The 143,507-nt window shown below is 48.6% G+C and overlaps 1 protein-coding gene and 1 long non-coding RNA gene across 2 annotated transcripts; one reads left to right on the forward strand and one right to left on the reverse strand.

Annotated features, from left to right (window-relative positions):
* Window positions 1-7,363: 7,363 nt before the first annotated feature.
* Window positions 7,364-10,847, reverse strand: LOC127203002 (uncharacterized). Its single transcript, XR_007832365.1, has 3 exons — window positions 10,465-10,847; window positions 8,278-8,402; window positions 7,364-7,534 (listed from the first exon to the last, which is right to left on the reverse strand). It is a non-coding gene; the product is annotated as an uncharacterized LOC127203002 (long non-coding RNA).
* Window positions 10,330-117,410, forward strand: Col15a1 (collagen type XV alpha 1 chain). Its single transcript, XM_051161815.1, has 40 exons — window positions 10,330-10,412; window positions 10,489-10,577; window positions 46,485-47,032; window positions 48,487-48,561; window positions 50,081-50,161; window positions 55,167-55,311; window positions 58,360-58,469; window positions 59,958-60,092; window positions 61,072-61,209; window positions 63,013-63,276; window positions 63,632-63,760; window positions 70,190-70,282; window positions 71,570-71,695; window positions 72,054-72,116; window positions 80,412-80,447; window positions 80,853-80,993; window positions 81,178-81,243; window positions 82,055-82,090; window positions 82,186-82,269; window positions 84,256-84,321; window positions 86,551-86,586; window positions 90,687-90,749; window positions 93,121-93,189; window positions 93,296-93,331; window positions 96,176-96,229; window positions 96,325-96,384; window positions 96,967-97,035; window positions 97,128-97,169; window positions 100,501-100,546; window positions 103,286-103,366; window positions 103,834-103,883; window positions 104,308-104,400; window positions 104,997-105,141; window positions 109,367-109,431; window positions 111,730-111,858; window positions 111,980-112,039; window positions 112,652-112,711; window positions 115,435-115,620; window positions 115,844-115,959; window positions 117,178-117,410. Exons 1-40 carry the CDS (start codon window positions 10,402-10,404, stop codon window positions 117,389-117,391), a joined length of 4,110 nt encoding a protein of 1,369 aa, XP_051017772.1. The 5' UTR covers window positions 10,330-10,401; the 3' UTR covers window positions 117,392-117,410.
* Window positions 117,411-143,507: the final 26,097 nt, after the last annotated feature.

Genomic DNA, 143,507 nt, shown 5'->3' on the forward strand with positions numbered 1-143,507 from the left:
CTTCACATTTGCCACTTTTTTTTTTTGTATAGTATTCCAGGAGTGGTGGCCATTGTCTATGTATTGATAGGAGAGTCAGGTAGAAGAGAGAATGGGCACCCTGAAGCTATGGGGCTCTGTTTGCATTCTATTGCACAGGCTGCTGTCCAATGATGCCAGGACATTCTTCAGTTACCCTAGCTCTCTGTTAGGCAGACCTGCTCAGCAGAGCCTCTGATGGGCTTGCGATCAGGTATGCGGTCTCTTTTAGTTCCAGGTAGGTTTCTTGGATCCTAAAAGCCTTAACTCAACAGAGTGTGTTTTGTTTTTTGTTTGTTTTTTCTTGCTCTTCCCAAGGCGAGGTGGGTGATGAGCTCCATCTTAGAGAGGTAATAGCAGCAGGTCTGGCCTGGAAACAGTAAAAGCACCATTGCAGGGACAAGTTTTGAAACATAAATGTATTCTGATGCAAGAGATTCTAGGACAGAGTTCAGCGACCAGGTGCCACAGAAGATCTGACTCTAGTCTGGTGGCGACAATGCACGTGAGGACTCAGAGATAGCCTGGAATAAAGCTCCAGTTCCGACTACACAGAGACTGGGAACCTCTACTCCTTACATTTTTCCCTCCACAAAATGGTTCTGAGGCAGGTGGGGGCACAGGTTAGAATCAACCATGTCTGTCAAGTGCTGTTTGGTGGAGCGGAGCTGTCTCACATCCTGTTCAGCAGAGCGCGTAGAACCATAGGACTTCTTAAAAGCACAAAGCCTGCATTTTCAGGTCTCCTGATTTGCAACCGCCTTGACTCCATGTGTGAGAGAACTGGGACACAGCCCCAGAGGCAGAGGGAAGGGCAGTGGGAAGGAGTCAGGATTTCAGATTAACTGTGATGCTAGGCAAGCCCTTTCTCCCTCTGGATGCAAGTGGATCTGGCCTTGAAGGTCTCTGGGTGTTCTGCTATAGTCCCTATTCTATGACTCTGAACCCAACCTTATTATTTAGATAGAACAGACCAAAGCATTCAATAATAGGTCTAAGAGACTAAAATACTTACCGAAGTGTGATGCGTTTGAGTCATTTAATTCGGCGCCCCAGGCACTTTGCAGTATGATGACTATTTTTCCAATTCATAAAATTGAAAAATTTTCATGAATTGGAAAGATGAGCAGAGAGAATAAATAACTTTGCTAAGGTCACACAGCTTGTAAGGGACAATGTCTGGATTTAAAAGCCTGGTAGCCTATTTTTGGATACTCCACATTGCTTGTATGTGAGAGATAGAATCCCCACTACCCTCTTGGAAATGACTGATACCTCCCTCCATTTTGTGGCTTTTGGAAGCCCAAAGCCATCTCCAATGTTTAATCGCATTTCCGAAAGGCCAGTATCCTTGTGCTTACCTCCTGTGTCTGGTAACAAAATATAGAAATGGTCCCTGAGAGAACAGTCTTCTTGCTTCTGTGTCCTGCTTGTGGCTCGTCACAGTGTGTGCAGACTTTGTTCTGTTTCTGTGACCAAGATACAGAACTCATCCATTACCCTAACATGTCCATGCATTTGGTAGACTGAGCAAAGTCACAAGGTTCTTGATTCTGGAAGTATTCTTGGGAGTGGAAGGGCAGTAAAGAGGGAAATAAGAAAAGAAAATGAGCCCCTGGTACAAATAAGGTTGTCTTCCTCGTGCCATTGGAGAAGCCATGCCTCAGGGTCTCATCCAGGAGAGGAAGGGGAAATATTTATTCATCCATTGTTTCTGTTTGCCATTGTTCAAGGTTGGCCACATATTATTTCCTGTGCCTTTGCAAGGGGCTTGTATGTGCACAGCAACTGAGCTCCACAGCATCTCAGGCTTCCGGCTCCATGAAGTCCTACAGCAGGAGGGAGAAGTGAGTGTGGTGGCTGAGAGTTAGGGAACTGTCAGCTTGTGCAGATGGTGGGCACTGAGGTGAGCTCAGTAGGCATGGCTGCACTGTGGCAGGAGCAAATGGCCACCTGGAGGCAGGAGATGGGAAGAGAAGGTGCTCAGTGAAGCCTGAGAGGCCGGAGTTGTGCAATGGGCTGTGCATTCTACTGATGAGCTGTGCACTGGGCTCTGTATCCTACCAGTGAGCTGTGCACTGGGCTGTGCACTCCGTCAGTGGGCTGTGCACTCCACTGGTGAGCTGTGCACTGGGCTCTGTACCCTACCAGTGAGCTGTGCACTCCACTGGTGAACTGTGCACTGGGCTGTGCACTCTGTCAGTGGGCTGTGCACTCCGTCAGTGGGCTGTGCACTCCACTGGTGAGCTGTGCACTGGGCTCTGTACCCTACCAGTGAGCTGTGAACTCCACTGGTGAACTGTGCACTGGGCTGTGCACTCTGTCAGTGGGCTGTGCACTCTGTCATTGAGCTGTGCACTCCACTGGGAGCTGTGCACTGGGCTGTGCACTCCGCTGGTGAGCTGTGCACTGGGCTCTGTACTCTACCACTGAGCTGTGCACTCCACTGGTGAGCTGTGCACTGGGCTGTGCACTCTGTCAGTGGGCTGTGCACTCTGCTAGTGAGCTGTGCACTGGGCTCTGTACTCTACCAGTGAGCTGTGCACTCTGTCAGTGAGCTGTGCACCCCACTGTTGAGCTGTGCACTGGGCTGTGCACTCCATCAGTGGGCTGTGCAGAGTTGTTCTAGATAGGAGCAAACCCCACTCCTGGGCAGAAGTCCCCAACTCTCTGTGGGTTTGATTTCCACAGTTTCAGATACCTGCAGTTAGCCATAGCCCAGAAATGTAAATGGATAATTCCTTGGTTTCCATTTCACGATACCCTGCACTGCCATGCCTTCTACCTCACTTCCTCTCATAACTAGGCATTGCATCATCTTACATCATCACAAGAGAAAGATGGAATACGGTCTAATAAGAGGATAAGGAGGAGGGAGAGGGAGGGCAGTGGGAGAGAGAGGAAGGGAGAAAGAGGGGGGTAAGGAGAGAGGGGGAGAGGGAAGTCTACATCCATAGGCTTCTATTAGGTATAATGATACAACTAATCTCATTTGTTTTTATTTTGTGGTTGTGACTCTCTTACTGTGCCCACTTCATAAAGTACATTTAACCAAAATCATGTATATGGGAAAAAAAAAAAAAAACCATGCCACTTGTAGTGTTCAGAGCCATCTGCAATTTCAGGCATCCATGAGGGCTTTGAAATGTGCCCTAGGGATGAGAAGAGATGGTTGTATTTTATGGGAACACACTGTTCTTCACATATCTTAAGAAAAGAGATGAAAGACTGGTGGTCAGAGTCCCTTGTGAGATCACGGCCAACTGACATCTCTGAAAAGCAAGAGAGTAAAGGAAACTCCATCCCCAGCTGAGCCACTCCTGTCTCCTCCTCTACTGCCCATTCTATATTTCCTTTGTTCTCAGCCCACACTTCAGATGCTCTGGCTGGCTTTCCTGGGAAGATGGTCCAGACTTCATCCTTTTGAAGTCTGGTCTCACGCTTGCTTGACTGTTTTTGGACCTCCTAGCCATCACCCTGGGACCCAGAAGCACCAGAAACACTCTAGGTTGTTCTCTATCTATGTGTGTCCCCCTCCCAGGAGGGGGAGCTACTCTGGCTCCTGGTACATATGGAGTCTCACTGTTTTTACTTATATAACTCCTTTTCGCCAGCTTGTCCACTGTCACGAGGAACACAAAGTGATCCAGTCATGGTGACAGCCTCAAATTTCACAGACTTACCGCTCCATTGGAAAAGTTTTTGTGCTGGATCCCACCACCCTGACCAGTGATAGTCCAGGGATTCAGTGCTTCTCTGGACAAGGGAAAAAACCCTTAATCCCAATTTCAATCCCTTGATTTCCAGACTCAGGTATATTTGGCCTGTGAGTTTTGCATCTTCGGATTCAACCAAATGCAGGTCAAAACCGGATAGTTTGTACTCTGTGCAGACTTTTCTTGCCAATATTCCATGAGCAACACCATATAGTAACTGTGGATGTTAAGTTAGTGGTATAAGTAACCTAGAGATGATTTAAGATATGTGGGGGGTGGGATGTCTACAACACAACTTCTCTCCTAAGGCTCAGGAACATCACAGAAGATGGAGCAGAAAGACTGTAAGAGCCAGAGGGCCAGGAAGCCAGTTGTGCCTTCTAGGAATGACAGAGGTTAGGGTCATATGGGTGCCTCAGCAAGGCCTGAATGAGGACAACACTAATAGATATGCTAACATGGAAGAAAAAAATCTCATGTACCTTCACCCCCAGACAAAGAACTATAGGCAATTAAGGGATGCTGAGAGCAGGAGAAGCAGTCTTTCCCAGTGAGGATCTCCTAGTTAGTTATCTAATACTAAGCGATCAGTCCTGAAGTCATGTACATACAAGCAGTACTGTGTGTGTGTGTGTGTGTGTGTGTGTGCACATGTGCACACACACACACACATGCAGTAATAACAATTAAAGGTCATGAATTTGAAAGAACGTGAGGAAGGGTCATGGGAGGAGGTGGAAGGAAAGGGAATGGAGGAAAATAAGGTAATTGTATTTTAATTAAAAGAAATAAAATGTATGGGAGGGTATGCACAGACATGCAAATACGATGCCATTTTATATGAGAAACTTGAGCATTTTTTTGGATTTAGGTGTCAGATGGCCAAGTCATCTGTAGACACTGAGGAACATCTGTATCCTAGATTCAGGAGACACAGTCCAACATGTGGCCAGTCAGTGACTGTGTCTGCTACATTCTTCAGGTGACTGCCACAGCTCCTCACCAGGTTGTCCCTAAGCTAGTGCCCCTGCTGAGCCTCTAACAGGCTTTTCTACCATTTCCGTAGCCAGCTGTGTTCTGGTGCCATGGCACACGTTCACACTGTTGGCTTCTTTGAATGGCTGCCCACCCACTGTCACTCTTCTTCCATCATAAAATGATTATTTTCATTTGAACAACATACTGTGGGCACAAGATGGTCGAAGCAGTTATTGTCTATTTGGCCCTCAGCCAGGGAAGGTAAACCAACACCAGATGTTTCGGTGCTGGTGAGGAAGACTTGCTAAATCTGTCTGTTACCAGGTTGTTGGCTGGCCTTTCTGAGCTGCATCATGGAGATCTCAGTGTGTTCGTTTTCAGCTGGTGGGATAGCCAGTCAGCCTCATCAGTGACTAGATCTGCTTTAGAGGGGAGCAGGTCCACACTGTTGGACAAGAAGGAAGGTTGACCGATCTCTCCAGGTTGCAGGGGCTTCTCCGTGGTGGATAGTCTCCAGTGAGCAGGGTGAGTTGCCTAGTGAGCATAGGTTTTGCGCTTATGTAGGTCAGTCCACATTCCTCCTCCTTCCTATGTTTTCTTGTGTGTATGGTGGGGGTGAGGGGCTGGTGGGGTCCACATGTGTGCTTACCTGTGTGGGGACCAGAGATCAATGTTGGGTGTCTTTATCGCTCTCCACCTTTTTTTTTTTTTTTTTTTTTTTTTTTTTTTTTTTTGAGGCAGGCTCTCTCACTGAACATAGATCTCACCATTTGCCATTTCATGTAGTCTGGCTGACCCACAAGCCCCCAGGTCCACCAGTCTCTGTGCTGGGGTTATAGGCGCTCATACAAGGCCGGGCTTCTACATGGTTTCTAAGTTCGGGTCTTCGTGCTTCTACATCAAGTACATGAGCCGCTAACACCTCCTTGGCTCTCCCTGGGACTCCCCGTCCTGAGTTAGCCGACCTTGTCCTTCAGACTTCTGACCATCACCCAAGACTTGCACCCACTTCTCAGGCCTCTCTGTGCCTCCAACGCCACCCTTCCCTCCTTCAGAGAGGTAGGACGACTGCACAGCTTAAGGCTGCACCTAGGGGGAGGGTTCTCTTTACCTTTGTCCTTGAGGGTCACTATGGAAGGAGATGCAGGACTCTGTGTCTACGCTCCATGAATGCCTGCACAGCACCCTGATTTATCTGTGACACAGTTCGTCTCTTCCCTTCTCTCATTTATTGGTTGCAGTAAACCACCCACGAAGCTGTAGATGTGAGGTGAAGAAGGGGCCTTGGTGTAAAGCAGTTGATGACGTGGGGAGGCTGTCTACCTGTGCCACAGTTTATCTGTGTTTTCTGTACCTTCTGGTCCTAATCTCAAGCACCTCCCTGGCATAGACACTGAACTTCCGGCAGAGCCTTGACATCCGCACCTTGACTTCTGCAGGAAAAGTCAAGTGGGCGTTCTTGAGACTACTTCCTCACTTTGAGATAGCAAAACAGAAGCAATCAAGACCCCAGGAAATACTGTGGACGTCAGAGACAGCACCAGGACTTACAAGGCAAAGGTGTGCCTGGCTCCTGCCAAAAGCCAAGTGGACTGTGGCATATGACAGAAGCTTGTCCTGAGCCTGGCCAGACGGTAGCATCAACGGCAGCTGCTAGAACAGATGCAGTGTATTTACTGGCTCTGATTGACTCAGCCTTTGGCAGTGAGTTGCAGTATGATCCAGCAAGTGGGGGCTCAGGGAAGGTTTCAAAAAGTAAACTTTCACATGGCAAGGATGAAAACACATGGTACGGTTTTGTCCTGCATCTACACGAACTCTTCAGCGCTCATTATCATGCAACCCATAAGAATGCACGTCTGTAATGTTTGTCCTTTCTCTATGTTGGTGACATCAGGAGCCTGTGAGCAGTGACAGGTATCTCAGGTACAGGACCACAGCACATGAATGTGTGAAAGTGTGGAAGAGAAATTCCCTACTCTCACTCTGGGCTACCTAGACAATAGCATCTGGTGTTCCTCTGTGGTACAGTGAGTATCATCCTAGGGAGCAGGGGTGAAGGAAGGGGCATGAGTCAGGGAAGGAGGAAGAGGCCCTGAGAGGCATTAGCTGTGGCTGAGTGGGGACTGTGAGAGACATTCCAAATGCCTCAAGAAGTTCCTCAAAATGGGGCTGGAGGTATAGCTCAGGGGAAGAGCGCTCACCAGCTGTGTGCCAGGCCCTGAAGGGATGAAGGAAGAGAGAGACCAAGAGTGAGAGTGAGGTTAAGACATCACTTTCTCAGATCACAGCATTTGGAAGAAAGAATAAGTATTAGTCAGCTCCCATTGGCTATAAAATTGGAGGAGGAATTTAATTTTGTCATGCTTGTAAACAGGACAGGCTCCGGGACCAGAGGAAGCATTCAGGTGAGGGGATGTGGGTACGGGCAGGGACCAATGGCTACTATGCAGGTAAATGACAAAAGAGAGGAGGTAGGGACACACTGGTAGGGCACTGGGGTGGGCTAGGAACTGTCTGCCACACCCTCCCTTCTGCTTTCTCTTGCTCTCCTCACTCCTGGCTTGTCAGAATTTTCAAATCCATCATTGTGTGGCAGGCTGAACAAACAAGTTGTCTCAGTCTCCTCGACAGAGACACAGCCACGGTCTCAATGGAATACAAGCCACTCCCGGGGAGCAGCTGTGTGTACAACAGTCATGGTTCTCCAGGAGGCAGCCCTCTTCTCTGATTATTTTATTAAGTTGGCTTCTGGCAGGCTAGCGAAGTCTGCTGCTTCTTCTCATTAATCAGACACACAAGGCGGGCTTTATGTATATCTCCTGTGAGATACGAAAGATATGTCGTACCCACATACTGAAGAAAATCCATTGAGTATGTCGTGCACTGGCTGGCTCTTGGTATCCTTTCCGAACCAGGTCTGGGATGCTCCTCCCAGGTTCCTGTGCTCTTCTGGCTGCTGGAGAGATTCTGAGGAATGCCCTTGGATTCAAAGCCTGCTGGAACATTTGGCTGGATTATAGGAAAATGGACAGCCTGCTCATTTAGTCGTGTTCTGGAGAATTGGGGACATTAAATCCCTGGCCCCTACACGTCCCAGTCTTGCAGATTGGTCTGCACCGTGGTAAACAATTTAGACTAGCTTGGGTATGACATGACGCTTCCTTTTGGCTATTTCTACAACTTCACATTGAATTGAAGGAAATCACTTAAGCCCTCACAGCACTGTCTGGCAGGAGGTGGAATGCCTTGCTTGGCTTCCTGCCCCATCGTCCCACACCCACAGCTGACCCCACCCCCCAACCCCCAACCTCCATCCCCGCCCCCTTCAGTTCTTAGGACTCAGATATACCTTGTCCCCTCATCAATCTTAGGCCTTAACTCCCACCTTCAGGCCAAATTCCAGCATATAGTTTTCTTGTCAATGGATGTGGTCTGGCTTCGCAGGTGAATTAGACGCCAATGAGTGCTGTTGGCGTGGGTCTGTTTTCAGTTACCATGTGGGGAAAGGACTGCAGTGACCTTGGTCTTCAGATTCTGAGCAGCTGAGACCCTGGGCGCTTACCTAGAATCAACAAAGGTGTCCCCAGGACTTCTCTGAGAGAGTTGGAAAGGAATCTGCTGCATTCTCCAACACTGATCGGTTGAACCAGGTCAAGCCAGTCAACTGAATGCAGGTATACCTTCATCCTGCAGGCAACACGGAGCTGGGGCAGGCCAGGCTTGTTGCATAACACCATCTTATCCGTGTACTTAAAACTCATCTCTGTAGTAAGCATATGCTTTTCTCCATCTTCCCTTAAACAGGCCTCCTTTCTCCACAGATCTTTTCTTTGCCCTGTTGGAACAGGTTGGTGAGCTCTCAACCCAGTCCCACTCTTCCGTACTAAGAGCAAAGACAGACCTGAAGTGTGGTATTGACTGACTCTTTGTCTTGTTGTTGGGAGAAACAGGACATTGTGGTGTCTATGGAGAATATTGCCTTTACTGATTCGATTCCAACAAAATTTGGCCTGGAGAATACAGGCCCCATGTCAGCAGGCTTGCCTGAATTTTAAAAAAAATCCATGAATCTGGGTTTTAAGTAAGGGTTTATCAATTTGTGTGTGTGTCTGCATGTACATGTGTGTAGACGTGCCCACAGAGGCTAGAGGAGGGTGTTAGGTCCCTGGAGTTACAGATGGTTGTGGGCTACTGTATGCAGGTACCTGGAACTTCATCTTCAAGAGCAGCACGTGCTCTTAACCTCGGAGCCATCCCACTAACCCCTCAGAATCTGGGTCTTAATGGACATTTGATAATTTATAAATATATTGTTATTATTAACATTTTTTTTTAACTTGGAGGCTACTGTCCAGCAAATCAACCAAATGTGTCTGCAGGCCCCATGGAGCGCTGACCACCAGTTTACAGCTGCCAGCTCTGTCAGACAGAACAGTCATGGGTGCTGCAGTCTCCTTAGGTGAAATGTATTTGGGCAGCCGGTTGCAGATCCAGCTGATTCCTTTGCATGTAATAGAGAAATACAGACTGGAGAAAGCCAGCTCCCTGAGGTTGGAGATTTGAAACAAACCTTATGCCCATCACAGCAGGCTGCAAAGGGGGAGAGAGAGCTCAATCCATAGACAGTGTGAGATGTCAAAGCCACCTAATGTGGGCAGTGTCCTTAGAATGCCCTGTCTTCCTTGCTAGTTTCATGGGGCCCTCCTGGCTCTTGGGTCACTTTGGCCCCTGATACCTCAGTCCCTTAAAAACCTATGGTCCCGCCTGTTCTGGCCCTTGCCTTCTGAGCATATGATCAGCACAGTGCCAACAACAGGGTAGACATGCAGTGAGCACTGTCCTGTGTTGGCCTTCCTGGTCTGAGAAGGGAAGTGTCCTCACCCCCACTTTCCACACAGTGCACTAGTAACTGCAAGGATTCCTGGGGATAGTGTGTCCAAGAGCTAAGCTGCCTTCTGTGTTGCTTGTTAAATAACTGGTCACTTCTCTCCAGCAGGCACACACGCCTGACTCTATGTACCCTAGTCAAACCTGAGACTCTGCCGTTTGTTTTATATTGGTTTTCCTGCCCCGTGTCGCTCTCTGGGCGGATACTTTGGGAAATTGCTTGCCTTCTCTGGACTTTAGTTCCTCCATCATTAACTTGGGGACAGGCGGGAGGAGGGTAGATCAGGTTTCTTAGGGCTAGGCGCCTTGGTCAAGGATTTGGGATTCCAAAGTGTTCAGAGCACACACCATGAGGCCTCCAAAGTCCTGTCGCTACTCTGTGGCATGCAAGCGGGATCCTGGCTGGTTTGTGGGTGTGGCACAGCAGTCCGGAGCGACTTCAGCTGTGTAGCTTTGGGACACTGCCTCTCCTCTCTGAGCTTCAGTAGCCTGCTCTGTCATGTAAGGAAACCTCAGCGATCCCAGCCGGCCCGCATTGCTGGGGCTCTGTGTCTGCATGCGGACCTTTCCTTGCGGGTTACATAAGGCCCTGAGGTGGCGGGAAGAAGGGGGCGTGGGAAGGCGCGGCGCGGACCCGCGGCGAGGTGGGGCACCGCGCGTGGGGGAGCGCAGGGCGCGGCGGAGTCGGGTTTCAGAGCGCGGTGACTCAGGCGAGGGCGGCAGCGGAGATCCCGCCGTCGCGGCAAAGAGCCGCCTTTGTTCCGCGGCCTAAGAGGAGCTGGGGTCCGGCGGCTGCACTATGATACCCAGGTAGGACTCGTGCCCTATGCACCCTAGTCTCGCTGCCCGGGTGTCACCTCACCTTCTCTGTCACCGCTTCTTGCAGGAGGACTGCGCAGGGAAGGCGCCCGAGGTGGCTGCTCTCCATCATCTCCGCGCTGCTCTCCGCTGTCCTGCAGACGCGCTCCGCGACAGGTAAAGCCGCCGCCGCGGGTTGCGCGCCTGGGTGCTGAGGACGCCTCATTCCTGGACATAAAAGGGAGTGCTTGCTTGGCGCGGCACGCAGGCAGTCTTGCTTCGGATCCTCCCGGCCCCGGGTTCCTGGGCTCTGAGGCGATCTCCTCAGCCACTACATGCTGAGTGTCTGAGTTGGACGCGTCTCCCCAGGCTTTGGCTGCACAGTGACACCACATTTTCAGAGGGGACAGTCCTAAAGCGCGCTGGGCTTTCGCGCTGAGGTCCTGCGCTCCGGGCTCTGGGTTGAGCAGGTCCGATGTCTACTCGGTCCAAAGGAAGCACGGTCACCGACAGGGACACCCTGACGCCCTGGTCGCCCCTGACATAACGGAGTCGAATGACAGCTTGCTTGGTTCAGAGAGGTTCCCATCCCTGCGGGACATAGGCTCTGTGAATGAACTAAGCCTAGGGCAAGTGATCCCTCCCTCTGGGTTGACGTCCCCTACCCACCCACCCTGACCAGGACTCAGAAGCTGTTGAATTAAAGAGGGTCTGAGTTAAAATCTGAATTAAAGATACCTGGGTATGAATCGCACTTCTATTGGGTGACTGTGGGCAACGCTTTTCACTCTGAGTGCCTCAGTTTCCTCATCCGAAAAGGAGGATTAACTAGACCCTCTTACTTCCCAGAGATGTTGTGAAGACTGATGGACAGATGTTAAGTAACACCCTTTCCATGCTTCTGGGTACTTAGCAGGCAAAAATGAGGGACAGAAAGATGCCTTACTCTTCGTAGGAAGTTGTGGGTTGGGAAGCCTTGGCTGGGAGGCTTAGAAAGTGGCAACTCCAAGCCAGGCGTGGCGGTACACTGCACTCTGGAGGTAGAGGCAAGCAGATCGATGTGAGTTTGAGGCCAGGCTGGTCTACAAAATGAGTCTAGGACAGCCAAGGCTACACAGAGAAACCCTGTCTCAAAAAACGATTAAGGGGGAGAGAGGGAGGGGGGAAGGGAAGGGAAGAGAAGAGAAAAGAAAGTGGCAACTCTGAAAGCCAGAACTCAAACCCAGTTGAGCGGGTTTCTGACCTGCTCAGCCTTTGCGCTATGAACTAAGCAGAACCAGGCTTTCAGACCAGCAGCCTCTCACCCCTTTGGACTTAGAAGATCAGCACATAGTCCATTTAAAAAAAAAAAAAAAGCCAAGGCTGAGTAGCACCTCCTGGTTCTGAGGAAGCTGGGCTGTGATTGGTGGCCTTGTTTAACTCCTTAGGTACTTGATGAAGCCTGGTACCACCCCTCCTGTGGCCTGCAAGGGAGTGAGGCCCAGATGCAATGATAGCTTTTCCTGCCAGGGCCTGCCATTTCTTGCAGATCAAAGGGCACTTGGAGCAGAGTTCTGGCTTCTCTCAAGGATGGCCAGTGTGGAAACCTTGCAATTTCCCACATGACATAAGGCTTTGCCAAGCCAGCAGCGGAGGGTAGCTGATGACATTTAGTGCCCCTCTGAGATCTGAAGAGGGATCCTGGAGCCCTGAGATCTATAGATCTTGCATGCAATTTATATGGCTAACTCTCGCCTAGCCCTGTATCAAATGAGCTCTGAATGGGTCTTCATCTGGGTCATCAGTCCAGGAGCTGGGGACCGAGGAGTGTAGGTAGCTATCCTGTTCTGGGCACACGGAATCCAAGCCACACTTTTCTATGTGTCCAGGGCAGGATTTGACCCAAGGACCCTGACTCTGGAAACTTTGCTGTCAACTACCCTAGGATTCAATCAAAAAAGTTTCCCAGGCAGAAACTCTCCAGTGAATGCTGTAACTATGAACTATGGGAGTGCCCTACTCATGGCTGGAGCCCAGGGCATCACTTAAGCTCTTACAGGCTGCTGTGTTGTGGGTCATCTCCATCCTAAGCCAGGAGGCCCAGAAGGGGCATGCAGTTTGCCTAAAGCCACTCAGTGGTTCCAAGGTACATCTGTGATAACCTGCACGTGTCTGTGAACCCTGGGAAAGAGTCTTCTTACGGGGCCACTGCTCAGCTGGCTGTTAGGAAGAGAGAGGGGGTGGGGGCGGTCATTCCAGATGTGAAGGCACATGCTTGTAATCCCAGGACTTGGAATGCTAAGGCCTGGGCTACATAGCTAGACTATATTTCAATCAACCCCCAAGACTTTATAGCTTTACAGGAGCCAGCAGAGTTGACTCCAGATCCACAGATGCAGTCTCGCAGACAAGGATACCAAGGCAAAATCCTTTGTCCAAGAGAACCTGGCTGTCATTGGTGGGAGTATAACTGGAAGGATTTATGCTCTTGACCACTAAACTGTGTAAGGTTGTTTCATTTCCCCAGTGGGTAGGCAACTTCTTAAATACTAAGCATTCATTGCACTACTACCAAGTGATTCTACTCCTTAAATGCTCACTCAAGTGAAGGAAAAAAAATCATACTCCCACGCAAAAACTTTTATGCCACCATTCATAACAGCATTATACATAAAGGCAAAATGTGGAAACAAACTGATTCATCAGCTGCTAAATGAGTAATTCATGGTCTATCCTTTTCAATGGAATATTGTCCAACAATAAAAAGGGAGGAGGCCTTGCCGTGGTAAGTGAAGGTGGCCAGACAAAAGTGTGCACTCTAGCAGAGCCCATTTAAACACAATCTCTACATAGGAAAACCCACAGAGATGGATGCCACCTATCATTGTTTAAGCCTAGGAAGAGGAGCAAGGGCGACTAAAATGGGCTGCTGGGGACTTCGTGTAGAATGATCCGAGACTGGACTGTGGTGGCTGTGAGGCCACACGAACGCACTAACTCATCTAACTGCCTTCAGCTCGGGGCGCACACCAGGCCTCAATAAGAGAGCTTTAGGAAGAACAAAAGAACGCACTTTGCAGGAATCCAGAGTCAGGTGGGTGACACTCCTTATCTGGTTCCCAGAAAGCCTGGTATAAAGCCCGGCTTGCCACCTACGTGGCACATGGCTGGCCACTTACAGGCTACCCGCCCGCCCCATCCAGTGCTGGATGTCCCAGGAAAGAGGTTCTGGGTGCTGGCTGTCTTTGCTGTCCCTGAAAGCCACCGTGGACAAAGCTTCTCTGGTGGGGATGGAACACAGGTGCACAGGAAATCTACAGAGAGTAGACTGACTAGAAAGTAGATCTTTGTGAGTTTCCTAGTTGCCTCCCCACTCTCGAGTTTTGAGTGTTGGAAAACTCAGGCAGAGATGGCTGACTTCTTCTGAGCCTCAGTTTTTCCATCTTTGAGATGGGAGGGCAAGGTCTGCTCAGCTCTGTATTTCTTCTCGTTTTGAACACTGGGGGAACAAAATGGCATTTACCCAGCTTGAGACTTATTTACTCACATTATCTGGTTCAGCAAACAAACCAAGTACCCAGTCAGTCAGCCAGGCCTCCTGCAAACTGGGGACAGGAAGGATCCAGGTTCAGACCTCCCCCAAGAGGCTCCAAGTTCATAGGTAGAGAGAAAAAGTCACATCCAACCCCACATCTACCCTCCTCTTCTTCTTGCGTCGGTGAAGTGTAGCTACCATGGCCCCTTGTGTCTCGGAAGGGTCATGGCTAGGGTGCAGGCCAGCACCATGGGCTCCTCTCCGGGTGAAGCTAGCTGTGCTAGGATGGCTGCTGTTCTGGAGGCTGAGCGCCACTCCTGGAGCAGGTGTTGTTGTCCCTGTTTATAGAGTGCTGGTGTGTGCAAGCCTTCTGCTTCTCTTGCTTTCTCCTGAGGGAACACCTCCATTTAGGAGAGTGTGCCCCGAAAACGCAGCCCAGCAGACAGCCCAGCTTTGCTCTGCCTTGGTTGGGGGTAGGTGGCTCCCTACCTCTCTGGGGTGATCACCACCTGGACTTTTATAGTGTCACTTCTCTTCATTAAGAAGAAGAAGAAGAAGAAGAAGAAGAAGAAGAAGAAGAAGAAGAAGAAGAAGAAGAAGAAGAAGAAGAAGAAGAAGAAGAAGAAGAAGAAGAAGAAGAAGAAGTTGATGACCTAAGCACGCATCCTTAAATGCCCAGCTTCTATCTTCCTTGACTTGGAACCTTTTCCATGAAGAATGTATTTTGCCCTTTCTAATTCTTTCTCTGAACATTAAGGTTTTGAGATTCAGGCATTGGACAAGTAGTTTATTTTTGCTGTAGGGTAATAATTTCCACAGTGACTATACCTACCTACTGTGGTTTTCCATTTCTCTCCAACATCACGTAGGCTGCCATGTACCTGTGGAATCTCACAGTGTGGCGTGACTGTTCTCGTGTGCATCTCAGGACACATGTGTAGGCATTTTCCTTTAGTTTCCTACATAGATGTGGTGCTGGGTCACAGGGGTGAATTTTCTCTAGATAACTAGGTATTGCTGGCATGCCTTCCTCTGTGTTTGTACCAAACCACACTGGCATCCTGGCAGGCATCCAGACTCATCACTGCATTTAATGTCAACATTTCTAACAGGCACGAGTTAGAATCTTAATGAAGCCTTAATTTGTATTTTCTTTATGCATGCATCTGTGTGTGTGTGTGTATGTGTGAGAGAAAATGAGTGTGAGTGTGTCTGAGTGGCGTGAGTGTGAAGATCTCTGTGTGTGAGTGTGAGGATCTGTGTTTGTATGCACATGCAGAGGCATCACTTTTTTTTAAGGCAAGGTCTGACACTTATTAGTGTAGGCTGTCTCCCCTGGTAGCGCTAGGGATCTTCCTGTCTCTACCTGCCCAGTGCTAGTGTTACAAGCATGCACCATGCTCAGTTCTTAACATGGATGCTGCAGATGAGACTCAGGTCCTCATGCCTATGTGGCAGACACTTTACCCATGGATACATCTCTCCAGTCTGAGTTAATCAACATTTTGTATTCTATGAACCATTTGGATATCATGGCTGACTTTTAAACACTGATGTGGAACTGACCATTTTAAAATACTGGAGATGGGGGTCTCTCATTGAATCTGGTGCTCACAGATTAGTCTAAAGTTACTGTCCAGCAAGCCCCAGGGACCCTCCTGCCTCCACTCCCAGCACTGAGATCACAGATGCACATGGCTGTGCCTTACTTTTACATGGGTCTGAGGCATCAGACTGTGAAGGGAAGCCCGGGTTGCACAGCAAGACCCTGCCTAGAAGACCATATAAAGTGATTTTGAGCATCTCAAATTCTTCTCCATGGTGGCTTCACCCTTTTAGGTTCTTGCTAGCAACATACATTGGGCTTGCACAGATCAGCAATACTTCTTCCTGCCTAATTCTATTGGTAGCCATCTGAGCTTTGTGAAGTGGAACCTCAGGGTGTCTGAATGACCAGGATGTCATGATGTAGAACCCCACTCTGGTGTGTGTGAGCAACATGGATGGTACCTGACTACGGTGTGAGTGACAAAGCATGAAACCTGACTGTGGAGTGTCTAAGTGACATGGAGTTCTTGCTTGCCTGAGAACAGGATGAAGCAGATGTTTTTTTGTATATTCGTATGGCTCTTTCTTAGACAGAAAGTCAGTCATGCCACTCTCTGGTTTAATTAATTAGTTAATTTGTGTGTTTTCTGTAAAGACTAGGTTTCTCTGTGTAGATTTGGCTAGCCTGGACTCACTTTGTAGACCAGGCTGGCCTCAAATTCAAAGTGATCTGCTTGCCTCTGCCTCCCAGAGTTCTGGGATTGTAGGTGTGAACCATCATTCATTCATTCATTCATTCATTCATTCATTCATTGTGTGTCTGTGCACACACACATGCCACAGAGTATATGTGGAGATAAGGAGACAGCTTCCTTGAATTGTTTTTCCTTCCATCATGGGGTCCTAGGGATGGTCCAGGCCATCAGGCTTGGGAGCAAGCACCTTTACTCCTGAGCCATCACAATGGTCCAAGTCATGAATTCTTTAGTAGGTTGCTTGTTGAATAATTGCCTCAGCATATGATTGGACTCCTGGAGTACACTGGTGTGGGTAAGTGAGGGTAGACAAAGGGAGTGAAAGACATGAATGACTGGGGAGAATGGATAAACATATGGTGCTTTGTAGTCTGAGCACACAGTTGTTGGTAGCCAGGGAGCTGCTGTTGCCAACAAAGCCCAGGAAAGCTGAGATGGTGTTGGAGGTCTTCAGAGGAGTTGGGTTTGCTGGATTACCAGCTTCTGTTCCTCATGTATGAAAGGACAATCAGTTTAGGGTAAGAGGAGAGCCTACAAGAAGAACCAGACCTCTTCCTGAGCAAGATATAAATGAGAGGTTAAGAGGGTCAATGGGGTTCAATGAGTGCAGCCCACATGCCATCAGAACTCACTCAGTTCTACTCAACTCAACTCAACCCCACCCAACAAAACTAATCAATTCCTTAGTCCAGCTAACCAGCATGGCCTAACTGGTTCCAACTCAGCCCAGCCCAAACCAATCCAACCAAATTCAATTCAACCCAACTCAGTCCAGCCCAAACCAATCCATCCAAGTCCAGTCCAAGTCTTCTCATTTCAATTTAACACAATCTCGGTCAATCCAATTCAACCTAACTCAATGTAGCTCAAACCAACTCAACTGGGTTCTACTGAATGCAACCCAACTCAAGCAAACTTATGCCTACCCAACTCAACAAACTCAGCTCAGTTCATTATAATCCAGTTCAGTCTTTTTGTATCCATAGTGCTATGAGGACAGAAGAAGACTGTTCTGAAAGCACTGTTCTTAACTGACCAGGATTCTAGCTTTAGGATTTAGGGAGCTCCCTTTCTGGGTTTGGGAAGCTTGGCTGGAGTATGGCTTGCAGATAGCAGCCTGGCCTTAGGCCTCCATAGGAGTTGACCTTCCTGTTGATGAGGGACTCAGAGAAAGCCCAGATAAAACTCTTTAAACTAGCTTCCTCCACAAAGGATCTCCTGACAATGCCTTCAAATGGTCTGCCTTTCTGTTGCAGCTTCTCATAGAGATGTCATTCTCCTTCCCCTATTTCCTAGCTCTCCTGCTCTCTTAGAAACTCTCTGGAGTGAGTGGAGATGGGGTAGCTACAGAGCAGCATCAGATCCACTGCTCCTCTTGGGAGAGGCTCACAAGCCAGTAGCAGAAGCTTGAGTGTCACAGGTGGCTTATGTGCTGAAGGCTTGTTCTGAGTGCCCCCATAGGTTGACAGAAAGCTTGTGCACTCCCAAACTAGGGACATCCATTTCCGCTGAAAATGGGTGAGATGGAGGGGTATGAAGTCAGTCTCTCTCTCTCTCTCTCTCTCTCTCTCTCTCTCCTGTCTCTGTCTCTCTCTTTCTCTCTGTGTGTCTCTGTCTCTGTCTCTCCCTCCCTCCCCCCCCTCTGTGTGTGTGTGTATGTGTGCATATGGAAACCAAAGGAAAAATCTTGAGTGTCATCCCTAGGTGCCATCCATGTCTTTCTATTTGTTTTGTTTGAGATAGACTATCTCACTGGCCTGGAAGTCACCAAGTAGATTGTACTATCTGGCCAGGGAGTCCTAGGATCCTCCTATCCCTGTTTCCCCAGTACTGGAATTGGACCACAGTACCATGCCCAATTATCAGCCTTTAATAGAGACCCTCTTTTAAATACCATAAAAGTGATTTAAAGTAAGACACAGTCATTATATAAACCCAGAGAAAAAAAGAAAATTCCTTTTTAAAATAAAGATCACATGTTATCTTGTGACTCAGTGGGAAAGAAAACCTGCTTACACTGGGTGGACTCTCACACTTGTTTTTCGCACATGAACATGCACATATGTTAGAGTGTGAATAGCTCATTGGCACATTATATTTTTGTTGATAGATTTCTTCACTTAATAATCACCTAGATGCTTCCCCAGGAGCATTAAACATTTTCTAATAGTCTTCATGATTAAACTAGCATTTCACAGTGTGGATGCCACAGGGAAACGTGTTCTCTTGTAGGCCTCTAGCTGCTGCTGCTGGCTCATTATAAATTCTACTGTGGTGACCACAATGACATCTCTGTTTGATCACTACTGTGATTATTAGTGACCACAAATTCCTAAACCAAATCACTGGAGGTTTTGTTGAGGTCTTTCACCGGGCCATGGTAATTTACCATCAGGCCACAGCCAATGAGAAAGCCTCTGGCTCCTGCCTTTGACCTGGCCTGCTGCCTCTTCAAACTCAAATGAAAAAATAGCAACAGCCAAGGGGCCAGGGTCTACACTGCTTCCTCATGTCTCTGCCCCAGTCAAATGGAGATGGGGCCCCTTCATTCATTTACCCATTTTGCAGAACCCTGTGGTAAATGCTAGAAGATTTTTCAGAAAATTGGAATGTCAATGTGCAGGTCACAAACTTGGTACCTACAACCACTAGAAACACTCTAGAGAGTCCAAAAGAACGGATGTCCAGTGTTCTCCCTCATCCGAGGTGAGATCCAGACACCAGAGGGGTTTTTAAGAGCATCTGGTTCAGTCAATGCCAAGGTGCAGCAGCATTAACAACAACCAGTCCAAGCTGGGCATGGTAGCTAATACCTGTGATCTCTGCACTTCTGAGGCTGAGGTAGGAGAATTGCCAGGAGTTCAAGACCAGCCTAGGCTATATAGTGAGATTCCCCCTCTCTCCCCTCCCCCAAGCTTACACACACACACACACACACACACACACACACACACACACACACACACAGCCAAGCAAATCCTTCAGTCCCACAGCTTCCTTTAGAAGGTGATGGTCCTGAGTCCCAGAAAGAGGTTTAGGGTATGAAGTTCATGCCTCTGGTCTCCAGAGTTCTGGGTTCAAATCTTAGCTCTGCTCCTTCCCTTTGAGTGACCTATGTCAGTCTTTCTTCTATGTAAGTTAGGACAGGATCAGAGTTGAGTCAGGAGTCTAACACTGAGGGCAAAGTTCAATGCCTCATTAACCCCCATCCCACCTCACTCTACGTTTCTTGGAGGTAGGACCTTTTTTTGTTTACCTGGGTTTCCTCAGTACTGCATAAACCACATGGTGGTGTACTGAACAGAAGTTCAAAGTAATCCTTAGCTACATAGTGAGTCTGAGACCAGCCTCCACTAAAGGAGGTGTTGTCTGAAGAACCAGCCATGTTTGCTTTTCCACGCTGGGAAATTATAACTGTTCCATCCACTGGATAGAGATTCCAGGATCCAGCTGATGACTAACCATCTCGTCAGTACCCTCTGCTTCTCCACCTTCAGTCACACTGTGGTTGCTTAGCACTAGCCTTTTGTCCAGCCCAGAGAGGTACAGTGATGAGCTCAGCTGCTGTACTTAGAACAGAGCCACGTCTACAAACAGGGTGATCTGGCTTCTAGGTCAGCACTCTGGGACTTAGAGGACTTCTCATGGACTCACAATTACATGATGCTTTCTATGTATTTTAATTAAAAATTTCCTACAATATATTTTAATCATATTCCTACCAACTCCTTCCCACCTCCCTCAACTCCCTGGCCGCCTTTTCGAAAAAAAAAAAAAAAAAAGCCAAAGTAAGAAGAAAACCAACAAGAGAAAAAAATAAAACAATTCTGGCACCTTATGATGTGGCCAGCGCTCTCTGCTTCTCTATCCCCAGCACAGCTCGTCTTGTGTTGGCCAGCTGCTCCTGGGCATGGGGTCTGCCCTGGAGTGTGGTTGATAAACCCAGTGACACTCCACTGGAGAAAATGCATTTCCCCCTTTCCAGCAGGTATCCATTGCAAACAGCTTTTTGGTTATGAGTGGGACTTTGCGCCCACTTCCCCTCTCAGTGCTGGGATTTTGCTGGTGTGAGTCTCTGCAGGTCTTGTGTGTGCTGCCACAGCTCTATGAGCTCATATGAGCAACAGCCCTGTTGTGTCTGGAAGACACTGAGTCCTTGGACTCATCAACCATCTCTGGCTCTTAAAATCTGCCTCCTCTTCTGAATAGATCCCTGACCAGTGAGGGAAAGGGTTTGATGAGGTTCTATGGTTTAAATAATACGTTGGTTACAGAAATATACATGTAATATGTGCAAATTATATGCATATCAGTGCCTATATGCATCTGTGTTTCACATATACATTTTTTGTATATATAAGCTTCTATATAGTAAGAGTCCATGTGGTGTCTCGCTTTTAGGTATGTGTAGTGTACATATATGTGGCATTAAGAGTGTGTATGTGTGCACATGTGTGCATTTGTGTGTGCATGTGTGTGTGTGTGTGTGTGTGTGTGTGTGTGTATAAAACATACCCAACTCTCCCTGTAGCCCTTTGGTGGGAGAGAGTTCAGTCACAGCTCAACGGAAAGCACCACGTTTGTCCTATCGCCAGTGTCTAGCCTGGTGTTCCTCTCTACAGTACAGCCTTTGGCACCTTTCTATTCTGTGTGGTCCATGAGCTAGCACCAGCTGGAGACTCCACAGAAAGGCAGGGTCTCCAGGCCCATTTGGAAGCCAGAACATCAAAACCTGCATTTGAATTATCTCAAGGGGAAGTGTAGCCTGTTGTTTCTGACTAAGCTGGCCATCTAAAACCTCTCCCACAATAATCAATATAGCAGACAGAGTGACAACCTTCCAAAGGACTCAGTGTCCCAACCTAGTCCTGTATCAGGCAGATGATGTGGCAAAGAGGAATTAAGGTTACAAGCTAAGGGACATCACCCTGTATTGTCTGGTTGGACCCAGGCGATCCACAGCATCCTCCTAGTGGAAGAGAGAGGTAGAAGTGAGGAGACACAGGAGTGGTGACCAGCGTCAGGGAGACCTGGCCAGCCTTCTTCTTTGCTCCTGGAGTTGGAGGAATGAGTCACAAGCCAAAGAAGGTGGGCAGCTGAAGGGACTGGACACAGCAAGGGCACAGGTTTTCCCTTAAAGCTTCTAGAAAAAAAAAAAAACCCTATTCTGTACTACCTTGTTTCTTCTTCCTTCCTTCCTTCTTTCCTTCCTTCCTTCCTATTTCTTTCTTCCTTTCTTTCTTTCTCTACAGTCCAGGTCCTTTATTTCCTTGTGCACATCAGGCCGTGAATTCGTACAGAACGGGCTCCAGCAGCTCAGGCTCCTTCCCATCAGCCCTCACACAGTGCTTCTCTGGGTGGCGCAGGCTGCCACTTCAGCTGAAGCCAGGTGCCCTTCTCCTTGGCTTCCTTCTTCTTCTGGCCATTCTCCTGAATGCCTCAGGAAGATGTCCCTGCTCTTAGAGCGCTTGATGTGCTCAATCTGTACATTGATTCTCTTGGCGAGAATCTTGCCCTTAACCTGCTTGTTCACAGTGATGCCCACAGCATGCTGGGTGACGTTGTAGACTCTTCCAGTTTTGCCATGGTAACACTTATGGGGCATCCCTTTTTGAACAGGGCCCATTCCCTTGATGTCTACGATATCACCCTCTTTGTAGATTTGCACGTCATTTGGGTGAGTTATTGGAAGATGACTGCCACCGCCGAAAGTGCTACCTTGATTCTTTTTACAGTAAGATCTGGGTTGGCTGTGTAACTTCCAGAGCTGTATGATGCTAAATCTTTGCTCATGTGAGCCACTAAATTTATGATGGATAAAGCAAGACTAGACTGTGAATACAATTATTCCTCCTCTTTCTGTGGACCTACTAAGTGCTGCTCTAGCCTGGTTTCTCAGCCTGTCGCTTTCCTCACCCTAATCTCATGCCTTCAGCCTTGGAATGTGAGGTGGGACTCCCCAGGGATCCAGAGGGTTACACCCCCAGCACCTAGCCCTGTGCCTGGCCTGGGGCCTGCATTTTGACTATCTACCCTGTTTGAAGCAGTCATTCATGCTACCTTGCCCCATGGAACTCCCCCCTACCCTGACATGCGCGCGCACACACACACACACACACACACACACACACACACACACACACACACACACACACACACTTTCTGGTCACCCGCCATGTGCAGGAGGCAGCTCTGGCCAGCAGGAGGGTTGTATGAGAAAACCAGCCCGAGCCTGTACTGGCATTCTCTTGCTCTTTCTCTGTCCAGACAAGTTCCATACCTCTCTGGGTCTCAGTTTCCCCATCTGGGAAATGAAGTGGTCAGACCAGGTGAACCCTACATCACCATTAGCAAGAACATTCTGGCATGTCTGTGTTCAGTTTGGCCCAATTTCGTGATAAATGATGGCATCCATGTGACTGAACTGGGCCCAGCCCAGACGTCTGGTCCCAAGCATGTTGTCTCTCACTGATGGTCCATTCATGAGCGGGGCCCAAAGCTGCCGGACGACTGTGTATATTTGGTACCAAACAGAGACTTCAGCTGCTCAGGCCACCGAGTCCAAATGCCAAATTACTCATTCTCCTGCAGAAAGCACAGGGAGAAACAAATCACTTCTCTCTGTACAGTTTTTCCATGTGACAAATTTTCTAATTTTACCTCAAGTTAAACCGACTCGAGTTGATGGCCCCATTTCAGAGTCTCCTGACCCCTTTTGGGATTCAAGTTTCCTGATTAAAAAACACAATTGGTTTTGTTGGTTTTGCAAGTGTGAACTCATATCAGATTTGTGACTGAATGTCATCTGTTTTGCTCTGATGCCCAGCAATGGCTTCTTGGTCCAGTTGTTTGGTTCTAGGCCTGGCCAAGTCCTGTTCACTCTGTGGATGCAGGGAAAAGCTGGCTGAGACGAAGCCCATGTGGCTGGATGGGAAAGAGTGATTCCTGGGCATGTTTTTAAGGGCGGTTGATTCTGTTCAGACTGTTGGAATGGGAGTTCACACCTGCTGCCAGCTATGGGTCTGTGCTTGGGGGACAATGGGGACACTTCTAACGTGGGGAAGAGAATGGTGGCCCTGTTTGAGAGACATGACTTCTGCCTGTGTGGCATTCGCTGCATGTCTCCACTGTGTTCCACCGCCCCCCCCCCCTTGCCACCCATGGGGTCATGTGTCTCTGACAGTCAGGCGTCCTCTCTCTCTGACCTCTGGTTCATTTTTGTGCAAGCAGAGAGGCTTGTCCAAAGCACATGTCCTAGCGTGTCCCTTCTTCAAACCCTTCTATGCTTTCCATTACAGCACTGAGCAGCACACTGCCTGGGCTACAGCCAAACCCTCTCCTCTCCCATCTCTCCTGGCTTCTGGCTCCAGCCCTGCTGAACTCCTTGCTGGTCTCTGATATAAAATGCTCATTCTTATTCTTACTAGTCTTACGCTTTTCACAGATTTGCCCCCTTGAACTGTGGTCCCTCAGGCAGCTGCAAGGGCATCACACCAAGCTTGTTAGAAATGCAGGGTCCTGCGCCAGAGCAACAGCATCAGGCTTTGTGCTACAGACAATGCATTTGAGGCCAAAGTGTGATCCACAGAGCTCTGTGGCCTAGGGAGGGGTGAGTGCTGGGCAGTGAGGAGTCTGGCAGAGCTGGTTTGGTTCCAGGCTCCACAAGTACTGGCTGGATAATTCTCTCCAAACCTTAGTTTCTTCATCTATAACAGTAGAGACAAGAATAGGATTTTATTAACTGAACACTTTAATCCCAGCACTCAGGAAAGCAGAGGCCAGTGGCTCTCAGTGAGCTCAAGGCCAGCCTGGTCTACAAAGTGAGTCCAGGACAGCCAAGGCTACACAAAGAAACACTGTCTCAAAAACAAAACAAAAACCAACAACCAACCAAGCAACCAACAAACAAAAAGATTTATCTCAGGCTGCTGTGATCAGTAAATGCAGCCCCCTACACACACACACACACACACACAGCCTTAGGACAGTAATTGTGCTACACACTCAATAAAGGGTGAAAAGTCTCACATAAGGGGCTTGAGGGTGAAACAGACAACTTCTAGGAGTGTGGAGTTTATTAGAATACCTATTAATACCATGGACAGACAGATGAGCATGAAGGGAGGAAATCAGGGTCACATGGCAGAAGTGAGGCTCCCTTCTTACAACTCTCTAAGGATGGGGAGGTTTCACAGCACCAGCCTGGTGGTTTGATTTCCAGGTAGGATCAGGGAAGGCAATGGGGATCAGGATGCGTGACTACCGATACCGCCATTGATGTAAAGTTACTTTCCAGGTGAGAGGTCCTAGCACCAGGAAGCCAGTCAGCTAGTGACTCCCAAGGCTCAGCCCAGGGTCTTGCTTTTAGATAACTTTGAGAGGGAAGAGGCTGCTGCAGGCATTGTGGCCTGGGCACCAGCAGGATCTAATGACATTCTTACAGATAACAAAGCCGAGGTCCAGGCCCAGTGTCACCCATAGGCTCTCATGTGGCTTCATTTCACACTAGCTCATTCTGTCAGGGGACAGAATTCATCTGCAAGCCCATTTCACCAAAGACCTTGAGGACCAGGTCAGTGTCACTCGCCTGTGGAGGTTAGGATTGCTGAGCCCTCTGGGACAGGGAGAGCAACAGCTGGAATTAGATGTGGGAGAGTTGAGCCCGCTAAGCAAAGACTTGTCAGGTTTGGATGGGTGGACAGAAATGGGAAGTTCTAGACTGTGGTAGAAAAGACAATTCTATCTGTGGAGGCCTGGTAGGTTTTTCAAACTCATTCATTCATTCCTTTACTTTCTGTTAAACATTTCTGGACTGCTTACTGTGTTCAACGCGATGTATGATATGCCACATATAAAATGATGGGCAAGGCAGACCTGGTTCCAGTGGGGGATGCCCACACGAATGGTTTCCGAAAAGCAATCCTTTGATGTTGACAATGGCAAACAGGATTCTGAAGAATAGGAGCCAGGCATGATAGTGAACGCGTTTAGCTTAGCGCTCAGGAAGAAGAGGAGACAGAAGGCTTACAAGTTCCAAGCCGTTTTGGGCTACATGGCAAGACCCAGTCTCAAGAAAAAGTACAGATCCCCCAAGGAAACACACACCTGGGTATCCTCGTCTGTATGGAGGGCATCGGGGAACTCTCCCCAAAGTGTGACCTGTAAGATGTGATCTGAAAGAAAGGTGAACAGATTTTGTCAGGGAAGGCTGCTGGGTGGGTAGAGCTGAGCAATGCAGATTTCCAGTTGAAGGGATCCAGGTAGGGAGGAAGCAGCCTACTGGGGCTGGAGAGACGGCTCAGTGTTTAAGAGCACTGGGTGTTCTTCTAGAGAACCAGGTTCAATTCCCGGCACCCACAAATCATATCACTACTGTTTGTAACTCCAGCCCCAGGGGATCTAGTGCCTCTTCTAGTGGCCTCCACAGGCACCAGACACTCACGTGGCACATAGGCACGCAGGCAGACAAAATACCCATGCACATAAAATAAAAATTTGAAATGTTTTAAAGAGCATCCTGCCTTGGTCAATGCACATGAAGGAAAGGATACGGGGGTGGGGTGGTTCCTGAGAGGAAGGGACCCATCAATAGCCTGGCCTCGGTATCATACTCCCTCAGGTCCCATACAGAGCTTACAGCTCAGGGGTTGGCATAGGTTGAAGGCTTTGGGTTCTGGAGAAGTGGGACTCGGGTTTGTCTACCTGCCGTGTTTCTACCTCTGCCTACAGGAGAAAGTTGTTATCATTATAAATAAATATAGTGAGATGCAACAGACCTGATATGGAGAGATTTATTTGGGAGAAGAAAAGAGAAGAGGAGTTAGGGCCTGTGTGGGCCATGAGGTAGAGAGAGACAGAGACAGAGAGACAGTGAGGGAGAGAAAGGGAAAAGGGGTGCCCATAAGAGAGAGTGCAAGAAAGAGGTGAGAGAGGAGAGAAAGAGAGAGAGAGAGAGAGAGAGAGAGAGAGAGAGAGAGAGAGAGAGAGAGAGAGAGAGAGGAGGCCGGATGGTCCTTCTATATCTGCTGTCACTGGTAAACACCTGGCGGGCTGCAGATGATGTCAGAGGTTGCTAAGCAACCTAGAAACAGGCTACTTATATGCCAACAAAAGTAATGATTCCAGTGGAGGATGGGGTGCCCACCTGTGCTGCTGGAAATGGACAAACTTAAGAGACTTAAAGAAAACATTAAAGAAGCTGGGCTAGAGCTACAGCTGCAAGCCAGGAGCAAGAGCTCCTCACTGGCCATGCCCACTGAAGGCTGAGTGGAGGAGAGGGACACAGGGTACAGCGCGGGTACCAGATGCCATCCCGTTCCTCCCTCTGTGGAGGGTGTTGAGAATGGAAACATGCAGCAAGAGTGAGACTTGAGCCCTTCTTGTTGAGACAGAGAAAGGAGCTGGGTCCTCCGGGGAGTGTCTGGGTGGGAAGACCGAAAGAGCAATTTGTTCTTCTGAGACAGTTGCACCTGTGGGGAGAGAGTCCTGCAGCGCTCCCTCGCCCACCCGTCCCTTTAGTGGCTTCTCAGACTGCTGTGCAGTGGTTCCTGGCCCGGTGACAAAGGCCTCCACATTGTTTATTTCCTGGAGCATGTACTTTACTCAGCGGTTGGGAAGTTGGGACAGGAGACCAGTCACCACCGGGGAATAATCCAGAGCATCTCTAAGAGAAACAAACACGCGTGTGCGATGAAGTGAAAGCTAAGGGCTTTGAAGCGGGAGGCTCTCACGGAGTTTCCAAGCTCCTGTGGTTCGTTGGCTAAGTCAGACGCACAGGCGTTGGGTCCCCCCCCCTTTGAGATGCTTGGGTAGTTATATAGAAGCTTGGTGTGTTATGTGGAACTAAGGCTTCCGAACTGCGGAAGAAGCACAAGTTATTGTTCCAGAATGCTAGGAGCCTATTCATGCACATTTTTCTCCATTCATAGCACACACGTGTTTTAGGGAAATGTACTAATGTTTGGTGATGACCTGGAGATCATTGGAGGCCAAAGCTCTGGTAAGAGAACTCTCAGTTCCAAAGGCTTTGTCTCTGGATGCCAGCATCTGGAATGGTGCCTGCCATACAGCAGGTGCTCCATAAATGCTTGCTGCTTGAACAGCAGTATGTGCGTGCATGCGTGTGTGTGTGTGTGTGCATGTGTGTGTGTGCATGTGTGCGTGCGTGCGTGCGTGCCTGTGTGTGTGTGTGTATGTGTGTGTGCATGTGTGTGTGCATGTGTGTGTGTGCATGTGTGCGTGCGTGCGTGCGTGCCTGTGTGTGTGTGTGTATGTGTGTGTGCATGTGTGTGTGCATGTGTGTGTGTGCATGTGTGCGTGCGTGCGTGCCTGTGTGTGTGCATGTGTGTATGCATGTGTGTGTACATGTGTGCGTGTGTGCGTGCGTGTGTGTGTGTGTGTGTGCATGTGTGTGTGTGTATGTGTGTGTGTGTGCGTGCGTGCCTCTGTGTGTGTGTGTGTGTGTGTGTGTGTGTGTGTGCTGATGGCTTCCAGAAGCTTGCCTTCTCAATCTGTGTTTACCTTTCCAGGAATAAGTGAGTGGGGCTGCTCTCACATGGGAAGCTTGGGTGGAATGTGAAAAATCCATCTCATGAATATGCATGCAGGAATCCAGCCAGTCCTGCCCCGAGCTCAAGATTTCGAAGAATCACCCTTTGGAGGCAGCCTCCTACCCAGTGTGGTCTGTGCCACACACTGGCTCCTTGTGGGCGAAGGCACAGTTTACCATTGATGCACCTTGCCTGTCTAGGTCTCCTTTCTTGTGGGTCCTGTATGTCTCTAGCAACCATTTGACCCCCCCCCCCCGGGGAACTGGAAGACAGGGAATGCTGGGTACTTGGGAATGTTTACTTAGGCTTTCCCAAATTTTAGATGGGAAAAAGAAGGCCCAGAGACAACAGCCGTGGTCAGAACTTAGCCTAGAAGTGCCTTCTGATGTCTGGGTGAGTGCAGCCCCTTTCTTGAAGTTTTCAAGAACACTTGAGCACAGGTGAGCTGCCTGTCTGCCTCCTCTCAGAGCATGGCTTGCACTGAGTTCTGCAGCCGGTCAGTAGACGAACTTCAGATGCCAGCTCTGTCACTTACTAGTGCTGTGACCTGAGCACCTTACTCAGATGTGGGATCCTCATCTGGACAGGGGAGGAGGAAGAGGAGGAGAAATCCTGCCTTTCAGACTTTGTGAGGTAGTCAGTGGGGGAGTGTGTCTAGCCAGCACTGGGTGTTCCTGAGACCTTGGGCCTCACTGTGCTGGGCAGCCGCAGGCCTGGGAGCTTCTTGAAATGTCAAAGCCTTGGGGCTCCCCAGACAAAGTGAGGAGCTCAATGTAGACACCTGTGCTATGGAGCAGGCTTACATCCAACCTGCTCTTTCTGAATGTCCAGAGCCAGCAGTGGTAGGCACCTTCTAATCCTGGCACTCACCTTGCCCTGCAGTCCTTAGAGCTAGGCATGGCACCATCTCAGTCCCTGGATAAAGGGACTTAAGTTCCGAGAAGTTAGAGAGTGAACCCAAGGTTCCCGCTTAGGAAGCAATTGGGCAGGGTCTTGCTGGCAGATCGCTCTGGCATCCACTTCCGTATCTTTTTCTCTGCACCGTGCTGGGGGAGGCTGGTCATCCTCCAGTGCCTCCAAGGTTCCTGTTTCTTCACTCAGTTTCTGGCCCCTCCGAACCTTGTGGATACCCGCACAGCATCCTAGAGGCCACAGGCTCTTCCTCCAGCAAACATTTGGAGACTGTCAAGCTGCCCTTTCATCTGAGTTAAACAAGAGTCAGCCTGTTTCAAAATATGACTCCAGGGTCACCATCTGTCCTGGCTGTTCCCTTAAACTCAAATCCCACTTCAGAGCCAAGCTCTCCTCCAGCAGCTAAGGGCAGGTCTCTGCATGATTGGGCCAGAAAATTTCTACAAAGATGTAGTGTCTTTGATAACAACTGCAGAACACTTTTCTTTTCTTTTCTTTTTTTAATGAGAATTGCTTATTGTCCCCTCACCAACACATGCAAATTATTACATGAGGACCACAAGCTCCTGGACAGGTTCAATGCACACATCTCTCCAGCGATCATCTTGCTGTATGCCAAGCACCTTACAAGGCGTTTTTTGCCATCCCTCCTCTCTTTGGAGCAACAGGTGGGCGTGGCCTGGGTAGTTTAGGAATTTGACATTGTAAATATTTGCCTCCATCATGCCATCAGCCCGAGCCATGTTTTGCTCATCTTAGGGACCTAGACCTATTTTTCCAAGATCCTTCCTATATTTCAAGGTGACACACACACACATACACCCCGCTTTTTTTTCTTTAAAGAGTGTAAGCATGATTTCACACTGCCTGCTACAGCTGTGAGCTCGTTCTGCTATAGCGGCTTGCCTGCCATGGCTGGATCCACACTAACGCATCTGTCGGGACGCCCCAGGCTGTTCCCAGGACAGCTTGATTTGCCCAGGGCATACATGCCAAGAGCTGAGAGACTGCAGGCAAGTGTGTCTCCTGCCACTGCCAAAATCCCGCCTGCGCTCTGCATTCCAAGTCACCCAGTCCCACCCTCTCCTTCGCAAGGGAAAGGAAAGGGGGCTGAGTGCCAGGGCAACCTCTGGAGGAGAAGGAGGGATTCCTCCTAAAATGGTCAGGGGTGCTTTCTTCAGAAGCCCTCCGAGGAACCCTGCTGCCTGTCATGTAAAGTCTCCTGGATCTGATGTTCAAGGGCCTCTGCTCTGAAGAGAGAAGGCGAATGGGCTCCATCTCCTTCACCCTCAGCCTCCCTCACCCGAAGTAGGGAACCTGGCCTCGCCTCATCAGATTAAATGTATTCATGTGTTTAGCCTGTGCTTGGCCCGTGGGTGGCCTGATATTTTCTGGTCCCATAACTCCTGGCAGTTCTTTGCCAATCTCTTTTTCTCCCTCCCTGGGCCACTCAAATCTTAGCTTTCCTCACTTGGCCTTCCTTCTAGCTCTGTCTCAGTTAGCCTCTCTTTCAGGCCACTCCCAAGAACTTTCAGTAAGTGGAGAGTCCTGCAGGTCCCTTCCTGTCCTTGACACATGGTCTCCAGACTCAGGCCTTCTACATCAAGGCTACAGGTATTGATGACTAGGCTGAGAACTAACTGGAGAGAAAACTCTCCAGTTGCTTTCTCCATTCCTTCAAGCCCTGCCTAGGCCAAGTCCTTGCAGGGTTGGACGAGGGATGCTGGTTGTGGTCAGACACAGGCATTGGCTGGGATAAAGTGATTGGTGGGAGGGCTGCTTTTGTGTCCTCCTTGGTGCTCCGATCTCCTTGTGCCTGTGTTCCAAAGGGGCTGAGCCCTGTGGGTGGCCACCTTGAAGAGGTTTGCTGACCACTTAGGGACACCCTAAGACATGCTTCATTTACAGTTAAGGTCACGAAGGCTCCGCAATAATGACTTTCTCACCCCGCCCCCATCTCTCCATGCCACACCCATCCAATGGTCATCTCTTTAATGAGGTTGGGCTCTATCCATACAAAAGGAGCAGCAGGGAATCTCAGAGTTCTGCTCCTGGTGCCTGGAGGGCTAGACAGTCTCAGCTGATCTTTTCCAGTGGCCTGAGCTGATGTCCAGGACTAGGATGGACCATGAACATCCTTCCCAACAGAGGCACAGAGAAGAGGAAGTGTCTGCTAGTCACAAGCCTCACCCAGAACATTGTTCCAGGGAGAAGGAAGGTGGAGGTGGCTGGAATTTCATCTGAAGTCTGAGAAGCCAGTGTGTCTCAGAGGCACTTCCAGCCCAGCTGGAGAGGGAGAAAGAACCCTTGGCTGCCATCTTGCAGAAGGCTATGTTTTCCAAGGCCTCCTGCTTAAGGGTCAGCTGCAAATGTGTGATTGTATCCCAGTGAGTCAACAGCTGGCCTATGTGTGGCTATTGATATGATATTAACTATATTAATTGTTACTGTAATATGTCTAAACAGTAGGGGTCAGATGGGGGTGTAGTTATAAAGTACATGTTAAGTAAATGTCGGTGTTGGTGAACAATGCTTGGCTTTCATGAGAGTTCTTTATGATCAATGATAATAAATAGACAGAGCTAAGGTGGGTATCCAGCTATTCTTGTCCAGAATTCACTAAGATGATTCTATTATACGTTATTTTTTCATCCATCCATCCATGTATTTATCCACCAGCTGTTTGATTTTTGCCAACTCTCAGACAATCCCTGTGTTAGGAAGATGTAAGGGTAGTCTGGAGGCTTTACAGGAGAGACAGAAGGTATCACCATCCTCTGCAGCACCATTAAGCCAATGGGAGACATGGACCAGTAAAAAGACAGTAAGAGAAAGTGAAAATCTGGGGCTTCCGGGAGGCCAGGGGACAGGCTCCCAGGATAACGGTGTGATATGTCTGTGGATGAGCAGAAGGGGTTCCGTGAAGAATGGGGGACTACTAGGCCCACTTCCTCTTGTAGCTGGAGTGGCCTCCCTGGATGTCTGTCCATCTCTAACTCTGTGTGAGACAGGACAAACTGGGACAAAGCTGAGGAAACAGGTGCCTCAGACCCCTCAGGAGGAATGGATCTGTTCTGCTCTAGACTGGACAGCCCTTCCCTGGAGCAACACAGAGAAACCACCAACTCCTCGTGGCTGGCTCCAGAATCCTTGCCCAACATTGCCTAGGTGTGCCAAAGTCCCTCCTCTACCCACATACCTCCAGGGACGTCCCTACATAAGCTTCTTGCCAGCCAGTCTCCTTTCAGTCAGTGCAGAACATGTGGCATCCCCCTTCACCCCCCCCCACTTTCACACCCCACCCCCACCCCACCGGCCCTGAGACATCACTGCTTCCTATCTGTAAAATCTGGTGATTCACACAGTCAACCTGGATGGGAAGCTACTCAGCTGCTGTGTTGCTATGTGACAAGGAGGCTCAGCTTTCACATATAGTCCTGGGGCGCGTCCTTTTTCTGTCTCTTCCCCAGCAGCTGGATTCCTACCTCTGCACTCTGAGTCTGGGTCTTCCCTGCAGCAGACGCCTGCACTGTTTGCTGTCTGCTCCGTGACTCCTTAAGACTGGCTGTAGGACACCATGTTAGCCTCAGCGGCAGAGCCAACCTCAAATTTGAGTGTGAGCCATAGACACTTTCAGGGTTGGGAAATGCGTGGTATGCAGGGCTCCATCCCCCAAATCTGTGGCATTTAGTGTAGATCCTCAGACCCAGTAAATTCCCAGTCCAGAGTCACACTTGGAGAGCCTCTAGTTTCCTAGGAAATCAGATGGGCTGTGAGTTCGGGCCACAAAGGTCCAGGTTCAGCCTTACGTGTGCGGCTGGATCCTTCTGCAATTCCATCTCTGTGTTGATGAAGCAGGGTTCATTGTAATACCTCTTCACTAGGCTCTTGTGAGCATTGACTATTGAATAGCGCTTGGCACGTGTGGGGAGATGTATGAGTTACCTAGAGCTCTTCTAACAAAACACCACAAGGTGACTAGGCTAAAACAGCAATAATTTACTGTGCAGTTTGTAGAAGCCAGAGATCTGAAGTTAACATGTGCAGGGCCCTTTTCCTCTGAGGCTGTTTTGCCCCCAGAACCCCAAGCAAAGCCCTCCAGAGCAGCCTGTGTGTGTGTATGTTGGGGGCGGGGCATGTGACTCATTATAGATGATGTCATCTTCAGGAGTCAAGGCCCTGCTCACACTCAAAGAGCCTTTGTTCCCCAAATGGAAAAGCAAAGTCCTCAGACTAAGAGAAGTTGCCTGCAGGCTCTTCCCTGATGCCCTTGGCAACATCGTTCTGGTCCACTGTGCCACTTGTTCCATACAGTCTCTGGACTGCGTGACATCACACTAATCAGGTATGGGAAGGCAGGGGAAGGAAGGATCAAAGACTGTCACCCCAGAGCTCACTGCACACTTGCTGGGGCTCAGATATGGATCTTGTGGGGACCTGGTTTCTGCGCACACTCACACATGCAGATGCGCATGTTAGGTAATGTAAACAAGCCCAGCCTCAGAATGAGGGCGCAAGATCATGCTCTGCAAGCTTAATGTCTGCAGTTCATTTCTTTCTGGCTCTATCTAGCCAATCACATTCTTTCTTTTGTGGCTCACAGCCGTAAGATGCTTGCAAAGCCAATCTGGGACACGGTATGTTGAGTTAGTGGGTCAATAAGAAAACAACTTATCTGGGCCCCTGACTATAAACCAAGTGATCCATGCATACCAGGCCGCGTTTAGCACAATTCTTACTAAGGGATGGCTCTCACGCTCTCAGCCCTTGGGTGAGAATGGCCACACTATACAAATTGGAAAACCCCAGGCCAGAGAGGCAAAGTGGCTTGTCCACAACTGGGTAGTGACAGACTCAGGACCCAGTCCATATCTGTCTGGTGTTGAAACCGGCCCTTGCCTGTGGCTGTCACCTGGTACAAGGCATCAAACCTACCTAAGCTAGATCCCAAAACAACTCTACTTCCTTGAGACTGATCAGGAGGGGGACAAGCTGGACCCATCTGCCCTTATCATCCCACCATGTATATCCTGGTTTTTAAATGTAATGTAAAGGGAGCTAATAGGACTTTCTGCCTCACAGAGTCAAGCATAAAGAGGAGCTGCTCTGACAAACTGCTGAAGAGTTCTGGGTATGGAACAAGTCCATAGTGAAACATCATGGATGCTAGTGCTTTTTGTCATTCGGTTCATTTGCAGGTCACCTCGGTTAAGCCTTTGCTGGGGACTGAGAGATAAGCTGGAGTGGTCCATTTGGGCCCAAGAAAAGGTATAGCAAGTGCACAGGAAGAGGGTGCCTAGATGGAAGGAGAGTGAGGTGCTGGGAGCCATAGAAGGCGTTCCCATGGGAACTGGAGGTAGAGGGATGTAGCATGCAGAGCCCTCTTCCCGTCTCATTGCTCATCCTCTCCTGAGCCAGCTGTCCCCTCATCCTCTAGGAGTCTCTGGGTGAGAAGGGAAGGAATGTTCCCACCTCGCTACCCTAGTATGGGAGGAGCAGGTGAGGGTGACTGGGAGGCCGGAGAGGGCACTACTGGGCAGGTAACTTCTGCTGCTTCCCAGATAAGACAAGAGAAACAAACTGTAGCTGTAAACCCCAGACCCTAGACCCTTACTAGCTGTCCTCTTTTTGGATTAGAACAGAAGAGAGAGGGGGAGATGGGGGGGAGGGGAGAAGGGGAGAGGGAGGGAAAGGCCAAGAGCAGAGGAGAAGGAGGGAGAAAACGAGAGAGAGAGAGAGAGAGAGAGGGAGAGAGAGAGAGAGAGAGAGAGAGAGAGAGAGAGAGAGAGAGAGAGAGAGAGAGAGAGAGAATGCACTTGCTTGAGGGAGTGCTTACATAGACACAGTAACTTCATTGAGAAGGAAAATTCTTTTGCTATATATGAAAACCGGAAAAAGGAAGAGGCGTTCTCAGTTTACTTGGAGAAAAATGCTCTTCTGTAACTCAGAAAAATGGGGTCTTTGATCATTGCACGGCCAGGTCTCCTTTCTAAGTGGGTCCAGGACAGGAAAACATTCTTCTAAGAAATGCTTTGGGAGGTAGGTTTGTCTAAGAACCTCTTGCACTTTGCTGGATGCAGACTGATGCTGTGTGGCCTGGACTGCGCTGGGTTCACATCCCTCATGAAGGGAGTCGGGGAGCACCAGAGCCCCTTGAGACTGGAGGGTCCTTGTAGTTTCCCTACAGGGTGGGGCTGAGACTCCTCACAGCAGAGTGTGATGACGTTATTGAGGGCATGATGGCTTTCCAATGCCAGCTGGGCCACACTGTCCAGAGACCAGGAAGTGCGTAGGGGAGAACTCTGTTCTTCTGGTCCCTGTAGGAGTCATTTCTTCCAGGCCTGAAGCAACGGCTGTCTAGGGTGGTTAGAAAAACTGGAAGACAGATGAGGAGGATGAGAGATTGGAGGCACTCCGACCTGGCAAGGGCCTTGGGAAAACATTTAGTCCAGACTCAAGTTTGCAGATATTGAGCCAGAGACTTGGAAGAAGCAAGAGACTTTTGACCCCATGTGTGGAGCTGGTGATGGAAGCTGTCTCTCAGGCTTATGCCCTTTCTGTTATCCTTGTGACAGCTGAGAGACCACCACATGAAAGTTGGCTTTCTGTGGTCCCAGGGGGGAGGGGAGGCAAGTGCTGCCAGCTGGTGGGGCTGGGGTGGGGCAGTCACAGTGAGCTCAGCAGGAGAAAGGCCCTTGAGGACTTAGAACTTTCTTATAGCTGTTGAGTAGGAGTGAGCTCTTCCACAGTGGAGGTGAGCAAGCAGGGACCGGGTGGCCTTTGATGGGTGCGCACTGGAGGAGACTCTCCCCAGAGAGGGAGCTTTCTTTGTCAGAAATCTGCAGCTTGCTAAACTCCTCATGTCTTGTCTTTCCGGAGGGTGACAGCAAGAGAAACTGTAGGCCAGGGGGTGCCTTAGGCACACCACAGTCCCTGGGGCTGCCTTTCTGCATGGTTGTCCAGAAGGACAGGGCAAAGTGTGAGATAGGCCTACTGTCTCACAGGCATGTATGCAGTCTCAGCTATGGGGAGGCTGAGGCAGGGGTTTACAAGTTCAAGGCCTACTGGGCACACTAGTGAAACCATGTCTCAAAATGGGAAGAAGGCTGAGGGTTAGCTCAGCAGTGCAGGCTTTGCCTAGTGTGTGTGAAGCCCTAGATTCAGTACTCAGAACTGAAAAGCCAAATATATTAGCAACCCTAAGAAAGGTGGGCATCACTGTTTCCAGTGGAGGGACGAGGAGGATACAGGGGTACTCCATCAGGCTTGGAGGGCGTGGTTTAGGTAAGCACAGGGAGTTCTGGCCTGGAAGGGTGGTCTCCCAGAGTTCTAAGGATGATAGGCTCCTAAGAAAAGTCACCCTCATCTTACCTTGCATACCCCCCAGACTGTTTACTAGCTCCAGCCCAGGCTACAACCACCGCGGGGAGTCCTTGACCAGAGCGGTACACATACCATGTATGAAGGCCAGCAAAGTGCTCTGTCGGCTTCCTGAGCATGGGTGGGAAGGGCAGCCATATGAGGGAAGAACATGTTTGTCTCCCCAGACAATCCACGTTGGATAGGAAAAGAGGATGAGAGCTATGTCCCTGGGTTCTAGGCCCGGCATGGCCACCGAGTACGGCCTGGCATCATGCATCCTCTCCTGAGCCACTTTTATATCTCTGGCCACGACTTTGTGGTTGCCATCTAGGTTCCCCTCACCTCAGTTCCCGGGGCACACCCAATATCCCTCAGACCACACCCAATATCCCTCAGACCCCAGACCGAAGTTCGGAGAAGACTCAGGTCCTTGTAAGGCCGCTAGGGGCCGCTGCCGGGCCCGTGGTGGAGAGTTCCTGGCTGTATTGAAAGGCTCCTGGGACTTCTCTGCAACTAGCCTTGACCCAGTGCCAGAGGAAAAGCGCTTTAGTCTCTAAGGGCCTTAAATGCTGACAAGCCCGAGCCCTGGGCTCAGGTCCCAGATGGTCATTTGTGGGATCGAGCTTTGCAAAGCCAGATACGGTTGCCTGGAGACGTCAGGCTCCAAAGCCCAGCCCAGCCCCGGGCACAGCTTTAGAACCCTAGAGATGAAAATGCTGATCTAATCCAATACACAGAAAGGGAAACTGAGGCTGGAGAGCAAAGGAAGGTGCAGGTGCCCAGGAGCCTGTGGCAGAGAGAAGGAGAGGAGAGGGATTTTGCTTCTCATCTCCTCCAAATGCTGAGCCCAGTCCAGTTTGTTTCTTCACTGCTAGGATTCTTTTCTGGTTTCCATAGAAACTGGCACCGGACCCTTGGGAAGAAAGTGGCACCCTGTGGGGACTGCTCAGATTTTCCTCTGCAAGGTCCTTCTCTAAAGCCTTCTGATGGCTCCTCCCTGTGCCCTGGGGAGGGGCCACCCTGAAATCGCTGAGGAGACTAAAACTGAATTTTCCAGAGGCAAAAGGCCCTGGCTGTTTCTGTCTGTCCTTTTTCTCCCTAGGCCACGTTGCAGACTGCCAGCTCTGCCAAACCCTGTGAGTTTGTAACCTGGGAGTCTGTTTATGGGGCAAGAGAGGAACTCGTTGTCTTGGGGTACAACTGACTGAGCCTGGAAATACTGGCAAGAAGATGCAAAATAGAATATTAGGGCCTGGAGAGAAGGCTCAGTGGTTAAGAGCACCCACTGCTCTGCAGAAGACCTGGGTTCAACTCCTAGCATCCACATGGTGGTTCATAACCATTTGTCATTTGTCGTTCTGGGATGCCCTCTTCTGACCTCTGCAGAAATTTCACGTGCATGGTACACAGACGTAAGTGCAAGCAGAACACTCATACATTAAAAAAAAAAAAAAAAGTAAAAAAAAATAATGGTAACTTAGAAAACAGCATGAAAAAAGAGGAAGGCAAAGTAGGAGGAGGAAAGACAAGAGGGGAGAGAAGATGCTAATCGGTGTGTGTCTCTCTCTACTGTAGACAGAGCGAGCACCATGTCTGTTAGCCTCTATCCCTAGTCCCATAATAGAACTTTGACTCAGTGGTTGAAGGTACCAGGTTGCCAGCTACCACTGAGAGCTTTGGAGCTTGCAAGGAAAACAAATGGATAACTGCTATCCATTACCCTGACTCTGAGCTTCTTTTTTCTCTTTTAATTTTTTATTTATTGTAATTTATTTACATTGCATCCCAATTACTATCCCTTCACTCCTCTTCTGTCCTATTCCTCTCCCCTAGACCTTTGACAGGGGGAGCCCTCCTCCCCTCCATCTGACCACAGGCCTCATCAGGGTAGCTTGCATCCCCTTCCTCTGTGTGCCCACAAGGCCACCCTGCCAAGGGAAAATGATCAAAGTTCAGGGCACCACAGTTCATGTCATAGGCAGTCCTCCCTCTCCCCCGCCCCGCCACTTATCCCACTTGGAGAATGAGCTGTCCATTGGCTACATCTGAACAGGGAGTCTAGGCTCTCTGCATGTGTTGTCCTTGGTTGGTACATCAGTTTGTTTGTGCAGTCCCCCTAGGTCCAGATATGCCAGCCTTGATGGTCTCCGTGTGGAGCTCCTGACCCCTCCAGGTCCTTCCATCCCTCTACTCTTCCATACAACTCTCAGTGCTCCACACCGTCTAGTTTCAAGTCCCAGCATCTGTCCTGATCCCCCACTGGATGAGGTCTCTCAGAGGACATCAATGTTGGACAAATATCCACTTATAAGTGAGTCTATAGCATGCGTGTCTTTCTGGATCTGGGTTGCCTCACTTAGGATCATCTTTTCTAGTTCCATCCATTTGCCTGCAAATTTCAAGATTTCCTATTTTTTTGATAGCTGAGTAGTATTCTGTTGTGTAAATGTACCCCAGTTTCTTTATCCATTCTTCAGTTGAGGGACATCTAGGATGTTTCCAGATTCTGGCTATTACAAATAAAGCTTCTATGAACATAGTTGAGCAAATGTCCTTGTTGTATGGTGGAGCATCATTCAGGTATATGGCCAGGAGTGGTATAGGGGGGTCTTGAGGCAGCACCATTGACAATGAGCTTCTTAATAACAGATGGTCTGAGTTCGCCTCCCTCCGTATCTTCAGCGCTAACACGAGGCACAGCACGGGGAGGGCTTTATGTGAACATGGCCCCTGGGAAATGAAACAACTCCTTTGCATTAAAGAAGCAAAGGAGCAACACTGAAGTTAGATTCCCATATCAGCAAGCCCAACAGCAGCAATACACAGACAGCCCATCTCGTTCAACCCTGTGCAGAGAGGGAAACTGAGGTCAGAGAAGCAGAACGGTTTGCCTACTAGCACAGCTGGGACATGCACTTGAGTACCATCTCTCCTGGTTGGCGTCTCATCGCTCACTCTGAGGCTGTGTGGCTTCCGAAGAGGCTCCCTGGGAGATGGAAGGAGCTTGCATGCCTAGATGACGGGCGAGCATGCAGGTGGTTGTAGGGTTTGGGGCTGGAGTCTGGCCCTACTGACTCTCATCGCGGCTTCAGACTCAGAGCCTGGATGTTGGCTCAGCCAGCAATGCCATCCTGAGCTGAAGATGAGGATCCCTGCTGGGTCAACAGGGAGGGTAGGCTCCAGCTCCAATACTCAAGGCTCTCCCAAGATGGTGGAGACATACGTGAAATGAAAAGATGCATGCTGCCTGGAGTGAGGGCCAAGTGCAGAGAGGAGAGAGCCTGGCCTTGTCAGTATGGGAATCTTGGGAGGCTTCATGGAGGAAGTAAGAGTGGCATACTGAGAAGCTTTGAGACCTGTGGAGCATTACCTCAGACGGAAGGAATGGGCTAGAAAGAATGGGACCCACCAGCTGTGGCGGCGTTGCCGATGATGTCAGCACTCAGCCCATGGGAGTGGGAGGGTCATGAGATCCACACTGGCTGAATGACATCATGAGACCCTGGCTCAAAATTTAAAAAGAGGATGGGCTAGGAAGTTAGCTCAGTCGGTAGAAAGCTTGCTACACAAGCATGAGGTGCTGAGTTCAATTCCCAGAACAAAATCAAACCAAAACGAACAAACAGAAAACAAACAAACAAAAAACAAAAACAAAGCAGAATGCTTGCAATCCCAGGAGAGACAGATGGATCCTTGGAGCTCCTTGTCCACCCCAACCTGGCCAAATCAGCAAGCCTCAGTGGGAAACCCAGGCTCAGAAAGTGAGATGACGGTTCCTGAGAAATGACAGGTTGGCCCCTGACTTCTGCACATGCGTGTACATTCATACAAACATGCTCACGGACACACACACACACACACATACACACCCACACACATATGGGCACGGACACAGACACAGATGGGACCCATGCATGCCAGTTGGATGCCCAATGTAACAGCTGTATGGGAAAATAACAAGATAATTATAATAGTGAGAGAAGTGTATGTTCACTGTTCTAAGTACACGGTTTTGCTCAAGACATGAAGCTGCCCTGTGAGAAGTGTGAGCCACTTCAATGACCCCAGGCCAGAAGTTCTATTAACAGCCCCCACCAGCAGTGTTCCCAGCCTTCCAGGCCTTGTCCCTCCAAGATGGAGAGATCTCTTCCCACCAGCTGTGACCTCCCTCTCTCCTTTGCCCCCAGCACAAAGCCATCTCAGGACAAGACATGGACCAAATTGTTAAGCTTGTTTCTCTTGGCTCCCAGGCTCCTCATGGCTGCCTGAGCAGGTGGCCTTTCCGCTGGAAGCCAGAGAAAAACGAGCCAGCAGGCGCAGGCCCAGCCTTGAGCATGGGTCACTCCAGGCCAGGGGTCGTTCCCCGCCATACCACGCCATGGGACCATGCATGTGGAGGAAGGCGGGGCTGCTGAGAGCAAAGCTGGAACACTAGGGCTTGCAGTAGACTCTGTGGCTCTCTCTCTGAGGCCGAGTCAGTGGAAATAGGGCCTACGGCCCAGAGCCTACACACTTGTCCTCTCTGGCAGGTCTGAGACCTTAGCATGAGGGTAGGAAGAGGATGGGTGGCTGGAGAGCATCTGCAGGCTATGGCTTTTGCTAGCTTCACACCTTCCTTGCAAGCTGTACATGCTGTCTAAGTTACCATTATTGTTATTATTATTATTATTATTATTATTTTATGTATGAGTGTTTTGCTTGCACTTACGTCTGTATACCATGCAGGTGCAAGTTTGCCGGTCACTTGGACTTCGTGTCACCACCTCATAGGATCTCCATAAGGGAAGTGGGTAGGACGTCCCTTTGTCACCCTGGTCACTACCCTGTTTGGTAGAGGGTAGAGGCTGGAGGGGAAGCCAGCTCTGACCAAAGCCGAGGGCGTCCTCTGCTGCAGCCTTCCTAACTTGGCCCACCATCAGCCAGAGCCCAGAAAGGCTGCATAGCCAGGGATGTTGGGGACTTGTGGGTTGGAGTCAGGGGAAGCTCAGATTCTGTTGCTAGGCCTCCTGGCCATGCCTCTTCCTCCTCACTATCAGTCTCCTGGCCCATAAAACAAGGAGGTTGTTGGATAGAGTTATGAAAAAAATCATTAAACTGATGCCTGGACATAGGAATTCACAAGATGGCCACATGCAAGTCTAGAAGTGTCTGAGTTGGACCTGGCTTAAATGACCCCTTGCTCCATGTCCCTAATCCCTCATCTGATGCCGGAACTCCACTCGGAAATAGACCACTGGATGTAAGCCAGTCCATTTACCCAACGGAACCATGGGTTCTGCAGATTCTAAAGCACCCCACCAGAAAGCTTCCCCCTCCCAGTAAGTGGGGGGGGTGAGACAAAGAAGGGGAGTCACGCCGTCTGGGCTTGGTCTTCATTTTATCTAGAGCTGTGGTGGGGAGGGAGGAGACTTGAGTGGGGTGTTCAACTCCTTTCTCTTCTCCCTCCGTTCTTTCTTACAAAGATGGCTACATCCCAATTTTAAAAAAACAATACATTTCTTTCCTCCCTTCCTTCCTTCTCTCCCTCTCTTTCTTTCTTTCTTTCTTTCTTTCTTTCTTTCTTTCAAGATAGACTCTCTCTGTGTATCTCTGGCTATCCTGCAACCCATGATGAAGACCAGGCTGGCCTCAAACTTACAGAAATCCCCCTGCCTCTGCCTCCCGAATGCTGAGATTAAAGGTAGATGCCACTATGCCTGGCATGAGTTGTTAAATGTCTAAAAACAGATTCAAACAGTTTCGAATATGTAAATAAATATCTTTATTTTTCACACCAAGTGAGTGGTGTAATGTCACAAAGGTACCCAGAAAAGAGGAATATCTCTTCTCTTCCAGCCTCTGCTCCCTTCTCTGGACACAGTCTCTAGCCCTAGCTTTTTGGGTATCCTTCCGAGGACATCCTAATATATTCTAATACATGCACAGTCATACATTGATTATGCACTGAAAATTTCATGGATGTTCTTGAACTAAGAGCTTTGGGGCCTCTAGACAGGAACGTCTCTTAGGCCACCTTACACGTGTAACTCATCATTGAACGGAACCTTATGTAGAACATAACTATGGGCTTCAATATCCTTTATATATTTATGCATTCTGTGCCTTATTATTTTTGTCTTTTTACTGGCTGTGCTCTGGTTACTGCTCATACTATTTGGAAGGCTACACTGGATTTCCTTTCATGAATATGTTTTATTATTGATACTGGGTCAAAGAATTCATATGAATTTGTACTTTTGAGAAATGTCAGGCTGCATCTCATGGATGTGACAGAATTTAGGATCTCACTAGAAGTTCATGAGAGGGCCTCATGCTGCCTTGGCCTCTTGCCAGCATTTTCAATTAGCCAACATTCTGATCGTTGCCAATCTGATAAGGAAAATGGCTTCGCCTTGTAGCCCCTGCACTTCTTTCATTATGAGGTCAAATATTTTCTGCATACTTACATAGGAGCTGCTTTTGCTTCTTCCTCTGTAGATAAAACCTTCTAGTCTTTGCTCATCTTTCTGTTAGCATGTGGCATTACCCATTCACTTTGCATGTTAAAGAAGTGAGCTTGTTGCCTGTGATATCAAGATTCTGCTCATTCTGAAGCTTTTGGTTTTTAGCTGACACTGTAGGGATTAATATTATTATGATCTAAAAAATGTTTTGGTCCTCAGATCTTTATTTTTAAGAGTCAAATTTAACCAAATTTATATCTTTAAATTATCAAAAAATTCACTATTATGAGTTTTGTTCTATAGAAATTTATTTCTGTCTAGTTAAATGTAACCAGACTTATTGTTGTTTTAACTTGTGTCTTGTGGAATTTAAACCTCAAACCCAATTTACTTCCAATGGATGTCTGTCTGTTTTAAAGCAAGCTGTGAACTGGAGAGGATAGCATTCACTTGTGAATTAAGTTTGGTTTTGTGGCCATTGACACTTTCCTGCTGTTATTAACCTTGAGTTCATGTTCTATAAAATGAGAAGGTTGGAAGTTTTCATCCTCCATCCATCCATCCTTCTTTCGACTCATCAGTTTGCTCATTTATTCGCTCATGTTCACTGGTCTTGGTCCTGGGAACAATGAATGGTGAAATCCTTGTCCTCATCATCCATTGTGGGTAGAAACAAGTAGCCAATGGGGACATGGGGAAAGGGCTTTGCTGTGAGACCTCAGTGTGCACGCAGGGGGCCTGCAGTGCAGTTCCATCAAGAAGAGCTTATGGCTTTTGGAAGTGAAATGGCTGTAGGGAAGGGAGGCCTGGGCTGAGCCTCTAGGAGGAGGAGGAGCAGGAGGAGTTATTCTAAAGATAACTGGGTCAGATGGAGCAAGTGACTAGGGGTAGATGTAGGTCTGTGACAATAGAGGAACACTTTAGGAGCCATTGTACATCATTCTAGGGGGCAGGGAGCATGGCTGGGCTCACACTGAAAAGGCCTTTCAATCCCTGGATGGAAGCTTGACCCTAAGGCCCATGGATGTCCATTAAAAGATTCCTAAGTGAGGAATCTACATGATCATGTTCTCTCTTTGATTGTGATGTGTTTCCAGTGAAGTGTGTTCCGAAGAATACTTGTAGTCATGGTGGCACACATTATTAGTCCTGACACTGGGGACCAGAGGCAGTCAGACATCTTTGATTTTGGGCCAGCCTGGTCTACAGTGAATACCATGCCAGCCAGGGCTACCTAGTGAGACCCTTAATACACAATGAATACTTCTTTGGATTTAATGTTAAAAATTAAGCATATCACTGTATTTGAAAAGCCCTATGGACCTCTTTCAACCGAATCTCTCTGCCTACCTTCAACATGGGCACAGTAGGCCAATCAGTGGTACAGAATCGTCAAAGAGCACTTTAGCAGCAGTCAGTAAAATTTTAAGTGAACAGACCTATGTAACCCACAAGTCCCAGGCATCTGCTTGATGGGATGGCCTATACTCATAAGCACAGGAGGTGGATATAAAGGAATCTATAGAAACATGGTCTGGAAAGCCACAAACACTTTCCTCTGCATCACTGGAAGAGCTACCCTGCCCATTGCAACTCAGCTACCCCGTGAGTACTGCACTAAGAGCAGGGCCACAACTTCAACAAGGATTAATCCAAAAATTACAATGTCGAGGGTGGGGAGAGACTTGAGAGACGGAAATAGGCAGCGTGCCGGCACTTATATGAGGGTCACAGACATCCAGGGTGACACCGCTCTCTGTTTACAGACACAGCTTACACAGGAAAAGCAACAGATGCACAGAAATGGTGACCCTGGAATCCCAAGAAGGGCAGAGAAAGTGGTGTAGAGAGGGTTACTAGAGCTTGGGGGTGGCTCTTCTTTTGAGTTCTGGCCATGTGCAACTTCTGCCTATCACCCTGTACTTTTTGTTTTTTCAGTACTGGGACTGGAAGAGAGCGAGGGCCGTGGGGGTCTTGTGCCTGTTAGGCAAGTATCAAACCAGGGAGTTTTAATTCATTCTCCTCCCTCCTTCTCTTTCCCCTCCCACCCCCCGCCTTTTACCCTCCTCTTTCCTCTTTATTTCTTTCTTCTGGTTTTTCAGTCAGGGTTTCTCTGTGCAGCCCTGGCTGTCCTGGCACTTGTTTTGTAGACTACTTTACTTTTCTGTTGCTGTAATAGACTCTGTGACCAAAAGCATCTCGAGGAGGAAAGTGTTTCTGTCATCTTAACACTCCCAAGACACTATTCGTCATTGAGGAAAGTTGGGGCAGGAACGCAAGGCAGGAGCCTGAAGTGGAAACCACAGAGGAATGGTGCTTACTCAGTGCTCCCTGAGCCCGGCTCAGCTAGCTTGCTTATACAGTCCAGGACCTCCCGCCTTGAGCTGACACCACCCACAGTGAGACGCTCACCCCCTGCCTCAATCAGCAGTCAAGAAAATGCTCCCACAGACCACAGTGATAGCGAACCCTTCAATGGAGACCCCCTCAGATAACTCGGGACTGTGTCAAGTTGACCATTGAAGCTAACTAGGAGTCGTGGCCTTAATCATTGATTTGGGTCACCCTTTGACTTCCTCATATGATAGAAGGAGAGTCTTAGCCATGGACTTGGGGCCTCTGACCTTGGCTGGAACCCAGGTGGCCACTAGGAGATCTGCCGTGCCCTCTGCCGCCGCTCCATTCTGAGGCTCATCACATCACTTTGGGTCCTCTGCCCTGGTCAAATCCTCAGGACCTAGCTTTGTTTCTGAGGCCTTGTCCGCTGGCCCAGTGGCACCCAATGAATCCCCTCTCCCAGAGACCTCATTCCTCTCTCACTCGCTGCTGTCACTTCTGCATCACCTCAGGAATATGTGTAGGTCACTGGACTAACCTGGAGCTTTTGTCCAGGGACAGTGGTCAGATCTGGGGACCTTTTCAGGCCACTGCAATGGAGCTCTGTCACCCTACCGAGGGTGCTGGTGAAGAGCACAAGCTCTGGTCAGGGGCCCTAGGTTTGAACTCTGCATGTGAATCTTGCTTGCAAATCTGTTAGCTTCTAGCAGCCTTGATTGTCTCAGAAGTAAACGGAAATAACAGTATATAACCTCATGGGACTCTTTGTGAGGATGAAAGGAGCTTAATTGTGTAAAGAGCTAAGAGCAGTGCGAGAGAGAGAGAGAGAGAGAGAGAGAGAGAGAGAGAGAGAGAGAGAGAGAGAGAGAGAGGGAATTTGGATCCTGCTGCTGCTGCTGCTGCTGCTGCTGCTGCTGCTGCTGCTGCTGCTGCTGTTGGTTACCACTCTGATGCAAAGTTCACTTGTGATGGACCCCCAGGAACATTCCCCTCTGTGCCCGCTTTCCCCCTATGCTCTGAGGCAAATAAACAGAAGACCTCATTTAAAGCAAAGTAATCCAATCTGATTTCACTTTGTTAAGTAATGAAAGAAATTTCCAAGTTAATGGGGGGTGGGGGTAAGGGCAAGCACAATAGATTCTAGAAGTGATTTATAAATGTTTTTTTTCCCAAGCTTTAGATCACCGCCCATTCGTGGGTAATCAAATCAATTAGTGAGTCTTTCCAGCATGGTTTTAATTTTAAAAAGAGGAAAAACAATAATTAAAAGGGAGGAGGAAAATAGTCAAGGGCCTGCTGAGCTTTCAGTCAACACAGTGCCTTCTGCAATGGTGTTTCTGAGCTGTATTCGTGTTTTTGTGCACAGTGCACATCACATATCATTATTGGGGTGTTGTTTTGGAAGTTTGAGAAACTGTCATTTAGAAAGTCTTGTTTTGGGGCTGGAGAGATGTCTCAGAGGTTAAGAGCACTGGCTGCTCCTCCAGAGGTCCTGAGTTCAAGTCCTAGCACCCACATGGTGGCTAGCGTCCTCTTCTGGCACGCCGGCACACAGGCAGATAGGAAGTCTTGTTTCAGTGGATTCCCATGGGATCCAGCTGTGCTGTGACTCCCACCTCCGTGTTCCAGCATAATGGAATCATAGCCTCTCTCCCTCCCTGCAGGGGCAGCTTCCCAGGACCACCTGGACCTCACAGAGCTCATCGGCGTCCCATTACCCTCATCTGTGTCCTTTGTCACCGGCTACGGCGGTTTTCCGGCCTACAGCTTTGGACCTGGTGCCAATGTCGGCCGCCCAGCCAGGACCCTCATCCCACATACCTTCTTCAGGGACTTCGCCATTGGTGTGGCGGTGAAGCCTAACAGTGCCGGTGGAGGCGTGCTCTTTGCCATCACTGATGCTTTCCAGAAAGTCATCTACCTGGGCCTTCGGCTTTCCGGTGTGGAGGACGGCCGCCAGCGCGTTATCCTCTACTACACTGAACCAGGCTCCCAGGTGTCCCAGGAAGCTGCTGTCTTCTCAATGCCAGTGATGACCAACAGGTGGAATCATTTTGCTGTGACCATCCAGGGCGAGGAAGTGGCTCTTCTCGTGGACTGTGAGGAACACAGCCACGTCCTCTTCCAGCGGTCTTCCCGGCCTCTGATGTTTGAGCCCAGCGCTGGGATCTTTGTGGGCAATGCAGGAGCCACGGGGCTGGAGAGATTTACGGTGAGTTTCTGTCTGCTCCCCTCAGACCTGAGAAGCTTGTGGACCTGAAGTCCCACACCCTAAGCAGGAGCAATGATCATTGTTATTTTATTTTTATACCCCCAAAAGACATGTACACCTAGAGGGAAGGGACCTAGGCCTGGAAGCCAGTGATCCCAGTACTCTGCAATAAACGGAGGCTACAGGCTGTAGGCAGTCCTGTATCATGTGATCTGTTGTATTGTCTGCGTGTGGACATAAAGGCCACTAAACCTGAGGCTGGGCTTTCTGGTGTGTCATGCAATCTTAGCACTCAGGACACTGTAGCAGGAGGATCATGAATTCCTGGCCAGCCTGGTCTACAGAGTAAGTCATAGGAGCCTGTCTGGGAAAACAGTAAGAAGCACTTTGTTCATTGAAAGCCATGATTAAAGAGTAAAGCTTGCCAATCTCACACAATCTAATTTCCGGATGCGGATGGCAAGGTGCTTAAATAAATTCTGTAAAGATGGATGGATCTGAATGACTGGAACTAAGCATCCCTTCTCTTTTTTTCTTTTTCTTTCTTTCTTTTTTTGAACAATGTGTCCTAAAACAAACATATGCAAAGACTGACTTTACTACCATAACTGGCACATTCTAAAGAAAATAACTAAGTGGTCAGGGGTTTTCATTTAGTGCACATGTGTACTGAGCCAAGATGCCTCTAGGCCTTAGGGTGATCAGACATACCAGGGAAGTGAGAGCCATGGCTCATCCCTGAAATCCCAGTACTCGGATTGCCTTGTGTCATGAGTTCCAGGCCAGCCTGAGCTACAGAGAAAGTTCCATGTTAGCCTACAGACTGAGATTCTGTCTCAAAACCAGGTGTGGTGGAGCATACCTTTAATCTCAGCACTCTAGAAACATGTGGATCTCTGTGAGTTCAAGGCCACCTTGGTCTACATAGTGAGTTTCAGGACAGCCAGGGCTACATAGCGAGACCTTATTTCAATAAAATAAATAAAATAAAATAGCAAAATCCCCAAGCAACTGGCCAAAAAGAAAAAAGAAAAAAGACACCACTAGAGGGCAGAAATTGAATTTATTTGCAGCACCGTGGAGATGCCAGAGGCTGTGTGTACATGTCACAGGTGTACTTGCTGGCTTTTGACAAGTGAGCAGCAGATCGGGGGAGCCAGTGGGAGTGGGACACGAAGACAGCTGGCAGGTCTCCATATGACAAGAATGACTAGTGAGGAAGGTTTGAACTCTGTGGGAGAGGGACGACACACTTCCGGTCCTACTGCTGAGCTGAGGGGCCCTGGAGACTTGAGGGGGTTGCTGTGACTATCTCTGTTCTGGAGCTGGGGCTGCCAGCATTCCTGTCACCTCCATAGACAGTGCTCTCCCTCAATGGGACACTCCTGTCCTCCTCCCTGTATCCTGATGTACACACATAACGGATGCGTGCCTCTGATCTCTCTCTTCCCCAGGGCTCCATACAGCAGCTTACCATCTATACAGATCCCAGGACCCCTGAAGAGCTGTGTGAAGCACAGGAGTCCTCGGTGAGCCTTCCTTCCCCACCCCACCCAGGGCTCTGTGTGCCCATCCCCCAGCCAGCCAGGGGAAGGCTGGGTGCCCAGCCATTCTTCCCCCTTAGCGTCATGCAGTCTAAAAGCTTCTCACCGTGGCCAGCATGGGGCCCCAAGTCCTATTTTGGGCTTTTGGCTTTCTTTCACTTTTTAAAGCTCTTCAGCCGTCTCCTTGCAGTGGGGGCTGTGTGTCTTATAAGGTGTTCCTGTGGCTGTGGCAGTCAATGGCCTGGTTTCCAGTCTTCCTGCCAAGAAGGGTGTCAAGATTCTAAAATCAGAGCTAAAATGCTAAGATATTCTGGGTATAAAGTCCTATAAAAATGAACCTAAATTTAGGTTCATTTTATGCTTGGCAAGTGAATCAATTCCTAAGATGGAGGTGGGGGTGGGGACCTGGGAGGAAAGATGGCTCCTTCCTTCCTTCCTTCTTTCCTTCCTTCCTTCTTTCTCTCCATCCAACATCTGACATACTTGGAGACACAACTTCTTGACAGAGCCTCAGACCCAACTTAGCAGGTCAGGGAGCGGGAGGGGCAGGAGGAGCTGGAAGCCAGGCAGAGAGAGGCACTGTCTGAAGGGCCTTCCAGGCAGACAGGAGTCTTGCGCCAAAGCCAGATGCAGAGTGGTGTTTCCTGAGACCGTTGCTCTTTAAGTGATGTCAACTTCTGAACAAATTGGAAGCTGGTTTCATTAATTTAATGTTTAAAAAAATCTGTGCCCAAGAGGTAGCATTTGGGCCTGCTTGAATTTCTGAACTCCTGAGCCAGTCATATTTATGGGGAGCTGGAAGAAGAATAAGAGAGTTGTCATATTTTGTCTCTGCTCTGCATTCATGTATAAACAATCCAGAAGTCCCAGAACACAGGACCCACAGAACAGGCTCCTAGGATGATGAGGGGGCTAGCTGTGAAGGTTAGGAGCCAGAGCACAGGCCCCTAGGATGACGAAGGGGCTAGCTGTGAGGGTTAGGCCACACTAGGAAGCCACCTAGGATGAGTGTTCCCTAAATGGGTTCCAGTGAGCATCTTGCACAAACTGAGAACAAAGGAGGCCTGGCGTGCTTGGAAGGTGAAGTAACACAGATTGTAGCAATAGTGTGGACAGAAATAGAACTTCATTTCCTACCCTGTCTCTGATGCCCACGTTTGTATACATGCACACACATACATATATACACAGGCATAAACAGCACATGTACATGTATTCATGTATCCATTCATGTATACATGCGCACCACACAAACATATATACACATGCATACAAGCGTTTTCGTATATACACATGCATGCATACCACATACATATGCATGCACACAGATGCAGTCACACACATACATGCATGCAATGCACACGTACATGCACATGCAAATGTACACACATGCACACAGTTCCTCCACAGGAGTCTCCTTGTCAGACTCTGACCTTCCCAAGTACCCCAACCCTATATAACCTGCTCTCCTGACTTGTGTGTGGTATGACTTATCTCCTCATAGGCATCTGGAGAAGCCAGTGGGCTTCAGGAGATGGATGAAGTTGCTGAAATCATGGAAGCTGTCACCTACACCCAAGCCCCGGTGAGCATGGGTGCTGCTCCTGTGAGTGGGTTAACTGTCCCAGGCTGTTGTCAGATATGTGAGGCTGAGTACCAGATCCTCTGTGGGAGTCGAGAGGGTCCTTTGCAACCTCACACCCACACCCAAGCAAGCCACCAATTACTCAGGGCCACCGGCATGTATGACTGTGAAAGGCATGCAAAGACAGATGTGCTCTGCGGCCTTGGAGAACTTTTTCAGACCCTCTGAGCTTCAGTTCTCTTCTACAGAGTGATGATACAATCAGTCGCTGGAGAACTAGGTGAGGCAGTCAGGGCTGACTCTCAGAAAGTGACAGGCTTGAGGGAAACAGCCCTGAATGGTACTCAGTGTTGCCCTGGAGCCATGGGAAAGCAGCCCTCATGCTGGTGTCCACATCTCTCCTGGGACTGTGTCCTGCAGCTGAAGGAAAAAGGATTTCCAAAGTGTTGAGTCAGACCATGGGACGGCAGGGACCCTTCTCCACACTTTTTGAGACTAGCAGAGAGCATCTGAACTGTAAGCAGAGAAAGGTCCCAGGCTGGTTTCATCACTCTGTGAAGGCACTTCTGAAAGAAAGGAGAGAGACAGAAATGAGGCAGAGACTGTACCTTATAGACCTTGGGCAGCAGGGATATGGGTGTGGTGGAACAGAACCATAGTCTGCTAAAGCTAGAAGGACTTAGACAGATGTCTATACCAAACTGCCTATATTACAAATGGGCAGACAGATCCAGAGAGGGAACCTGGGCAGGCTAGGCTGGAACACAGGTCTCCTGACACCTACCCATGGGTTTATGGTCTAGGAGGGGTTGTAACAGTGCACTTCCCAAGACCTTAGCCAGTCGTGGCTAAGATGAGGAATCCAAGGATCCAGAAGTCCATGCACTGCTTGGGGGCAGTGTTGGAGTCCCATGTGCCCATTGTGCTTAGCCATCCATGGGCACGTCCTGGGCACAGGTGAGCAGCCACATGCTCAGGGATCTGTGGTGTCCAGATCGACAATGTAGGGGGAGGCTGACTCAGACAGAGGTGCTAACAACCTCGCAGTTCCCAGAGAGGACCAGAAGAGGACAGTAGTGTTTAAGGGGTGAGAAGGTCACAAAGTGAGAGTGGGGAAGGAATTTAGGAGGGGAATGTGGAGACAGCCACCTTGGGACAAGCATAGGGGAGGCAGAAGGGATGAGAGCTAGTGTTTCTGTGGATAGGAAGTCACTTCTTCCATACACCCTGCAAGGAAGGTGGCGCATGATGACAACAGCACTGCAGGTACAGGGACTTATATGTGATGGGGGGCAGCATCAGCCCAGAGAGGGCATGACATCGATCTCTGAGGACCTGGAGAAGTGATGGAAGAAAAGTGGCTGGTGGTGTGGTGCACTTGGGGCGGGGTGGGGGGGGGCGGGGAGGTCTCTGGGCCAGCCCATTCTTTTCTTTCTCAAGTTCTCAGGGACTTGGGAGAAGTGCTATACATCCAAGTCCTACCCAGAGTAGGTCTTAGCTGTGCTGCTCCTGGCCACTGGCCTTCAGCAGGAGACCTGGCATTTCCAAGACCATTTGCCCCGTTAGAGCAGAGCAAGCCTGGTCCAGACACTCAGGTAGTCCTTGGCACACAGAAGTGATGGGTGGGGGCCTTGTGGCAGGCACTGCAAACTAAAGCTGGTAAGGATTCCTGGCCAGGGAGCTCATGGCCAGACTCAATGCAGCATTACTGTGGGTTTCCTGTTTCTTTTGGGACCCCCTTCACACCTGCTTCCTGGGGTCTTGTTATGCAAATCCCCTATGGCTGTCCTCAGCTTTAGGAGGATTCCCCTAGGCCCAGTCCCCGCTGGTCCCCAGCACCCTACATGCCAGATGCCATCCTCAGGGCTCTCCTGTCCTTCTACAGGTGTTCCCTCCACCCACGCATGTGCTCACTCTCAGAGGTTGCTCTCCGAGAGCACTCTGCCTACAGTGTGATCGCAGAGATAGCTTCTGAAGTCTCTCCACAGGACCAGGCATGAAACAACCATGTTGTTATTGAGGCCACATGACCTGAAGATGAAAGAGCCAGATCTAAGGCTTTTGACCCGGAGTGCTCTCAGTCATTCTGCTCTGAAGGGAGTCAAGGCTCTTTTTGGCAGTTACCCGTACAGCACAGGGAATTTCCCTCTTGGTCTCAGACAGTCCCTTCTTTCTCTGTCTGGCTTCCGTCTTGATCAGACTCCCACTTCCCCATGGGTTGGCCTTTGTAGCTTGCTACCCTCCAGGACATGGCCTTAAGCAGCCAACAGAACCAGAGGCTGCCTGCAAGCCCTCCCTCTCCCACTTGTCATTTAGGGCTGGCACCTGCCTCCTCTCCTGCTGCTCACACACCTGTGCATTCCAGGAAAACTTATCTTCGGCTAAGTTACAATCAACTCCTATTTCTCAGCCCTGGTTGTGAATGTGAGGGCTTTAACGAAAAGGCTCCTGGGCTCCTTCCCTGGATGCTCAGTGTGTCTGGAGCGAAGAACGAGAATGCACATTGGCAGAGAGCTCAGTGGGTAATTCCCAGCAGCAGCCAGGACCTCTTCCAGCCACACCTAAGAGTTCCTGGCTTCCCAGACATACCATCTGGGACTTCCAATCCCAACAGCCCCGTGCTGTTCTGTTTGCCTGGAACCCCCCACCTCCACCCGCCCTTCCTTCCTTTTGGCAAATTCCTATCTACCTCAGGATCCGGGCCAGATCCTCTCCTGTGAGGCCACTCACTGCCATGTCCCCTCCCCAGCTTGGTTCTTGCTTCTGCTATCCTGTGTGGTCCGTGAAATAAGTGCTGAGGGCTGGTCTGTGTCCACTCAGTGCCCTGGCAGGGGGAGGGTAGACACACTGTATTCTCTATTCCTTTCTCCAGCCCCAGGGTTCAGCCAACAACCTGGCACACAGTGGGTCCACAGGAACCTATCTGTGGAATGGGTACATATTATTGTGACTGTGAGGGTGGACAAAAAAAGAAAACAAACAGAAATGCCTCTGTAATACCTTAAGTTGTCACAGCCCATATTTGGTTCCTCATCCACCTTACCTCTGAAGCTCACAGTCCTGTGCTCAAGATGAGATACATCGCTTTCTCCACAGAGTCAGCTCCCTCGAGTCTCACCTTTCCCCAAAGCAGGGCCCAGGTGGCCATGGCTGCCTGGCTAAGCTCCAGTTAGAGTTTGGCTGAAAGGCTACTCAAGGACTCTGAGATCTCCTTGAGTAACAGCTCAACCTGCTTCAAGCTTGCCTTTCTGATTGCCTCAGCCTCACCTGCTCAAGTATCCGTCCCTAGGCCCTCCTGTCTTACAAAGTCCCCTTGCTTCCAGCCATTGGCACCCCCGGAGGCTACAGCTGGCCTTCCACGGGCTTTCCTAGTTCCACCAGGAACCCATGGAAAACAGCCTCCTCCTGTACTCCCATAGAGAAAGAAGATACACATCCCAGGGTGGGTCAGTCCTAGCTGGGGTTTGCTGCCTTTCCTGGAGGTTCCCACTCTTTCAGCACCCCTACCTAGCTCCAGCCTTTTTGGCTTTTTCAGGGCTCCACCCAAGACTCCTGGGCTGGGCCCCAGTGTCCCTAGTCTGTACTCTTCCAGCCGCCCTCAGCACTGTCCTTGTCCCTGAGGCCAAGCCCATCCTCCATTGTGCTGCTCCTACAGGCTCTGGCCTACAATTTTTCTTCAGCCATGGCTCTGACCTAGCTCAGATGCTTAAGACCTGATGCCTCCAACACTCCCTCTATACTGTTTTCTGGAATTCTGCCCATTTTCAAGGCCCGTTCCTTACAGCCTTCCTTCACCTTTGCCTTGGAGATGGCATAGCAGTAAGTCGCTGGCAGTGTCTCTGGCTTGGTGCTCGGAACCATTGTTTCATGGCTTTGTTCTTGTCAATGCAGCTCTCTAGTAATACAGAATATTTCACTGCTAAAACTATGCAAACACCCCCATGCATTTGTAGGACATTTCTCTTTTTCTTTTTTCGGGGCTACTTATTTTTATTTTATGTGTATGGGTATTTTGCCTACATATAAGCGTGTGCAGTGCCCACAGAGGCCAGAGAGGGCATCAGCTCCCCTGAATTAGCAGCCAGTTGTAAGATACCAACCGGGTTCTGGGACTTGAACCTGCATCCTCTGGATGAGCAGCTGGTGGTCTTAACTACTGAGCCATCCCTCCACGCTCTTTAGAGCATCTCTCCTCGTCTCCATCACACAGAGGAGAAAGCTTAGGCCCAGCGAAGCTGTATGATTTATATGAAATATGTCTGTCAACTAAATAGAAGCCAGACATTTGACCCAAGTCTCACTGTAAGGACAGAACTTGGAACTCTGAAGTCACAGGGCTCTTAACAGTCCTCCCTGCTGTGATGGACCAACGTTCACTATTTGCACAGTAGGGACTAACAGTAGAAGACCCTGATTTTGTGAGGACGCACAAGGAGTGCTATAGTAACAATTGGTCCCTGAAACCTCAGTAACCCATAGCTTAGAAAAACAAAGAGACTGAAAGCGGGCGACCGCGGGTCTCACAAACTGCTGCCAACAGCCATGGCTGATGTCCAGACATTTAGGACCAGCATTGAGTTTCCTGCTTGGATTTCTGAATTGCTTTATTTCCAGCTGTTGGGTCCCCTCAACCCCAGACAGCCTGACACACCCAGATAACTACTCCTGCACCCTGAATCTTATGTTGCTCTGTGCTGACCTGAGAGCCAGGCATCATGGGAGTGTGGTCTCCCAGTTTAGAGACCTTAGTCTGAGATCAGCAGTGACTCCCTGGAAGTGAGTGAGATGGAGTTACACCCAAAACCTACCTCTTTCAGGCCTGGGAGGTGTGATGCTGCCACAGACATAACCAGTGTAGGCATTTGGGATTATTCAGGATTCTGTGGATAAATTACTTTTGTGTTTTGTTTTGTTTGTTTGTTTGTTTGTTTTGCTTCACTGTTGGTAAATGTTTTTTTTTTTTTTTACTTAAATGATTTTAAAGTAAACATGTTTCTCTCTTCAGCCTAAAGAAGTGCACGTTGATCCCATAAGCGTGCCTCCTACTTCACTTTCCTCCGCTGAGGACACGGAGCTTTCTGGTGAACCGGCACCAGAAGGAACCCCAGAAACCAACTTGAGCGTCATTGGGTACAGCATCCCTGAGCAAGGCAAGTCCTGACATGTGAGAGTGGGGGTCTGTCACCACGTGGTCAACATGCATGCGACACACCATGTCACCATCCCTTCCCCCCTTCTTCCCAGCTTAGGGAAACTGAGTCACAGGGAAATTAGGTAACCCAGCCAAGACCGTGTGGCAGAGCTGTCGCTTGCTCTCATCTCTCTCCAATATCTGAGCTTATGACTTTTGGAATCCCCTCTGCTTTCCCTATAGGAAGGCTTAAAAGAATCATTGCCGCTAACTGAGCACCTACTGTGTGCCGAGTGCATACATACGTCTCCAGTTCCACTATGCAGTCTAGTCAATATGACTTGCCATGATTTTACAGGTAGAAGAAGCCAGCCCTTGAAAAAGGGTGGGTGACATGCTCATGACCTCACAGCCTCATCTCAACATCTCCATTCTTCTGACCTCTGCCACAAGCTCTCTGGGTCTCAGAGGATCTGGTCAGCTGACTGATGGCCAAAGACTGACATGGTCGCTCAGCAGGTCAATGGCCACCTAAAGAGGAGAGCGGGCCTCAGGCCCCCACCTGCTCTGCTTCTGCCACCCACACTAAGGTGCACAAGCAAAGCCCGGAGAACATCACTGGTCCCCTAAGCAGCAGATTAACACGCACCCAAGGCCTGACAACATCCTTTCTCAGGGGGTGGCCATTTGTAGCCCTGCAGTCAGGGCCGGAGCTCTATGCTGTAGGGGCAAGTTCATTCCCAGCAGCACTGTTTATCCAAGTTGCCTGTGGCAGGGATTGGTTGTATAAACTCCTTCATCCACATGGTGAGGGTGCTCTAATGACTTAGAGCCATGCTTATGGAGTCTTCACCACACAAGCAGATTTCAAAGCTGAGACAGCCATCACTTTGAATACATGTAATTTGCATGTGTGGGGGATACATTAACCATTCGGCACAACATCCAGTGTGTGGTAGGACTACAGGTGGCTTTGATTCTTGCTGTTGAACTTTTGTGTTTCAAAGCATCTTTCCCAGTAATATCATCCTTCTTCTCTTCGCTTTTGCCATCAGCTAACGAGTGTGAGTTTAACAGCTGAACTTGGGGAGTCTGTGGGTAGGACACTGAGAGCACTAGACGGGGAAAATTGTAAATAATTTAATAAGTTACAATGAAACTAAGGAGTCCTGGAGGCAGTGGGAAGCCTGGAAGGCAGGAGGGGCCCGATCCAGCTTTGAAGGAAGTCCTGCATGGCTGCCTATTTGCTGAGGGCCTGGGGCATGGCTGAGATTGCAAACCTTCTTAATCCTCCATGGGGGTGTTGTAACCATCTTGCCTCCTGGTAAATGAGAGGGTGGGATGCACTGTGATTTCTAAGTTCCTGGCAACACAGAAGCATCATCACTTGTGGATACTGTGGGGTGGACTGGGACCTCTGAGTACAGCAATGCATAGGGTGGATTTTTCCATCCAAGAAGGCAAGATCCGAGTGGAGGCCAAGACTCCGAACTGAACCTCTCACCCAGGAACAGCTTTGCTCCTCATCTAGCTGACAAAAGGCCAAAGGGAAACCCCTGAGCTGGTTCAAGTGCTCCTTCTCCTGATGAGTAGACAGCCCGGATGATGGGGAGAAGCGAGACTGTACCCCCAAGACTGTATGGGGAAAATCCTCCAATATTTGAGGCATGTTTATGTCATGCTTTCTGACAGCTTGTGGGCCAGCTCCCTCCAGGGCGACACTGGGGGCTAGCAGCTGTTTGCACAGCGCCCTCTGGTGGTCAGAGTAGGGAGGACCCAGGCAAGGGCCAATGCCTGGAGCCCTAGGGATCAAATGTGAGGTTGCACAGGGTCTGCTGGAGACTTTAGGGTGCATGTGAATGCTACACATATGGAGAAAGTCTGGTCTGGAGACAAGCTTGCCTGGCTTACAAGCCTCTCCAAACACTACCCTTTTACTCCTCTGCAGAAGGGGGATAATTTTGAGACAGGCCTGTAATTCCAGCCCAAGGCCTGCTGAGAACAAGGACAGCCTAGGCAAGTAAGTGAGACCCTTTCTCAAAATATAGATGTAAAAAGAGGTCAGAGATACAGCTCAGTGATAGAGTTCTTACTGAACTTGTGTGAGACCCTCGGCTCGTGTTTAACACTACTCCTAACAATACTAGCTAATTAATAATAATCATTATTTTATAGTGGTGATTAGAGTAAGATTCCTGCCTTGGGATGATATGGAATTCTGGTCTGGCAAGAGCTTGGTGGACTAGTTCCTAGAGAAGAGACAGCTTGACTTACAGGATAAAGAGCATGCGTTCATTTTAGTGAAATCTCTTCTTTGCTTTAAGGTTCCATTTATCTTTTGAGGCCCTCCCCCTGCCCCAGTGTGTGTGGTAACGAACGATTCAATCAGTATAGAGTTGTGGGGATGGTAATGACAACAAAAACAACAAAGTAATGATCTCTTCTCTTTGCACTCCTGTAATCTGGAAGAAGCCAACACTCAGCGCAGCAATTTAGCTGCGTAAACACATAAACATATAGACACTTACACAAGTACCATGTGCGCTAGGGTAATAACAAGTGCAAAACATGAACATGTAATAGAATAATTACACAGGGTGATGGTAAAATATGTGTAATCATATGTAGTCCTCTTTCTGTTCCTTGACTAGAGAACCCCAATGCTAGTGAACACCTGTGAGTGGCTTGCTGTGCGCCAAGTGCTGTCCCCTACACTTTCCTCTGTCAGCTAGGTTGGATGATGTGTAATCATCAGGACGGATTCTGTTCTCTGAGGTAGGAATTGTGATCTTCACTCGTAGACGAAGGAACTTGAGGCACAGGTTAAACGTTTTGTCCTGAATCACATGCTGGGATGTGGCAAAACAGGATTCCAGGCCGCAGGAGGTGACAGAGCCCATGGTGGAAGCCACCGCACCCTAGGGCCTTGCCGGGGTCTCAAGGCTGCCTCTTCTCCGTTTGTCCTGTGTGGTGGAACCATGGACACCTCCCTAGGTACAGAGTCGCCTCATTCTCCTCCAAGACAGCAAAGCGGAGTTGTTGACATCACAATCTCTGCTTCCTGCAGGGTCTGGTGAAATTCTGAATGATACACTGGAGGTCAGCATTGTGAGTAGGGACCCCAGGACTGAGGATGGCTCAGGGGATGGCACCTTGTTGAACGTCACTGACGGTCAGGTGAGTGAGTGAGTGGTAAACTTGATTCAATAGCCTAATAGGGGGACTCGTTTGCTTATTTCCCATTTGATGGTGACTGGGGCACCAAGGGGTTTTAGTTGAGTGTCATCAAGACTAATGTCCCTGTGGTATGGAAAATGCACAGTGGTCAAGCACCAGGGCTACATAGGCATAGGTGGAGGGGAAACAACCTCAGCTTGTCTCTACCTAAGCTTGGCGATGAGTGCAGCATGCTCACAGTGGTGATCATCTTGTACTGGATCCTTATAAAGACCACAGTCCCATGAGGACTGTTAGCCACAGTGTTAGGCACAGGCATGATCACAGTATTCTTAGCAATTGTCTTTCATATCTACAAAGCCAATTTGAGAAATGCTTGGTCTGGTAGGGGCACTGAGAGCCATCTTCTCAACTCCAGAGTTTGTGCACAAGTGTGAAGACCCGAGTTTGGGTCCTCAGCACACCATGTAAAAGCTGGGTGCAGTGATGAATCTCTGTAACCCCAGAACGGATAGCGGGGAGACAGACAAGAGGATCCTAGGAGCTTGGTAGCCATTCAGCCTAGCTCTGGGTTTAGTGAGAGACTCTGTCTCCAAAATAAGGTGGGGAGCCGTGGGAAGATACTCCCAGGATTGACCTCTGGTCTCCATGGGTTCTCCTATGTATAAATGCACCTCCATACACATATGCACCCATACCCACTCCAATACACACACACACACACACACACACACACACACGAAAAAACCCTAGAAAACAAAAACAGCATGCCATCCCCACCCCCTTGCTTTGAACCAGGGTCTCACCATGTAACTCTGGCTGGCCTGATATTCACTATCTAGACCAGGCTGGCTTCAAATCTACAGAGATCTACCTGCCTCTGTCTCCTGAGTGCTGGGGTTAAAGGTGTGCACCATCATTCTTGACAAATATGTCCCCCTTTATGACACTGGCAGCCATAGCTGTTCTATTTCCCCATTTGTTGTGAGACCTTGTAGAAATCTTTTCATGGCCCACAGGAAACTAAATTACAAAGAAAGAGAGAAAAGTGTGTTAGGGCTGGAGTGGCCTGAGGAGGACCGAGTTCTGCCTGCACAGGGCAGAAGCACCAAGGAGAGCCGTGTCATTATCCTTATGTCTGGGTGGGTGTGAAGGAATGGTCACAATAGAGCTGTGTGTCCAAACAGACTGTCCAGAGCTGGAGCCAGCTGACTCAGGAATCACCAATGACCTATGGTCACTGAGTGTGTAAACAGATGTTGCATGAAATCAATGGCTCAGAGATGTCCTCTGTCCCCTGGATTTGCAGGTCTGGGACTGGGGTAGAGTCACAAAGGTGGATGTGCCTGAAGTCAGGAAGCTGCAGGAATGTCAGATGCCAGAGTGCATGTAGGGGAGACCCAGGCACTCAGTTCTCTTTAGCCATGAGCGCGTTGATCAGAGCTAACGGACCAATGGCAGGGACTCTCACCATGTCCTCGTTTTCAGGGGTTATCAGCAACAGCAACTGGGGAGGCCGGAGTGCCTGTCACCACTACGCTGGAAGCAGAGATCAGCAGTGTGCCTACTGGGGGGCCCGCCATGGCCATGTCTACCCAGAACTCCAGGGAAGTGGCCACTCCAGTGAGTAGCTTGAGCATACATTTCACTTCCCCTGCTGGGACTTATCCCTGGTCGAAGCAGGCACTGTCTGCAGGGCTAGTTACTCACTGGGAGAGGTTTGCAGAATGCTATGCCACACCAGGCACCGGTCCCGCTTGCCAGGGATGACGGTCATTAGGAGAGGCTGAGTTCCCAAGATACAGTGGTGAAGGGACAAAGGATTCCCAAAATACCCTGAGAGTATAGAAAATAGGCCCATAGCCCATCTTGCAGGTCAGAAAGGTAGAAGGTGAGCCTGGGAGTTGGAGAAAAGTGCCCAAGCAGATAGATGTTATGGGTGGGAGCCAGAGGAACAAAGGCCCAGAGCCCACACAGGAACTGAAGGAACACGGGTGCCTGTGGGGTGAGCAGGGGCCCCCTGATGTCAACTGAAGCTGAGAAGGTGTTGCTGGAGAGGCCCAGATCATGAAGGCTTCTGCTGAGGAGTCCGGCAACATTCAGTGAGGTAGTGGCCACTGCCGCATAGGAGAGGGTGAAGAGATCTTAGTAGGCTTAGAATTCTAGAAAGATCACCCTGGCATCTAAGTGGATAAAGCTCGGAGGAAGCTGGCCTGGTACACAGGGATGGGTGCACACTGAATCCAGGTCCAGGAGAGCAGGGGTGACCATGAAGATGTCAGACCTCTTCAAAAGTTTCAGCGAGTGGGGGCGCTGAAAAGCATCCTTTGATTTTGTAAGCATGACTCCAAGTGCCAGTTGGAGAGGGCAACTTTAAATGCGGGAGGTATTGAGCTAGAGCAGGAGGCAGGAAGCAGTCAGGTGATTGGCAGTTGTAGACTAGTAAGGGCAAAGGCTAAGGCCTGGTCTTAGATGTGCCTGCACTTTGAAGGGACAGGACACAAGTGTAAGAGGGCCCTTGGCTGTCCGTCCCCTAAAGCCACAGACATGGATCAAAGTGGTGGTCCACTAACCTAGACCTTTGGGATATCTTTCCATTCAGGATCCAGAGACTGAAGAAAATCCAGCAGCAACGGCATCAGGGGATGGTGAGGTACCCACCGGCACCACTGGGGATGCAGAGGCTGGCAGCGTGCCCACTGGAGGGCCAACCCTGGAGCCAAGAGAAGAAGCCAGTCTGGTAAGGAATACAAAGAGCTGGAATAGCCTGGTTGGAGTATCTGTCTTACACTCAGTAGGCTCAGATGCTCCTGTCTAGGGTGTGTATGTCTGTGTTGGGGGATGGGGGTGGGAAGTGGGGAGCACCTCTCTGACCAACGCTAGTTCAGAGGTGGGACTTTGCCTGCCAGGACTTTCTAGCAGGGCATGGAAGTAGACTGGGACAAGCTGTGTGATTAGAAGAGTAGGGAGGAGCCTCAGAGCTGTGTGCAGAGCCTGTTGTCCCCACCAGCTGAGGCCAGTGGCCAAGGGTATAGTCTGCCTGTGAGGGAAAGAGGTTATGGTACTGCTGTGAGCTGGCAGGGTGCGGAGAGGCAGGCACAACAGGGTGAGGGTTAGGCTAGGTCATACTGCCTGAAGTGCAGAGAAAGCTGGACATACACATCGCAGCTGGACATTGGACCAGTCTGTCCTGTCTGTCCCTGTGACATCCCCACAGAGGCTCTTTATCCATCACATTCAAACCCTCCTCCTCACGGCCACTCCTGTGTTCCCACCCCATGTCGATGGGACAGTCCCGCTCCAGCTGCCTCATTTGGAATTTTTCCCCCTCTTCCTTCTGTCCCATGTCCCATGGGAATCGGGTCCCTGATGATTTTCTACCTGAATCTGTAATTCACCAGCTTAGCCCCACCCCTGAGCCACCTCCTTCCCCAGCCATTCCCCTGCTCTTCTGGGAGGTTTTCCTGACCTTGACCTACTGACCCAGTTCCCTTGAGAAGCCAAGCAGGATCCAGTCACTGGCCTTCTTCTCGGCTGCACCTGGGGCTTCAGTGTTCCAGACTGGAACCATAGCTTCCCACTCCAAGCTTCTCTCCATTTCTTCTTGCTTTGTGGTCTCTTCCCACACCCCTCCTTGCTGCAGAGAGCCTGTCCCTCCCCTCCCTTCACCTTCAGAGTCAGTCTAGCAGCACTTCCATAGGAAGGCGCTGGCATGGGCTGTGGAGGTTCTTGTCCTTGGAAGGCCTCTTCATAATTGTATTTGGTCAAGAGCTCCATCCATTGTGCATGCCTGGCTCCCTAGCAGAGCCTGGGGGGTGGGGGGCAGGGCGTAGCAGTCCCCACTTCCCAGATCTGCTTTGCCTCTCTCAAGTGGTAGGTGCTACACTAATTTGCTGAGTGAGTGCATGAAGGCAGCAGGGCCTCTGCCTAGGTTAACAACCCACCTCCAAGCTCCTGGCATGCTCGCTCTCCTGTCTGCAGCACAGTGGGCAGGCGACCTTCTGCTCTGCTCTCGCACCCACACAGGCTGGAGACAGAGTTCTCCAGGCCACCGGACTGTTACACAGAGGAGTTCAAAGAACAAAGTGTCTCCTTGCCCTTCCTTTTCCTCTCTTGTTCTGTTTTCCTCCTTAAAGGATAGTATATGTCACAGCAGGAGAAAACCAGAGACCAGCTCCACCTAGTCTTAGCTTAACAGAAGCTGGAGCTCAGCTCGCAGAGCTGTTTGGAAGTATGAGAGCTGCCTGAGAGGCGATGAGCTCCCCGTGACTAGAAGTATACAAACTAAGCCCAGATATTCACTGAGCAGCAAAGTACAACTAGATAGATTGCAGAGGTGGGCTGAAGATGCCCAGGTGTATTCTGCCCCAGCCCCAGAGGCCTGTACACTGAGGTGCAGTCCTCCCTCAGGGAATACAGGGAGGACGGCAGAGGAGCTTCTGAGAGCTGATTGGCCCAGTGGTTTTCCTTCTGTAACATGTGCACTGCCACTGAAATGGGGGTGGGGGTCACATGGCACCATCTCATGCCAGTTCTGTTCCAGGGTCCAAAAGGTGAAGGATGGTTATCCCCAGCTGTGTCCAAAGTGCCCCCCGGTGCCTTCGAGGAAGAGGAAGCCAGTGGGACTGCCAACGACAGCCTGGATAGCTCCACGCCCACAATGGCCCTTGAGCAAGCCAGCGGGGACTCTACAGACACCCAGGCCACTCTGACACCCACAGTGGCCCTTGAGCAAGCCAGCGGGGACCCTACAGACACCCAGGCCACTCTGACACCCACAATGGTCCTTGAGCAAGTGTTTACTACTGTAAGTCCTATTTAGCACCCTCTCTGACTCAAGGGGACAGAAATGTAGGCATTCGGAGCCAGGAGCTGTTAAGGCCCTCTGCAGAGGCACACACAACTTCAGCTCTGATGTGAGAGCTGCACAGGAGAGAGGGACAGTGATAAAAGGTGCCAGGCTGCTGGGTTTTGTCCCAATCAGCTACCGCCTAACTTTGACTAAGACTTTTCCTAGAGATCAATGTCCCAAGGGTGGGAAGGGTTTCAAGGAGTCATTTCTGTGACCAACCTGGGTGTGAGGATGCTGGTAGTGACAGTTCCAATCCTGTAGCCTCATGGGCTGGGGTCACAATGACCCCTCTGGTTCATGTCCTTCGCAGGTACCCACCAATGAGGAAGACTTGATGGCCTCCACAGAGGGAGCCGAAGAGGAGGGATCTGGCAGCACGCCCCCCAGTGGGCCTCCACTCCCCACACCCACAGTGGGTCCTGAGAGGCAGGTCACTCTGGTAAGTGTCCTGGGCATTTAGGCTGAGCTGGTAGGTGTTTTAGTGTGAAGAAAGGCCACCTTGACCTTCTCAGGGTCACTTCTCATCTTGGTTTGTAAAGACAGTATTGAGGGCCTATGGCCTGACGAGCCCTAGGAGGCTGCAGTTTGGGTAGGAAAAGACAAAAAGTAAAGATAGAGGGACCTTGATTAGGTCTTCAGTTGCCTTTGTAATTGCACCAAGATAAGCAATGTTAGGGCATATACACTGAGTGGAGGTCGCAGCAGGGTCTACTATCGAGGCATGGAGCCAGAATGGTGTGTGGACCACTGGGGCCTTCTAGCGGAGGGCTTGAGGCTGTAGGCTGCTACTTCTGACCTTGGGCCATCCATTGGTTTCTGCAGGCTAGCTCTGGTCAGCACAGGACAGTTGTGGAGTCAGTTCAGAAGATGTTCAGAACCATCTATACGCACCTTCGGCTGCCAGCTTAGGGACTGTCACTGACTCAAAGAAGCAGGCAACTCAGACTCAGGCCTACATGAATCGGGGAATGAACTGCCCTTCAGGGGGAAGGCAGTTCTCAAGGAGAACCTCCTGCTGGTGACCCACCTCAGTGTGTCAGCTCCTAGAGTGACACTCTGAAAGCCACCACTCCAGCCACGTGGCCCCACAGCCGCAGTGCTGCAGCGGCCTGTGTAAGGGACTGCAGAGGTCATGAGAGCCCCCTGAGACTCCTGAATGGCCCTTGCCCAAGAACATCTTCCAGTGACTAGCCAGTGCCCGTGTGGCTTCCTGTCTCAGGGGTTGGAGTTGCCCTTGACTCCTGTGGCATGTGTGGTCTCCACTCTGAGTGATAGCAATGAGGTGTGATAAAAAGGAGGTACCTGGTGGCTGTTCCATCTGAGAGACAGGGCTGGGGTCACCCTGGGCCCTCTGGCCTAGGCAGCTCCTCCTGTGCAATGTTACTCTCCTACATACTGTGAGCCTGACAGAGGCAGGAGATGAGGGGCTACTTCAAGAGACGCCCTGATTGTGAGGGCTCCGGGTCTCCTCATCATCACCAGCAGAGAAAGAAGAGTGAGGACTCTGGGTTCAAACCCCAGAGTCCATTAGACACAGACAGGCAGCTCAAAGCCCACAGGCCTGGAGTCATTTGATGGAGTGAGACTTGGGCTGGCACTCCCAGAGGTCTGTCCTCAAGGTGGCTATCTCAGAGAGTCACCAGCTGCCTGAGATGCCCCAGCTCACTGAGCACTGTGACTCTCTAACACTTTCCCCTGCCCCTCTGCTCCTTACTCCACAGTGTGTGCAAAGTCAACACCAGTTCTCCCTGGCATGCCACATCAGGCACAGGCAGAGCCTGCTCTTTGCTGAAAACATTCTTATTGAAAATCTAGAGACTTCACAAAGGGACTGAGAACAGCTTGGTCACCTCCCATAGTCACCAACCTGTACTGATCAGCCTTTGCTCTCCTCCATCCTACCACTTGGAGAAGCCTGGGGTACTGCTGGGAAATCCTAAGCATCATGTGCTTAACATGTATAGAGTTCACGGCACATTGCCAACTTGGGACCTTTGTGTTGTCTGTCTGCTTTTGCTTTTATTGTAATCACATATGACCCATCTAAGAAAACCAACAGTGGCCTTTTCATGGTCTCTAACACTCAGGTTGACTTCTCAGCTCCTTTTGTCAGTTTGACTGTGAAACCTCCTCTGTCTGCACATCATGGCTGTTGATACTGTTGATGGGACATAACTGCTCCATGGTATGGTTAAGGGGAATGTTTTTGTTGAGAGAGAGAGAGAGAGAGAGAGAGAGAGAGAGAGAGAGAGAGAGAGAGAGAGAGAGAGGAGAGAGAGAGAGAGAGGGGAGAGAGAGAAACTGACTGGACTTGGCCAGGGCTATCTGTGAGACTGGAGAGTCTAAGGGATTAAAAAATAGAGAAAACACACACACACACACACACACACACACACACAGAGAGAGAGAGAGAGAGAGAGAGAGAGGTTGAGAATAACAGGGTTATGAATTGAATGAGTAGCTGTGGGGGGCGGGCATGGAAACCCATAAGGTGGAGGGAATTTAGGGTAGGGGAGAAGGTGGGAAGGGAGATTGACATGTGTAACAGGTCCATGTGATTGGATAGGCCAGCATGCACTTTGATATGCTAACAGGCACCACAGGTAGCCATAGGTCCCTTCCGTCCAAAGTAAGGAACAGAGGGGAGCCAGCTTCACAGGATCCTGAGGATTGCTGGCTTTCATGTAACCGCCAGAAATCCTCCTAGCCAGGCTGAGCTCATTTTGGATATTTGGGCTGCCTTTTGGAGTTCAGGGATTGGAATCTCCTTTGGACCTAACAGATTTATCTCAGGTGTCATTTCATCTGTTTCCCACCTTCCTTTTTTCTGTTTGCCATTGATTGTTTTGGAGAAACTGGGCCAATCGTCCTTATATTCTTGACTTTTCTGTTCTGAGAAGGCAGGGCTGGCGGGGTCAGTCACACTGGTGGGCTGGGGATGGGGCCTAGTGCTTCTGGGAAACTCTGTCCACACATATTAGTGACCATAAAACTGCATATTAACGACCAGAAATTAACCACCACACAATTGCAACCAGGAATTTGGTTTCAAGAATCCCCCTCAATGGAGATAGCCTGATATGTAACAAAGGATTTGTTAACTAGGATATTAACCTTAACATCTGTCCATAATAGAGGGAACTTGGGTCTGATTTAATTAGCTAGCAAAAGGAGATTAATTGAATTAAATTCTATTCAAATAACGGAACATTAGACGTTATTAAAATTATTTTCATTTGTACTCAGTGCTGAGGAAAATGCTTACCGCATCCTGCTAAGTGAAAGAAGATGGTTTTAAACTTGAGTGTGCTGTGTGGTCTTAACTGTTTGGAAATACATGCTCTAGCAGCTTTGCTTTAGAGTGAGGGCACTGTAGGGGTGTGGTAGCTTCCCAGTGTGTTTTGTTACTCTTTGCTTTGGGACTTACAGCTTTTTGTTTACACTGGTGTTTGTTTTGTTTTTGTAGTGCTAAGAGGTAAACATAAACCCCTGTTCATGCTAGTCCAGCTTTCTGCCACTGAGCTACATTCCTAGCCCTTAAAACATAATTTTTAAAAAGTATTTTAATCAATGATTTTTTCCAGGGGCGTGGCATGCACATGAGTAGAGGCCAGAATGCGGCATCAGCTGTCCTCCATCACTCTTTAGCTATTCTTCTGAGGCAACGTCTGTCTCTGAACCTGAGTGGCTCCCCATTTTCTCAACTAGACTCAAGGCCAACAAGCCCTATCAACCCTTCTGTCTCCACCTCCCCCCTCCCCAAACTACATGCAAAGGATACCCAGATTGTTAGTGGGTGCTGGGATCCAAACTCGGATCCCCCTGATTGTGCAACAGCCAGTCTTATCTGCGGAGACATCTCTCTAGCCCCAGACTTTTGTAAGTCTTTAAGAAGAGGATGGAGGCAGGGGTGTAAGGAGGAGGGTGGAGGGGGAGGAGTTGGGGAGGAGAACGAGACTAGGGAGGAAGACAAGCAGGAGGAGAGGGAGTAGGTGAATCAATGACTACCAGGGCATCCACACCCTGGCATGGAAGTCATGAAGACAGATAACTGACAGGCACCTGTGTCAGGCACTGACTATGAGCAGAAACTGATGCCCCAGTGCCTGTGCAGGGAGCTTAAAAGCACAGTTAGGAGCCCTGGAATATTCTCAGAATCATTTTGAATCACAGAGGCAATACAGTTCAGTGGCAAGCCAGACTCGGCTGCTCAGCTGCAACCAATTTCTTCATGTCTCCTTGTTTCATACTCCTGCAAAGCTCAAGGACCACAGCTGTGGTTCCTACCTCTTGGTCGGATGTGAGATTCAGTGGGCTTACGAGTGGGAAACTTTGCCTACCACGTCATACTTGCTCAAATAAATTATCAACATGCAATTATTTACCGCATGGGGCTCAGAGAGGGTTAAAACACTGCGCGTGGTCACATAGCTCCCGGAAGGAGGGACGAGAAGATGGTCTTTGGACTTTGTGCCTGGGTTTTTGTGTTGTCTACAGTTAGACCACCATCTTCAGACATGACCCAGAAATTAGTGAGCAAAGCCCACTGGTCTCTACGGGCCTCGGTTTCCCCATCTGTTATGGAAGGTCCTTCCGAGTCCCATGCTCTGCCCCTGGGTTTCCTCTTGGGAGGAAGTTGATGAGGAAGAGGACCCTGGTCCTAGGTGGGTCTCTCTGCAGCTGGAGGACCTCGGGAGATCTGTAGGCTGGTGTGATCTGGGTAACCTGTGTTGCAGCAGCCAGGATGAAGGGGTGCTAAGGCTATGCGGCCTCAGTGCATCACTGCAGAGGTAATACCTTGTCTTCTGGAAGAACTGCTAAGGCAAGCTACTGCCACATCACTGTGATGCCCCCAGGCCTCCTGGGCACAGGTGACAGCTCAGCTGCCCTCTCTGTTGCTCTGGCCCTAGGCCTTTGATTTCAACTCTCTTGGAGACCAATCCTTAGGGAAGCCAGTGACCTGTGTGTGGGAGGGTCCTCCTTGGTCCCCACCTCTGTCACTTTAGGGAACTTCAGGGCAGCAGGGCTCTAAAGGTAGTGCAGGGAGCCCTAAGAAGAAGCCGCACAGAACCCACATTCTGTCCCTCTCCACCTCTTTCTGTTTTGTTCATCCATCCATCCATCCATCCTTTGACCTGATTTGTCAGGACAGCCATTCTCTGGGGGCTTTTTGACAGCTGGCATCTCATAGGCTCCCTTTTCTCCTTCTCCCCGCCTTTACCTGCTCCCCACATGGATACTTCTGCCATGTGAAGACATTTCCTGAACACCAGTTATGCCAGGCTGTGGTGCTAGAGGTGCTCCCTGGAGAAGACCATGGCTTTAGGAAGGCAGATCTGGGAGGGCTCAGGAGCCAGAGAGGCCTGGGTGGGGATGAGCAGTTCACCAGTTCTGGATGCCAAGCCTCTGGAAGAGCCCAAACAAAGGCTGGGGGAATCCTCAGGCAGTACCAGGGGTCATGCCATGTGCATCTGCATGTGCAGCTTACCCATGTCCCTTCTCTTACCAGTGTGATGCGGGAACAAAGGGCCACTGAGCTCAGAGAACCAGGGGAGTGGCGGTTGCAGAGGGCAGGGTAACGGGGCAGGTGACTTGGGTCATCTTTATAGAAGATCATGGCTTTCTTCAGTTTGGGTTCAGAGCTCAAAGGTGAGCAGTTTCTATAGGAAGGAAGAGAGCAGTGGGAGGAGATGCCTCACTGATCCTGCGAGTCTCTTTAGGATGATGCTGTGGGGAGGGAGACTTCCCAGAGTTCCTTTCAGTCAGTATTCAGGTTTCCACTGTTCTGAAGCCCTGTAGGGCTCAGCTCCATATTTAACTTACTATATTTCCTGGACCCTGAGGGACCAAGAAGGGTCTCCCAACTAGGCCCTGGCTCAAGACCTGCTCCCTTCCTGGGATTCCTACCTCTAGGAACGACACTCTGAAAACAACCCGTGAATATCCTCAATGGGCCTCTCCCTGCTTCCCATCTTGGCCATCTCAAGCTCCCTGGGTTTAGCTGTGTGGTGACCCCTCCTCCATGAGATGAAAGCAACAACCTTCAATGGGTCTCCTTCCCTCTACTACTACCACTGTCTTATGTACTGTTCTATTGCTATAAGAAAATGCCATGACCAACGCAACTCATAAAGGAAGGCATTTAATTGGTGGCCTTGCTTACAGTTCCAGAGGGTTAGTCTATTGTTATTATGGCGAGAAGCATGGTGGTAGGCATGCAGGTATGGTGCCAGAGAAGATGAGAGCTTACATCTGATCCTCAAATTACATGCCAAGAGGGATCGAGGCTGGGTCTAGTGTGGGTGTTTGAAACCTCAAAGTCCACCCCCAGTGACACACCTCCTCCAACATGGCCACACCTCCTAATCCTTCCCAAATGGTTCCCCTAACCATATAGGGAAACAAAGGAACCTATGAGCTCAAACATATGAGCCTATGGAGGCTGCTGCCATTCAAACCTCTACAGCTCCCTTCTGATAGCAAGTGACTTTCCTGCTTCTAGCTGTAACCTGCAAATCTCATCATCCTTGGACCTCTCAGTCAGAGCTCAGGATACACAATATATGTGTATACACACACACACACACACACACACACACATATATTCATGCCCATGTCCTTACCTTTAGGGTAGCTTCACACTGGAGGTCACTTAGAAACTAAGTCTGGAGAGAAAACAGAGGGGTTGAAGGGAGGTTGAGACTGGGCCATCTGCCATCTGAACCACAGAAACTGATGCAGGACTCAGCTGGAAAGGCAAGTGGCCATAGGCTTTTTTAGGCTACAGAATATGGGACCCCTTGGGGCGGTGTGGTTGCCCATGGAGGCGGGTGCCTGAGTCCACAGGCAAGATGTCTTCTTTCTGCAGGTAGGTGTGGAGGCTGAGGGCTCTGGCTCCATTTGGGGCGTGGAAGCGGGCTCGGGCTCTGGAGACATTATGGAGAATGAGGATCTGTTGAGAGTGAGTATCAGGGGTGCTGGTGTTGGGGACCTGGGAGGGAAGGTTGTAGGGACAGGAGCTGGTGAAAGTAGAGTGGCCCCTTGGGAACTATTGGCCGGAATATATGGAAACCATCACACATTCCCCTTAACTTTGTACGTGTTTGAAATTTCCACCTCATGTTAAACATGTATGAACTTGGACTTTTGTTTGTTTGTTTGTTTTGAGTCAGGGTTTCTCTGTGTAGCCTTGGCTGTCCTGGACTCACTTCATAGACCAGGCTAGCCTCAAACTGGATCCACCTGCCTCTGCTCCCAAGTGTTGGGATTATAGGTGTGTATCACCATGCCTGGCATGAACTTGGATTTGTCTTGAGAGCCTTTCTTCTCCACCTTCCTCCTTTGTCTGGAATCTGTTTCTTTCTCCTTCATAACAAGTTTGCTCATTGACCTTCGCTCTACCCATGCCTCCCACCCTACCCTATTTATGAAGGGATCTCCCTGGTTTCTTCTCTGTTTGGGTAGCATTGCACACCCAGTTTCTAGTGTGAAATCCTCCTCCCGCCCATCTGCTCTTGGTCCCTTCTTGGTGCCTGTGGTACAGCTGGACTGTCCAAGGCTAGGCTCTACCAGCCCCCTCTAAATGATCCACAGCAGCATGAAGCTGGTTTTAGATGCAGCTGTTGCTCCATCCTTGCACCCAGCCCTCTCTCCAACCCTTCCTCTGAGCCTTGTGCTGTCCCAGCTTGAAGGGCCACTTAGCTGTCCCTGCCCATTACTCATGAGCAGGACTGAAAAGGCCCTGGGCTCAGTGAATGGGTGGTATGAAAGCCCAGCGGATCTACCAGGAACATTCTGGGCTGGTGAGATCTGACAGCCCAGCTGGAGGCTAAGGAAACAATCCACTTTGGGAAGCATCTCAGGGCAAAGCCAAGTACAGATTGTTTGGCTGACCTTAAGGTCAATTAGAAAGCTGAATTAGCCAGGGCTCCTCTGGAATTTCAGATAATTGGCTCTTTATCATATATACCCTTTGGGAGAAAGCACGGTGTGGTGGTGTGGTCTGCTTGGAAAGTCTTACATTCAAATCCAGCTCCCCTGCTTTTCAGGTGTGTGTGTGTGTGTGTGTGTGTGTGTGTGTGTGTGTGTGTGTGTGTGTGTGTGTGTCCCTGAGTCATCTTGCCTCCCTCAGGTTCTCCCTGTGCAAGATGGGAGCCCCAATCCTTCCTTATCAGATTGTTGCAAAGGCTTAGAAAGCATGCTTGGCATATTCACCTTCCCTCATCACTTCTAACACACTGTCTTTCAGGGTCCTCCGGGCCCCCCAGGCCCACCTGGATCACCTGGGATTCCAGGAAAGCCAGGAACTGATATTTTCATGGGACCCCCTGGATCTCCTGGAGAGGATGGAGCTGCTGGTGAGCCAGGACCCCCGGTGAGCAACTGAAGCCTCCTCCCCCACCCTGTGACCATAGGCTTCCTTTCACGCACAGATTACAGACCCAGGCCTATTCAAGGCTGGGGACCAAAATCTCCCCCATCTATGTCATTGCTGAGACTCCAGGGAAGGACAGCTAAGAACGACTGTATGCACTGCTTTCCTGATTTATACGGGGGTGGAAGTGTGTGCAGGCTCATGGAGGTTTTGGAACCTACCACAGGATACTAGGAGGATGTTTGTCTTGGACTCATTGGCCCTAAGTTCCCCAACCTTCTGTCTTTCCTAGGTAGGATTTTGTATGGGTTTTTGGTAGAGTTGCTGTGAGCTGATGATGGTCACTGATATTCCCCAGGGCCCCGAGGGACAGCCTGGACTTACTGGAGCCTCTGGCCAACCTGGAATGAAAGGAGAGAAGGTATGGGGATGGTGTGAGGCTCCAGGACAGGGAGCCAGCCTGGCCACTCTCTCACCCCTAACCTGGGATTGTTTCCTCTGTTATTTCCTTTGGTCACCATTATTGGATGCCCCACCATTTGAGTTCAAAGTTGCCTCATCTGTTTCTCCTTCCCACTCCCATGTGCCCTGGCTTCCATGAATGGCAGTGCTGCCATCCATCCTGTATCCTGTGCCTAATTGGCCTTTCCTGGCTCCCACTTCTCCTCCTTCCTTCCCTGTCACCACTGGCTAGTTTTCAAGAGGAACTTCCATACCGATGGCCTTCCTGTGCATCCTGACCCATTCTCTTCCTGCTCACCCTGTACTGTTAGGACCCTAATTGATGTCCTCTCCTCTACAGTCACTCCCCACCTGTGCCTGTCCCCCTTCATGTAGCAGGCACTCACCAGCTCCTGAGAACATGGCACCCTGTAGGGTAAAGCCCTAACGCCCTTCTTGGTCGGCACCATCTGTCTTTGCACACATGGCCCACCGCTCACTTGTACAGCTCTGAGCAACAAGCCCGTTGCTGCAAGCTCGTCTCTGCCAGCTTCTGAGCCTCTGCACGTGGTGTCGGCCTTGCCTGGAATGCCCTTTCTTTTTGTCATCAAAGCCCAGTTCAGATACAGTGATCCTCCTTTATCCTAGGGGTTATGTTACAAGACCCTTCCCTACACACATATATATTGTTATTTTCCTTGTACATACACACATACATACGTACATATCTAGTTTCCAAATTAAGCACAGTAAAATATTATCTGCAATAATTAATGATACAATAGACCAATTATAACAATATACCATAATAAAATCGCTAGCATCACCACTTTGGAGCCATTGTTATTAAGTAAAACAAGAGTTACTGAGTGGGTAAATAACACTATGCAGTAGGTCTGATAACCAAGACGGCAGCTAAGTTACTGACTGGTAGGGGATATATACAACATGGACATGCTGGACCACAGGATTGCATATGTCCTAGAAAAGATGGAGCAGGAAGTTGTAAGGTTCCATTGTGCTGTTCAGAATGGTGTGTAATCTAAAGCTTGTGAAGTGCTCATTTCTGGAATTTTCCATTTAATAATTTCAGCCAATGGCTAACTGGAGAGCTGAAACCACAGAGAGTGTAGCTGTGGATAAGGTGAGGGAGATACTCAATGTCCCCCTCCTCACTCTGTTGTTTGGGTTTAGTGTTTTGTCTGGTGTTTGTGGAGACAAGGTCATGCTACACAGCCGGGGTTAGCCTCGAACCTGTGATCCCGTCACTGAAGGGTCTCATCTAGTGCTAGAATTATAGACGTGTTCCATCATGCCTGACTTCTCTCAACTCTTCCAGGACCTCTTTTTCTTCCTCTTTCTGTGACCACAGAGTTAATGTTGCTGTCATTCTTAGCCAATGACATAGGAGGTGCTAGCCTACCTGCATACCCCGTGTCCTACCTGCATACCCCACATCCTTATCCTACCGTAGAGTAGGACTGTGCTTCCAAGCTTGCACAGCTTCTATTAGTCTTGTATGAATAAGTGAAATATTCTTCAAGCACCATTTTAAGCTACCATTTCTCGTTAGCTTGCCTTTAGTCTTTCTTGGCCGGTCTGTCTGCTTACCATCCATGCTGGTGCTCTTGGGGGAAAGGCAACTCATGGCCCTGCAGCCTTCCCAGACACAGTGAAGACAGCCTCTTTCTGCAAAGAGAGATAATAAATAAAAACAAGACGCACTGCACTAGTGATATGCTAATGGGATTAATGAAGGTTCAAGGAACCCACTGGATAGCAGGCAGACGCCCCATGCATCACCCACATGAACACGGTTCAAGTGCTTCCTGCCAGGACACCGTCACTGAGTCAAATCCCAGTTTCCATCAGCCCTTGAGTGTGCTTAGCTGAAAGGGTAACCTGATTTTTGTTGCAAATGAATTTCTCGGAAAAAGAAACAACTGTGAAATTTTAGGAAACTTGTTTTATACAAACCAACAGTTTCATAAGAAATCTAGGTCTGCAGGAAGCCCCACCAGCCCACACTTACCTTGCCTGCTCCTACAAACAAGCGGCTAGACCTCCCACACTGTCTGTACTTGAAGACACCCAAGGGCTGCACACTGACGCCCCTGCTGGCTGCAGCTGGCTCAGCAGAGCCACAGGGAGGAAGACCGGCCTTGCCCTGGGTAACCGCAGGAGACCTGTTCTGCAGGCTTATTCCTGGGGTTGGTTAAGAGGCCTCCTGTTTACTGGGTACACTGGAAGCCTTTGGGTAAAGCAAAAGCAATTGTAGAAGGACCAGGATATTTGCATTTGGAGAAGTGAAGGGAAACCACACAGTCTGGAACACAGTCACATAAATGTGACTTCATTCGTAAAGGAAATGAGTGTCTCAGGGCCCTTATGAGACATTGGTCCAATGATACTTTTGACCCCTGACCCTTGCCACAGTGTCTATCTTTGGCCCACACATGCTTACCGACAAGGCCTAGACAGTACCTCCCATGGCTGGATAAACTGAGTCGTAGGAAGTCTTTTCTCATGCTATTAGCCAGGCACACAGAACAGCCCAGAGAATTATCCAAATTGGGGGATGGGTCCCATGCCACCCAGGCTGGCCTCAGACTCCATAAGAGCTAAAGATGACCTTGTATGCGAATCCCCTCACCTCTAATCCTCCAGCCTCTCCCTCCCAAGTGCTGGAATTAACATGTGTGCACTACAATGCCTAGCTCAAAGTGAGGTACCCTCCCACCACACATAATGAATAAGACTCAACATATTTGTCTGGGAAACTTAATGTGTTTATATGACCATTATCATCAGGCATGAACCTATCAACAAAGTGTAGAAGGTCATTAAGAGTATATCTAGTAGATTATTTATGATGTTTAGCATAAACAGAAGTATCTCTTATTTTCCCCGTATTAAACTCAACACCTAACCCTGACACCGTTATCCCAGGAAGAAGGCAGTAATAAAGGCCTATTTCCCCAGCTGCAGAGAACATCTGGTGGGGAAGCTGAGGAGCCTGCTAGAGAGCAAGCTCCCAGGGACATTGCATCCACTGCAGCTTCTCCCTCCAATTCTGCCAGAACTGGGGGCATGAAGTCTTCGGATCCAGGGCGTTCGTGATATTTCTCAGCCTTAGAAGGTTCTGCGACACCCACACAGCAAAGAGTCTGTGCTCTGAAGTTTTCTCAGCTACCCAGAATTGCTGGGGAACCTTGAGCTGTCCCAAGAGCTGTCTTTGAGTAACCTCACTGGGCTGGAAATGTCAGTGCAGACCCCACCTCTTGTCTTTCCCATAAGTTAGAAGAGAAACTGGATGGCGTCATGGCCTCCGCCCCTCTCTCGTAGCTGCCCCAGTCTGCTTTGGAGCGCAGCTCATATGACTGCATCAGGGTCCCCTGAAGACTCTGAGCATCGAGCTGCTTTGGCCTAGAATCCAGAAACCAACCATGCTTGAGTCCAGCACGTCAGAGCCTTGGCTTCTCATCTTATCTCTTTCGTTATCAGTTGGCTTTGGCAGAGCATTTGCCTGGTAGGGGTCCATAAAACGGTTTGTAGGGGAGACTGAGCTGAAATTATTGTTGCTACCAAGCCTATGATCAAACCCAGAAGAACCTCAGCAAGAAATGCCAGCAGAGAAAAAAAAAAAAAAAAAAAAAAAAAAAAGCCCATGCATCTGCTGGCTTCTTCCATGTTCCTGTGTATTGGTCTCTTGTAGTACCCTTGATAATTCAGTTTACCACAAGGAACCAAAATTTCTACTGAATTCTGTTAACTTTCTTGTTGCTGTGAGAAAACACCTGAGAAAAGGTGGAAGAATTCACTTTGGCTTTCATATTCAGAGATTTCAGCTCATCGTGGTGGGAACCCAAGGTGGAACAGGGGTTAGGGGTCAGGGGTCAGGGGTCAGAGGCCTGGGCCATCATGGTGGGAGTCTGTGGTGGGCCAGTACACAGCAGCTCCTGCTGGCCAGAAAGCAGAATGCATGCTTCAGTTATGAGCTCTACTTTTTCCAATTTTATTCCATCTGGACCCCAAGACTATGGGACATGCCACTCAGATTCAAGGTGGGTCTCCCTCCTTATGTAATCCTCTCTGGAAACACCATATAGACATGCCCAGACCTGTGCTTAACCAGTCTTAGCACTCTCAGGCTAAGCAAGCTTGTTTATTTATTTATCATCATGAATTCTAAACTACAGGACAGGTATGGTGGCTCACACCTTTAATCCTAGTGCTGTGGAGGCAGAGGCAGCAGGATCTCTAAGAGTCTGAGGCTAGCCTGGCCTGCATGGGGAAGTCCAGGCCAGCCAGGGTTACATAGTGAGACCTTGCCTCAAAGTAAAAAACATTTTTTTTTTTAAAATTCTAAACTTTGATCTTATGACGTACGGCACTGTTGTGACTCGTTCTGCTGCAGAGTTGATATCTATAGTTTCTCACTTATAATCACATAGCTCTATTAGTTGGAATTTAGACACACACAGACACACACACTACACTACCTAATGAGTGGCATGTCTCCCATTTCAGAAGTGCAGAGTAGTTCCTGAACTACTTATCACAAGTCTCAGTTTTCACCCTAACTCCACCCCCTGGCTAATCTGCTCATGGTCCAAACTGATGGCCATAATGCCTATGAGCCAGTGGGTTGGACCCAAGCCATACCTTATTCAAGCAGAATAAAATAATCTGAGACAGACCAGGGACTACAGCGGCTTCTAGAACCTTCCTCCCGCTCTGCTGCAAGATGCATTTTGGCTTAAATGGGCTTGGGGAAGCAATTGGAAATAATACGGTTTTCCACTTAACGATAATACTTCATTTTAATGGGGTCAACTGGAAGCACAGCTGAAAAATTTTAAAGACGGGGCAACTTTAAGTACGGTTCATGAGAGCCGTGATGGTGGTTTGATGTACGGCTGGAAGGACTTTTTTTAAGATGGGACCGAAGCAGGCAATGTGCAATGTGTAACTGCTCACGCCAGAGAGGAACAGAAATAAGAAACTGCAGTCTCCACGTTTAGCAGCTAAATAGGGACTCAGTAACTTGAGACACGTTTCTGCCCCAGGTAGGTCACACAAAATTGCTCAGTTGCCCATGTTGGCCATTTGTAACCATGGACTATTTCCTCAACTTGGTGTTCCTTTTCCTTCTGCCTCCCTAAAGAGCAAGGACATCTTGGTGCCTCTTAGGCTAGTAGGCATCTGAGCTTCCTCAAAACTGCCTAGGTCCAGCTACAGAGGGTTCTGAATGTGACAATTCGGTACACCCCAGCATGCTGTCCCTGCCCTGAGAGTCTGGGGCCTCCTCCAACAGGCCCAACACTTTTCCTGACAGCACCTTCCCTGTTCCCATCATTAGCCCAAGGACTGAGTGGGGGCTCTTAATCAAGGAGCTGTTACTGAGGTGTGGGGCCTCTCTCCCATGCTCCACACACACCAGGTGCTTGCCTCCCAGCACTGTTGGACAACTCTCACCAGCAGAACCCTGAGCCTTCACTGAGCAGAGAGCCTGGAAAGAGAGGGAGAACAGCTGCCTGTGGGCTTATGGCTGCCTTGTCATTGTGCCAGGCTACCCAGGCATGCTCTCACCTTTGCTGTTTAGGCATCCCTAGGAAGTGTTCCCAGAGCCAGCTGGAAGGAACCTGAATAATTACTCTGTCCCTGATTTTAGACCTGTGTCTTGGCAGAGCCAAGGAAGTGTGTTGGGCTCAGATAGGAGGACAGAGTAATTCCGCCTTAGGCAGTCTTTTGAGTAAATTTGTAGTCCTACAGGTAGCCAAGTTGTACACCTTTCTTTGCTTCCTATGTCCTGTATTTCTTCAACTGTTCTCTCAGGACCATATCCCTGTAGTGTTTTCAGAGCAGGTCTGTCCACAGCAAACTTTCAAGATTTTAGCTGTTTAAAAGGATGCATGCCTTTAGTTCTAGCACTCAATGGACAGAGGCAGGTGATGTCTATGTGTTTGAGGTCAGCCTGGTCTAGATAGGGAATTCCAGACCATACATAATGATATCCTGTCTTAATTGGGCTGTGTGCTATTGTAGGTTCAAAACCATTTGCCCCTGGGACTTGAAGGTAATTTCTGCTGTATTGAGGATGAACTCAGATTTCACTCCCAGGCTCAGCCTACCTAAAGCCATCTGCCTTTCCTTTTGGCAGATTTTAGGAGTCGCTTTTTCTGCTTGGAGTATTGAAATCCCCCATGCATTGTCACTGGATATGGACCCTTTGAAAGATGGCTTCCCTCGTTCCCTTGGCACTAAAGAGCCTTGGGTGGAGTGGTGTTGTTTGATCTGTATTGTGGCACTTCTGCTTTTTGTTTTTTCAGAAATGTTCCGCGTAGCCCCTCGGGCTTCTGCTAAGGTCAAGTGGAGGAATGCCCATCGCTGTTTGCTCACATGCTGCTTTCTCTAGTCTCTTTATTCTTTATTCTATTTATTCAGTTTTTGGAATTCCCGGTTATCCTCTGAGCTCCATTTGGTCAGTTATTCCGGGTCTTTTATTCTTTTGTGAGCAATTATGTATCCTGGTCTCTGGTCTTCTCCGTTAATTTTCTTTTCAAGGTACGTCTCTTCTCTTAGAGCTCTTCATTTTAACCAGGATATGTTTTTATGTCCATGACCCCCAGTTGGTTCTTTTTCATAACCACTGTTCTCATCTCATCATAGTTTGTTCTTGTTTTGTGATTATATTATATATTTCTTTTTTCTCTCTGAAAGTATTAAAGATCTTGTTGCACTGCTTTCTTTGCTCTATTGTTGACTTTGTCTTTTTCATGGTGTTGCCTTTCCTCAGATCGGTGATTCTTCCCATGTGTTTGCTTCCAAAATTGGCATCTCAGTTTTAGTTTTTAGGCCTCTGTTGGCATACAGCATTAAGGAAGTAGAAAGTGGCCACTTTTGATGCTTTTGTGTGTCTCAATGGGCACGGAGAGAGTAGAATGTCCATCAGACAGGGTGCCTCAGAACTTGATCTCATTTTTGGTGCCCATGGACATCGTAGGCTTCCAGAGCCCTGCCTTCTCTTTGCTCCTGAAAATAACTCTTCTTGTTCTCATGGTGTTAAGGCAGCCACAGGCGCTCTATAACAGGGCTACGTCTAGAAGGTGAGGGAACTGGCCAGGGTTGGACAGCTGTCCTGATGTAAAAACTCAACCTGTCTCCCTGTTGGAGACTCCTGGAGCATCCTTACTTCCTGCTTCCTTCCGGGTTACCCCTACCTTTGCTTCCTCCTGCACCACATCCCACCCCTCACCCCCTCCCCACGTGCACTTTTGCTTTCTCTACTGCTATGCAGTGCATTTCGCTCTCTGTGGTTGAGGCCTTCTCAGCTTCCTGTCTTTTTCACTTTGACATTCCTATTTTAGGCCAGGTGACTCCTGTCTTATTTAAGGATAGCCACCACAGACTCACCACCCACCCATCCCATGTAGGTTATTGCTATGGATTTTATCTAGCCCAGGAAATGGGCAAAGAAAGATATAGTCTTTGGCGGCTGGCACATCATAGTTAATGTCACAGCTTCGGCGTGGCCACGTGATAGCTGGACTGTCTCCTGCAGGAGAACAGCTTTATCCAGAGGTTCGAGTCCAGCTGCCTAGCTCCATCATTTGCATCTATCTGCGCCATGGTGAAGCAGAATCACAGCAGCAAGACGACACAGCAGAACAAAGCTGCGAACTCTCCTGGCAGCGGAGAGGGGGTGGTGTGGATGCTGTGCTAGCTGGCTCCCTGTTTCTTCCAACTTGGCCCGAGGGCCCCAAGCTTATGGGATGGCACTGCCCACGTTCAGGGCAGGTCTTCTCCTCTTATTGGATGCTCTCTAGATACTTCCTTACAAACACACCCAGAAGCGTGCTTCTCAACCCAACCAAGCTGACAATCAAAACGAACCACTTCTTCTTCCCTTGCTTTAAAATTGGAAGCACTCCTTATGCCTGTCATGGCAAGGAGCAGGGCAGGGGCAGCTGCCAGGCTGTGAGTCTCCAAGAGACTGCTTTGATCTCTCAAGCTTCATGCCAACTGCCTTAGCTCAACCTCAAGGAGGAGGGGTTGGTTAGTTATTGAGGAATGGGTTTCTCAAGGGTTGGACCTGACTCGTTCAGTTGACTGATACCCATGGTGATGTGCTCAGCCTGGAGATGTCAGCCAAACCCAGACAGAACGATCCTGTTGTCGGATCCTGCTCCTCACATGTCTGGGATTCTGCATTTTTCTCTGAGAAAACCTAGTGTGTTACATCCTAATTGGCCCCTGTGTTCGTGTGTTTCAGGGAGCAAGAGGGCCTAATGGCTCGGTTGGCGAGAAGGTAATTGAACGGAGCCTTTCCCCTCCCTCCACTTTCCTTTGCTATTAGTGTACTCCCTGGGCCAGTGGCGTGAACCCATAAATGTCACAGAGCAAAGAGAAGCCCTCCCCAGAGTGGAAGCTGGAGGGGGGAGGGGGGAGGTAGGCCAGCTGAGATGATGGGGAGCAAACCCCTGCCACGTTCCTCCTTCCTCGCTCCTCTGTGAGCACAGCAGTCAAGAGGGTTGTCAATTAGTGAGACAGCTGTTCTGTGCCGCCAAGCGGCGCCCATCAGAGAATTTCTAAACTTAATTAGCTTCAAGGAGTCGTCTTTCTGACTCAGGTGTGCCTGCTGCTCCCTCCGGGGTGTGTATGGGGGGGGCGGGGCGGGGATTTCAACTAGGAATTAACCTGTTTTTCCTCACAGGGTGATCCTGGCAACCGAGGCTTACCAGGGCCCCCAGGGAAGAATGGAGAAGTTGGAACTCCTGGGGTCATGGGACCACCAGGGCCTCCTGGACCCCCTGGGCCCCCAGGCCCGGGTTGTACAACAGAACCGGGATTTGAGGTATTTTTGCCCTTCGGCTAAAGAGTGACAGATAGTAAAGCCCGCTGGAAGCCATGGCGCGCTGGGTACTGACCCTGGGGTGGAGGTTTTACTGAGTCCCCTGTGAGCCCCCAGTCCCCTCTGATGCATGCAGATGCCTGGCAAGGAACTCTGAAATCCTTGCTATGTCTTCTTCCCCCAGGAGATCGAAGGCTCTGGGGACATCCAGCTGTTGAGCAAACCCAGAATCTTGGGACCCACTGCTCCAAGTGTATGTAGACGTTTATGAACGCTTTTATGAGGGCTGTCCCGCTGTCACACCTGGGGGAGGAGGCTTGGGGCCTCTTTTTGATGATTCATACTCACTCTACCTCCAGCCCTGAGCTGTGCTGCCTGTACAGTACTCATAGGGTAGGGTGCTCAGAGCATAAGGTGCTCACAGTGTAAGGTGCTCACAGTGTAAGGTGCTCACAGTGTAAGGTGCTCACAGTGTAAGGTGCTCATAGCGTAAGGTACTCGTTGTGGGTTCTTTCTCCAGGGAGCCACAGGAAAGCTCTGCATAGACTGTCATGTAGGGGAACTTGATAGTCATCTCAGTCTCCACCGGCCAGTTCCTCACTACCGAACATCTCTGTTTCATGGCTTCCTGCCACCATGTTAGATTCACTTTGCCCCTTTTAAAGAACCCTGTGCTCCCAGCAGGTGCCCTGCCTACTCACTCATCAGCAGCAGGCACCGCCCTTGTCCTGTGTGGTGTGCCTGCCTGAGGACACTCCACTGGACATTATGATCTCTGTCACATGGAACCCAGAGCCAAGTGCCCAAAGAGTAACTTTTGGCACAGAAAACTTTCTGCACACACAGAATCTGAGGATGAGAGGGGGGGAATAGGGTGGTCAGGGGGACACTGTGGGGACTTCCCCTCTGAGCTGTCAGATGGGAGTTTTCCCCTCCCCCTTTGATCCCATCACCTGGGACAGTATCCACTGGCCATCTTAGGGAGAGATGGCAAGAAGGCAGTGCGCCAGTGAACAAGAGAAAACCAAAGACTGTCTCTTCATCTGTTTGGTTATTTTTGTCAGGGTCCCAAGGGAGAAAAAGGAGAGCAAGGCCTCAAGGTGAGTTAGCCCGTCTGAGGCGGGGCCTTTCCGGGTTATCGGAGTGTCATCCATGGACTGTTACTTTAGTTCTTACTTCTCTCTGCTGTAACTAGGGTGAACCAGGAGTCGACGGAGCCAGCACTGTGGGTCCCCCTGGGCCCAGGGGACCACCTGGACACGTCGAGGTCCTGTCCAGTGTGAGTATTACCCAGGATGGAGCTTGGCCAATTGCTTTCTGCTTTCCTAAGGAGACAGCAGGTTACCTGTCCCTTCAGGACTTCAGCGTTGGTGGCTATGCAGGGTGTTGTGCCTGCCAGCATGCTCACCTATCTGTCCCTACCCACTCCGGGCCACCTCTTTCCTACATATGACCTGCAGAGTCTGCTCTTCTGCTTGGCAGGGTCAGAGGTCAGACAGCAACCTAGAAAGTACTGGGGTCTTGAGGAAGGCCCAAATATGTGCTCCAGAAAGACTCTGAGCCAGTTGAGAAAAGAAGTTAAAGCCGGAGTCACCGGCCTGAGTTCACCTTCACTGCTAGCATAGTCCCACTGGCTTTAACCCTGTGGAGGAGCCACATATGGAGCTCACTAACTCCAGAGTCAGACAAGGGGGAGGACAATGCTGAGCATGCCCCCAAACTACCATCAGGCAGCATCCCCCTTCGTCCAGGGTGGATGTAGAGGGACCAAGAGAAGCCAGGGTTATACCCCTGAAAGCCAGTTCTTGTTGGGGGCATCTTTGGATGAGCTCTTTGGGAATTTGTCAAAAAACTAATAATAAACAGATGCAAAGTTTTGCTCTGAGAGGTCTCCACACAGGCGAGCAAGCCAAACCCCTCTCCGCTCTGACCCTCCAATCCCAAAGAAGTAGTAATGTGTGATGTTTGATGTCTTTGTTAATTCATATCTGGAAGCAGAGGCTTTGCAATGCCTGTAATCCTAAGTTCTCCTTGTCTTCTGTCTGTACCCACCTGAGTGTGTTCCTACCTCCATACGTATGCTCATGCATACACTTGTGCATATACAGTCTGCCTCAGGCCCAGGGTTTAAAGATAACTAAGACGCAGGCACCCGTGGCAGCTAAGAGGATGAGTGGGACGGAGCATGACCATAGAGAGGGGGCAGGGGAGGAAAGGGGGTTGGGATATGAGAAATCAAGGAGGACATCCCAGAGGAGGTGTCTTCAGGCCAGGACTACATAGGGGAGAAGGGTTTTCCTGGGCGGGCACAGAGGATAGGATGCAGGGGCGCCGGCAGCACCCCGAGTCAAGGGAAGAGGCAGGCTGTACTGGCTATGCCAGGACACCAGGGACTCACTGTCAGTGGGTGACAGGTTTGGGGCTGACTGGAGTAATGGGAGAAGGTGAACTGTGCCTGGATCAGATGTGCGCCAGCCTGCCCATCCATCCATCCCTCACCCATCCCCCCATCCATTCCCTCTATCCCATCAGGTATTCACATATACTAGGCCACTGCCTTTGAGGAAAGCCATGGGTACTTCTAAGAGAATACCAACCAGGCAGGCAGACAAGAGAAAGGCCAAGAAAAGTCCCAAAGACCTGGAAAAAAGACTGACCAGAGTTAAGGGGGGGGGGGGGGAAAGAGTATGATTTAAAAGTGCCAAGTGTGTGGGGAAATCGACACTCTTGAGCACTTGTAGGGGAAGTGTAAATTGCACGGCCCCTTTGGAGGGCTCCCTGACAGTCTGCTCAAACTAAAAATAGATGTCTTCCAGAATTGCACATGGAAAGCTCTCGACACAAGATGATTGAGTAGAAAAGAATGAGTCGAAGGGGGGAGCACATGGCCTGATGCCATTTATATAAAATAATGACATACATGAGTTATTTTACACACATGGGCACACACACACACACACACACACACACTTTATATGGGCACACACTTGTATGTATGTATGCATGTATGTATACATATGCTTACAATTTTAAAAGAGAGAAGGCATTCATCTCCTGGGTAATTTTAAAGTTAATTAAAAAGGGAAAGTGACAGGCAGGCTGGGACTGTTTGATGGGGAGTGGGAGGGTTGGGTGTGTTTGGCAGTGGCTTTGGGGTGTGATCAATGTACTCCCTGCTGGGTGACTTCAGCTAAGGTCTCCTTGCCAGAAGCAAGGAGGAGCACATGCTGTCCTTTGTCCTGACTGGGTAATTTTTCTCTTTCAGTCTTTGGTCAACATCACCAATGGATTCATGAATTTCTCGGACATTCCTGAGCTCATGGGGCCTCCGGTTTGTATCTGTGCCTGCCACTGAGTGAGGCTTTTACCCAGATTCCCCCACCCCCACCCCCCACCCCTCATGGAAAGTCTTGGGTTAGACTGGAATCCTTTTAGCTCCTGAAGCATAGAGCCAGAGACTATCAAAGTTGAAAGGAAGGGAGCCAGCATCTTTAGGGGCTTTTGTAATACCAACTCCAGGGCACAGAGTTGTGTACAGTGGAGCGGAAGTTTTCAGTCCGGTGCACCAGACATCTGTGTGAGATTGGAAAGCACCTGGTACCACTGTCGTGTGGGCAATGTGGGCCTACACCCATCTGCTCGGTCTCATTTCTTAGAAAATGCTGCTGCTAATGGGACACTGGAGCCACAGGAGGAATGAGACCCACTTCAGCCTTTCTCACACCATTTTAGACATGAAGAAATCAACATACAAGGAGCCCATATGTCCCCCTTGAGGCTTTAGCATCAACCCATGCTTGACAGCCTCTCAGAAGAAGGAAGTGGTTTCCCTCTGTTCAGGAAACTCCCATGCCATCTGATGGGCACCAGGGAGGAGGAAAGTGCTGGCCATAGGAACCTTGGGGCCTAGCCTCTTCTCTGCTGACAGCTCAGAGCCCCTGGCTCTCTGTCCAGGCTTTGGGACAGCTTACGTGAGGCAGGAGAGGTGAAAGCGCTTGTCATACCATGGCAAGCCCACAGCTGTGCATAGCAGATGCCCGCTGGGGCAGCCCACCCTGCTGCCCCCAGGGATGCTGGCCATTCATATTGGGGTGGGGAGGACCTGGAACATACCTCAAGATTTCTGCAGCTATCTGGACAATGCCTCTGTCCCAGCTCTCTTCCGTGGAGCAGCAGCCAGGAAGCTCATTCCACCTCACCTACAGTGTTGTGCCTCACAGGGCTCCCATCCATTGACTCCTTCTGAAAAGGATAATCCAAAGGCAGGCCAGCTCCTGGGCAAAAAACCCAGTCATAGGGGTCTTTGTTCTCCCTGGAACTGCTAGGGAGAGACTTAGGGTGCTAGTGGGTGGGCAGCAGCCAAGAGAGACAGCCTACACATGAGGAGTGGCATCTCTGTGCTGCTGGGCCCTGGGCCCTGGGCACCTGCATTCCAGGCTTCACCATCCTTCCTTTCTTTCTGCTCAGTGTTTTCTCCCTGAGGGTGAATCCAGGCCCCCCGCATCCCTGAGGCTTACTCTGTGGTAACGTCCTCCTGAGAGTACATATGAAGGTCATAGGATAGATTGGTAGAGTTGGTACACTCCTGTCTTTTTGTTATTGTTGTTGTTTTGTTGTTTCTTTGAGACAGAGTTTCTCTGTGTAACAGAACCCTGGATATCCTGGACTTGCTTTGTAGAGTAGGCTAGCCTCAAATTCATGAAGGTCTGCCTGCCTCTGCCTCTGCCTCTGCCTCTGCCTCTGCTTCTGCCTCCAGAGTGCTGGGACTAAAGGAGTGTGCCACCACTGCCCTGCTACTCCTACTTTTTTTTTTTTTTTTTTAATATATAAGTTCAAGGGATTGAACTCAAATCATCAAGTTTGGCAGCAAGCACTTTTATCTACTGAGCCACCTTCCCAACCCCTCTATGTAGTTCTTGTTTATCTGTTTATCTATCTATCTATCTATCTATCTATCTATCTATCTATCTATCTATCTATTATCTATCCATATGTGACCTGTCTGTCCCTTTAATACCATCTGGTCCCTGGAGTTGGCAGGAATGGGGGTTGTGACCCAGTGTGATGAAGTGCACACTCTTGTTTGCCAGGCCCTGTAAGATTCCCATCCCTTTAATAAAGGTTAAGCTCCCGGCATGCACCTCTTCTCCCTGAGCCTCTCAGCCTTTCCTCAAGCCCATCTTCAGAACTGACTTGCCCAGGTTCCTATGCTGTCCATCACCCCCAGGAACTTCCTGCCGAGGAAGCGTCAGTGAAGAATGGGGGGCAGGCTGGGGAGCAGCAAGTACCTCTGGGTGCTTGACGACTGTCCCTGCCTCTACTGTTAGCTAGCCGTGTGACTCTGGGTGGCACTTTCCCTCCCAGCCCTCAGCACCACCTTCTACAAAGTGGGACAGTGATCCACACTAGGTGGAAATAGGCTCAGCTTTTTGGCAGGTCTCTGGGGAACAGTGAACCCTACTGGATAAAACAGGCTCAGGCCTTTGCCCTTCCTCGGGACTGTGGCCCCTGAGGCACAATATTCCTTCTGACTCTGAAAACTGTCTATGGTGTGTTGCAGGGGCCAGATGGTATACCAGGGCTGCCAGGATTTCCGGTAAGTACTGCAGTGGCTAGCTTCTGTCTGTGCTCAGGGACTATGCTCATTCTGTTCCTCTCACTGGTATGTTGTTCCCTCCATTCCTGCATGACTGAGCCTTAGCACCACCACACACATCCATTCCTGTATGACCAAGCTTCAGCACCACCACACACATCCATTCCTGTATGACCAAGCTTCAGCACCATCACACACATCCATTCCTGTATGACCAAGCTTCAGCACCATCACACACATCCATTCCTGTATGACCAAGCTTCAGCACCACCACACACATCCATTCCTGTATGACCAAACTTCAGCACCATCACACACACCCATTCCTGTATGACCAAGCTTCAGCACCATCACACACATCCATTCCTGTATGACCAAGCTTCAGCACCATCACACACACCCATTCCTGTATGACCAAGCTTCAGCACCATCACACACATCCATTCCTGTATGACCAAGCTTCAGCACCATCACACACACCCATTCCTGTATGACCAAGCTTCAGCACCATCACACACATCCATTCCTGTATGACCAAGCTTCAGCACCATCACACACATCCATTCCTGTATGACCAAGCTTCAGCACCATCACACACATCCATTCCTGTATGACCAAGCTTCAGCACCATCACACACACCCATTCCTGTATGACCAAGCTTCAGCACCACCACACACATCCATTCCTGTATGACCAAGCTTCAGCACCATCACACACATCCATTCCTGTATGACCAAGCTTCAGCACCATCACACACATCCATTCCTGTATGACCAAGCTTCAGCACCACCACACACATCCATTCCTGTATGACCAAACTTCAGCACCATCACACACACCCATTCCTGTATGACCAAGCTTCAGCACCATCACACACATCCATTCCTGTATGACCAAGCTTCAGCACCATCACACACACCCATTCCTGTATGACCAAGCTTCAGCACCATCACACACATCCATTCCTGTATGACCAAGCTTCAGCACCATCACACACACCCATTCCTGTATGACCAAGCTTCAGCACCATCACACACATCCATTCCTGTATGACCAAGCTTCAGCACCATCACACACATCCATTCCTGTATGACCAGGCTTCAGCACCACCACACACATCCATTCCTGTATGACCAAACTTCAGCACCATCACACACACCCATTCCTGTATGACCAAGCTTCAGCACCATCACACACATCCATTCCTGTATGACCAAGCTTCAGCACCATCACACACATCCATTCCTGTATGACCAAGCTTCAGCACCATCACACACACCCATTCCTGTATGACCAAGCTTCAGCACCACCACACACATCCATTCCTGTATGACCAAGCTTCAGCACCACCACACACATCCATTTCTGTATGACCGAGCTTCAGCACCATCACACCTTCTTTTTTTTTTTTTTTTTTTTCATACTCTCCCTAGAAGTGTCTTCTTCTTTGAGACCCATAGGGTTCATTTTTAACCATTTCGTGATTCTTTTCTGCCTTAAGGGACAGGTTCTCCTGTAGCTACAGAGGGCTGGGTCTTATGGCTCTACCCCGGGGCTGTCCAGCCCTGGGCAGAAGTGGGCTGACCCTAACATTTCAAGTGATAGCCTATGCAGACAAAGCCCCTCAAGACTTTGGTGATGATGCAAAGAGGAGGGCAGAAAGGAGCCACAGCATGGAAGGCTGTGAATTAACAGCCTGTGTGTGCCTTTACAGGAGGGCAATGTGATTTTACATAAAAAGGGATCAATTTTGTCTAGAGCATTTGACCATGCAGAAGGCCAGGAGTGGCCCCAGTGGTAACACCTGGCGCTGCTTCTTTGAAACTCTGCAATTTGGAAAGGCTTGAGGCACCACTTCCGGGGAAATGTCACAGAAATCTGTTCCTGATGCCTGAGCTGTAGATGGTCCTCATTTTATCGTCTCATACTTTTCTGACCTTTTCATATTTTCTTGTTTTGCTACAATGAAACTTTTTTACATCTTCTAAGTGAGCGTAAAGCATGAAGATGGTTTAAAAATGCCATGTTCACTGGACATCAGAACAGAAGCGAGGAACAAAAAGGATGGCCTTGTGGTTAGCAGGAAAAGAGGTCCACTTCTCAGCTGCAGCCCCCAAGGTGGCTGCTTCAAGACTGAGAGTACATTCTGGAACATTCCATCATTCCTTCTTCCATGTGAACAATTCTGTGCTCTGAGGGGGGGACTGCAGGGGGCCCGAGGTAGTGGTGCATGGACAGGATCCAAGCCATGTGCCCCAGATGTGAGTCTTCATCTGGTAGATTTGGCCTGTTTGTCCTTTATTTAAAATGATTTGAAAAAGAAAGAGTGAACGAGAAGTTCGCTGCTAAACAATAACACTTAGATATTTTGAGGACACAGCTGTGGAGGAGAGCCTACCTTTCCACCTAGAGGCAAGATGGGGCTTGTAAAAGGTTAAATAGCAACAAGGCAACAAAACGCCTTGCTGCAGTTGACGCCATATGTGGTCAAGTCGCTGTCACAAATGTTCTGTGTCCGCTGGAGCTGAAGTGTAGTATTTGGCTCTGCAGAGGGTGACAGGCCACCCAGCAAGGGTGACATGAGCTTTAGTACTGACCATAGGCTCAGTGTGAGGAGTGTAGTTGTTTTGGGCTACAGGAGAGAAAAACGGATAGGGAGCAATGGTATCATTAGACACTCCCTGCTGACTGGGGGCATCGAGTTCCTTGGGGCAAATTTGATCTTCTTAGTCCACATATCTAGTTTGGTCTTGTTGTTTCTTCCTTGCTCATGGCTACTTAACAAACCATGACCAACAGCAAATAACCAACAACCCACCATGTCTCTTAGGGCCCTAACATTTATATACCTTCTGAAAAGTCCCCAGCATTCCAAATATCATTCAATCACAGCAGAGCTATCTGCTAGTGGCAAAATCACACCCCTGCTAGAGCACGGGCCAAATCATAGTCAACTGCTGTGGACAGTCTGAAGCAGCCCCATATCCCACACCTGGGATTAAGACAAAAAACATTCCCATAATATTTCTGTGGTTTGTTTGTTTGCTTTTTAAAGAAACTCAAAGTCCAACATTAACACTACAGAGGAGGTCAAGGGAAGGGAGTCAGCTGCAAGGTGTGGGAGATGAAATATAAAGCCAGCCATAAGTGGCAGACTAGAATGCTGGATCCCACTCTGTGGGGTGAATGCTGGGCAGGGAGGTAGAGGATGCCCAGGGCAGCAATGAGTGAGTTAGCCCAGATGTACCAGCTATAAACATGGCCCAGTCTGCCCTCCTGGAGCAAACCAAAGTTCAAAGGAGTAAGGCTGTCTAAGGGTGCAAGAACAGGTTCGAGCTCTCATTCAGAGAAGACATGAAAGAAGCATTACTGGAAGTCTTGGGAAGTTCCAGAAGCAGATCCATCATATACTGTGGAAATCAGGATCTTCTTATGGGATTCTCGTTTTCATTAACAAAAGAGTTAAGAACATACTCAAGTGAAGAGCAATGGCATTTTATTAGTGATTAGAAGGGAAACTCAAAGGAGGCAAGCTGCAAATCTCACAGCTGCCTGGAGGAGGAGAAAGGAGAAGCTAACGTGAAGGTCAGCCTTCTGGTGGCAGGTGGCCATCCGGCGGGAGACAGGCTTTAGAAAAAGAGCAAGAAAGCTAAATCTTCGACTGGAGACTTTAAAAGCATCCAAAAGAAAAACAGAGGAGTGGAGAAAAAGAAATAGTCAGACTCTTCTGAGGAAAGGCGAGCTGACCTAGTGGAACCTCAGCTCCAACTATGGAACTGTACCAAGGGCCTGGGAAGGAAAAGCCCAGCCTTCTGAGGAGTGATTTCCTAGCCAGGTCCCTAACATGCCCCACTGGATTAACACCTAGAGTATGTTTCATTCTCCACAGAAGTGTGGGCTCTCCAGGCCACCAGTGCTCAGTGTTGCCTCCCGTCCACAGTTTCAGAGAGAGAGGAAGAAAGGGAGGAGGAAGAGAGGAGAGAGAAAGAAGGAGGGAGAGACAGAGATAGACAGAGACAGAGAGACAGACAGAGACATTTTTGCTGTTTGGGCAAAACCTTCTAACCATAACACGGTGCCCTCCAATGACTCTTTGCAGGGCCCTAGAGGACCGAAAGGTGACACTGGTGTGCCCGGCTTCCCAGGTCTAAAAGGAGAACAGGTAAGGGCCCAGGTGTCCGAGTGGGGATGGGCTTGGAATTTGCTGGCCATTTCCATTCAGCCAATGGTTTCCTTTTGGGGAGACAGTTCCTACAGTGTGTTTCAGTGACATTTAGAAGATTCACAACCATTGCTACTCTCTAATTCTAGAATGCTTTTTTTAATTAAAACTTATTTTCTTTCTATTTTTCTTTGTATGTATGAGTATTTTGTCTCCATATGTGTCTGTGTACCACATGCAGTGCTCACTGAGGACAGAAAAGGGCACAAAATCCCATGAAACTGAAAATAATGGAGGTTGTTTGGAGGGCTATGTGGGTGCTGGGAATAGAGAGTTCTCTGGAAGAGCAGCCAGTGCTCTTAACCTCTGAGCCATCGCTCCAGCCCATAGAATGTTTTTCTTTAACCATCCCAAAGAAATCCTGTGCCTTTTTGCCATCACTCTCAGCTGGTGTTGTTGATTGACCCTCCTCCCATCTGAAAAGAGTATGGCTCAATACCCTCAGGAATGCTGTTCGCACAGGGTGACACATCCTGTCTCCTGGTTATCGTACGTGCTTCCTGGAAACAGACTTTTCTGGAATTCCTGGATTAGTACAGAGTCTGGTTCACAAGTGACACCCTAAAACACTTGCTGGATGGAACAATGTACAGTCAGTGAATGAAATAGATCCCAATGGTCGACGACTGTAAGTTGAGGCATTGCGTAGTTAGAGTAAATGTCATGCAGGGCATTTCTGGGGAACCTCAGGGCTCAGGGCCTCCCTTTGAGCCCCCACACAGCCTCTCACAGTCCACTTCCTGGTAGGTTTTCATAGCTGCGGGGGACAGGAACATCCATAAAGAGACAGCAATGACTCCGCAGTAAGCTCACTTGTTCCCTCTTCTGTTTGTGATTCCCTCTCTCATCTTTTGATGTCCTAAGGGGCGCGCCAGTTTCTTATTATAGGAAGACAAAGATAGGACAGAAGTGCAGATAGGCAGAGTAGCCTGCTGTTTCGGAGGCTGCACAGGGGAGGGGCTCCGCCTCCCTGGCGAATCTAGAAAGAACATCTTCTCTAAGAGGAATGGGGATTGGAATTTTCTCTTGCCCTTCTTCCCCATGTGCCACGTCAGCCCCAGGGCACAGAAAGAGGCCCCGGAGACCAAGGCCCTCAACACTGGGGAGTAGAGAGCTCAACGTGTTGGGCAAAGTTTGGAAGCACATGAGAGTGGTGGTGTCTGGGGCGCTTTCGCTGTTGCGGGCTTGCAGAGAAGGGATGGGCTCTGGCAGTTCTTGTTTTCAATGCTCCTTTTTCTGTGTGGCAAAGTAGGTGGACCTAGACTCTAGGTCCCATAGCTCCTCCTGCTAATCCTCTGTTGCTCTGAATGTCTGGGATAGACACCAGGCGGCTCCACTCCAGCCCTTCCAGCAACTGCCCTTCCTGTCACTCTGCTTCTAATGTTTTTGTGCTTGCCTCTTCCTGCTGTTTGGAACTGCCTGTCCTCGCCAGCAAAGCGGTAAGACCCACATGTCAGCTGCAGGCTTTGGGGGATGCAGAGAGAGGCTTCTCTGCTCACTTTGGTTCCCTACCTGGCTACTTCCAACTGTGGAAAGGAGCTAGCTCTATGGTCAACGCAGGTGCCCAGGGCTAGGTAGAGGCTTAGAAGGATGCCAGTTTCTCCATGTGGCCTTATTTTCTGCGCGTATGTCTTTCTGGAAGACTCAGAATACTAAATGACCCTATTGAAGACAGGATTTAGGAGCAGGATCCTGTATCCTTACCCCGACCCCAGTCTCTCATCATCTTGTTCCCAGCATCTAGGATTGCTCTAGCCAATAAGCTTCTTACAGAGAGGCCTGGGGAATAGAGAGCATCTGCACATCAAGACAGGTGGCTCCTGTGTTGGAGAGAGGCTCCATGCTTATAGCGTTGTGTCCGCCACTCCCCCCATTTCATCCATTTAAACAACAATAAGGATTCTTAGTGGGGACAAATCTCAAGTCATTAGGAAAGCAAACTATCAAATATCTCAGGAGCTAGAGGTTCCTGGAAGGCCATCCTATGGCAAGAAGCAGACAGCCATGCTGGGGCAGGATTCTGGGGTCTGAGAATGAGGGTACAGACCTGTCCCTGGTTAGAGACCTTGAGGGTCTGCTTGGAGAGGTACCTTGGACAACGTGGAAGAAAGATCTGAGCAAACACTTCGTTATGTAGGAGGCTGTCATAATCCAGCATGAAGACTGTGCTGGAGGGGTGTGGCTGGAGGGGTGTGGCTGGAGGGGTGGTCTGAAGGTGAGAAGTCACAGTGGCAGAATGGAACAATCTTCATGACCTCTTGAACAAGGTGTCAGGAGGAGGCCAGACTCCAAAAGGTTCTCTACATTGCAGGGCGAGAAGGGAGAGCCCGGTGCCATCCTGACTGGGGACATTCCTCTGGAAATGGTGAAAGGGAGAAAGGTAATCCTGTCACTACACCCCGAGGGCATACATCAGCTTTGGCTTGCATCTCTGATTGTATCTTAAGCAGGTCTTCTGAATGACAAGTGTCTATCTCCTGTTCTAGGGTGAACCTGGAATGCACGGAGCCCCAGGACCCATGGTAAGCTGGGTGTCTCTCCATTGGGTTGAGAGACGAGGATTCAAACCTTTATTATCCTTTGGCTCACTTAGATCGAGTTCTACTTGTGAAACTATGAAGAGTAATCCAGTGACAGGTGGCAAAGCAAGTGTCTATGTTTGTGGGAAGTGAGCTACAGTGACATAGAATTCTCAGTGGTTGCCAGGCCTACACGAGACTCTTTCTCAAAAACAAACAAAGCGGGCATGGAGAGAAGAGAGCCGGCTCAGTGGTTAAGACCACCTGCTGCTTTTGCAGAGGACTCAGACTCACGTTCCAGTATCCATAACTCCAGTTCCAGGGGACCTGGCACCCTCTTCTAGTTCCTGTGGGCACCAGGCATGCACGTGATACATACACATACATGGAGGCAAAACACTCTTACATATAATAATAAATAAACCTAAACAACAGCAAGCAAACCCCTAGTGGTTAAACACAGGAGCATCTCACTTCTCATTCTTACACAACCCACTGTGGCTACTTCCTGCTGGACCTCTCCCCTTCAAGCAGCGCTCCAACACGTTCCGGATTCAAAGTCGCAAGAACTTTGTCTGGCTGGCAGGCTAAGACTGGAAAAAGTGCAAGAGACCAGAACGTGTAATGACCATCCATGCGACCATGTTCCACTGGTCAGATTCTTGGGGACCTCAGATATGTAGCATAGCTCTGTGTCCAGGAAACAGAATAGAACAGTTCAAGTTTGGCAGGTGCTAGGGAGCCCCAGAAGGAACCTCACACAGTGATGGGTCTGCTGCTCTGTTGCTATGGGACTGGAGCATGCCCTCTCCCTCCCTCTCCCTCCCTCATTCCCTGCCCCCCCCCCCCCCCCCTCTCTTCTCTTTCTCTCTCTCTCTCTCTCTCTCTCTCTCTCTCTCTCTCTCTCTCTCTCTCTCTCTCTCTCTCTCTCCCTCCCCCCCCCTCTCTCCCTTTCTCTCTCTCTCAGCTTCATTCTGCCCATCAGCATACTGAATGGATTGGACTCATGCTAGATAGTACTGCAGACTCTTTGGCTTGGCTGGTCTTGAAGTAGGTAGCACACTCAGACATCTGAACACTAATAAGTTATTCCTCCCGAGGAGGAACTCCCAACTTCCCTATCATGCAAATCCCACCCGCCCGCCCCAAATGGTGTGGAGCACCATTATCCGGTTGGGTACTGTGTAAGCTTCCTATGGGACATCTCATTTCAGCTTACAACCTGCAGGTCTGATCACATGACATCCTCCCACCCCTCAGTCTATAGACAACGAAACAGGGGCTCAAAGAGGATAAGTAATATGTAAGAAAGAGGCCGGCGGGAGACTTGAGGCCAACCTGGTATGCCTTGTATCCAGACTCCTTCCTTTACTCCCACCCCCCTACACAATGTTCAAAAGATAAGCTGCCTTTTTATTTATTTACTATCTGTGGGTTTGTTTGTTGAAGCATAGTGGACTGTCAAATTGCACAGGGTGTCTGTCTGACAGAAGCTGGACCTCAGGCCTGGGGAGAAAGGATCACACTTGAGTGAATTCCTGTGTGCTCCAAGCACAGTACATCCTTCAGAAAGCCTCCTGAGGCTTTGGGTCCCTGAAGTCAGGCAGAAAAGACTGGATATAGAGCACAAGGGCTGAGCATGAAGGCAGATGGGAGAATCTTGTTCCCAACTGGTTAACCACTCGGTAACCTCCAGTTCTATGGGAAATGCAAACAGTTAGTAGTGGGGCCAGCAGGCTGCTGCAGATGGCTATGGCGGGTGTCCCACTGAAGGCCAGCTTGTGCACAGCTTGCCAAACACAGGCAGTAAGGGCACCTTTTAATTTGCATAATGCTTCCATCTGGGCTAACTATGGCCCTAGAGACCACTGTAGCTTACAACTCTTTTACAAATATGCTAAGGCTTCTTACTCAAAGTGTGCTCTATGGACCAGCATCCCCAATATCACCTGGGAGCTTGGTAAAAATGCAGAGCTGCAGGCCCCAGCCCAGATACCAGTTCAGACACCCTTGATATGCACTTTAATGAGACCCAGGATACTCTGCGTACATGCACACTTGGGACGTGTTGCAAAGAACTACATACCAAGTGGCTCGTGCCCTGGAAACTCCCTCTATTTTTGCTTTTCCCTCCCCTAAGAGTAATATGCCAGGGATTTTATGTTAATGGTGGTGGGCAGAGGGGCTTGAGGTTCCTGGACATAATTATAGCTGCCGTTCTTCAGGTCCCAGTAGGAAAGACAATTCCTGCCGGGAGCTTGGATCAGGCCTCAAGAAGTACATGGGCCCAGGAAACCATCACTGAAATAGGGTCCATGGGTCAGGGACTCTACAGGAGGACTAAGGCACCATGCTGAGGTTGGGCTTCAAGATGAGTAGGAGTTGGGCAGGGACTCCATCCTGCAGCCAGTTCTTGGGCAAACTGGCACAGGGAGAGGCAGGGCTACAGGATTCAGAACGGATTACATAGGGACCCTGGGTTGTATGACCAGTGGCAAAGCTTCATGTTCTGAGCCAGTCTAGCATGTGGCCACCTGGGATGTGAGGCATGGAGCTACTGGTTTCTTGCTATTTCTTTTACTCTGACTGAGGTGCTGGGTCCTGGGTGTGTAGCCTTCAGAAAAGTCAGGGGAACCGAGGGGCTGAGCAAAAACACTTCTAGCCAAGGACAGGCAGGAGTCCAGGAAGTGGGCAGGTGGGTACTTCAGGACTGTTGCCCAGGTTCCTGCCTCCAGTCCCTGCTGCACTTCCTGCGAGAGCAAGCCTGGCGTTCCCATTATCTCCAGACCCCGAGTTATGGCATCTGCTAGCATCTGCTATGGCATCTGGTGTTTATTTTGTTTCTAGGGACCCAAAGGACCACCAGGACACAAAGGAGAATTTGGCTTCCCGGGACGACCTGTAGGTATTAGTGTTCCCCACACTAAAGGATGGGGCATGTGGCAGCCGGGCTGGCCCACAGCAAGTGCTCACTATGGTGTCTGTGTGCGTCGCAGGGTCGCCCAGGACTGAACGGCCTCAAGGGTGCCAAAGGAGATCGCGGCCTCATGATGCCAGTAAGTCCCCCATCTCCTGCCCTGGCGCTGGAGGACACATGAGGCCCTGTTAGAGAGGGCCCAGTGAGTGGGCTTTGCAGAATACGTGTTCAGGGGTGCCATTTTCCTTCTTCCAACATCTCCTCCCAAGGTCAGCCCAGTCGGCCCTGCCCCCATCTCACTCTCAGAGGGTCCCTTGCCACCCAGATCACTTCCATGCTGGAGAGCATCAGTCTCTCCTGCACAGGAATGCAGCTCTTAACCAAGCATTTCTCTGGGAACCAGAATCTGGGTTCCAAGTTCTTGTCCTCTGTAAGCTATTGTGTGGCTTTGAGCAGGTTGTATCCCCTCTCTGGGCCTCACTATTTGTGGGTGTCAACATAAGATGACATCGCTGCTCTGCTGTCTCCTTCCTGGTTTACTGTCATCTTTTGGTGTGGCCTGGATGTGGACGCGTTCTCTGGGTGGGGCAGAAGTTGGTTGTCTACAGATGCTGCCCCCTCCCCACCTTCCAGCCCAGAGTGTGTGGGCTACTGTATCCTGCAGTTGCCTTTTACGCCCATATCCCCAAACTCAGTAGCAGCTTTTATTTTCTTCCTTCAGGGTCCACCTGGCCTACCTGGACCCCCAGGACCTCCAGGACCCCCTGGAGCTGTGGTCAACATCAAAGGTGTAAGTTAGGGACCATGCAATGGGCACCAGACTGGCCTCAGCTGGGGCTACCATTTCCTGATGCCTTCACTTCTCGTATTCTCTTCCCACAGGCTGTTTTTCCCGTACCTGCCCGGCCACACTGCAAAACACCAGTAAGTAACACTCATGTGTGTCTCCAGCAGGAGGTGAGCACCGGTGTCAATTCAGAGAAACAGATCAGTCTTTCCCTGGGTACTTTCCTTCCCCGTGTGTTCATTCTGGTATCTTCTATCCACATGTGGACCTTTAAAGGTCTAGATGTTTCTAGAAAATAGACCCTGGTAATGTAATATCTGCACACTGGCTTATTTGAATATGGTTGGTACAGCTAGCTTGCCTTCTGTTAGTGAGACCACATGGCCCAATGGGCAGGAGGAGCATAAAATTGCAAAATAGACCTCCTTTTAACATGCCAACTCATGGCCTCTGTGCTGGGAACTTGTGGCCTGTATCACTGCTCACCATACCACCCCGAGAGGCAAGCGTTATCTCTCCCCTTCATCATGGAAAAGCACACCGAAGCTGCCCACAGAAGCTGTCTGGCTAGGCCAAGGTCATGGGGCATGGGGCCGCTGGACCACAGCTCAGATCTCCTGGTCACCAGGAAGCAGGTGCAGGCACTGAGATCCCTTGCCCAGTCTCATGCCCCCTCCCCTCCACCTCCAGCAGTTGGCAGCACTGTCTCTAGGATTTTGCCAGTATCATAGAGGGACATTTATTTCTGTGAGGAAACACGGGGACAAGCATGAGTCACGGCTCTGTGAGTAATCATTCTCCATTCATTCAGTAACTATTTACTGAGCTCTCACCAGTGCCAAGGATTCTGCTAGGCCCTGGGGACACAGGAATGACCTAAACAGACATGGTCTCTGCCTTTTTGAAGTTTGCAAATTATCGGTTCGAAATATTCTTTGAAGCGGGCTTGAATTGATTCCTGTGGGGATAGGGATGGTCTCTGATGCTTCTAATTGATGCAGGCAGGCTGGCTGTGTGTTGCTCTAGGCTTATGTTCAAGTCTGACCTTTTGAGGCATCCAAGTGGGCAGCCCATGGGCCAAGCACACTAGCCTTCCCGGAAGGCAGAACATGGGATCTACCTGAGTACAGTGCTGAAGCTCCATGTGAGTCTGACAACGCCGCAAGGGCACGTTTACACAGATAGCTGTGGAGAGGCATCTGGCGCAAGTGCAGGTTTTGAAAACACTCCAAGAAAGCTGTACACCCATCACCTCACACAGGGGCAGTAGGCTGCCTGGATCCTACTGTCTATGAGTGCTGCAGGACCCTCCTCCCAACACTGAGCTCAGCCTCAATACCACCTCCTACAAGCACTCTCAATGCACCAAGTATGGGACAGCCGACCACAGACTTTATAGCATTGTGGGAATGCTACTGCAGTTATCTGATCTATACTGGGACCTGTGTGATAGCCACTCTCTGGAGGGGGTGAGGTCATGGAGTGAAGTCAGTGCTAGGCTCAGACTGTTTGGAGTGAGTTTTGTTTTGTTTTCATTTCTGTGGCACACTGGGCCAGCATGGGATTTGGAGGCGTGGATGTTTCCTACTCAGCCCTCAAAGTGGACATCACCAAACAGAAACACACCTAGCACTTTGCAAGCACCTTCCAATTCCAGCTGTTTAACATCATGACAGTCTACACCCCCACCATACAGCTTAGCCAGAATCTCTGCTATGGCCATCCTTATATATTTTTTTTCTGGAAGGTTCCTTCCCCCTCCCAACATCTTTTCATGATGACCCCGAAGCAGCTTGCAACCTCTGCTCATAAACACAGAAAGATCCTGGATCCAGGCAGAACACCATCATCCAGCTGTGGAAAAGATGGAGGTGGACTGGGGTGGTTGCCTTTAATTGTCGGCTGAGTACAAGCAAGAATCGCCCGAGATGAAGGTCTCAGTGAGGGATTGTCTAGATCGGGTTGGTCTATCTGTGGGGCATTATCTAATAGTACCTAAACCTGCCCACTGTGGGCGGCACCATACCCCAGGCAAGAGACTCTACACCATGTGAGAGTGGAGACCGTGAGCTGAGCACTCCACACATGCATAAACTCATTGCTCTCTGCTCTTGATTCTGGATTTCATGCGACTATCTGCCACCTTGACATCCCAGCGATGATGGTTGTAACCCGGAGTTGTAAAGCAAACAGCTCCTTTCTCCCGTAAGTTGCCTCTGCTAGGGATTCCTATCACAGTACCAAAAAAAAAAAAAAAAAAAAAAAAAAAAAAATGAAGCTAAGCCTAGGAGTGTTATCCAGAAGTGCTTAGATTCCAGATGCTGCCACCTAAGGAGGAGTCCATAATAGTGCCTCCAATCTAATGACAACCTAAGTAACGAGCTAATGTTACTGGTCACTGTCACTCCTGCCAGGACCTGTGCCTTAAGCCTCTCTTGGATTGCACTCAGTTTGCAGGTGGCTCTGCCTGAGTAGATGGGGACCTGGGGAGATGGCTTAGTTGGTGAAGTGTTTGTTGCCTAAGTAGGAAAATTGTGTTTGATTCCTAGAACCTGAGTTTTGGGTTTTTTTTTTGGGTTTTGTTTTGTTTTTGTTGTTGTTGTTGTTTGGTTTTTTAAAAGTCAAGTATGTTGTTACACATTTGTAATCCGTTGCCAGGGAGGTGGAAACAGGGGGATGCCTGGGCTCAATGGCCAGCTCCAGTCCAATGTCTCAAAAAAAAAAAAAAAAACAGATCAATCATACCTACACAATATTGACACAATACAGAGAGTCAGGGGGGGAGGGGAGAAGAGAAGAAAAGAAGGAAAAGGAGGAGGAAACAGAAGAGGAGGAAGAGGAAGAAGAGGAGGAAGAGGAAGAAGAAGACAACAACAGGGATATGGGAAAGAACTGAGGATCATATGACCTGGAACTACTTGGATTCCAGACCCCTGTCACCTAATGAGGAGTCCATAACATCGCCTCCAATCTAATGACAACCTAAGTAACAATCTAATGTTAATCACTGCCACTCCTGCCAGGACCTGTGCCTATGCCTGTCTGTGGTTACTGTCAGTGGCAAAGCAGAACACTGGCCCAGCTTCATTGCTGGCTCAGAGTTGGCTTGGACATTTGGCTTCATGCACGAGCCAATCCTAATTGACAAGAAAGGAGGCCAAGATGCACAGCACTGGCTGGTGTTCTCACAAACACTATCTGAAAGCCTTGGGCTTCCTTTTTGCTGAGATTTTTTGGCCAGAAGTCTCAATGCTGTGTACTTTAGTCCAGCTGCACCATAGGTTTCCCAAATGAAGGCCTGGGATGTCTGTGTTGAGGATGCTGGGGAACCTGGGACTCCAGGGACAAATACAAGCCTGGCCCTATGTTGTTGCTTCCTCCTCTGAACTATGTTTGCAGGATTGTGACTGTCCAGACAAGTGCTGGGGAAGCCTTCCCATGTCTGACCAGGTCTTTCTCTCTCCCCAGGTTGGTACTGCTCACCCTGGTGACCCGGAGCTTGTCACTTTCCACGGTATACACTCTTTTCTTCACTGTATTTTTCTGGGACATTGCTAACCTAGTGGCTGGAGATATTTACATGTGTCTAGTGCTGGCCACAAATGAGGTGGTCAGGAAAGGTGACATGTGGGAGACGTGGCAGCTGAGCTGTGGAGCAAACCTCTGTTTAGTTTCCTCATGTACCTGTGTGCATCCTAGGGAGCAAGAAATGCTCCCTTTGTTCATTTCATTGCTAATCTGTTCAGAGGACATTGATGGATGCCTGCTTGGTGCTGCTCCATGCTGCTCCTGCCTCCTCAGTCCTTAAAATCTTCAGATGACAGGAACCATTAAATCTAACTATAGGACAGAAAGGATGGCTTGCCTGGAAAAGGCAAGGCACAAGGTTCTGAGTTCAATCCCCAGAACCTACAAGCAACAACAACAACAACAACAACAAACAACAACAACAATTGGGCTTGGTGGTTTGTTCTTGTGATCTCAGAACTTAGGAGACAGAGAAGGGCTTACTGGTCACCATAATACCCTACTTACCGAATCTCCAAAGACAAGGAGGTAGACAACACTGAAGGAATGCTAGCTAAGCGCATCCTCTGGTCTTCCCACACATTTGTACTCATGGGTATTGCACACACACACACACACACACACACACACACACACACACACACACACACGTGCACACCTGCACAGCTAACCCAAGAAGGAACTATGAGAGCTCAGAAGACCCTCCTGTTAGTGTGTTCACAGAAGCATCTCCTGGAAGCATGTTTGAAATGCAGACCTCCAGGCCAGGGTGTAGCTCAGTGGCAGAGCACTCACCTAGCATGTATGAGTACTTAGATTTGATTCCCCGTGCTATGAGGAGAGGGTGAGGCAAGGCATGGTGATACATACATATAATCCCAGCCCTCAAGAGGCTGAGACAGGAAGATCACCAGTTCAAGGTTGGCATCTGCCCTGCATCAGTCCACCAGAACCTGCATTCTCCTAGCCTCCTGGTGGAGCTAGTGAGAAACCTTGTTCGGTGTATGCGTGTGTGGCAGGGATAGTGGTGGTTGGGGGCGGTGGTTTAGTAAATGTTAGCATGCTCAGCCTCTCAAGAGCACACAGAGAGGGGCAGCCATAAGAGAGCAGTCACTCTACGCACCCCCCCCCCCCACCTTGCCACACAACATCTGGTTTATGATCAGAGAATTGAAACACAATTTAAACAAGAGAAAGCCTTTAGCTGCAATCCCCCAGCAGCTTGGCCATGTCACCTAGTCTGCTAGGTAGAGGTCTCCCTAATGATGTTTTCTGCATTTTTCTGTCACTTTGGTTGCCAGGTCCAGGCCGTGTTCTGATTTAGTGCTCAGACTTGCTCTGAGGCCCCTTTCTCCTTGGTGCCAGGTGAACCTTGTTTCTATGGGGTTTTGTTGTCATTTGACACAAGATCTCCCTATGTAGCTCTGGCTGGCCTGAAAATCACTATGTAGACCAGCCTGGCTTCGAACTCAGAGATCCACCTGCCTCTGACACCTGATAGCTGGGATTAAAGGCGTGATTGCCACTGTGCCTTTGGCTTATTTTATAATTTGTATTATTATTATTATTATTATTATTATTATTATTATTATTATTATTATTATTTATGGTATTTGGTGGTGGTGGTAGGCCTTGAATAGGAAGGGGAGCTTGGTTTGCCTTCTCAGATCATCAGGTGTTCCCTGTCCCATGAGGTTCCCATGGAAGGAGGGGCAGGCAGGAGCAGAACTTCTTGGGGGCGCTAGGCCTGGTGAGAGGTGGTATTCCATAAGTACTCAGGGTGTTGTTCTTGCCTCTCAGGGGAGCACCTGTGGTTGCCTACTCGCCATGTTCTTCTCCTTTGCTGCTGGCTGTGGCCTCAGTGGGAACTTACAGGCCTCTGCCTCTGCCCTTAGTCTCTGGCTCCGCAGCATCGGTGGGACCCAGAGCCATGTGGTTGTGCTTCCTTGCTGCTCCCTAGTGGGTCCCATCACACCTTTGGTGCTCTTGGCCCTCCTCCTACATTGAGGAAGCCTGCGCCTACAAACCTTAGGACACCGTCTCTAGACTAGAGAACACTGGAAGATTTATCTGCCTCACTTTTTAGGGTTCGTGGATGAGGAGGTCTCGTATCCACCGTTAGCCCTCACCAAGGGGAAGGAAACACTGCTTTTCTTTAAGCCTCCTTCACATGCCTCTATCCTATGAGGAGTAGAGGAAATGGTGGGTGTAGAAGGCCAGCCCCTCAGACTCATTGCTTCCTGTCACATCGGGTAGCATGTGACCCGCTGTGAGTGTTCTTTCCCTCAACCAGCCAGTGAATGACTCAGCCCCCTTAGCTGCACTGTGTCATCACCCCTGGGAAACTTATCTCCTCCTCAAGATACCAGGCTGCACAGGCCCAGGGGAGACAAGACTGGAGACTGGGGTGGGATTGGGTCTCAATCAGTATTCACAAACTGTCCCAAGGGAGTGTGAGGCCAACCTCTTCTTGGTCACAACAGCCCCTGATGGGCTCAACACTTACTCCCTCTTCTCTGTGGCAACACTACATTACCATGAAGTGGGTCAAGCTCTGGAGACCTGTCTGCACCATCCTGCTGTCCTCCTCTCTTTTCTACCTGTTGGCTTCTCAGTGGCCTCCTGCTCTGATGGATTTTGCTAAGGGGGCTAGTTCAAAAAGTTGATTTTCCACAACCTATTTTTCTTTTTTCTTAAACGTGTGTGTGTGTGTGTTTAATGACAGGTGTTAAAGGAGAGAAAGGGTCCTGGGGTCTTCCTGGGTCAAAAGGAGAAAAGGGGGACCAAGGAGCCCAAGGACCACCAGGTATGCCTGCTCCCACTCTAGGCTTTGCCGAGTCAGGCTAACTACACAGCCGCCCTGCCCACACGTGCTGTGGGTTCTGGTGAGAAGACTTGCCATGCTCAAAGCAGAATGTTGTCAAGGGGAGACCAGGGGCTGGGGCTGAAGATGCAGTACTTACCTAGTGTGCTCAGGACCCTGGCTTCCTGACCCAGAACTACAGGCTGGGACCGGGAGAGAGGGTGCGAGGGTGACTGACTTCCTAATGTTGTCCATATGGCACAAAGAGAATCAGGGGCTTGCCCAGGAGCTTATAGTCCCTTTGTAGTCAGACCTTGATGAAGATGGAGATGCCCTGTGCCTAGTGTCAACCCTAATATACCAGCATAGTGTCACTTGTATTAAGAGATAACCACAGTTACTAACTTGGAAACTCTTTGAAATCTGTGCCATTACGGCGGTGAACTTACAAAGCATTTCTTCTTCTTCAGGCCCTCCGGTTGATGCAGCTTACCTGAGATATTTCCTCAACAGCTTGAAGGTGAACATTCATTATTGAACATTTGGTCTGTTAGCCTAGTCTGCTGGCCATTGCTATGACTGACTACCACAAGCTGGGTAACTTGGAATGAAGAACGATTTCTCTGGCACACGGTTCTGGAGGTCTAGTAACTATACTGGTTGGGATTCTACAGAGTCAAGAGGCTGTGCAGGGACCACACAGCATGACAACACAAATATGGCAGAGGGTCTGCTTCTGTAGCACGGACACTCACTAGATCACACATTACTCCTTTAACCAAAGACTTCACCTCCCAGTGCCAGCAACATATGAGTTCTGGAATGACATTCCCAACAGATGGAATGTCCTGTTTCCAGTGCCCTCACTGAACCTGTAGCAGCCTGTACCTCAGTTTCTCTAAGAAATGGCTCAGGCCAGTCTTCCTGCATGGTCTCTCTTTCAGGGTGAGAGTGGAGATGCAGCCTTCAGAGGAGAGCCCAGCAACAACCTCTTTGTGTCTGGGCCTCCAGGCCTCCCAGGACACCCAGGCTCGATTGTGAGTAGTGACTCTTTGGGGGGAACCTCTGGCTTTTCCTATGCCCGCCCCCAACATGAGTAGGTGATTCTAGAGTTGGTGTTATAGGTGCTGGAGGCAGGACTTGGGGGTGAGCAGGCTCCCCTCATGTGTGATTGACTCAGCCTTGAGAGCTGCTCTGGCTGTGTGCATTGAGTGAACTCCCAGGCACCATCCGTGAACAGAGATATCAAGAGTGAGGGGTTATCTCAGGGGATGAATGGAAGGTGCCAGCAATGTCTTTAGAAGGACTCTTTGGCTCTCCCGATGTTTCACTGAAGGTAGAGCTTACCCACAGGCTTGGTCTTTGTAGATGGGAGCGTCACCCAGCCATGAGAGGAGATCAAGGTTTGCCTCAGATTTCTGACCTAACTTGACTGAAGCTTGAGGCAAGTCCTTTCCACTCTGAAGGCCAGACTATATCTCCAGGGCCTCTGGATGCCTGGTCTCGCTGGTGTCTTTGGACCCCATATCTGGGCTGCTGCTTGCTGGGCCTGACACCACCTGGAATTAGTGGGTTTTACAAACATCCTCATGAAAGGAGCGATTTCTCCATGACTATGTGCTTGTCTTAACAGGGTCAGAAGGGAGAGGCTATTGTCGGGCCCCAGGGACCCCCAGGAACTCCAGGCCTGCCTGGTCCTCCTGGCTTTGGGAGACCTGGTGCTCCTGGACCACCGGGACCACCTGGGCCACCAGGACCTCCTGCCATCCTGGGTGCAGGTTAGTACTGAGTGGCGCCTCGTTCCTCCTGCCTCCACCTTTGTGCTCAGAGTGGCACGCTTAGGTGACACGTTAGAGCCTCTGTATAATGGAGGGCTGTGTGCTGGGTGGAGCCTGCCTTCGTTTCTTCTATAAGATGGCTATAATTCAGATATCATGACACACAACACACAGTACTGAAGCATGATGATGTTTTTAAGGTTCATCCATGTTGTAGTATGTTTCAGTTCTTCACTCCTTTTTTTTCTGGCCAAATAATATACCCGTGTGTGTGTGTGTGTGTGTGTGTGTGTGTGTGTGTGTGTGTGTGTGTGTTATATACACTATGTGTGTGTATGTGTATATATATGTATACATATGTATATATATATATATACATATATATATAATTTATCCGTCTGTTGGTGGTATTTGAGTTGCTTTGATTTTTCTAGCTGTTTGTATAATGCTACTCATGAACACTGGAGTCTGAGGTTTTGTATAAACACAGCCTCAGTTCTCTGGGGCACATACAGAGTGAAATCTCTGGGTCACTGGGAACTCTCTGGCAGACTACTCTCCAGAGCAGCCTCGTTTTCCATTGCTTCCATGGTGCGGAAGGGTCCCAGCCTCCCCTCATTGTCACCAGCACCTGTGGTTACGCTGTCTCCATCCTCATGGCTATGAGGTGCTAGCTCACTCTGGTTTTTCTGAGTTTCCTTTGTGAGTAATAGTGTTGAGCATCTTTTCATATATTCTAGAACCTTCTTGGCTGTTTCTTCAATGCCTTAGGAATCTAGCTGTCCTAGTTAGGGTGACTATTTCTATGATGAAACACCTTGACCAAAAGCAAGTTGGGGAGGAAAGGGTTTATTTGCCTTACACTTCTACACTATAGTCATTGAAGGAAGCCAGGACAAGAGCAGGAGCTGATGCACAGGCGATACAGGGGTGCTGCTAACTGGCTTGTTCCCCATGGCTTGCTCAGCCTGCTTTCTTATAGAACCCAGGACCAGCAGCCCAAGGTTGACACCACCCACCATGGAGTGAGTCCTCCCACGTCACTTGCTAATTAAGAAAATGCCCTACCAGCTTGTATATGATCTGATCTTATGGAGGCATTTTCTTGACTGAGGCTCTCTCCTCTCAGATGACTTTAACTTGTGTCAGGTTGACAGAAAACTACGGAGCTCACTGGGTGAAAGACCAGGGTTCACTGTCATTCTTGGTGTAGAATTCCATTCAGCCCTTGGAACTTCTACGGTGCAAGTGCAAAAAAGAAAAAAAAAAAAAAAAAGAAAAAGAAAAAAACAAAACAAACAAACAAACAAAAAAACCCATCCTGCTGATCATTTTACTACAGTTTTCTGCTAATTCAAAAAAACTAACAGGGAGGCCTGGGAAGGAAACTCAGCCCATGAAATGCTTGCCGTACTAGCATGAGCATTCAAATTTTCCAACACTTATGCAAAACAGTCAGGTGTCATGCACACTAATAATCACAGTGCTGGAGCGGTGGGGACAGGAAGAACCCTGGGGCTCACTGTCAGCCAGCCAGGCCTAATTGGCAAGCTCCTGAGAGACCCTTTCTTAAAAACAAAAAACAAGTGGCACCTGAGAGAGACTAACACCTGAGGTTGTCCTCTGGCCTCCACACATCCTGGGAATGTGTGCATGTGCAAACACACACACACACACACACACACACACACACACACACAGGAAGATGACTAGTAGCCTCATTATCATTTTATAGCTAGTAAGTGGCGCCCACAGGATCAGAGCTCAGACACCCTTAGCTCCTATGCTTTTCTTAATGTGCACATTGTGGACATTCCATGATGGGCAATAAAGCTGAGCATCCCTAGTCCCAAAAGCTCAAAGTTTGAAGTATTCCGGTACCCAAAACCTGATGAGTACCAGCATGATGCCACAGGTGGAAACTCTGTATCCTAAAAATGTTTATTGTCTAAAATTATTATTTAAAAAATTGAGGGCCCAGGCTTTCTCTGATGGTAAGGTGTTTCTCTAGCAGTCAAGCCCCAGAGCCACACCAAAATTAATAAATAAAATACAAAATTGCTTATTACTTATTAGCTTTATTCCCAAGATAAATCATGTATATGTAAATATTCTATAACTTAAAAAAACTCTGAAACACACCTTCATCCAGTGGCAGCAATAAGTACAGGGGTGTTCCTAGCTGGTTGCACTGGCATGAGCCAGGTATGGTGGAGCACACCTGGTGAAGACACACAGAGCCTAACAGGGATAGCTTTGCAGAGTGTAGCCATGAGGTTGGCTTTAACATGGCCTTGGCTCTCCTGACTGAACACAGAAACAAGGCTCAGATAAGGAGGATTGCTGGCTGGAAGGAGGGGCTTTGCAATCAGCCTGTGGTAACTGGAACCCAAGACCAGCCGGAACCTAAGACTACACCATGTAAGGATGCTCTGGCTATCTCTTGCCTCTCTTTGTGTACCGGCTTCATGCTAGCTCTGCACAGACCACACCCTCAGCACAGAGGGGAAGATGATTGCTGACAGCTTAATGCTTCCACTGTGAGCTGGAAATCATGAGCTTTTTCCTCCACTTTAGTCTGTCATGTCTCAGGATAGGACAGTTCCAGGAAAAGATTCTCATTGGCCTGTCTTGAGCTGGATGTTAACTTTGGACCAGTCATCTGTAGTCAGGAGGTAGCACCACTTGAGAACATAATAGCTATTTCTTTAAGGGAATGGTTGTGGGTGTGAAGGGAAAGATTTCAAGAGAAGGCCATAAGGACTTTGATCATGCAAAGAAAGGTGCTGGATAGATAAAATCAGATGTGGTTAAAAGGCCCTGATGGATGACTAGGCGCTGCAGGAGATAAAAAGGGTTGGCAGAGCGAATGCAGGATGCAGAGAATGTTGTCCACGGAAGCACCACCTCAGGCAATCCAGACACCTTGCTGCATTGACCAGGGATTACTTTTCACATAACGCATGACAACTCACTGTTTCTAAAACACGTGCACAGACCCTATCCAAATTGTCTTCCCAGCAATGCTGCAGGGAGATGGAGTGGATATTGCCATAACTCCAAGGAGGCAGACACGGAGGCTTAGAAAGGATTTAGGCCTTGGTCAAGATCATTCATGCTTGGGGAACACATGGCTGGAACCCAAATCCAAGTCGTCCCCTGACCCAGTTTCTACTGGCCACTTACCACCTATGTGTGGACATTCAAGTCCTGTGTTGGAGCCAAAGACTTGCCTGCAGTGACCTGAAGACTCAATGGAGCTGTTTTCTAGGACTTACAGAAACATCCTTATATCTGCCAAGAGCATTGCAGATGCTGAAGGGGAAGGGCTTAGAGAGGCAGATGAAAAACAAAGTGGAAATTCAAATACTTATGTGCTTGCCTGAGGCAGGGGCTTTTCAATTGGAGGCTCATGCTCCCTCATTTTTTTTCTTGAGATCAGTATGGCAGCCTTGAGCTGTTTTATTTTGTTCTTCTAAGACAGAGTTTCTCTGTGTAGCCTTGGCTGTCTTAGACTTGCTTTGTAGACCAGGCTGACCTTGAATTCACAGAGATCCACATGCCTCTGCCTCCTCAAGTACTGGGGTTACAGGCTTGTGCCTGATGCCTTGAGCTGATTTTTAAGGGTCCTTTGACACTACAAGAACTAAGAAACCCTGGGCAGTTTGCAGTGTGCACGCCTAGCCTGAGATGCCCTGGTTCTCACTAGCATGCCGGTAGAATGCTGCAGTAGAAGGGGTGTCTGCTGGTGTCAACACAAATGACTTTTGGGAGCCTGCTGCTTCCATTAAATGTACGGCTGGCAATTGGCAACCTGGTCTTTTCCTGGCCCCAACACCAGTGCTCCTGGGACCACCAACCTGGTCTCTTCCCACAGCCCAGCCCTTTCTTTTCCTCTTTGTTGCCCACTTCCTCATGCTTTGTCTCTTGAATAAATGTTGAGTCAGGGTATTTTCAGGTACGTGACAGAAAATTGACTCAAACTGGCTTTGACAAATAACCACCAATGTGATTTACTTAGAATCTTGACAAGTCCTGGCCACAGCTTCATCCTGGCCTTCCCCCAGGCCAGGCAGTATAGCTGTAATGTCTTGCTTGTGCAAGACAGTGTAAGGTGGATAGCCATAGTATGGAAGGGACTCTGAGCGCCCCCTCTTGGAGTCAGCAGGGACCCCTGTACCAGACTCTATGCCTTATATAACTTCTCTCTTTTGTCTCGTCCCAGCTGTGGCTCTTCCAGGCCCACCTGGCCCTCCAGGACAGCCAGGACTCCCTGGATCCAGAAACTTGGTCAGTATCTTGTGTAGTAGCCATTCTACGTTGGATAAATTTACTTCAGACTCTGGCCACAGTGTTTTGGTGGAGGGGAGGGGCTGGGATCCCTTTTATTTTGAAATTAGAACTCTACCAGGGGCTGGAGATGTACTGCAGTTGGTAGACTGCTTGCCTAACATGAAGAAGCACCACATAAAATCAGGCATGGTGGCACGTGTCTCTTGCCCTAGTACTTTGGAGGTAGAGGCAGGAGAATCAGAAATGCAAGGCTGACCTTAGAAAACACAACAAATTAGAGGCCAGTCTGGGATAACACTAGACCCTATGTCTAAATGAATGAATACATAAATAGACCCTATGTCTAAATGAATGAATAAATAAATAAGCAAATAAGGAAGGAAAGAAAGAACGTTCCATGACAATAGAATGTGCCATTCCACCAATAGTAGATGATTATTTATTTCCTGTTCAGATGACTTGTTCACTAAAGAGCTACAGAAAACAGAATGGCTGATTGTTGAAGTTAGAGCCTATGGGCCCAATTGTATTCTATTTTTAAAAACAGCATGCACACTTGTGTAAATAGCATGTGCACATGTGTAAACAGCATGCACACTTGTGTAAATAGCATGTGCACATGTGTAAACAGCATGCACATGTGTGTAAATAGCAGCACAAATGCTTTGCTAGTCACACTCGCACTGGGTTCCTTAGCTGGAACATGGCTCATGTGCATTCATTTGCCCCCCCCCCCCCCCGCCCCGTGCGGTGCACTGCAGCGGGTATGGCTGCCTGGGTTGTTACAATGTGCAGAGAGACAGACAAACGCCTACCAGACGGTTAGCAGTCCTACTTTTTGGTGGTTACTGGGTTTCATTCTTAAAAAGATTGACTTCCAAAAGCCAGCACTGTCCAGGAGATGACAAATTTTGGCTATTTGGCTACTTTGGGAGAGTTTCTATGCGATGTTGATGGATATTATTATCATCAAGGTGAGATAAGGTTTTGTTGTTGTTGGGTTTTTTTGTTTTGTTTGTATTTTTTTTCTCAGTTTCAGTGAAACTCTCAGCTGCTCGTTCCTTGAGACTTGGTGCTATTCAGAATAATTTTTGCAGCTTCAGCTTCCTGAATCTGCTTCTAGATATGCTTAACGGCTGCCATTCTTATTTTAGGCAACTTTTGAGACAGAGACGCTGTACGCCCCCGGTTTTTAAACACATATTTAATATTGCAGCCATCCAGCTAGACTGGAGACTAACTGTGCTAAGCGTAATTGCCCACTTGCTTGCATTTCATATCCCAAATGAAAATGAATTTGAAAGTCACCAAGGAATGTGAGATGATGCCATTAGCCAATGTAGATGCTACTACAGAGCTGTGTTAGAAATCAATGCAAGTGGAAAAAAAAAAAAAGCAATATACTGATGATTTTGCTAAAAACCAAAACTCAGCAAAGACAACTCTGTTGTTACATCTTTATCTTCACAGAAAATTATCACTTGTGTTTTTATTCATTTTTTTTTTATCATTTAGACTTGTGGTTCAAAGCAATGCATGTTTTTGTTTCATGGAAAAGCACTCCCTTAGCCAAGCATGGTAGCTTACTCCTGAAATCCCAGCACTCAGGCAGCTTGATGCAGATGGATTATGAGTTCAAGTCATGTCCTGGCCATAGTGAAAACTCATCTCCAAAAAACCTAGGGCTGTGAGGAGACAGATGAGTGCGTAAAGTGCCTGGCACACAGGCGTGGAGATCCCAGTTCAGACAGCCAGCATCCACTTTTAAAAACCATCTGTAATAACCCTGGTGCTAAGGGAATAGGATCAGAGACAAGTGGTTCACCAGAGCTCGCTGGCTGGCCAGGGTAGCTAGTTGGTTAGTGCCGGGCTCAGTGAGTGACTCTGGCTCAAAAGAGAAGATAAGAGCAAGTGATAATGGAAGATACCATGTCTACCTCTGTCACTTTCCTACACACACACACACACACACACACACACACTCTCACATACACACACTCACAGAGAGGGAGACACACAGAGACAGAGAGAGAGAGAGAGAGAGAGAGAGAGAGAGAGAGAGAGAAGCCAGGGTCTGATGATGTAGCTCAGTGGTAGAGCACTTGTGGTAGAGCACTTGCTTAGCATGTGCAGGCCCTGGGTTTGAGCCAAAACCCTGAAAATAAAGTTTATTGGTAAAAGCACTGTCTAATGCAGCAGACCCCTTTTCTCTATGTGGGGTTATTTATAGAAGGCTGGCTGCATCCCATTTTGCCACTGCTTGGTAACGGTTTGGAATGTAAAATGATCGCACAGGTCACGGCACTCAGCAACATGGGTGACATGCTGCAGAAAGCACACTTGGTCATAGAAGGGACGTTCATCTATCTGAGGGACAGTGGGGACTTTTTCATTCGTGTCCGAGATGGTTGGAAAAAATTACAGGTAATTCTTAACCTTCCTTATAGCCCTTTCCCCTCCAAACACTCTCCAACATAAACAACCCCCACCATTAGTTTTCTGTCTTGGAAGCTGTTTCATTCGCAGCGTCCTCCTTCTCTTTCAGTTAGGGGAACTCATCCCCATTCCTGACGACAGTCCCCCACCACCGGCACTTTCCAGCAATGTGAGTAGCTCCCCTGCCTGCTCCCTGAGCCCTCACCCCCACCGAAGGCCCTGCACCAAGCTTCCCCCCACCCCATGAGACAGAATCCTTTTCTCCATCTGCCCCCCCACCCCCGTTCCTCCCGCACTTACTTATTTTGAGACAAGATCTCGCTAGTAGTCCTGGCTGGTGTGCGACTCACAGAGACCCACCTTCCTCTACCTCCTGAATGCTGAGGTTAAAGGTGTGTGTCACCACACCCGCCAGGTATAAAAGAGCATAGGCAACTAGCATAGTCTGTCATTGACTTCTATGGCAACCCTTTAAGGCTACTACCATCACCCCATTTTTCAGATTATCAAACTGAACCTTTGAAGAGGTAAGCATGTTGGCTTTTAAGCTGAGGTCCTCTGCTTCCCCAGCACAGATCTTAAAGATCTCGAGGACGCTCCCTCTTTTCCTGATGACTTTTGTGTTCTGCCATCAAAGTCCTCCCACTTAAGACTCACAGTTAAAGGCAATGCCCAAATATTTAAAGCATCATGCCAGGGGGCATTAGACTCATACCTTGTTGTCCTCTGGAACAGATTGAATGTGTGTTCACGCTTTAACCTTTCCTCTTTCACGTCACAGCCATACCAGCCGCAGCCTCCACTGAACCCCATTTTAAGTGCTAATTATGAGAGGCCTGTTGTAAGTACAACTCATACACTTCCTTTGCAGATAATGAGTGAGTGCCCATAAGTGCTTGGTGTCTAGTTCTTTTTGTTTTTTAAGACTTATTTTATTTCATGCATATATATAAGTGGTTTTGTCTATGTGTATGTATGTGTGTGCCTGATGCTTGTGGACATCAGAAAAGGGCTTCATATCCCTTCTAATTAGAGTTACAAACAACTGTGAGCTAAGATGTGAGAGTGCTGGGAATTGCTGAATGCCGGTCCTTTGCAAGAGCGGGCAGTGCTCTCCAGTCCTGATATTATAGTCCTAGCCAGGAAGCCAGGCACACTTTCAGAATAAACAGTTGTATCACAGTGTTCTAAGCTGTTTGAGTGAGGCAAACCCCAAGATGCTGGGGTTACCAGAAAGACAAGGGAAGTCACTCTGGAGGACCTAAAGGCCACTGGAGTTCAGGAGTGAGTCAGGCAAGGAAAAATAAAAGTAGGAATTGCGGTTAGAAGGGAAGATGGATCAAGGGAGGATGGGGTATGCGCGCTGATCCTTCCTGTGTCCTACTTCAGTCTGCTCAGAGGAGTAGACTTTACAGAAAGGAAGAGATCTAGGCTGCACAAGTCAACAAGAGCCAGAGCTAGGGGGTTTTACCCTTTCCTGCAAGTGATGGGAGCTGTTGATAAGTTGAAAGTGGAACAAGGGTATATGGTAAGATTGGTGTTTTGAAATGACTTTGGTTTGAGCACGCAAGTGGTGCTGTTTTGAAATGACTTTGGTTTGAGTGTGCAAGTGGACTGGAAAGCACAGGAGCAGGGGTGCAAAGCAGTAAACTGTAGAAGAGGGCTAGCTGGAGAAGCATGAAGGGACAGGAGAAGCCAGTTTGGTCACCTGCTGCATGTGCGGTCATGAGAATGAATGAGATTAAGGATGACGCCCAAAGTCAGACTGGGGGTGATCCAATAGTCACAGGCTCCAACCCAGGCATCATCTGACATGGTGGGAATTGCAGACTCACCCCACTCTTTCACTAGTGTAAATAAAGTTCATGTTCGTGTCACTCTGGGGACTTCATAGACCTTGACCAGAGGAAGTACAGCCGACCTGGGAGCTTTGGTCCCTGCTCTCAGTCACTTTGCTATTTCCACTGACCCACTTGTATAAGGGTTTCTCTTCCTGTCCCAGTCTAGCCTTACCCATGCAGACACAGTATACTTGCACACAGCGCTGGGTTACCACTGCACCGTCTTGTGTCCTAACTCTCTTACCTTCTGACTGCAGAACCCAATCCACCTAAGTCAGTTCAAAGTCTTGGGAGAAGGCATCTCCATGCTGTATCTTAGACCAGTTATTCATTTCCACTCCAAAAGAGAGCATCCAGGGGATAGGGTCAAAGGCCCAAGGCCTTCAAAGAGCAAGGCACAAGCCACACAGCACAGATAATATGCTTTGTGGGACGCTGACACCTCCAGAGAAGACCTCGGGTTCAGCAGAGTAAGTCTGAGGTGGCCCCAGGACACCCAAGATAAAGTGGGAACGAAGGGGTAGGATACGAATGTCTGAAACCCACCTGGGGACCTGCAGCAGAGCCATGGCCATTGTAGTGGGGATGGTGGGAGTCCCAAAGGGAATCTGTATGGGACAGAACCAAAGAGAAACCGAAGGAAAAAACATGAGAGGCAAAGGAGAAGCCACTGGCTAGACAAAGAAAGGACAAAGTTCTTAGCAGTCAAAGGCTGCTGGGGGGTTGGGGCACAAAAATGACTGGAAAGTAGATTTACAGGAGAGAGCAAAGCATGTCTAAGGCTAAGAAGGTTCTAAGAGGTTGAGGAGCAAATGCTCAAGGGAGAGAGAAGTGAATTTAGGTAAACCTTCAATGAACCCCAAAAGAAGTTAATAAAGTGGCTAATGGAGTTTTAAAGCAATGTATTAGATTTTGGAGGGGGGTGGGTTTTTTTTGTTTTGTTTTGTTTTGTTTTGTTTGAGACAAGGTTTCTCTGTGTATCCTTGGCTGTCCTGGACTCCCTTTGTAGACCATGCTGGCCTTGAACTCACAGCGATCCACCTGCCTCTGCCTCCTGAGTGCTAGGATTAAAGGCATGTGCCACCATGCCTGGCTATGTATTGGATTTTTAAAAAATATTTTAACTTATTATATCTATTTGTGTGTGAGGTATGTGTGACTCTCTCAGGGGCAGGGGGCGATGGGGGAGGGAGGAGTGCAGGAGACGTGCATTTGGAGATCAGTGCCAACTTGTCTTTTCTAGATGGGGCTAGGGAGTGAGGCAATGAGCATCTTTGGGTTGTGGACTGTGTGTCCATTCCTGAGTGTTTCCCATGATCAGCCCCTGGTCTGCCCAGGAAAAAGCAAGGGCAGCAAGCGATAGCCGTGGGAAGCTTGGGAGCCAGGACTTAGAAGCCACGCCGAGGACTGATCTGGGATCATGTCCAGAGTGCTCAAGCATGGCCTGCAGGCTCGAACCAGATCTCTGAAAGGTTTTTCTTGGTCTAAGAAGAATTTTACACCTTCTTTTTAAATCTAAGAAAGACATCCCCACCCCAAGGGCTCTTCACAGAGTTGGAATGAGCTCGCTGAAGCCCTAAGGCCATCTTCACTGGGATATGCATTTCCACTGTCGTTACAGTTGCCTGAGAAGCCTCTGCTATATCTTGCAGCCAGAAGTGGGAGTTATTCCTCAGAACAGAAGGTGGCGGGGCTACTAACTGCACTGTCTTACTCCTTTTAGCTGCACCTGGTTGCTCTGAACACACCGGTGGCTGGGGACATCCGAGCTGATTTCCAGTGCTTCCAGCAGGCCAGAGCCGTGGGCATGTTGTCTACCTACCGAGCTTTCCTATCATCCCACTTGCAGGATCTCTCCACAGTTGTGAGGAAGGCAGAGAGATTCAGCCTTCCAATTGTGAACCTCAAGGTAAAGACAAATGCTGTCGCCACTGCCTTCAGGTACACTGGTCCCCAAGTGACCTGAGTGTTTGCCACTCCATGCCATCAACCATAGCTCAAAGCCATACCTTGCTTCTTTCCAAATCACACTTCCCTCTTAGCTGGGGACTTCAGAGGTGACATCTGAAGCCGGAAGAATGAGCAAAACCCAAGTTGGCATACAAATTCTAATGTGTCATTTGTCTTCATAGGGTCAAGTGCTTTTTAACAACTGGGACTCGATATTTTCTGGTGATGGAGGTCAGTTCAATACGCACATTCCGATATACTCCTTTGATGGCCGAGACGTGATGACTGATCCCTCCTGGTAAGTGCAGGCTGGGGCCCTATTATGTGGCATGACAGGTGTTTTCCGGATGTGTTCTAACATCTTTTATCAGCTACCCCCATGGAATACTGCCCATGAAAAGCCACAGTGAGGTAGCTGAGTCATAGGAAAGCCATGGCCTTGGAGCCAGAAGACCCAGGTCTGGTAGATCATGACAAGACCTGGGCAAAGCATCTCACACTGTAAGCCTCAGTGCCCTTGCCGGTCCAATGAGTAGAAAATCACATACATACCATAGGACAGTTGTGCACATGACTGTGGGTAAAAACACAATAGGCAGTAGACAGTGACCTCATTCCACATGACCCCACAGCTTTGTCCTATAAATGGCACCCTGTGTCTTTGAAAACAGTATGTATTGTTTGAGAATTTCAGTGCCTGTGCTACAAGACATGTGTGGATGCACAGCAGTACAGCTACATGGCACCCATACTTTAAGGGGCAATAGATAGCCGACTAAGTATAAATGTAGACAATTTTGTAGTTTTAACACAGAGAGATGATAGCTGGGGCATAGAAGAGACATTTGTTTTTGAGGGTGAGAATCCAGAGTCCTGTAAGAGGAGGAGGCCCCTAAGAAGTGAAGGAGTCCCTAGATCTGGCTGTGAAAGAGGCTACTGAAGAAGTGGCCCCAGGAGCAATGGTCCAGATTTGTGAAAAATGAAGGATGCCATTGGGAAATGGTTACAAGTGAGTATGGCTGGAAATAGAGAGCTGGTAACAGCCACAAGGCTAAAGGACATGTTTGGCGCCGGTCTATGGGTTATGGATGAGGAGGAATCAGTCTCAGTGTACTGTGCGTATGCTGACTCAATCACCAAGCTATGCCCCAAAGAGTTACTATTTAAGGACTAGGGTGATGGCTCAGGGGTAAAGGCTTGCCACACAGGCATGATACCTAGGGTCACCTCCCCACTATTCATCTAATAGCCAAGTAGAGTGGTACGCATCTGTAACTCCTGCACCGAATGGTAGCAACTGGTGGGTCCTTAAGGTTTGTTGGCCATTCAATTTAACTAAGAGACTCTCTGCCTCTAAACCTATGGTGGGGGACGATTGAGGAAGATATCCAGTTTGACCTCTGACCTCCCCGCCCCCGCCCCCCCATACAACTGTAAAATAAAGTAAAAAGAAATAAAGAGCTTCATGCTATTAAAAATGCCATTTAAATGGGGACCCTATAAAATTCCTTTCTAGGCCGCAGAAGGTTGTTTGGCATGGCTCCAACCCCCATGGCGTCCGTCTTGTGGACAAGTACTGTGAAGCCTGGAGAACCACAGACATGGCAGTGACGGGATTTGCCTCCCCGCTCAGCACAGGGAAGATTCTGGACCAGAAAGCTTATAGCTGTGCTAATAGACTAATCGTTTTGTGTATCGAAAACAGTTTCATGACAGACACTAGGAAGTAATAACCTTCCCATGATTCTTAAAGAGTTGACACTGAAGTCTAAAATGTTGTAAATATTGCAAGGTTGTTTTTAATATTACACATTTGTCAAAAGAGAAACCAAAGAAAACATACCTCAATATACTCAAAAGGAAAGACACAAGTCAAATCCAGTCCATATATTGGTGCTAGGTTCTGCAGGAAGCCCCCACAGTGTGAACAATCCCTGACGCAGAGTAGGGCAGTCTGAAAACAGAGGCCCACGTGATTGCCCTGAGCATTCCTCAGAAAGCAATTTCTTCCTTCCAACCATGGCTGTTGAGCATGAGATGGCCTTCGTGTTGGCTTACAAGGCCAGCTGTAGGCACACAGCCCCTTCTTAAGTTATGTGTGAACCGAGTGCTTGGAGAGTCCATGCACATCGGTCCATCAAGAGAGAGAACAAAAGGTCCCGCTCGTACTTTCTTCCTCTGCCAGGCTTTAATTCGGTCCCCTCCCCTAAAATACTATTGCCTGTCATGCTGTAGAGCTTTGCATGTTTACCCAGTCATAGCTGAGCGTGGCATCTGTTTATGTAACTCCGACTTGCTGGAAAGTTAAAACTCTCGGGAAGAAACAGCACAGAATCATTCATTGTCTTCCCCTTGCTAGCCCTCCTTCCCACCCCCCCACCCCAATTTTGTGATTTCCGTTTGGCAGTCTTGAATCACGACTGCAGCTGAAATGAGCTCATCGGGAGTTTTCTGACAAATCTGTATCATTGTGCTACAGACTTTGATATCCTTTTCCATGTAAGAATATAAAGGCGTCTTTTCCAGGTGCTTTCTTCTGTTTCTCTTCTTTCCTCTGGGTCCTTCCGAGGCAGAAGTGGCCTGGGTGGGCGTGAGGTGGGGGCAGATGAATCTAAATGGGACACAAGCTCTGCTGTGGTTGCACCGGTGTCACAGTGCAGGACTGTGGGCTCTCCTGTCTCTCCCAGGGAGAATGGGTTGGGCACATCTAGTAAATGTCAATCACGAGGAAACGAGGTCCTCCAGCTCTGCAAAATGGGCATCCTTTTAAACCTCCACGTTACAAATGAAGGAAGAAGAAAGAAAGGAAGAAAGAAAGAAAGATAGAAAGAAAGAAAGAAAGAAAGAAAGAAAGAAAGAAAGAAAGAAAGAAAGAAAGAAAGGGGAGGCTCGGGGCCTTACTGGGTCCAGTCACATGGCTGGCATGTGCAGGGCTGGCTGAAGTGCCCAAAGCCTTTCCAAGGCACCACTGGATGTGGCTGTCTGTTGGGTCCCTCTCCACCCCAAAAGCATGACTCTGTAAACATAACTAGTAGGCAAGAAGCACGCAGAGCTATTTCCTCCCATTCAGTGGGGCTGGCCCAGAAAGCCACCATAGTGACTACATCCTCCGATGTCCTCGAAGTAGGAAGGAAATTAAGAACAAAAACAAAACAAAATAAAACTAGCAGCCCAGAGCCTTCACTTCAGAATCCACAGCAGGAAGCGCAGTTAGAATCTTTCTAACTGAGTCACGAACTGAAAATGGCTACAGGGGAAAGCCCCAGGGGCGGATGAGTGAAGGTGGACACACTGCCAAGTTCCAGGTAGGGAGTGCTTGGCTTGGATGGCAGTGGCAGGAGAAAGAGGACAAGACGATGCTGAGTCAGGAGGCAGAGGTGCCACGCACTTCAGTCAGAGCCCACAGAAAGGACAAGGCAGAGTAGAGCTGAGAACAGAAACCAGGAAGAGACACCCACCTCTCCTGACCCTAGGAGAAGATGGTGAGGCTTGGCCCCTCTTGCACGCACTGGAGCACCTACCCTTCCAGATGGAGTCCTCGAGTCACGTGTAGCCCCACGCACTCTGCCTAACCATACAACCCAGTGCTGGCTAGTCAAGATTCTTGGCTGATCATCTGCCTCCACCTGGTCTTTCCTGTTGCATGCCAAAGCCCACCTGTCTAGTCTTCCTCATGGTCTCTGAGGCAAGCTACACAGGCTCTTCTGATAGGCCATGCTGTCATGGCCTGTGCCATCTTAGCAAAGCCTTAATCATGAAGTGTCCCCTCCCTTTCTTTCCCTTCTCTTCCCTTCCCTTCCCATAATGCCACTGTGACATCCCCTAGACCTACCTACCTGGTGTCATACCCCTCCTGTTGGACAGCTGGTGTGCTTCACATCTGAAATTTGACACTCAGCTGGCTAAAATAGAGTGGCCAAAGGGTCTCCAAACTTTTACTACTCATTTGCCTGGAAGTCTTGGAGGTACTAGAAGGCTATTAAGCCAACTCTCATATTTAAGGGCAAACACGGGAGGGAACATTTGGTGGGCATTGCTAATAACCTCTATAAGCTGGAGGTCTTTGAGGGTACTCTAAGTATGTACCAAAGACTTTCATATATCAAACCTGTGGCTTCAGGCTTCAGGAATCTTCCATCCAGCAATGGTGCCAGAGGGACAGAAAAGGCTGCCAACCCATAATGGGGGAGGGGATTGGGAAGAACAGATCCCATGAGAGAACAACTTGGGAGGGACAAAGAAACAAAATAACTGGGCAGCTCCTGTGATAGGGCTTCAGCCAGTACCAAGAAGATCTGCAGAATCGTATGCGGCCTGAACAGACCTAGTAAAATGAAGAAATGGGTCACAGGAACCACCCTCTGGTTTCCAGTATCCTCTGGGTCCCTTTCGTGGCTGAGTGCTGTGTCGCTTGAATCTGAAAAAGATAGAAACAGAATGGTGAGGACTGTCAGCAGCCTGGTATAGCTGAGTACTAGTCAAGGTTCAGAAAAACAGAAAGTAAAAATAAAAAGAGGAACGAGGTGGTTCATGAAACCACAAAGCAGGACAGCGAATGCAGACTCAACGTGGCAATGTAACACTTGGGTTGGGGGTCATCTACCCATCTGTCTGTCTGGCTGTCTGGCTTCTGCTTTTCTCTGTCTACGTCTCCTTCCTTCCAAGCAAAGACAAGCTGCCTCCATGGGGCAAGGGTGGCTGCAGAGAGCTTCAGGTCTGCATTCGCCTCTGCTAATGAAGAGCACAACCACAGAGCGGAGAGGCTTCCTCTCTCTCTGAGATTACATCAGCTCCTAAAAAACAACCGCTATTGACCCCACTTGAGTTGGGTGTCCAGAGTTGTGATGGGCAGTCGGAGGTGATACGTACAGAAAACCAACCAACCAACCCAAACAACAATAACAACAAAAACTTCCTTCATCCAAAATGCCTAAGGTTTTTTGAAATAACCAGAGAATTGAGAAGATCAAAATACAGATCCATCAGGCCTGGTAAGAGGCGTGGAGTGGTGTGGGCATGGAAGACCACAGCAGCCTTGAGTTCTATGATGAAACATCTAACGTTTATCCTATAATGAATGGGCTAGGCATAGCCAGAAGATCTGAAGACGGGGAGAGATGGCATCAGCTCCATGTTTGTTAATTGCATATTCACTCAGAAATATCTGGGACAACCATTTTATATCCATGGGCATGTTTCAATATGGAGGCACAAACATAAATGATGGCTCTATTTTTCAAGTCCGCCAACCCCGCCCCCTGTTTTTCAAGATTTTAAACTTAAAATATAATGACATCATTACCACCCATCCCTTTTCCTTCCTCCAACTCCTCCCACAACGCCCTCAAATTCCTGGCCTCCCCCTCTTTTATTGTTGTTGTGTGAATAAAGAGATAAACACAACCCAACAGAGCCATTTCTACTGTCACAGACTGTTCTGAATTTCATTTGCATCCCTCAGCTCTCAGGCACCCGACAGTTGGGACAAATGTATTGTCCCGTCTTCCTTAACCTAGCAGCTGGAGAGAGACTTTTCCGGTTACTTCTGAGCTCTTGAGTCACCACAGAGCCAAAGAGCATCTTCAGAGCCCTTTAATGGCCAGTGACTGGTTCCCTCGTCTTGCCTTCCATATTGTCCTCTAGTTTTTGCCTGGGTCTGAATTTTGCCTCTGCTATTTGCTGCCCATGCCATCACTGTCAAGTTCTTCAAGTTCCTGGACATAATCCCTGTGCTTAATGCTTCCCTGCAACTCAGGGTTTGCTTTGACCAACAGGGAGGCACACAAAGTACCCTTCACTGGATGAGCTCACTGGGAGTGCTGGGAGTGCTGTTTTCGCCTAAGCAAGCACTTCCCAGTGTGCCTGCCATCTGTGGCCTTCACAGGTGTGTCCAGGAGGGGCCAAGCTTTCTTCTCCCTGAGGTGCTAGACAGTATCTTCCAACCCACCTAGCTCCTATGTGCATCTTCAAGCCCAGGACTGATTCACCCTGTCTTCACTGGTACTCCCCTGACTGCTGTTGGTGAGTATCTACTGTCCTAATACTAACCTAAATACTCCAGCTGCCATGCTGGCCACTCCTTTTCCCACAATCCAGCAACTAAAATGTTTTTATCATCTTTCTCTGTAGGGCCTCCAGAACTCATCCCTGACACTGGGGCTAGATTCCTTTGGGTTAGCAGGGACACGTGTCACACTGTGAAACAGACCTCCTATCCCCCTCCCCCCCCCACATGCTTGCCCAGTGCCCTCTTTTTTCTCCTTCTACACTCGCTCATTTTCTCCGTGAATGACACCACCATCTAGCCGGGGCCTGGAAAGTCATTTATTTACTCTCTCGTTCAACAAATATTTGCATTATTTTCACTTGATGCAAAGATATCATATATACGTTTGATGTGTATATAGTGTGACATTTCAATACTACATAAGTAAAGGTCAGACCAGGATGATTGACATTCACATCTCCTCAGAGACTTATCATTTCTTTGTGTTGTAAACATTCGAAATGTTCTTGACTAGCTCTTTTGTTCAGCAGGTGTTGATCGAGGGGTCACCTTAGTACCCATCACATCAAGAGACTCTAAGGATCAAGATCGGAATGCTTGGTCCCCAGCCTGTGGCACTATTCTGAAGGTTGTGGAGCCTTTAGGAGGTGAGGCTGGCTGGCAGATAGGTCGCTGGAGGGTTGGCCTTTGAGACATGTGCCTCTGTCTCATGCTTCTGCTGCCACAGATGGAGCATGTCTAACCACCATGCTTCCCCACCACAATGGACTGAAACCTCCCCAACAGTGTGAGCAAGGGAGGGAAAGGCAAGAGTTGTGTTTCAGCAACAAGGAAAGTGACAAGTGGATCAAACCAAGTGGACCTTCTTAAATGATAGCACATGCCTGTAATCCCAGGACTCAGGGAGGCAGAAGCAGTCAGATCTCTGTGAGTTTGAGGCCAGCCTGGTCTACAGAGAGAGAGTTTAGGACAGGCAAGGCCACACAGAGAACCCTTGTCTCAAAAAAAAAAAAAAAAAAAAGATTTATTTAATTTTTGTTTCTGTATATGAGTGTTTATCTCCCTGTATATGAGCAAGTGTATGCAAGCAACCATGGAGGGCAGAAGAGTGTTGGATGCCCTGGAGCAGGAATTACAGGTAGATATGAGTTTCCCAATATGGGTGCTAATGTGGGTGCCAAGGTGGTTCCCAAGGTGGGATCCAAACTCTAGTCCTCTGCAAAACCAGCAAGCTTTCTAAGGGCTGGAGCGATCTCTCTGGCCCCTCATGTTGATCTTTAAATGTCTAACTACTTGGGCTTTCTGAGTTTGATGCATGTGGCTATCTTCCTTTGAGCTCAAGCCGTGCTGGCTTGCTCTTACCTTCTGCAGCATTGCTGCTCTCCTCTCAGTATCATGTCTTCCTGGACTTTAGCTTCCTCCTTAGCACATTTTTCATACCGGAAGAGACAGTTTACCAAAAAGCCTGCTATACTACATCAGTCTGATCTGGGTCCTCCTTTAGAGGGGGCACATTTGTAAGCATCTTATAAAGGGGAAGGGCTCCCCTTAAGAAACAAAACAGGGGAAGGATGGCAGGGCATGAAGTACAGCTAGCCATTACTGTGGGTAGCTGGCTTCCACTCTCTGCTCAGGACTCAGGGTTGTCTTCCAGAACCTCGGTTTCCACAGAACAAGGGTGCTGTGGTATTTACATATTTGTGGATTCAGCTTAAAATGGCTGCAGCCATCTTGAGTTATAGCCACCGTGGTTGCCCCTGGTTACCCTAGTCAGTGTTTCCCCGCATCACTTGCCAGCACACTATAATGAATGGCTCCAACCCCAACCACTTATGGAGCTTTTCAAGTGAACCCTGTTTCCAGAAAGATTTCTGAATCTTCCATAGACCTTAAGAAAACCTGGGTATGTTCTATCCTGGATGCAGTCAACTTTGACGTCACCCACAGATCTACCCTCTTTCTGACCCAAATTTTGGGGACCCAACTAATCATACTGCCAGCAAGGGCCATATTTCCATAATTAACATAATGGTTAATAAAGTGTTCTCTTTGATCCTTGACCTGTCTGTCTCTCCTCCCTTCAATCTCAGGTGACACAGGGACCAGTCAGTATACTAGGGCTAGGCTTTTCCAGAACAACAGAGGAACTCCAATAGTTACTGAGAAGAGTGGGCACAGGACGCAGGGTACTGTGTTAAACTCCTGCTGGTCACACATAAGCAGAGCAGGCAACTCTTAGGGCAAGAGATGCCCTTACAGGAATTTAAGGTTTATGGGTGGTGCATGAAGTCTTGTTATATCATGTTCAGTCTGACAGGAAACCACTCAGGTTTGATTTGAAGATAACAATCTGAGATTACAATACCTTTGGGTGGGGGAGGGGAGGCAAGACAGAGTTTCTCTGTGTAGCCCTGGCTGTCTGAGAACTCACTCTGCAGACCAGGCTGGCCTCGAACTCAGAGATTCCCCTGCCTCTGCCTCCTGAGTGCTGGGATTAAAGGCATGTGCCAAGACGCCCAGCACAACAGCTTCTTAGAACCTCACTGAGATGAGAGGACTGAGGGAATAAAGTGGTGGAGGAGGAAGAAGGGAGGAGGAGGAAGATGTGGTACAGAGGTGGTGGAGGAAGAAAAGGAAGAGAAAGAGAAAGAGGAAGAGGAAGAGGAGAAGGGTGAGGAGACAACCTGCAAGCCATTGGTAGAAAGGGAAGCACACCCTCAGGCCAGAAGCTGGCATGGCTGAAAAGCTAACAACTACAGCAAAGAGCAGGCCTGGAGCCCAGTTGTTCTCTCACTACTGGCCCATGCAAGCAGGAGCTGAAGTCAAAGGCATGCTGGGAAGAGGTGGGCTCTCCTGGACACCTGTGCCACAGAGCAGAGCCTCAGCAGACCCGCTGGTGCTCATGTCTAGACTTTCATATTCATGAACAGCAGCAGCAACAGCGTGTCAGTCATCTGAGGCTTCTCAGCAGCTCTCAAGCAGGAACTGGCAGATGGGTCAGAACCAATAGCTTCTATTTAAAAAGAGTGGTTATAACAAAAAGGAGACAACTTTGTACATTCAAATTTGTATTCTCAGTGAAATTTTAGAGGATAATAAATTAGATAAATTTAGGAGAATCAGAAACAGTCCTTGGAGATAAAATAAGGTGCCAGTGAGATGGCTCAGTGGGTAAAAATGCTGCTGAGGATCTGAGTTTCATCTTCATACCCAGGGTAGAAGGAAAGAACCAATTCTAAAAGATTGTCCTCTGATCTCCACACACATACAAGAGAGATTCACACATACATACACAGAGATACGTACACAGAGATATACACACACACACATACACACAGACACAGAGATACACACACAGACATACAGACACAGACATCCGTACACACAGACACACACATGCACACACACACACACACACACAGAGATATATACACCCATACAAACAGACACAGAGATACACATACATAGAGATATTGACACACACATACACACAGAGATACACATACACAGAGATACTCACACATACACACACATGCACAGAGATACACACACAGACACAGACAGACACAGATATATATACACACACAGAGAAATACACACGCATACATGCACATACACAGAGATATACACATACATACATAGATACACACACACATACACACACATGCACAGAGTATACATACACACAATCACACACACACATACACACACGCACACACACGGGGGATGGGGTGGATTTCAAAATTACAGCATCTAGGTACCCAACCTATGGAAAAATCTTTTGGAAAATTATAACGAAATGAAAATTGATAGAAAACTGAAGTCTCAGACAGTAGAGGACAAGGAACCATAATGGAAATCTAATGAGAAAAAAATCCAGAATAAGTTACAGTTATGTTCAAGGCAGTGGTTTCTGATGTGTAGTGTGTGTATGTTATCTGAGCTGAGATGGCTTTTACTTTATTATTCTAACGTGTTAGAAAAGGGTAAGTAGATATTAAATTCATAACTTCACATTTATTTTCATTGAATAAGAAACTAAAGTGGATATATAAAAAAAAATGTACAGTGTGTTTGTTGAAGGAACCATGATAGAAAACAACGGCACGGGCTGTATGTTGCTAGGGTGTGTGTTACTAGGACGTTGCACATGGTTAGGATGGATAGTGTTAGGATATATATTGTTGGAATGGAAAATGACTGAGTTTGCACTCAAGCTTCCTGGCACAGAAAAATGCAAGTGGGTGTGTCCTGAGGTAGAATCCGAGCAGCAGGACTTAAACCAGAACCGCGTATCCCAGCTATGGCTGTAGCAGGGCTAAGGGGGCAAAGGCTGCCACAGGAACAACCTCTCAGGAGGCCATTTCTACCCCTCGTCATCAGGGCTCCGGGCACCATTTTGTTCTATGCTGTAGTTCCTCCTGATCTGTGGGTTTGGTTTTCTGCAGTTTCCATTACCCATGCCCCCCCCCGCCCCACATGCAGAAATATTAAACAGAAAATCCCTGGCTGAAGTAGTCATAAGGTTTACATTGTGCGTCATTCTGTAGGGCATAGCTCTTCTCCCCGCACTGGCTGCTTTTAGCAGTCAACTTGAGACACTCTAGGATCATTTGAGAATAGTATTGCTGAGGAATTGTCTAGACCAGATTGGCCTGTTGTAGGCATGTCTGTGGGAGCTTCATACAGACACACACACACACACACACACACACACACACACACGTCTATCTACCATCTACCTATCATATAACGTGCATGAAGTGTCTTGATTGTGGATAGGTGTGTGTACCATGTACACGCCTGGTGCCCCTGGAAGTCAAGAGGTTGTTGTCAGGTCCCTGAACCTGGAGATATAGATGTTTGTGAGCCACTGTGGAGGTGCTGGGAACTGAACCTGGGTCCTTGACAAATGCAACAAGTGCCTTTAACTGCTAGGCCATCGCTGCAGCCACATTTCCTTAATTGGGTTAACTGAGGTCAGAAGCCCCACCCTAAATGTGCTACACCTTTTTGTTAGCTGAGCCCTGGGCTGTATGAGTGGGGAAGGTGAGGCAAGCAGGCAGGAATTTCCCTCTGCTGTTGACTGTAGAGGTGACTAGTTGCCTCAGTGTCCTTGGTTTCCCCTGCAATGACAGACTAACCTGGAACTATAAGCCATACAAATCCTTTCTTCCTTAAAGTTGCTCTTGTCTAGAACATTTAATTACAGCAACAGAAATAAAAGCAGGACACTCCCACTGGTCACTTAGTGGCCATCCCAGTATTAAAGTGACTGTCAAAGCATTCACTAGCTTATATTTTGTTTATTGGCCCGAGGCAAAAAAAACACCTCATGCAAGTCTGGCAGGCATATTTATGGCAAAAGAAAGAAAAGCATACATGAATAAAATTATAGAGAAAATATAAACCACTGACATAGAAGCCATTTTAAAATAAAAAGTGTTCTGGGGAAGTTGGAGGTGGGTACCAATAAGATACATTATATACACATGTGAAGTTCTCAACGAATAAATAAAAGGTTCTGTAAAACTATAAAAGATCCTATATACAATTTATAAATTTGAATTTTAAGATGCAGATACAATGAATAATGTGCTATGAAAATGTCACAAGCACACTTGATGCCAACAACATGAACATTTCTCTAGTTATAAGTTAAATCAAAAGGAACATTTGAGCAATCTCAGCTCCCTATACCCTGCATATGTGTTTATAGACGGTGTTTGGGGCAGTTCCTCAAGGAAAGGAAGATGCTACAGAAATGAGAAAAATGAAGGGCAAGTGACAGTGACTGTTAAAACTGCCACTGAGCCTGGGGGTGTAGTTTTGTTGGTGAAAGGCTTGCTTACCACGCACAAGACCCTGGATTCAGTCTCCAGCACCACATAAGCCAGGAGTGGCAGCACAGGCCTGCCATCCCAGAAGTCGGGAGGCAGAAGCAGAAGAATCAGAAGCTCAAGGGTATCTTTGGCTACATAGCAAGCTTGAGGCCAGCCTGGGCTACATGGATCTCTGTCTCAGGTGGTTAAAAGCCACTTTTTCCATCTTATTCCTTGTGTTAAACACTACACACATATACAGTTTACACACACACACACACACACACACACACACACACGTAGTTCCTCGCTTACAATTTCAAGGATATTCTAACTCATTAAAACATATTCACTGCCTCCTTAAAGATCAACAGCCAAAGTGACATCCAGCTATCCAGTCTGCCTGAAGCTCCAGTGTCTCGCGTGAGCTCCATTGCTCTTAATCAGGTCCTGGTGCTGGTTAAATGATTATTAATTAATTAATAATTTTAATGATTAATTAAAACTTGGAAGGAGAGGAAAAAACAACTTCCCTTGAGGCTCTGTAGTCCCTTGTGGTATCTAGAATACACAAGTAAACAAGTGTGGTCATTCAGACAGTCCTGAAAACTTGCCTGAAGACAAGGCAATGGGGCTGGGGAAAGGGAGAGGGGGCATGGGCAGAGGCTGGTGTGAAGGGAAGGTATCTAAGACAAGATGTTTGCAGTCAGCTTATTGAAGTGTCTTGATCTGGGTGTATATATGAAGCAACTTCATTTCTTGCAGTGGCTGAAGTCGCCACCTCGACCTCTACAGCACAGTCTCCTACAGCATAGATTTTTAAAGACCCCGGGAAAGCACATTAGTCAAATCCTCCCAAAAGACAAATGGCACCTTAAATAATTGAACCAAGGGATTTTGTTGTTGTTGTTGTTTTGCTTTGATTTCAAGGCAGGGTGTCTCTGTGTTGCCTTGGCTGTTCTGGACTGCCTTTGTTGACCAGGCTGGCCTCAGACTCACAGAGCCTACCTCTGCCTCCCTGAGTGCTGGGATCACAGGCACGTGCCACCATGCCCAGTTGAACCAAAGGGATTTGGTGTGGACAATTAATTATATGAATAGTAGAAGAGACAAGAAATGAATGGAGGACAGTAACGCCTGTTCGGGTATTATGAAAAGACAGGCGAACGGAGAAGGATGTGTTTGCAGAGCTTGAAGGCTAGGACCAGAAAATAAAACTTTGCTTGTGCTAGGCCCAGAGTATTAAGGGAGAGATAGCCCAGAGCAAAAGTGTTGCTGGAAACAGGGAGGGTACACTGAGTTTGTGTTTTTCCTCCTTGTTCACAGGATTCATCTACACCAAGCTAGAAGTCAGTTGAGCCAGCATCTTGGAAATTTCAGCCTGTAGGAAAGAGGGTGAAGAAGGGGATGGGCCAGAGACAAAGGACAGACACAGGAAGATTGCATACCTTCCTGGCTATTAAGTGTCTGTTCTCCTGTGAAACCCAACCTTACCATCCCCTTGCAGCGTTTCTCCCTTGGCCCATCCTCACACAGCTCTCTTGAGCTGGTATCCTTTTAAGGACTAGTCTAGAGAGGGTGTGACCTGGGCCTGAAAGATCCCCTCTGCTTCCTTCTTCATGCCAGGCTCCTCTTGTGTGTCTGAGGTGGACAAAAAGGGAAGGAAACAAGATTAGAGTCTCTACTCTTTTAGCCACAACTCCGGTTGTCAAAGTTAGCAGTTGCTGCTTCTCTGACTAGCCCAGACCACCAGTGCCCTCACCATGATGGGCCTTCAAATGCTGGGAGGAACACTTTCTAGGCTCAGACCTGACCACTTCCTGGCTGATCAACCACGTTTAGCCAGACTCTCTTCCAATCAGCTCCCTTCTTCCCCCATCTTCACCTTGGTGTAAAAAGCCAATTATTTCTTACCTCAGCACAAAGGCAAATAGAATATCATTTTGAGACTAGCCCTTCTTCCTAGGACTGGTCCCCTACACAGCGGATTTGGGGGGCTCTGTGGTGGCTTGAATGAATGATCTAAATAGGTAAATATCTTTGAATACTTGGTCCCCAATTGGAGGAACTATTTGGTAAGGACTAGGAGGTGTGGCCAGCCTTGCTGAAGGAGATGAGCTTCGAGGTTTCAAAAGTCCTTGCCATTCCAGGTTACTATTCCTCTCTCTGCCTCCAACTTGTGGATAAGATGTAAGCTCTGAGCCACTGCTCATGTGCCACACCTGCCTGCCTGCTGCCGTAATAGTCATGGACTCTAACCCCCTGAAACTGTAAGCAGTCCTCACTAAATGCTTTCTTTATAAATTGCCTTTAAAAGGTTATGGTGTCTCTTTACAACAGTTAAAAAAAAAAAAAAAGTAACTAAGACAAGATCTTACCAAGAGTGGCATTGTGAGGAAGGTCTCCTCTGATCAAGAATCCTGAAGTATTCTCAAAGCAAATGAATGATAAGACTCTGTCTCTCCCTCTAATCCTGTCCTGAGCATCTCATAAAGACTGGGCCAGTGAGCCCTGGGAGTGGGAGGGGGTGCTGTAGCTGGCAGATGTATTCATTATTTTTCTCACAACTGTTTCTTGTTGGTGTGAACAAATACCCAACAGAAATGAGCTAAGGGAGGAGAGAATTATTCTGGCTCATGACTTCAGGACATAAAGTCTGTCGTGGTGGGGAAAGGTGAAGAGATTTGAAAGACTCGACTGTAGTGGTGGGTAGCACAGGAAGGCAGCTCCTCACGCCTTGACGCATCAGGAATCAGGGTGCCATAGCCAGAAGCAGAAGTGCATACCACCTTCAGAACCTACCTTCAGTGACCCATTTCTGCTAGCTAGGCTAGAGGACCCGAAGGTATCACAGCCTTCCCAAACAGCGTGACCATCTGGTAACCAAGCGTTCAAATGCACAAGCCTATGGGGGACATTTCAAGCCTAACCATCACATCAGATAGCTCTCTTGAGAAGATGTTTCACTGACAGCCTCTTTGTCTCGACCTCTTTATCTCGACTGAGTTTTAGCTGGTATTTCCAGACTACAGAAGATGTACTGTGCAATATCTTTATTTTTGAACAATGGGAAGATTCACAATAGTTGCTCTAAGAAGTGCTGTTGATAGCTTTTACAACTGGACTTTGGGGCATGGGGCAGGTGTCCAGGTACCTGCAGAGGCCAGAAGAAAGCTCCAGATGCCATGGAGCCAGAGTTACAGATGCTTGCCTTTGGTGATGGCAATTAAGGCAGGGTTTTCTGGAAGAGCAACATGTATTCTTAACCACTTAGCCATCTCTCTAACCTCTGATGTTTTTGAAGTGTTGAGCATTGATTTAGGGCCTTATGCATGCTAGACAAGTACTCTACCACTGGGATATATCCCTAGCCCTCTTTTTATTTTATTTTATTTTTTTAAATTTGAAACACGGTCTTACTACGCTTCCTAGACTACCCTTGAACTTTGAACTTGATGTATAGCCTAAGCAGGCTTTGAACTTATGAAACCTTTGCCTCAGCCTCTCAAGGGGCTAGGATTAGAGGAATGAATCACCAGGCTCAGCTTTGTTTTATTTATTATCTATTTATTTAGGTTTATTTAGGTCTTTGTCCTAGTTAGGATGACTATTTCTATGATGAAACCCCATTAACAAAAAGCAAGTCGGGAAGGCAAGGGTTTAGTTGGCTTACACTTCCACATCCTATCACTAAAGGAAGTTAGGCCAAGAACTCAAACAAGGCTGGAACCCGGAGGTAGGAGCTGATGCAGAGGCCATGGAGGAGTGCTGCTTACTGGCTTGCTTCCCCTGGCCTGTTCAACCTGCCTTCTTATAGACGCAGGACCACCAGCCCAGGGATGGCACCACTCACAATGGACTGGGCCCTTCCACATCAATCACTAATTAAGAAAATGCCCTACAGATGTACACTCAGCCCAATCTTCTCAAATCATTTTTTTAATTGAGATTTTCTCTTCTCCAGTCAGTTTAGCTTGTATCAGGTTGACATTAAACTATCCAGCACAGTCTCTCTCCAGGCTCTCATGTAGCCCAAGATAGCCCTGAACTCCTGCCCATGGTACCCCTGCTCCCCCTGCAATTACTTACAAGTGCCAGGATGACAAGCACGCACTACCACACCCAGCTCCTTTTGACATTGTCTATTGTAAGAAGAAAAGAAAAACCCAAAAGTAATCCTTGACACTTTTACCTTCCATAACATGAATTTTATTTCTGAGACATATATACCAATCTGGCCTATAGGACCTTAGCAGATCTGTTGGCTTTAGTAGGACAGCCCTGAGGTGTGTTTGAGGTGACCGGTATGACTTCTGTGTGCTGCCAGGACTGTGGGGAGGAATGAAACAAGTGATAAATGGTTGTGGTAATGTCACCAAGAGCTTCTGGTGATGTCTTGGACTAGGCCAAAGCAGAGGAGGTGAGAGAAATAGATTTGAATAAAATTAGAAAAGGAAGCTTGCTGGAAGGTCTTAGTTACGATACAACAACAATCCTGGGCTCTGGGCCTGGCTGGCTGCCTGGATAGTGATGCGATTTCCTGGTATGGGAGTGACTCTATGAGGGTGAAATTTGCTCATCCTTCTGTTTGTTTTGCTCATTATTCTATCCCCGGGGTCTGGAAGAGTGTCTGCCAGTTAGTCATGGCTCCGTAAACAGATGCTGAGTAACTGAAAAGCAGCAATCATTTGATCAGGATGTAGTCTGTTGGGCATATGCATTTGCCACCTAAGAGCAATGCATGGTGAACCTCTCCTGTGCTTGCCAAAGCCATCTGAAAAAGATGTTGTGACTGAGAACCACTTTCCAGGCCTCTTGAACAAGATTCACTTTGCTCGTTAGAGAGAAAGCTTTTCCTGTCTACCCATCTGCCCTGCCCCTGGGAACATTGGGAGGACCCACTGGACAACTCCAAACTGACCTGCATCCTGGTGTGACTGCTGCTTTCCCCCCATAGCTACAGAGGAGGGCCCATTTCCTATCAGCTCAGCTTGCTGGCTTCATTAGCAAGGTCCATACTGACCCAGGCCACAGTGCTGCCTTAAAATGAAGACTTCTTCCTTACTCTCTACCACATCTCTTCCTCGTCACAGAAGAGTAGTTTTGCAGTTCTGGAAGGAAAAAGATCAGCAACGCCTCTGCACTTGTTCCTGCAGGTGGCTGCTTTCACTTCCTGCTTTCAAACAGCCTCGCTTTGATCAAAGTCCTCATCCAATCTTGGAGCCTGTATGTGATGTTGTGTTTGGATTGTGTCTGTGGTTCCTGTCTCATAATCCTCTCTGAAAACTGTAATCTTTCTTCCTCAGGATAAGGCATATATTCTCCTCTTCCTCCAAGCATCTTGCTTGGAGCATGATGGTACACACCCATAATGCCAGCACTTCAGTAGCGGAGGTAGGAGGACCCTCAATTCCAGGCCATGTGGAGTGGGTGTGCAAAAAGGAACTCTCTGATCTACCCTCCTGACAGCAGATCACAAGACCCGGATTTGAGAATGGGTCGTACTCTGTACCCTTGAGCAAGAGATGCTATTGAATCTGACAGGCGACCTTCTGGATAGTCAGACCAGAACTCACCCTATTGTCCAGCCCTGTTTTTACACCGATTTTCTCTGCTTCAATAGTACCCATGCAATAAGGTCTTCATGAAAACCCAACAGGACAGAGTTCAGAGAGCTCCCAGACAGCTAAAGACATGGAGAATCCTGGAAGGTGGTGCTAGGCAAGGCTGTAGCCATGGTAGCGCTGCATCCCTCTCCTATTTCAAGCCTCATGCATCTCCTGTTTGGGTCTCGCAAGCAGTCCATATATCCAGAAGGATTTCTGGTGGTGAGTTAAAAGCCAGAATTACTCAGGAACTTGTGAAACAGGTTTACCCCCCCCCCAACCCCACCCCAAAGGAGTCATTTCCCTTACTTCTGGCACAAGGGTCATCTGGTTCTCCTACTGACATATAGCTGGAGTGGCTGTCAGCAGATAGAAGCCCAGGCAGTCCTGCAGGTTTCCTCAGCATCACAAGTACTTGGTACATATTTCAAAGTCCACACTGGCATCCCAGCCCTTCTCGCCTCCTCTTCTATCCTCCCCCCCCCCCCCCCCCCTCATGGACTTCTCGCCCTCCAGCTACTCATCCTTCTTATACCCCAAATATTCCTGCCAATTCTGTAGCTCTCCCCTCCTCCTTGTTGTCCTCTTGCTCTCTCGCTATGCTCAATTTCCAGTCTCTGCTATCTCCCCCCTCTATGCCCTTTACATACATCTGAATTTAAACCTTGAGTTTGTCTCCTCATGAGTTCTACAGAGCCAAAAACCCTTCATGATTTTTATGCTCACTCTTTGGAATAGCCTTTATAATATGCCTAAGTATTTCCTTGAGTTTTGTGAGACGCTCGAGCAAACAAATCAAAGCCGAGTAGGCGGCCGTGGGAACCGCGGTCTATACGGATGGGCAGAGAAGCATATGTTGCCTAGAGCTTACAGCTGCCAGGAAGGGGTCCACAGGGTGTCAGTTTGTGGACTGTCTTTCAACCTGTGAGATGTGATGCTATTTCCAGGTAGAAAGCACCAGAACAATTGAGTTAGAGGATAGCAGCTGAAGGGGCTGCTGAACAGTCCGATGCTTGCTTTCTGCTCGGAGAAACTTCCAGCTGCTGAGCACTCAGAGTGATCTGGGTAGAAGGAACCGAGTTTGAGCCTTTCACTTGTCTTCCACCAGTTCTACAGAGCAGGCGTGGGTTGTCTGGGAACTTGCTGTTGTCTTTGCAGCCTGGTCTCCAAAATCTACAACTGGTCACTGCACCTCCCCTGAGGACAGGGGGCTGGCCCCTTTCTTCCCAAGAAGGGCAGGGAAGGCTGTGCAGGCAGACAGCAGAAAGCCCTCTTAGAACAAGCCAGATAGAAAGTGGCTTTCAAGGACGAGTGAGCTTTTGGAAACTAGTTTTTGTTTTCTTTTCTAACTTAAAGAGACCAAGCTGGTAATGAGGAAGTAAGTGCAGATACCCGCCCCTCCCCTTCTTTGAGGAGTGCCTTACTAACTAGGAAGAGAGGAGGGCAGGCTCTCTCTGCCTTTGTCACCCAGCGCAGAGGTTCCTGGAGAAGGAACCTTCATCAGGTGGTGACTCAACCTGGTGTGTCACACCTTCCTCAGTCCTGCTCCGTCTAATTCTCCAAAGCCAAACAAATTAGGAAGTGCGGCAGACGGAGCCATTTTAGCTGCGGTCCACTTGAGTTTGTTTTGATGGGCATGAGTCCCCTGGAAAGTGGTGTGTTTCCCTTGCATCTCTGTTACAAACTTTTAAAGGACGGTTTCAAAGAGGCGATGTTACCTGAGCAACACAGACTCACGCACTGCCAAGTAGAACGGACTAAATGTTCTGACACGTCCTGGCCATGGCATTTGTTAGAGCCCTAGCGTGCTATAATCAGAAGGCACCTCGAGATCAACCCTCTCACCCTCCAGAGAAAGAAACCGGATGCCGGAAACAGGCTTATGGTGACTTATAGGATCAATAAGCTAGAGGTAGAATACGGGCTAGTTAGCTCAGAGGTCTTTCAAATCGCTGCACCACACTGTTGCCATCTTGTCTACCAGTGGTGCAGGCTAAGTAAACAATGGAGAGCTTGTTGTGAACTTCAAAATGTCCTTGACAACATGGATGGAGAATTCCAACCTGATGCCTCAAGTGGAATGGTTAGGTGAGTTCCATTCTTGCATGCCAAATAGCCTTACAGAAAGGCAGCAATATACAGATGCTGTTTGGCTTTAAACGTGGAGCCCTTGAGCTTAGTTATTAAAGCCATGATTTTGCCCAAAGTAACCTCGCTTCCACTGGCTTTTTCAGTTCCTAAACGTCTGAGGTCTAACTTTGTCTTGGCAGGGAGTCTTCTTTTCCCGTATTTTCCACCACCTCTGTTCACCTCACCACCCATCTCTTCATCTCTTCTGATGTACTGGGACGCTCAAGCCTGGCCTTTGCAGGCTGCCCTTGCCCCCACCCCTTAACTGTGTGAGTCAGAGTGTTATTGGCTCTGTACCTCCAAGTTGACCTCTTTCCCCAAGAATATAACAGAAGATTCCTTGGTCTGTTCACTTTTTTTAAAAAAATCAGTTTAGTCAACTGCCTGGAGCATCAGAGGGGGAAGAAATGCGTTCAGGATACATATGCCCCAGTTACCTGTGGGGCCTTTAGGGGAAGGCCACACCTATGCATTGAAAAGCACAGTCATTTGCAGCCTCACCCTGCGCGGAACTCAGACTCAGAGCAGCTCTCCCTCCCCTCCCCTGTCCAGGCATGGGGGAGGGAGGCTTAAAGCTGCTGATGCTTGTGCTTTGATGAGCCCTTTGGGGTTCTGTGCTCTCCCCTGTGGCTTCTTCTCAACCCGCCGTTCCTTTTTAAAAAACAATCCCTTTATTAAACTTGTCACAAATTACCTGCCATCTGTTCAGCTGGATCGCACTGCAACCTAGAGCGTTATCCTAGTCTCTGGGACACAGTCAACCCAAAGAGAAAGACTCCCTAGGGACCACTTTAAAGAGTCACTGTGACTGTAGGGCCCTTGAACTTGGACTCCTCCATCCTAATCACAAATTCTTATCTTAGTCTTAAGAATGAGCCTCTAAGAACCAAAGTGGAGCCTTTGCATGGGTATGGCCAAAGGCCGGGAAATCAGAGTCTGTCTGAGGCAGCATTATGTGTCCCTCGCAGCAGAGGAGCAAGTCTGGTGACGCGGAAGGAGTGTCTGTCTACCCTGTTGGCATCAGAGGCAGAGTGCGCATCTTCCCTGGCTTGAAGAGAACTGGTAGAAAGAGTCAGGGGAGATGATGGGAAGTAGAGGCAGGAGGACCAGGAGCTCAAGATCCTCCTCCTCCTCATCTCTGTAGTGAGTTTGAGGTAGGCCCACACTACAAGAGGCCCTGTCTCAAAACAAAAGCATCAGCAACACACAGAGCTGGGGAGGGGGGCCTTGTGTGTGCTTAGGCCCAGGCACTGAGAGTGCAGGGCTTAATGGTGAAGGGCTGCTGCCAGGATTAAAGGACCCTTGGCAAGCCGAGCTAGAGTCCTTTCCCTCATAAGCTGCCAGTTCAAACTCATCTCCTCTTGTCTACCCGTCCCATGCTCTCTTAAGCAGCAAGCCCCGTTTCTGACAATGGCAAGCTATTCAGCAATAGCCACGGTCTTTATTTCCATCCCTCGTCGTGCTAGACACAAAATATGTTAGATTGAGAATAATTTATAGTCACTTACAACCTGCTTCCTTCCGACTGCCACTTGAGTATGAAACTGTGTGGATAGCAGTTTCACAGAAGAAATAGATGGTTAGCGGCAAAGCTACCCTGAGTGATAATATTATCTCACATTTTTTACAGCGTTTCACAGTTTGTCAGACATTTTCTCATGCATTATGTATATTAGTTGATTCTCATAATAAACCTACTATATATGTGTGTATGTGTGTATTATATATGCATCTATGTAAATGATATACACACATACAGATATATGCATGCTATGCATAATGTATCTAAAGAATAAGGCTTAAGAAAGAAAGTGACTTACCCAAGGTCGTGGAGGCAGGCAGAATGAATTTCTCTAGGTATTCCTTATGGTCTCATTGTGTAATACAGCAGCTGTGATGATGTCTGTCTACTCATGTCTGTGAGCTCTTTAAGCATAGAGTCTGTGGCTTTTTTTTTTTTCTTCTGTGTACACTGACATTCATGTCTATGTATTCCAGGTACTGTGAATGGTTGTGGACACAAAATTGCTAACCCCAAGGCCCAAGACCTCTTAGATCAGGCCATAAAAGGTTTCCTTTACTTCAAGACTCTTTCAGTCCCTTCTACGTCTCTTGCTTTCTCTCTCTCTCTGAAACTCCCAACCGCTGTTGTGAATTTTGTCTTTATCACATGAATATGTTGTTAATAATAGAGCGTTTGTTCACGTGTCACTGAACTCTATATGAAAGGTACATGGCTTGGTTTTCTCATCAGCTTTCCATGCCTTCCATACATACAGTGTCTTGTCTAACAGAGCCCTAGGCTGCCTTGCTCAATGTCACTTCCAAGATGTGAAAAGATGTATGACCGGAATGACAAAACATCTTTGAATGCCCAGGTGTGGTGCATGCCCAGTTTGCCACCACAGAGGAAGCCTTCATAGCCACAGATCTGGTCTAAGCAGGAGGAAGGTTCCAGTGAAAAGCTTCACTGTTGGACCCTACAGTCCTGACGTGGAATTCAGACGCCTTCTGTTGCATGATATTCCTTCTGAGCCGCCAGTGACAAGTGCCACTCACTCCTACCCATTAACCCAACTTCCACTTCTTTACACATTTCCCTCTCAATTTTCTGGAGAATTGATGCCACATTTTCACAACAATTTCAACAGGAAGCAGTTTTTGAAAAGCTAAAAAATGATATTAGGGAAGAGGCCACCTTGCCCAACAGTCATGGTGCCCGGGGCTCCCTCCCCAGAGCTACACGGGATGAGAGGTAAGCATACTCAGATGACCCATTCATGAGTTACAGAGTCAATTTAGTGAGTCCAGGATAGAATTCTTTAAAAGAACATTATTTTCCCAAGCAGCCAATAGTACAAAAACACCAGAATGTGTTTCTAGTAGCAAGAGGCAAATAATATTTTTGCGACAAATTTTTGTGTGTGTGTGTGTGTGTCCATCATTCTAGGTCACAATGTAAGATGTTTCTGTTTCTGTGGGCCATGTTCAAAACTTCTTCACAAGCCACTGCTCAAGAGGAACACTGCAAGGACAGAAGCTGCTTACTCACCTACCACCTATTCCTCTCTCCACCATTGAAGGATGGTCTGTGGTTTGGATGGGCCCCAAGAGCAGCCATGGATGACCTAAACCAGGCACAATATTCTTAACTCGGTGGGCACCATGACTGGCCCAGGAATGGGCAGTAACCTCGCCTAGACCAACTAGGACATGTCCACAGCAGGAAATACACATGACCTGTTAATCGAGATAGCCATCTTTCTGGGAAGCCAAGCAAATCCTCTCATGGGCCCGTGAAGGATACAAGCATGAGCTTTAGAGAAGCCATATGTGGCCAGAGACACAAAAAGGCTGTTCACCATTCCCCCAACTCCTACCCAAAAGCAGGGCTTCTGGGAGAGGAGACAAGGACAGACACAAACAGGGTACAAAGTAATTTCTAAGTGACATCATCAGAAAACCACTTATAATTTTGCTGCCCTCATGAAAGCTATGTCAGCCTTGGTGCATGTCTTTAATCCCAGCGTTTAGGAGGCAGAGGCAGGAGAATCTGTGGGTTCAAAGCCAGACTAGTTGGTTCTACAGAGCAAGTTCCAGGACAGTCAGGGGTACAAAGGGAAAAAAAATCTTAGGAAAGCACAAACTGTTAGGGAAAGTATGCTTAGAAAATAATAAATCACAGTAAAATAAAAAATGGAAGGAAGGAAGGAGCAAACAAAAAGCAAGCAAGCTTTGTTAGTGACCACAGGACCCTCTCAGGCTCTAACCCCATAAAAATTACCTCATATATTGGAAAGTCTTATGTCTGTAGGGGGTTGAATTCCTAGGGAGGGAGACAGAGACTTGGGAGTCATCAGCCAGCGTGGCCATGCTGGTAGAAGGCAGGGAAGCATTTGATTGTTCAGAGAGAGGTCTACATTGACCAGAGATGGCCCAGACTGTATTTGTGAGAAGCAGAAGTGCTTAGAGATGGCCAGAGGGAAGAACAAAGGTCACCTCACCTGAACTCTTGCTCCATGGTAGGCACAACAGGAAAGACCCCTGACTGCTGTTCTACACTAACCTGCCAAGATGGGCTCATCTGCCTGACTCCCAGAGCCTTCACCGTAGAACCCCGGCAGTGGGGATGCGAAGGGAGAACACCAAGTCCACTGCTTTATCTACAGTGTACAGAGCGCTCTGCTCTCTAAAGGAAAGGGGAGGGCCTGACCTAGGCCTGGAGAGAAGTCTTACACATAAACTATTCTGGAAGCACTAAAATCATGTTTTCAACAACTTAAGTGACTTTAGTGCTTGGGGGTGAGTGAGTCAGTCTTTTTTTTTTTTTTTTTTTTTTTTAAATGAGTGAGTGAGGAGGTAGCTGGCTATGTTGGAGTCACAACAGTAGGACAAGTGATTAATTGTATGTGACCATCTGCCTCACTAAAAAAGGAGAGATGGGCTGAAAGGGAGAGCTGTGCGTGCTGGAAGGAGAAAGGAAGGAAAGAGATGAATAAATGAGTTATTTGGTTTATTTGATCCTATCTCTGCAGGAGCCCTGCCTTAGCTTCCCCCTCCAGTGCTCTTGAAGACCAAGGGAGAGAGAGAAAAGTACACCCAGGGAGCTAGCCTCCTCCTCAGGGCTTTTTCTTTTCTTTCTTTCTTTTTTTCTTCCTTTCTTTCTTTTTCTTTCTTTCTTTCTTGTAGGAGGGAGGAATTCATCTAAGAGTTAAGTAAATGGAACTCTAAAACATGATTCAGAGCAGAACATTCTAGAAGTTCGGACACTCAGTCTATAAGATCAGTGGAGCTCTGGTACTTTCTTCCATTTCCTTTAGCTTCAGGCCTAAATTCCTTTGGAAAGTACCTAACCGTCTCAACTCCCTTATTGCAAAGGAAGAAGGGCTTGGGGCTGCTTACGTTCTTAGAGCTTGAGAGACAGGACACGAACTGTTCCTTGGGGACAGCATAGGATGACTCAGGAGCAGAGCTGGAGGTGCTGACATGAGCTGCCCCACCTGAGCAGTGTGCTCATCTCACACAGAGATGCTCTGAAATCTCTCCTAGGAAGATAGCCCGGCCTTGGCATTTGCGCTGTGGCTGTGGGACTTCTTAGCGTAGCTCAGCCTTGGCCCCAGGAAGATGTTGGAGCTCTTCAACAGCGATCTTACCTTCTTCCTCTTCACCCGCCCCTCCCCTAATCCAAAGATGGCTAGGCTACTGGCTTCTTCACTCCTTCCCAGAAATCCACATGACCTAGTTCTGATGGACTCACATGCCCCAGATACTGTATGCCCATGTGTATTGCCTTTGGCTTTAGCTTGGTCTAGCAAGTTTCTAAGCTGAGTCCCTCCCATAATGAACCCCTGGATACTCTTGGAGATTATAGAGCATGGAGCACATAGAGGGTGAAAAACAGAGATCAGGGGACCTCTGGGGACACATGGTTGGTTTTCAGCCAGGTGTATGGATTAGTTGTTGAAAGGTGATTGGTAGGAGAGAGGAGTAGTCCAGTCCTTTTCTCTTGGGAGCACTCGCTTTCCCCCAGAGGGTGGCAATCAGCAGTTGTCAGTCTTTGTCCCTAGAGTGTCCTTTCTGTAATAGGAACCCTGTGACAGTTCCTTGGGGGATAACTTTGGTTAACTCCTCAGCCACTGGTGCCACTGGGTCTGGAAAGTTACCAAATACAACATTGGCCCTGACTCCACCCAAGAGAAGGCAGACACCTGGGGCTCAGTCAGTCACATTGCCTCAGCCCCTGGCCTCAGTGGTACTTTTCAATGAAGCAGTGTAGCATGCTACTCAATGGGCATTACAAATGAGGGACTGTTTTCAGTTTTTGGTGACTGGTCACAAAGGTGTTGGATGTCTCTGGGGTTTAGTGACCAGGAGTGTCAAATACTGACAACAACCAGCAATAATCTACCCTATTCAAAAGGTTATTAGATTCTCTATGGAGTCACCCTACACCAAAAGGCAGACACCTGTCCTTGCTGGGTCAGTCCAATCCTGAGATTTTAAAAATATCTGGTAAGGACTAGAGAGATCTTCTGGTGGTTAAGAGGGCTTCCAGCATCTTCCAGAGGACTTGAGTTGTGTTCTCAGTAGCCACATCAGGCAGCTTGAAATAATACCTTATATTATATGTAATTATTAATATATTGTTAAATTATTAATATATCATTAATAACATATTATAACATATAATACTGTATGTTATGATCAGACCTTATATACTAGCTCCAGGTGATTAAATGCTGTTTTTTGGTCTCTGTGGGCACATGCACATAGGTAAGCATACTTTAACACACACACACACACACACACATACACAAATAAACATAAACAAAAACTTTAGAAATAATTGTTAGAAAAAAATATGGCAAGAAAGTTCTTCATCTTTGGGATCACCAGCTAGAACAAGCCTGAAACAACCTGGCCACCTCCCACTTCACGAGGCACTCAAGAAAATGTTTGAAGGAGAGAACAAAGCTGAGATGAGATGTGAAGGTGGGGTGTGAGGGAGTTAGTAAAGCCATCTATCCTTGTCCATTTTTGTTATGACAGCCAATGTTAACTTTTTAAGTTTTAACTGATAAATTTTACAGCCAGGCAGTGGTGGCACAAGCCTTTAATCCCAGCACTTGGGAGGCAGAGGCAGGTGGATCTCTATGAGTTCGAAGCCAGCCTGGTCTACAAACTGAGTCCAGGACAACCAAGACTATACAGAGAAACCCTGCCTTGAAAAACCAAATACATATATATATACACACACACACACATATATATACATATACACATATATAAATTTTGCTAATGCCCTTTTGAAACAGAAAAGGGCTCTGCTCCTTGTGTACATGTGAGACTGTGTATCCAAGCCCTCATACTGGATCCTGGTAGTTACTTACCCTCTTCTTTATCTTTTTACTTGCTCCACTCACCAAGCTGAGCATGTCCCTGCAGATCTGCTGTGCCTCTGTTGAATTCTGTCAGCAAATCTGGAAAACTGCTCTGTGAATATAGAGTTGTGACTGTACGTGTGCATGTGAAGTGTGTGTGTGTGTGTGTGTGTGTGTGTGTATGTGTATAAGAGTGTGTGTGTGTGTGTGTGTGTGTGTGTGTGTGTGTGTGTGTTTGTAACATTAAACTTGTGCAGGTCTCCAACAAAGAAGCCACATGGCCATGCACCTAACTACCTCCTAGCCTGTTCTTTGTTTCTGTACTTTCCAGAGCATGTGGTTAAAGAAGAACTTGAGCCAGAGGAAGGAATAGTGGCAGTCTCTATTGAAAACCTTCGGTTTGTTTTGACCACGCCAGTACCTTCCTGACTGACCAGGAGAAAAGCCAGGCTCTGCCAAGAACAATAATACTTGAACGAGGAAGAATGATAAGGAGAAAGGGGCCAGGAATGAAGGGAGACCAGGCACGCAAGTCCTACAGACAATAAATAGAGCCATAGTGACATTTGATAAACAGGTAGTCATCTCTGGAACATCTAACAAGGATTGGAGACGGGCAGCGTGGTATGTGAGAAGTGGAAAACCATGTACACTATGGAGGTGAGTTTGCCCAAAGCACGCACCCAGAACCGAGGCTGGGTTTAGGCCTGTGGTTCCTGCCTTGGAAAGAGGAATGGTAAGATGGAGACTGGGCCAGACTGGGAAGAACATTACAGAAGATGAAAAGGATTGCTTATGTATGGACTTGAGGCAGGAGCTTGCTCATGAGCCCACTGACGGCTGTGTCCAGGGAGAGAGCTGGGGGGGACTGCAACAGATGAATGTCCAGTGGTCTGAGGACAGGCCTGATTCTGGGAGCTAAAGGAAAGACACAGACCACTGTTGTGGGACCAGCGTTCGGAGGCATGGAGAAGCTACAACCTGCCAGTCCCAAGCCCTGGCTCAAAGGATCTGAGAGCACCATATCCCAGTTTAGTTCCCAAAGGAGTGTGGTGAAGACCAGAGAGCCTGTTTCCAGGGAACCATCAGGGAGTAAGGGCAGCTTAATGCATTGCAGACCAGTCAAAAAACAAACAATGATTAGTTGCTAGTATTAAACACACACACACACACACACACACACACACACACACACACACACACACACACTAAATACACCCACAAACCCACATGTCCAGAAAACAAAGTTCATTTTTGTTTTCAGGTATTCGTGGAACATTATGAAATCCATTATAAATGTAAAAATTACTTGCCTAAATAAAAAAAAATTTGTTGGTCATATTTTTAACAACAATGTATTTTAAAATGAGACATTCATAAGAAAAGCCTAAGTGAAAACA

Source organism: Acomys russatus, chromosome 2 (genome assembly GCF_903995435.1).
Source record: "Acomys russatus chromosome 2, mAcoRus1.1, whole genome shotgun sequence".
Lineage (NCBI taxonomy): Eukaryota > Metazoa > Chordata > Mammalia > Rodentia > Muridae > Acomys > Acomys russatus.

What these genes read in the sequence shown, in the direction of transcription:
- Col15a1 (XM_051161815.1), top strand. An exon ending in AGGAGCCCAAGGACCACCAG is followed by an intron (nt 103,367 to 103,833) that starts GTATGCCTGCTC and finishes CTTCTTCTTCAG; the next exon opens with GCCCTCCGGTTGATGCAGCT. An exon ending in TCCCTGGATCCAGAAACTTG is followed by an intron (nt 109,432 to 111,729) that starts GTCAGTATCTTG and finishes ATGATCGCACAG; the next exon opens with GTCACGGCACTCAGCAACAT.